General features: G+C 40.8%; 1 protein-coding gene and 1 pseudogene across 2 annotated transcripts; one reads left to right on the plus strand and one right to left on the minus strand.

The window, feature by feature from the left end:
- Positions 1–15396: 15396 nt before the first annotated feature.
- Positions 15397–93843, minus strand: LOC148030234 (Ubiquitin-like superfamily protein). 2 transcript variants are annotated; one of them, XM_087686504.1, is made up of 6 exons: positions 93531–93843; positions 75727–75927; positions 43621–43706; positions 43407–43534; positions 43104–43311; positions 15397–17152 (listed from the first exon to the last, which is right to left on the minus strand). In XM_087686504.1, exons 1-6 carry the CDS (start codon positions 93604–93606, stop codon positions 16988–16990), a joined length of 864 nt encoding a protein of 287 aa, XP_087542630.1. In that variant the 5' UTR covers positions 93607–93843; the 3' UTR covers positions 15397–16987. The 2 variants fall into 2 exon arrangements, with proteins under 2 accessions (XP_087542630.1, XP_087542631.1); XM_087686505.1 differs by lacking the exon at positions 75727–75927 and having other exon boundaries at positions 15403–17152.
- Positions 54681–55638, plus strand: LOC148030235 (uncharacterized; annotated as a pseudogene).
- Positions 93844–144179: the final 50336 nt, after the last annotated feature.

Below are 144179 nucleotides of genomic sequence, written 5' to 3' on the forward strand. Positions count from 1 at the left end.
CCACATCTTTCATCTCAAAGCTCTTCTTGAGCTAAGCCTTAAGAGCATCTAGCTCATCATGAGCTTTCCCATCAACATATCATCCACACAGAGTACCAAAATCAATTAAGAACCATCACGAGCTTTCTTCGTATAAAGACACGGATCGATAGCTCTCCGGCTGTAGCCCTGTGACTGCATAAAGGCATCAAACTTATGATACCACTCCCTAGGTGTATGTTTCAAGCCATAAAGACTTTTCTTCAATTTGCACACTAGGTGCTGCCTACTAGGTTCTGCAAATCCCTTAGGCTGCTCCATATAAATCTCATCATGCAAGTCCCATGTAAGAAAGCGTTCTTGACATCCATCTAGTATAAATCTAAGTCAAGCTGAGCAACCAAAGCCAAGACTAAGTGCAGGGTGGTCATCTTAACCACAGGAGAAAAGACCTCATCAAAGTCCACACCATGCTCCTGCTTAAAACCCTTTGCTACCAATCTAGCCTTGTATGCTGGCTTGGGGTGTCCAGGGGTACTTTTCAGCTTGTACACCCACTTGCATGGCAAAGCCTTCTTGCCCGTATGCAAGGAAACCAAATCCCAAGTGTCATTCTTATGCAGGGAGTCTATCTCAGACTGCATAGCCCTCTCCCAGTAGTGACTGTCACCCCTGCGCATATCCTCATCATAAGTGAAAGGCTCTCGTGCATCTGTAACCAAGACATAATGCATCGAGGGCTGAAATCTATCTGGTGGATGCCTGTCTCTAGTAGACCGTCTCATAGTAGGCTTTGCTGCCTGCCCAGCTGCATGTCCAATGCCTTAACCATGAGCATCTACTGCAGCTGTAGGCTGTCCAAACTGGCTATGCAGGAGCTCTTAGCTCCTCCTAAAATATGACCCTGCGGATCTCAACAACTCTCTCAGGCTGCCTATGCATCTTGTCTTCATGGAACTGCGGATGACTTTCTGCACCTGCGGATCCCAAAGACGGTAACCCATCTCGCCTGCATCCCCATAACCAAGGAAAATGCATTTGACACTCTTGGAATCCAGCTTACTTCTCTTGTCCCTGGGCACGTGGCAAAATGCCTCACATCCAAAGACACAAAGATGCGTATAAGAGGGGGTTTTTCCAGTCCATACCTCCTCTGCAACACGTGGAAATCCAAACCACTAGAAGGTGATTTGTTTATGACATGCACAGCTGTACTAATTGCCTCAGCCCAAAAGCTCTGTGGTAGGCCTGCATGACTAAGCATATTGTGTACACGCTCCTGGATGGTTTTATTCATCCCCTCAGCCAAACCATTCTAGGGGGCGGTCAATTAACGCTTAATACACCTCTCATCACATAACTACTCAAAAGCACGTGAGACATACTCACCCCCATTATCTGTCCTTAGGCATTTTAGCCTATACCTAGACTGGTTCTCAACCAATGCAAGCCATCTCTGAAACATAGCCAAGACATTGGATTTCAGCTTAATGGGATAATCCCAAAATTTTCGTGAAAAATCATCTATGAATGTAACAAAATACTTTGCACCACCCATAGACTGACAAGGCATGGGCCCACAGACATCCGAATGTACCAATGCCAAGGGCTCACTCATGCATGGCCTACCAGAATTTTTATGCGTAGACCTAGTCTACCTGCCATAAAGACAATGCTCACATGGATCAAAACATGCATAATCAAGGGGTGGTAAGTATTGCAAACAAGAAAGCATTTTCATTCCCTTCAAAGACATATGGCCCAAACGGGCATGCCAAAGAGATACATGTGGGATAGAACCCACAGACAAAACATGATCAATGGAAGAAGCTGATACAATCAAGGGATAGATACTGTCAGCCTCCTTGGCACCTCGCGCAATCACAAGTCTGCCACGAGTGATCTTCCATGCAAGGTCTCCAAAACATACATGATATCTACGTCATCAAGCTCTCCAGCTGACATGAGACTGCATGTCAAAGCAGGTACATGACGTACATCCTGCATAACCAAACTGCTCCCAGAAAAAAACTGCAGCCTAACATCACCAATGCCCATAATATCAAGAGAGCTGTCATCACCCAAGCGCACAGAACCCGAAACAATACGGTATAAATGAAACCACTCTCAGCAAGGTGTCACATGAAAGGACGCACCTGAGTCCAAGAGCCAACACTGTGCATACATAGAGTGTATCTCTGTCATCTGCGAAGCACTAGAAGAAGCTGCTAGGATATAATCATCATCATCAACATCCTTAGGCTGCATAACATTGATCTCTTCAATTTTAACACTGGACTTTGCAAGTACTATGCTACGATCAGAAGACTTATCCTGCACTTTGTCTTTCCCCTTATCTTTGTGCCTTTCATTGCGCAATTCATGGCATTGTGGCCTAATATGGCCCTTTTTCCCACAATGGTGACAAGTAACATCTGCATTCTTACCACGGGATTTGCTACGTGACTTCCCATGAGACTTGGACCGAGATTTTTGAGAATCCCGTCCATGGCCACTGCCACTGCCATGCTTTCCATATCCATCATTCTTGCCTCTAACTGTCATAGCATGCGACACACGAGAGGCATCCAAATTCTTATGGCTAACCTCTTCTTACAGAAGAGCACTCTCAACATCAGATAATTTCAAGGTAGCAGTAGAGGCACATAATGCAGTGCGGAATACATCCCATGACTCATTAAGAGTACCAAGCAAGAAAAGAGGAGTGACATCCTCTACAAAAGTGATGTCCTGCGAAGTCAAGTTCTTGAGTATAGCATGGAACTAGCTCAAGTGAGCAGACATAGTCACATTCTCCTTCATGTGCAGATCCATAAGCTGCTTCAGCCAATACATCTGACTCGCTGGACTTTTCTTGTCATAGAGATTTTTTATCTTTTCCCACAACTGCCATGCACTCTATTCTTCCTCAAAGACATTATAGTGAACCTGTTCTATGAGAAACAATACAATAGTGAACTTGCATAACTCATCAAGCTCAAGCCATTCCTCATCTGACATAGTTGTAGGCAGATGCCCGCTTAGCCTCAAGGGTTTGATCTGCGATTTCTGCACCAACACCTACCAAATCTAGCTCTTCCAATAAGAGTAATTTGTACCATCAAGCTTAATGATGTTGAAAATAGCATGATCAGTGGATGAACTCGCCATAATGCAAGCTAGAAGACTGTAGACAGTTCAAAACTACTTGCTATTTACTGTAGAAAATGACCCAAAAATCACCAAAATCGAGAAAAAATGGCCAAGAAAGTGGAACCAAAGCTACTGTCCACCAAGTACTAGTGAAAGTACATCGTTTCAGAGTGTTTTAACATGAAAAATCCATGTCAATCCATACATATATGCTTGCTGTAATAAATTTCAGATTTTAGTAAAAGAGAGCTAACAGTGCCAAAATCGGATCCCAATGCAATCAAATACTGCCAAGACCAAAGCCGGCATCATGCGGGCATAGTATAAGCATATGACGGTTGATAAGCATGAATCCAACACCCAAGTATGGCATACAAATATCTGCCAGTGAGTAGGCACACCCCCAGGCAACAGGGCAAAGTGTTCTTGCCACTACCAAAACTTAACACAAGTAGGTGTCAGTTCACAAAGATACAAATCCAAAACTGAGACTTAGCTCATAAGCATACAGTGAACCAAAACATATGATATATCATCCCAAAGGGTAAGAAGTCCCAAAGTCTCAAGTGTCTGTAATTGCTCAATAGCATGTAACGGCTCAATGCATAAAAGTACCGCTTGCTCAATATCTGATAAGCATTCAAGAATGCTCCCACTGGCAAAAAAGTCATATATACGAGCTTAAGAGCTCAAGCCAACGCAAGTGCCAATGACATAAGTCCAAGACAATACATCAATAGTACATCCCGAACATGTAGGCGGTAGAGCATCCGTATGTAGCATCCATAAGCATGTAAGACATCAAATACATCCCAATCCAAACTCTGACAAGCCAACATCCAAGACTACTCCAGATATTCCAAAATGCATCCAAGGTGGAGCTTCAATGAGCACTCAAGCTCAACGTATACATAGGGTAATCAACTGTGACATGAGCATCAAGCTGTAGGCAACGGGTATGCATAAACCCAAGAAGCATCACTGTCAAAGCATATACCAATGTCAATACGTGCGCGCTAAAATAAGCTCAAGCTTCCAAAAGCATCCGGATTCAATGACAAGCTCAAAGTCGTCCCTCAATGATCAATACATCATAGCATAACCCAAGACATACATCTAGAACCAATAGGCATATGTTAAAGCATGAAAGATAGCTTCAGCCCAAGAGTATTTAGCATGCATTTACTGTTATAAACTGTGTATTTCCAGCCCCAAAATTTGGCCAAAATCAGAGCATTACATGTAGCTTCAATCCCCCAATCAATCGGGATGCAATAGGCATCAAACCGATTATGTAGTCATGCCCAAACAAGCATAGGCATACAAATACATGCTATCTTAGACCTGAAATCTGTCGCAAAAGATTCTGTCATCAGAATTTGGCAAATTTGACATCACCATCGCGTCCGGAGCATGCCAAAACCCCAACTTAGACTCTTACCTTGCATGAATCAAGTTCCAAATGCCCGAGATATGATAAAAAGAGTGATTTTTGGGCCAGATTTTGAAACAGGCACAAAAAAAACATGAGCTAGCTGGGGGGTCTGCTGTCCCACGTGTCAACAATGGGACCCAAAGGGGGCACAAATGAGGGCCAAAGAAGGCGTACACCAAGCCTCAGTAAGCCTTGATAGGCTGGAAGCAAGATCCAGGTGAAGGAAGCTCCAAGAGGTGTGAGTTATGGCTGCCCACAACTTGTTTACAGCCTGTGAGACCTGAGAACTGAAGTAAACCTTGAAGAAAGTGATCAAATACCTCTGATGTAATGCCCTGAAGGTGCCCAACAATGCTGGGAAGGTGCTTGGGAAGCCGGGGAGTGATGGGAGCTCAAAGGAGTCGGATATGGCTACCGGGGAGGAGACCCAATGCAAGTAGGGAGTTGATGGGATGCTGAGAATGCCATGAACCAAGCTCAAGAGTCAGAAAGCAAAGCTCTGATACCAATTGAAAGGGAGCGACGGATCGAAGGTTGGACTCGAGAGCTATGGCGGGAGAGCAAGAGCAAGAAAGGGAGAGACTAGAAATGGGAACTCCAACAGTCACAATGTGTGACCGGGCCTTCCTTTATTCAAACTGTCACTAAAAGAATAAAGAATAAAGTGACGGTGACGGGCGCCCGCCACCTGCAGTGTGCAGTGGCGGTGACTGTCAGTGTAGTAATACACGAGCGGCTAGGCAAAGGCGCCTTTACCCCCAACATTACCATAGATGCTCCCCTGAATCCTTAGCATAATCAGGCTTCTTAAACCTATCTAAGCATCCATTGAGATTGATCAAGTTGAAATTGCAACATTCGATAGCTTAGAATACTCATTTCCACTCGAATCAAAAGGACTTTGACCACCCAAGTTAAAAGGAAATCCTTTCAAAGAATCATAGAATTGATCTTGGCCATTGACATACTCAAAGTCCACATTTTTATCATGATACATCACAATTGGGGCTTCTTCTTCATCTCTCAATTCCTCTATGATAATTATACTATTAACTTTGGCTTTCTTGTATACACATTTTGGTGCATGATCAGTTATGTATTTCTCCCCATAGTTAAAGCATACATCCTTCTCTTTGTGCTCCTTAAAAGGACCCATGGGAATGAATTTTTGACCATCTTGGTAGAGTTTTTTAAAAATCCAATTTGACCTTATTTTACCTTTTCTCTTTAGAGCTAAATGCTATCCTAAAATCTCATTGTTGCTTGGATGCACTAAATGATAGGTATGTTGGCACTCTAGGGCTAATATTTAACGCATTATTTCCACCATAAGTATCCCCATATCGTCCTTCTTTCACAACAATCCTTGGCTATCCAAACGATAGCTAAATTGTGGGCTCTCTACAATATTTTCTAGCATATTGCTCCACTAGTTCAATGGCCATGAAAAGGTTTATGGGAGATTGAGCCATGACATCAATGGATAGGCTTGGATCCAAAATAGACATGTACTTGTGTCACTTAGCATACTGCTCCACTAGTTCAATGGCCACAAAGAGGTTTATGGGAGATTGAGCCATGACATCAATGGCTAGGCTTGGATCCAAACTAGACATGTACTTGTGTCACTTAACATCATCACTTATGCTTTCTATGTACATTGTAAGGTTGAGGAATTGGTTCGTATACTCACGTACCATGAGTCTATGTTATTCAAGACCATACCATCTTCAGGAAAGCCTTTGTTTTTCCATTGAAGATACGAATACTTGTGCCATGAATCCCTTAAATTCTTACCAAGTGTCAACAAGGTGATTTCCCCTCTTGATATGACATCACCAAGTGTGTGGAAAGCTCTCTAAGTGTAAGGTGGCAAAATAGATCTTATTTTCATCATTTCTTGGAAAGATATCAAAGCAAGATTCCAACTTGGATACCCACTCCTCAAGGTCTGAAGGAGATGATGATTGGCCATTATACTCTGACAACACAATCTTGTCTCCAATTATTCATTAACTCATGATCATTGAAGATTGGCTCTCCATTAGATGGTTGATCATAATGGCTTCCCATTTTCCCTCCATTACTCTAGTAATTTCTTCCTAACACCAATTGGAATGAATATTGAAATCTTCTCAAGGGTATTGGTCCTCTTTTGTCCTTGATCATTTAATCCATTAGCATTTCCAAAGTGATCAGTACATCATTGGGATAGCTCTCCAGCCTCATATTGGCTATTGGATATTCCTCCATCCTATAGTGCCTTGGGAATCTGAATTCACTTGCTAAAGTGGGGCATTATCCACACTTGATTGTGCCCTTTGTCTATTTTACTTATCTTCCATTTGAAAGGCCATCCATTGCACTATTTGAGATGAGAGTTGAGCATTGGATTCCACAAACCTATCAATGGAAGACTTAGCTCAGCTACCTATCAACACCATTTGGTTCATTTTTGCAACCAACTCACTATGCCTTGATACATGGCAGGTCTCATGTTCACACATAGTATTATTGAGTTGGCCAGAGATCTCCTTGCATTTTAGGGTCTTTCAAGGGTCCTTGAGTGTTATTCTCCATGAAGAAGTCTCTTATTTACTACAATAACCCCCTTGGGACTTATTTTTGCCTTTATACCCTGTCATTGTAATGTGACTAAAACTACAATATCTTGAGCTATCACTACTTTTGCCTTATTTTCACATTTATCCTCTTGGGCCTTATTTTTACATTTATGCATTGCCATTGTAATGTAATCTTGTAATAACCCCTATCCCTGAAACTACAATAGCTTGATCTAGATAACTTTGATTCCCAAACTTTTAATTCAAATTGAAATAGAGCACCTAACTTTGATATTTGGCTCAATAGAGAAAAAGTTACAGCTCATGTAGTGTGACTAATAGAAATTGTCCACTACTTGTCATTGCAGTATGTAAGCCTGTAAATGACTTGTATAACTAAATTTCACATTGTGAAACCTTGTGGTAACCTTATAGGATTTGTGAATACCTTGTAAGATGTGTGAATGACATTTGAAGGCTTGCAAATACTTGGAAGGACGTACTCTTGGAAAGGACGTTTGTAACATATTTGCTATTGAATTAATTCAAAAATATGCTAATAATGTACTAGTCAGTAGAATACACATTTATTAAAAAATATTTCTATTTTTAGGCTTCTTTAGGAGTTATCAGTCTCCCCCACTAAATTGTAAAGTATCCTCACGAGCACCACAAAGTAAGAGCATGTTGTACATGACAAGCACTACCGTGAGCACTATTATACATCTCCAAAAGGAGAAATATACACTGCCCCACTTAATTGTGAAGCATCCTCAAGAGCAGAGTTAGAAAATCTACAAAATAGCATAAAGAATACTAACAGATACTGAAAAGGTATATTAGCTCTTATACTAAGAAGAAATAAATCAAGATGAGAATTTCTTGGTATGGCACTATTGGTAGATCTGTGTAATCTACTTCCTCTTACTCTTCCCCTAGTTAATTGCATGCCATAGCTTCATCCAATGTATAAAAGAGCATGGTTTATACCAACTTAAAAGATGATCTAGATCCATTAAGCAATAGGCATCCCTCTAGGCAATAAAATACCACACTAATTTTCTACTAGACATACTACTTCTGAAATAACCTTACTAAAAAAGAAATGTCCATTAAAACATCCATATACAGCAAGCTAATATGACAATACTAAATAGTACTCTTATAGTCTAATTGCTAACCGCCGTCCATGTCCTAATAGAACAAATAGTCAATCTCTTTCTAATTCTGAATTTTATATTCTTTTAAATAATTGACCAAAAGAGTATGCATATTTATTCTTCATCTAAAATGTCCCACCCCAAAGGGATGTAAGGTATAAAATGTAGGAAACTCATCAAGGAAATCCCTACAAGCTACTACGATTATCTTGTTTTGAAAAAAATATATTTTTTTGTTTGTGGATTTTTAATATGACTATATATAGCATTTTTATTTTTATATATTTAATTTTTAAAAATATTTTATTTTAGAAAAAAAACAAAAAACTAGGATTGCATCACTATATTGAGCTTTTAGACATTTTAGCTTAACAACCTTGCTTGAGGAATCTAATCTAGTATACGATATTAGTCACTTTGCTAAGCCCAATGAAAGACAAAATACCAACTAGTTCAATGTCTTCCATCAATGCTACTTCTAGTTAAAATTTCATGGAGAGAATCTTACTAACTACCCACATTGAAAGGTAGAATCCAAGTGGAAGCACACAAGTGAAAGGAAGAGCAAAGCAAAAGCTATGGCGAATGGAGCGAGAGAGTAAGAAAGAGAGACATGGTATGCGGGAACTCCAATAATCACAATGTCTAATCGACCTTCCCTTATTTAATAGTCACTGAAAGAATAAAGAATAAAGTGACAATGATGAGCGCCTACCACTTGTACTGTATAGGTGTGTGGGTACAATGTATAGTGAGTAAATATGGACAACCAAATACATGCAGCTTTTTTCCCAATAACCTCCCACTTAAATGTGAACGTGCCTTAGTGAGGAGTAAAAGAAAAAAAGTGAAAAGTACAACATGTACATAGAGTACAACATGATGAGGAAAGACATCATCACATTCTACACCTATCAACCTTCTAAGGAAGGCAAAATGTTCTACCTGAGAGACTTTTAGTGACTAGATCTAGAGAATTCTTGTCACTCGAGATCTTGATAAGCTCAATAGACTTGTCCTCTACCACCTCTTTGATAATTAATAGTGCATGCCAATGTGCTTTGACTTTGCATGGAAGATTATACTCTTGGCCGACTAAATAGTGCTCATAAAATCCAAATGTGATATAGGCATCATTGGCTTACCAAGATTTGCAACCATAGGGCTTCCTTGCAAGCCTCAGTGGGTGGCTACAATGTACTCAAGATCATTAGTAAACAATGATGTACATTTGTACACCCTAGACATCCAATAGATGGCACCTCCAATATAGGTAAAGATATACCCAGAGGTGGACTTCCTATTGTTTGTATGTCCTGCATAATTTGAGTTAGTATAACCCATGACTCTTCTATCCTAGCTACCATAGAAAATTCACATATAAGTTGTGCTGTTAAGTATCTCATGATACTCTTCATAGCATCCCAATGTCGCTTGCCAAATGTAGCCTTGTAACATGCCACAACTGCCACTACAAGTGTTATATTAGGATGAGTGGCTATCATGGTATACATCAAACTACCCACTACAAATGGATATAAAACCTTGGCCATCTCATCCTCTCATCATTTGACTATAGATAATCGACTTGACTAACCTTTATATGAGAAGGTAAAGGAAAGCCAATAGGCTTACCATCTGGCATATGAAACTACTTAATACTCTATGTATATACTCCTTCTCGAACAACTAGAGAAGTCCCTTGGTGCAATTGCATGTAATACGCATACCAAGTATCTATGAGGCATGTCCCATGTTCTTCATTTGAAAGCTCTTCTTGAGTTGAGTCTTTAAAGCATCTAGCTCAACATGAGCTTTTCCAATAAGCATATCATCAACATAAAGCACCAAGATAATAAGGCTACCATCACGGGCATTCTTTATGTATAAACATGGATCCATATCACTATGTGAATACCCCCACAAATGCATAAAAGTTTCAAAATTATGGTACCACTCCCTAGCTACCTACTTAAGCCCATAAAGACTCTTCTTCAATTTGTACACTAGGTGTTCCTTGCCTTTCTCCACAAATCCCTTAGCCTACTACATATAAATCTCATCATGCAAGCCCCTATGTGAGAAAGTCATCTTAATATCCACCTGATAAAGATGCAAATCCAACTAAGCAACCAAGGCCAAGACCAAGTAGTCATCTTGACTAAAAGAGAAAATAATTCATCAAAATTAACACCATGCTCCTACTTAAAACCCTTTGCAACCAATCTAGCCTTATATGCTAGCTTAAGGTGACCAAGGGTACTTTTCAGCTTATACATCCACTTGCATAGGAATGCACATTTCCCATCAAGAAAGGAAACTAAGTCACATGTATAGCTCTTCTACAGTTAATCAAACTCAAATTGCATAGCCCTTGCCCAAGAATGAGAATCATCTCTACGCATAGCCTCCTCATAGGTAAGTGGCTTAGCAGAGTTTATCACCATGATATAATCCATAGAGAGCTCATAGTAATCATGAGGATGTGAAGATCTAGTAGAGTGTCTCAAAGCTTGCTCTGCGACTTGTATTACATGTCCTCTTTTTCTAACAACATGATCCTACACAAGGGGTGGATTGTGGGTTACTATATCATCAAGAACTATATCAGGTTGTCTTGCTAAAGTTGGTTATATTGTAATAGGATACTCCTCCTAAAAGATCACCCAATGTACCTCAATCACATGCTCTAGTCTCATATGCATCCTCTTATCCTCATGAAAGATAATATCACGGCTACATATAACCTTTTAAGCCTACGAATCCCAAAGACAATAGCCCATTTCACCTTCATCTCCATATCCACAAATGATTTAACATGCTTTGGATCCATCTTGTTATGCTTGTTCTTGGGAACATGGCAAAAGCCCTCACATCTAAAGACCTTCAAATGAGAATATGATGAAGATTTTCCAAACCATACCTCCTCTGCAACGTGACAACAAGAAACCTTGTTGAGTAAGCATAGTGGAATCTTTCTTGAATGGTTTTATTTATGGGCTATATAATACCATTTTGGGGTGGGGTGTATGGATTGCTCAACTAATACTTAATATCTTGCTCATCTCAAAACTATTCAACTAACTTAGAGACATATTCACCCCCATTGTCAAATTTTAGACATTTTAGCCTATACTCAAATGGTTCTCAACAAGAACAACAAAGCACTAAAATGTAGTCAAAACATTTTATTTTGCTCAATAGGACAAGCCTAGGATCCTTAATACATATCACAAATTACTTCACACTACCCAATGATTGATAGGGCATGGGATCACATACATCAAAATGCACAAGAGCTAGAGGCTCACCCATGCATGTAGAGCCATACATTTTATGAGCATTACGTGTCTACCTACCATAAAGACAATGATCACATGAATCAAAATGTGAGTAATCAAGGGATAGAAGATATTTCAAATAAGTACTTACATTCCTTTCAAAGGCTGTCTAGCAAAGAGTAGGCTTTTGTTCAAAGTTGGTACATGAGGTACATTATGCAAGACAAAGGAGCAGTCTAAAGCAAACTACAGTCTAACATCCACAATGCTAATTCAATGTCATTACCCAATCTCACAAAATCTATAATACTATGATTAGTATGAAACCAATCTAGATGTGGGGCAACATGGAAAGAAGCCCTCAAATCAAGGAGCCAACACTAAGGGTAAGTAGACGAAGCATTGATAAACTAAGTAGCATCAAGAGACAAAGTAGTTAAGATATAGTCATCATCAAAGTTAGCCTACACTACATTTATCTCTTCAATCTTCATGATATAGACTTACTAGAAACAATGCTATGATTGTTAGACTTTGCATTATCTTATGCTTTCCCCTTGTCCTTCTCGTTGCACATTTTATGGCACTGCATCCTAATATGACCATATTGCCTACAATAATGACATATCAAAGAGCGATTCCATCCATGGGACAGTGCGAGGTTACACATGAAACTACTGAGACTTGTCCTATTGGGTTGTGAGTCTCTATTATAGTTATTATTTCCATTACAACCAAATTTTCCTCTAATAGTCAATGCTTGAGGAGTGTGGGCTGATGCATCAATGTTTTTCATGTTTATCTCTTCTATCAATAGAGCACTCTCTACATCATTACATTTAAAACTACCCTCAAGGGGATGAGCACTCATAGTAGTACAAAAGGTGTTGCATGACTCAAGTAATGTGACAAGCAAGGACAAAGACTTGATATTATCTTCAAATTGAATGATTTGTGATATAAGCTCATTGAAAATGGAATGAAACTCATTTAAATGAGTGGACATAGTTGTACCCTTCTTCATGCAAAGGTGCACAAGCTTCTTCAACCAGTATAATTGAGATGCATGACTTTTTTATCATAAAGATAACAAATCTTTTTTCATAATGCATAAGCACTACCCTCAATATCAATGATAAAATGATAATGGACTTGCATAGCTTATTAAGTTCTACCCACTCCTTTGCATCATAAAGCCTCAAGCTTTATGTTCTCTAACTTCAATGGTTTAACCTGTCTCTTCTACATCAAGGCTTGCCATATATGTATCTTCCAATATTGGAAGTTATTACTATCAAGCTTTTGAATATTAAAAATAGTACTATCGTCTTGAACCTGCTACATTGACTACAAATGTTTGCAAATGATAAGAATATAGATTGTCTATAAATTCAACAAAAAAGCTAGAAGATTGATCCAAAATAGTGGGCAAAAAGGCAGGAACAAAAGAGGGTATAGATATTCACAAACTGTAATCAAGAGAATACCAAGGCAAAGTGTGTGCTTTCCAAAATAATAGTCAAAACTATAATTACAACAATGATGAAATAAAGATAACAATAGCCAAAAAAGCAAGCTCCCACTGCTAGGAATATCTAGGTAGCAACTAAGATGAAAAGAATGTAGCTAGCAAATGACTAAGCATAGACCATGAATACCAAAGACTATCACAAACTTAAAATGTCAATAAATCATACATCCCATAAGCATATACATCATGTATGTAGAATATCTCAAGAGCAACTTCAAAGATTGATCAAATGCACATTGAGCAAAGAGTAATGGCACTCAGTATATAACCAATATGTATGTATAAATTTTTGACAATTTATCCATAAAGGTAAGTACGAATTTACAAAGCATACAAAATTAAATCAACCCACAAGAGGAGGTTACTACATCCAATAGCATACAAGAGAGTATATACATGAACTAGGAATACAAGACATCTCTTCCTAGAGCATACATCATTTGTCAATTATTTCATACAAAGCCACTTATGGGCAAGCCTCTTTTGGATACACATCCAGCCTTTATGGGTATACATATCAAGCATCATTTGTTATTCTCAATAGTATGCTCCATCAAGTCCACAGCATCTCTAAGAAATATGAGTGCGTCGACTGCCTTTTAACTTTGGATTGTTGTACTCCATGAACATATCATCACGAGAGAAAAGTCATTGGTAATTACCAACATTGACGTTTCATTCTCCCTCACTCCAAACCATTTCTCCGCATCATGGAAAACACGAATTCTTTGTCGTCGATGAAAACTTCACTCATGGTATCTATGTGATGGTTTACATCAATGGTAGAGGGTGCAACCTTCAGTTGCCTGAGCCACCTCCTAAGATACTATTCACAGCAACTATAGCTCTACAACCATAAGGTTTAGAGCTTTTACCTCTTCTAAAATATCTACTTCCTCTTTAGCATTGTCCACTAGTGAAAGCTTTAGATCAAGAACATGCTTCAAGATCCACTATGACTGCAAGGGGATCCTCACCTTCATTGAGTAATAAAACAATAGTAGTCCATAAGACATCACTGCCATGCTGATCAAAGCCGTATTCCTTACCCTCTCGAGGAGTAAGATGCTTGAAGTAGATGGAGGTGAGATTTGCACAAAAACAATCTAGTCACTTTCAAATGCCTCCATGTCCATGTCATTGATGTACTTCAAGAGATTGTATGACATCCATTCCTCATCAAAATCCTCAAACATGACAGCATATTTTCATAAGTATATACTTACGTACTCAATAGAACATTACAAACTTGGACCGTACTACAACACCATATCATAGTACTTGATATTGGAACAAAAGATCTTGTAGAGATCTAATCTCCCAATGAATTTCATGCCTTGAAAATTTTACATAAAGCTAATAAGAGTGCGATCCATCATGAAAAAAGATATAAAAACAAGTGCAAGGATGCCTGAAATAAGAAAAGTGATTGGAGAGTTTAAAAATAAAAATCAAACATAGTGAATGATTGTTATAAACTATAGACTCAAAGTTTTGAATTGCTTTATGACCATCTAAAATACATAAAGTTAAAGAATCTAAAATATGTATAAAGCATTAAAAAATAAAATTTCATAATCCATTCATTGTTGATTTTCGATACATCATTTTGTACACAAAATTTGACTTGTTGCAAAGCTCTCAATAACATATATTTCTTATCCATTCTTTTATCCATCTCAAAGAAAAGAAACTAAATAAGATTCAAAATACTATGTCCCAACTAAAACAAAAAAATCAAATATTAAACAAGCTCACCTTTCTACCACCAATACAAAAGTTAAAGCTCTCCATACAAACACTTTCCATCAAGACAAGATACTCCCACAAATTCAAGACTTCAAGAATCACTCATTATGATTGACTCGATTATTCTACCTGGCATATGTGTTTTGAGTATCAAATGCTTGTCCCATATCTTTAGTGGACTCCAAACGAATCCATTGGTATGCTTTCTTCATCCAATGTTGATAATAGAAACGTATATACAATGATAAATGTGTAATCAAGTAATGAAAGGTAACACTAAAAACCACCACTAACACAAAGATGTCATCTTTGTGCATCCCATCTACCTCATTCCATGCTTCTTCAAAATTAAAATTAAAAAAGTCCTTAATTATGTCCTTATGAATGAATATAAAGAGACATTGATGCATATTAGTACTTTTAAAGATATATGTAAAAATATGAATTGATATAAACCATGAAAGACCCAATGATCTTAAAGCACTCTCGAATCTCAACATTATAAATGTTGTGTACAATCTCCATTTTTAATATCCAAGGAATACGATCACCCCAAATGGACCATTTCAAAGAATTGAGAGGTGGACAAGAAAGTATTTCAAAAAAACCATACAAATCAATTGATGTAAACACTATATACATGAACTCATTTAAAAAAATCTTGTGATGTAAAATGTATTGTAATGACCTTTCAATCGTCATTGTCTCACCCACGCTTCCATGCAAAGCTTTGTATATCCCAGATAAGCTTCCCGAATGTTGATCCTCCACAAGATTCGAAGGAAAAATATTTGACATGAGAAAAATAAAAACCTCAAAAACATATAATAAGTTAAAAACATAAAGGCTACGTCTTACAACTTGAGGGAAAAGATTATTGGGTAGACCCAAGAGGTAAGTTCAAGCCCTACACACCATATACATGTTGAGCCGATGAAACAACACCACCATCTCCAACCTCTCGAAACCCAAACACACTGCTCCATGAATTTGTAGCATACCACAACGACGAACTCGATTTAAAGGTTGCATGTAGGTCCATGAATCCTTCTTGAACAATACTCCTTATCATTTGCCATATTCATCCTTTGTATTGCATACATAAACAAATATAGAATCACGAGATCGCCTTTACTGACATGTAGATGCCATTGGGATGGCAATGAAAGTAAAGAGGGCTGTGTAGCTATGGTTGTATGAGCACAAACATATGAGAAATTTTGTGAAATGGAAGAAAGAAAATTACCACGGAAAAAAGAGAAAAAGTTGGGTATTAGATGACTATGGTTGGAAAAATATAGAGCTATGTGACTATGGTTATGCTTAGAAGAAAAAGAGAGATTGGGTGCTATGTAGCTATGGTTCAAAGAAACTGGGAATAACCATAGAAGAAAGAGAGAAGTTGGGTGTTGTGTGACTATGACTTAAAGAAGCTGAGGATTGGGCAGCTATGGCTAAGAGAAGCTGGGAGCATAGAAAGCTGAGACAATTTGTGGAATGGAGGAAAGAGAATGACACCTACCTAACATGGAGTGGTAAAAGTGGAGAAGGGGGTAGGAGGGGGACATAGGGAGACAAGCCTATAAGTGATAGGGACGAGGAAAAAGGAAGAGGATAAAATGTGTACACTAACCCCTCTCCCATTGGTCCACCTCAAATCTCATCACTAGGAGAGTCATTAACTCTTAAGCGAGGGCCTTAAAATTTTGAGTCCATATTCCCCCTAATGCAGGGCTGCAGCCAGAGCAAGAGCAGCCACCCACCCCTTGATGGGAGTAGTGAGAGTAGTCAATGATCTGGAATTGCTAAACTACATTGAACCCACAGGATACAAAGCTGGGTGTGCAACTAATAAAGAACTAGATTCTCCTGGCAAAGTAAATACATGCAAAACAGATACATGTAGAGAATTGTGGACGGAATTTTCAGTTATAGGGCATTTGAACTACTCAAAAAGCTTATTTCCTAGCCCTTCATTTTGAGGTTCCAAACTGCTGCCAAAACTTTTTATCTTGAAAACAGGATTTTTCATTTTCAGCCTAGAAAATAGGATGTTTGAGCATAGGCATTGGGCCAAAAACCAGAGATATGTGGGCTGGAAAAGCAACAATACTACTTTACATGGAGAATACAAATTAAGATCTTTGATTCACTTCAATAATATCTTCATTTTCTATGCCCAAACTTTTGGGCGTCTCATCACCAGAAATTTGTTGACCATCAAATGAAAAAACCAAGGATTCCCTTGGCTCGGAGATTGAGTCTGCGTATGTCGCAAAAAGCTTCTCAAACTTCTCATCCTGCATTCACAAAGAGCTAATCTCAGAGTTAAACCAATCAAGCATCAAAACACACCATCATTAATCTGCATACTTGACTGCAAAACTGTCTAGTAAAAACAACAAATTTAACATGTTACAGGAACCTCATGAGTAAGATGCAGAAGTATCAAGAGTTGGCAAACATAATTGTTTTGTTCTTTTTATCATACAACAGTGACCATCACTCTCCTACCCAAAAGTATAGATCAGCATATCTCACACTTCGACTCTCTCTGAATCAGAAACCCTAGACCATTTCGGTAAAATAGATTAATCATTTGAAATGAACCAAAGAAACTCTTCAGTTAAAGAGATACACTAATCCTGCAAATTTAGAACTAAGGAATTGGAATGAAACTCTTCTGTGAAATGCCTGGGGGTTTGATTGCTTTCGTGTGGCACTCATCTTAACTTCCACTTGTACACCACCATGCATCCTATAAGGTGAGACAACCCAATGTGGGCTTCCCTAAATAAATACCAACCTCATGAAAGTAAAAAAGGCTTCTGTTTATAGTATAAAAACAAGCGAGAATAGGTAACACCTATCCTTCTTAAAATTACTGCATCCTTACCGCCGTTATTTTTGTTGCATTGTGAAATTTTGAGACTCTAATGTGCCTTACAACATTTATGAAGTTTTGTTTCTCTTGTGGGGTGCTAGTCTAGTGGGTTGCACTCATTCTTGCAACGACTTCTCTACCCAAGAAAGCAAAGGCAAGAAATAGCAAACCATACTTATATCATCACCATTTCTGCAACTTTCAGTCACACATGCAGAGGTGAGCCTAAGATTTCCAAAACATAAACTTGTCATGAATTCATGAGTACATACACGGTTTTACCCACACACACGTGTGCACACATGTACACCCACATCAACACGCATAGCAATGATCTCTCTAAGTATAAGGCATTCTATCAGCAATATAGCCCTATATATCTCTTCCTATCTTCTTATTCTTGTGCCTTGAGTATTCTATGTCCTTGTGTTCTTGCTCTAGCAACATTATCATTTGATCCAATAAGTGTTGTGCTTCGTCTTCTACTAGAAGCTATTGTAGGTTCCACAACGAGATCCACTACAATTCCCACTCTAGAACCAGTTGTAAAGGCCCCAGGGATCACCCTCGATCCACCAAAAACCTCATGATGCCAAGTTTCTTGTTCTAAAACCGGAATCAGCTCCTCCCATGTCAAAGTCTCGTCAATGCATGAGATAGTAAGCAAACAAAATAGGAGACATCAAATCTCAGGAGAAAAAGAGTGAGAGCAAGGTCATTGTCCTATTGTCTGAAGATGACCTTCGCACAAGCAGCCAACTCACTCCAAAGTTGCTCCATCTTGTCAACAAGATCCCTTATGGTAGGAGAATCCAAAGACGATAGATGCCTCAACTGCATCCCCAACATGAGCCCATGAGAGGAACTCCAAACCTAAAAGAGGTTTTGGAATCTAATCCATGCCTGACTAGCAATGGTATTCACATGCAAAAAAACTGTCAGAATAATTCAAAAAGGAGGTCAATGCACTAGCATGGATTCCAGAAATCTTCCCTATCCATGGAGGTCACCATCATCAGATGATGGAATAAAACGGGGAATAGGTTGTGTAACAAAGTATAACACATCGTAGGTATACAAGTTAGACCTAGCCTTCAAGTTTTAGAGGAGGGAATTGTTAGTACCATCCAACTTGTGAGCCTCTAGGAGGCTGGGGAGAATATGAATACTCACCACTAGGACAAGAATCAAAAGATGGGGCTCATCCTGCATAACCACCATAGATGGCCAGGAGATAGAGGTAGTAAAAGTGCCTGTTTTCATTGTTCTCAACACCCTGACTACCTGTGTTTACTGCTGTGGGAGCCTGATCATCTTGTGCTTCACCTCCAGGAGCAATCACCTACTGCTGGCGACATCAGATCTCCTGCATTTTTCTGTTTTTCCCTGCTGTACACTGCCAAGTCATCATCCACCGCTGTATTTTGGTATTGCAGCTGTCACCTGCTCTTTTCTTGAAAAAACTCCACTGTTTGCTAGCTGTCTATGATCTAGATCACTATAGATTCATTTTTTGCTGCAAGACATTCACATCTCAAAATCCATCAAAGTACAACATCTCTCCAACTCATACTTGTTGCCTTGGTCCAAGAGACAACGGAGTTCGGGGGTCAGTATTTCACCTTTGCATAGTGTGTTAGCTGCATTGAGCATGCGCATTAATCATTCATAATCTTCTTCAATGTTCATCGTCTTTGAGTTATCGTAACCCTAACTAAAACATTCCCCTAGGATCCAACCTACACACGAGAAACAATACAAGTCATATCCACAAATAAAAGGAACTGGACATCAAACTCACCTCCCAATCATAGAGCCAAACAGGCTCACCCACGAGCCTGGGAGCTAGCAACACTCCAAGTCACAGCCACATCCCAAGGATTGGCATCCCATACCACCAGCCCACACCATCCCAATGTACGGATGTGTCAGCCAACGGACCAAGAGTCCAAGAGTAGTGATCACACAACAAATGTGCACAATGGGGCATTGAGTCCTATAAATAGAACTCAGCTACCCTAACCCAAGGTGCCCTTAGTGCATTCGCACTAAGTCACTTCATGACCACTGTGACCAATACTACTAGTGCCCATTCACATGTCCAATTATGTAACACTTTCCCCCTTACGAATGATTGTTGTCCTCATCAATATCCTCACGGACAAAATTGGGAAAACGACTCTTCAACAAACGTACCAAATCCCAAGTAGCCTCCGCCTATGGGTAGTTTTTCCACTAAATCAAATACTCAGAATAAACAATTTGACAAGATCGTTTGGTCCTAAGGTCAAGAACCAAATCAAGTTCAAGTGAAACATAATGATCAATGTCCTTAAGCCATGGGACTTCCTCAATCGAAACAATCAGTATACCAAGCCACGGGACTTTCTCAATTGAAACAATCAGTACACCTTGTCCCAATCATTCTTTCAAATGACAAATGTGGAACATAGGGTGAACTTAGATTTCCAAAGATAAATCTAGCTCATAGGATACGCTACTTATATTCTTAGTAATCTAAAAAGAACCACAATACCTCAAAGATAACTTATAATACTTGCACGTATTCATCAAATCAAAGTCCTTTGGGACTTTTAAGGTAAACCCACATGTCCTCCTAGAGCTCTCAAGAAGTACAATGTTGGCTAACATAAAACATGGTATGATCATGGGCCGCTTTAATACTTGCCTTAGCAATCGTCAAGATCTCCTACATATCATGCAAAATGTTCACCACGGACTGCATTTTCACCCCCTTGAGCTCTACGGAAATCAGTGGTTTTGCTCATAACCATATATAAGCATAAATGGGCTACAATCAATTCTTGAATACTTAGCACTATTATAAGCAAACTCAATCTGAGAAAGATAACCACTCCCAATCATATTGCCTATGGGAGAGTTATGCATGCAGCATATCCTCCATGGTTTGACTTGCCCTTTTGGTCTGTCCATCAATTTCAAGATGCTCCAAGGATAACATGGATAAGTAAGTTTTGAATTTTTGAAAAATCGTTTACCAAAAATGTCAAGTGAACTTAGGATCTCCGTCACTAACTATTTCATCGGGCAAACCATAAAGTCTATAAAGATATTCGACAAAGAGACCAGCCAACTTATGGCTTTTTACAATTATCTTTATAGGAATGAATCAAGCCATTTTCATCAATCATTTGATGGCAATCCAAATTGCAGTATGACCTCGATTCATATGAGGTAATCCTACTACAAAATCCATAGAAATGCTATTCCACTCTCTATCAGGAATTTTTAGAGGATGTAATACCTCCACCTATCTGTGCTATTCATATTTATTAAGCTGACACTGCAAACACTCATACATAAAACTCAACCATAGTCTTAATATACGGCCAATAAAAGTAGCAAGTACCTAAGGCCAAAGTCCAGTGTATGTCAAGGTGTCTAACACTCCACATATCTTGCAAATATCCTAATCAACAAGCACAAACACTTTACCTTGTTTGAAAATTAATCCATTATGAATGGAATACTTTTTTGTCATCTTTCTCTCAGTAACCAGCTTTTAGGCACCTGAACCGCCAAACCTTCCAGAGCTACTATATCCCTCTTGAACTAGTTGCCATATTTTACCGAAATGAAGATCATTTTGGCAATTCCCTTTTACAGAAAGATAGAATGAGTCAAGATTTTGGAGAAAAATAAGGCATTAACTATGAAAATTCGACTAAGAGCATCAGCAACCATATTAGTTGTGCTCTTTCTATAGCAAATCTCAAAGTGAAACTCTTGCATAAGCTTTGTCTATCATGCCTTACGGCCACAAAGATTGGGTTCATCACAAAGGTATTTTAATGAATAGTGGTCGGTCCAAATAATAAACTGAGCATCATACAAATAATGACGCCACACTTTAAATGCATGGATGGCTGCCAACAATTCCTTCTCTTGGGTGGTGTAATGGAGACCAAGAGTCCAAGAGTAGTAATCACACAATGAATGTGCACAATAGAGCCTTGAGTCCTATAAATAGAACCCCAGTGCCCTAAACCCAAAGTGCCCTTAGTACATTCGGACTAAGTCACTTCATGACCACTATGACCAATGCTACTAGCACCCATCCGGATATCCAAGGATCTAATTGTGTTCATCAATTTATGCATTGTCCTATGATTGTGTTTGTTATCTATAAACGAGTATTTCTTTACATTGGCCACTTTATGGTAGGTTGGCCAATTTCCCCTCCCTTATTTAAGGCAGCCCCTCCCCACAAAAGAAACATTTGGCAGTATTCAATTCTTGCAAGTTCAGCACTCTCTCATCAGCCTTCACCATGTCATCAGCCTGATGTAGTGCCCTTACTAATGCTTCAGACTGCATGCAGGTAATGATCACTCCATATTGTATTCAGCATGAGGTCCCAAAACTTTCTATAAATAGGCATGCTGCCCTTCATTTAGTCCAATCACGCTTTTGCACATTTCAAGCCCTCTAGCTCCGCTGCCTACACCCCCTTCACAAAGGACATCTCATCCAAAGCTGCCCACTGTTGTCTACATCAATTTAGTGCATGTTTCCAACCTCCATCACGCTGTCCACATTGATTTCTGCTGTGTTTTTCTGATCAGGCACATCGTCTACAATTGGTGAATTGTTGAACTACTGCATTTGTGATCTATAACTGTTGTACAGACTACCACATCATGATACCTACGTTTTTGCTGCCGTCAGCCTACCACATCACCATTATTGCATTTTTGTTGTTGTTAGCCTCCCATGTCATCATCAGCTTGCTGGAGTTTTTCTCTCTCCTCAGGTACCTATATTTTTTAGTCTCTCTCTCTCCTCACTACCTATCTACATCAAATCCAGCTTCCATAGTTGGGTTTGCTAGTGTTTGACCCTCGGAGGCTCCCTTGATGTGTTTCGTGATCCGTCCAAAGTACGACACACTCTCCAGCTCATAGCCTTTGCCTTGGTCTTTAAGACACAAGATAGTGTATTTATTGCATGAGCAATGTATTTTCAATAGATATTCATCTTAGTATACTTTGTGTTCATTGTCTCTGAGTTACGCTAACCCTAATTGTATTCTATTAGTTTGTGCTTTGTCATCCGATTCGTTTCGAGTTTTCTATGTTTAGTGCATCCTATCAAAGAAAGTTCTCTTTGAGATACCTAGGACTTTGATCGGAAAGCTCATCTGCAAGCAAGAACAACAGAAGGGTCAAATGACTTCGAACACTTCTACACCGCTTTGTCTCCACAAGCAAACATGTTCAAAAACAATCAGGAGTGGGCCTCCCAGCTTGCCACTGACGGATTTGGTATGGTTGGAGAGACTTCAGACTACCATGGAGTCCACCAACCATACGAGATTTCAGCAAAAGAGTACAATCTCATCCTTATGCATAGGGCTCAACAACAAATTGAAGGTGAGATTAAGTCTTCTCCTTTAGTTTCGATGCATAGAACTAATGACCATGCAGGAAAGATAGAATCTTCGCCATGGACTAGCTATTCACAAGTGGAAACTAGTATGGACTACACACCACTTCCATCATTCATCTTTACTCTAGTGTCATGTATGAACATGTATGTTTCTAATTCTATTCAAGCTAATTTCTCTTTTTCTCAAGGGTTGGGAGATCCTCTTGATGAAGGGATTATCCGTAATAATTTTTGGTTTATGAACAATCAAGAAGACAGATCTTTCTCTCCAGACTCAACAAAAGGTAAGAAATCGAAAAGAGAAGTTGTAAGTATCCCTTGACTTCCTTTTCCTTCAAATGATTTTGTTTCTCATGGTCAAATTAAAGTAGGTGCATCCACATCCACATCACAATCATCTTTTCAATTTCCTATACATTTAATAGACAAAAGGAACCCATATCATTTCCCACTTCCACACCAATCATAGATCCTTTTGGGTTCCCACCCGTCTCACCCTCATATCCCACTGCACCTTCCTTTCAACCTCCATTAACTGCACCACATGTTCCACCACACACTACCTTAGGGGCTTCTGCAAACTTAGGCCTAACCTTTAGGACACCTCCTTACACCTATCCGAGCAGCATACATGTGATGGAGGCTCAACCTCCCCCACATACACTTTCGGGCTATCCCTTTGGCAATGCATCCCTAGCATGCCTCAATGTGCTCCAATTGGTACCACACTTTGTCTCCATGTCATTACCTAGTGAACTTATCGGTCATTCTTATATTCCCCATCCAACATTTGGACAAGCCTCACATGTACCAATGTCTCCACCTCCACCTCCACCATCAGCAACTTATGGAAACAATCATATTCCAGTGCCTCCGCATCAATCGGCACTCCTTAGCCACTCACAACCTATTTCTACCTACCCACCTAATCCCACACTCTCTTATCCACCACCACCACCATATCCACCTTATTCACCTCCATATCCTCCACCACTTGCCTATCCTCCACCAACATCCCATTCATCCTCATCAATCAAGCATGCCTTTTCAAATAAGACTTGTTTTAACAGATTGAATTTTACCACTTGGTCTAATTTGATGAGGAATGTTTTGGATTCCGAAGGCTTGTGGGAACTTGTCCTCAAACAAGAACCCCAGTCTTGACCCCGCTAGTTTCCATATCAAGTTAGTCACTATTGGAAGAGCTGCTATGCCATAGCCATAGTCGAGTTGATGCAAGGTCTCCTTTCTGAATTCCATCTCAAATCCAACTCGTTGACCTTGCCTTTAAGCGTTGGGCCCATCTCCGTATCCTCTATGCGGCATAGGATTGGACTCGTCACGTCAACTTAAACCATGAGCTGCAAAACTTCGCAATCACTAATCAGGATGACTTAAAAGTCAAGTTAGCTGAGTATTGTCGTCTCCTTGTTGAGTTCTCTAGCTGTGTTTGTTGATGTTCGACACACGAAGGCTGCCTTGCTACATTTTGAGATCCATTTCAGAGTACAACACACTCTCCAACTCAGAATCTCTACCTTGATCCTAGAGATACGAGCGTCCGAGGTTTCTATATTCACTGCATAGTGTATTTGCTGCATTAGCATTATATATTCAGTAGTCATTCCCCTCATTATTCATTGTGTTCACTTCTCTAAGTTACCCTAACCCTAACTATGTTCTGTGTTATCAATTTGTGCTTGTCGTACGATTGGTTTGGTGTTTTCTGCGTTTAGAGCATTTCTTCACATCAAGTTACATTGTTCCTTAATGAGCTGCCAAGGAAGTATTTCCATTTTGTGCTCAAGTGACCTCACAACCTTACATGCCTATGTTCTATGAATCTGAGTGTCAACTACTGCATTATGCTTGGTTGTTTGATCAATTTCATGGGACATCGGCCTTTGTTACATCTCCTCAGAAGGGGTAGTAAGGGAAGGGCAAGTAAACTCAAACTTCCAATCAAAATCCAAATCAAACCCAAGTTAATGAATCACACAGAGCTTCCAAGTCAAAACTCAAACCCAGTATTGTTAACGTTGTCAAAAGACAGGTCACTTTGACAACAAGTATCGTTTAAAGGCTAAGGGCAATCCGCCCAAGAATCGTGTCTCAAGCACATCCAGTGAGAGGAACTCCCGTCCCTTCCCCGCCCACCCCCCCAGATGAGACAGCAAGACAGACCCACTGCTCACATGGCAGTTGGTTCTTCTGCTTCCTCTTCACCTAAGGAGTTGTTAGAAATGTCTGCCCATCCTACAGTTGTGGACTTCAATTATCCTCACGCATGTGTTGTCTCTCTTGAGGACAAACTTGATGAGTCCCCTTTCCCCTAAGAGCTGCCCTCTCCTTCGAGTTCATAGCCAAAAGCACTTGAGCCCACTTTCTCTAAAGACCATTCGGCCCAGCAGATTATGGAGCCTTCCTCCGATTCAAACCTCTATGATACTGATCATGATCCCTTACCTCTTCCCACCTACACATCACTTGATTCTTGTAGGGCATACTCTAGTTTGTCTTCTCATTTCTGTTGTACGTTTCTCCTTTTACTTTTTTACATTCTACGTGTGCCTACCTTTTGGTAGTGGGAGTCTTTTAACATTTGTGCATAGTGTCCACGTGAACTTTCTATTGAAGTTGAGGTCGACATGTTTTATGATCTTATGCCGTCGTTTTTGCTTCCTTTTATAGGTTGATATTTGCTCCTACAAGATCTACCACCTAGCTTAGAGCAAAGGCTTGCATCATTCTGCACTTCTTCTCATGGTTGCATCTTTTGGTGGCAGTTCTTTCCCAAGATTCGTCATTGCCTCCTTGGAGGCCACCTTGGAGGCTATTCATTTCACTGGTTTTCAATTGGACTTTCATCTCACTCTTCTTCTTTGGATGCTACTCCTTTCTCCCATCAACATCAACATCTTGGGGACAGAGAAGTTGCTTACTTTTCCTTCCACCATCCAATGGTGAGAAGGGGTGGTCTACAGCTTTTCCTTCCACTTTGAGAGAGGGCAACTTCTTCTCTTGATTGGGACAGTGATAATGCTTACAAATTTTAATTCAAACATTATATTTTTTGTACATTTTTAAATATTGTATCTTCATCTACGTTGTCATGATAACATGATTGTAAAAGGGCACTTGGGCAAGTGAACAATTCCCCTACAAGGGCACTGTCCAAGTAGCACCATTGCACCGTATTTTATGTGAGCATGGCATCTTGCATCTCACTTTGCATAACTCCACTGCATTGGCATTTTATTCATGTCAATAGGCATATATGCCCATTTATCCCTTTTCAGTCACGTTAGAGTGGTCCAATCTGGATCCACCCTATTCGAGGTACTCCCATGGCAGTCTCCAAAGGCAGTTCCCTCTCCTTGCTTGCTTACTTTCCTTATCTTGCTAGCCAACCGTCATCTTTTTTTTTCTCTCTCCACATACTCCCCATATTTGCTACACAATCCACTAGCCTATTCCTTCGTCATTAACATTCGATAATCATAGGAATAGCCTATTTATTTTGTGAAAGCATTTGGGTCTGGCTACTTGTCTCCCATCCCGACTGCCACCTCCCGTTTTTGAAACAATCATTATCAAACCCACCCAAAAAAAAATCGCTATTGTTTCATCCGCCTTTGTAGGACTTGATAGGCCATTGGACAATCGACGTGCACCCTTTCTCCAATGCCCTAGCCTCTCTAGGGTGACCATTTGGACTCCCTAGATAAGATAATCATTGTCTTTGTAGTCTTGGTAGGCTAATGGGCAACCATTGTGCACCCTTTCTCCAATGCCCTCGCTGCTTTGGGATGGGATGCTTGGAGAACAACTCAAGTGTTGCGTTTGTGATCTATGGCTACTATACAAATTACCACATCATCATATCTGCGTTTTTGCTGCTGTCAACCTACCACATCATCATCAGCTTTTTCTCTCTCCTTAGGTACCTACGTTTTAAACTATTCTCTCTCCTCATTGCTTGTCTCTGCATCACATCCAACTTCCATAGCTGTGTTTACTAGTATTCGACCCTCGGAGGCTGCCTTGCTACGTTTCAAAATCCGTTCGAAGTACAATACACTCTCCATCTCATTATCTCTACCTTGGTCCTTGAGACGAGTTTGAGGTTCAATATTCATTCACTGCATAGTGGTTTTGTTGCATGAGCACCGTATTTTTAGTAGACATTCACTTCAATATACTCTGTATTCATTGTCTCTAAGTTACCCTAACTCCAATTGTGTTCTGTCAGTTTGTGCTTTGTCATACAATTGGTTTTGTGTTTTCTATGTTTAGAGCATTTCTTCACATCTTCTTCAACTCCTCTCTCTCCACCATTGGCACCACCATTACCTTCCAAGATACCGGTTCAAACCACTACTTCATCTTCGAATCCTTCCCCCATCCTTTGCCTTCCGCTCCTTTTTTAAGTATTGCTACTCCATCCCCATTCCTTTAAATTTCTATCAAAGTGTAGCAGATGAGAAAGCGTATGGCTAAACTCAAAGAAAGAAGTGAATACGAAGAGGAGAGAGAGAGAGAGAGAGAGAGAAAGAAAGAAGAAAAGATATATCAATGTCTATATAAGCCAATGTGGCCTATGAGACAAAATCTAAATACATCCATGTCCAATGTCATCTTATCAATAAGGTGAAGATTAAAGTAAGTGGATGGCCTATGAGACAATGCTGAGAGTAATTATACGATGGGACTATGCTAGAGTAGAACAATCTCTAGTGATGTCCCATTGGTAGAAAGAAAAGGAAAACCTAATCTGACAAAACTATTTACACAAACATGGTGGAGACTATAGGTTGTAGGTGGCTGATCTCAAGATCTGCACATGATCTCAGCTATGATGCAGTCCCTAATTGCTCCACTCATATACCTAGTAGTGAATCATGGAAGGCAATGGTACTATCCTCATATATCATAATATATTGTACGCTTGCATATATAGTGCTCCTCTCTCTCAGGTTCTCTATCACAAAGCTAGCAAGTCCTATCCTCTATTGGAGTATTTGTTCATTTGCCCATCTCCACCTATAACCTACGAGAGGAGGTGCGAATCTGTCTATCGATAGCAGCCTGCATGCTGTGGGAAAGATGGGTGTCCATGTATGATGGCCGAATAGTGAATCCAACATGAGAGAGACACAAGAGTGACTCTGTTAGAACTCTATCCTCGATCCTAGAGGGAGTGGTGGGTGAATCTATGTCCTCACTATCTCAGTCCCCAACATATATATCAGCTCTAAATATCTAGTTCAGCTGAAAGAAAGCACAGGGTAATTAACGCAAAAACTCAAAACTCAAAGACAAGCAGAAGAAGGAAGAGAGAGAACACAACTCTAAAGTGAATGAATGCTGTAAATGAATATAAGAGTGTACAGTGTGCTCAAGGGCAGAGCAATGTCAGAGTGTGATGTCCACCGAAGACGGATCCCAAGTATGTGACCACCAGTCGAAGTGTCGGAGTGCTAAATAGTGAATGGCAACAAGCTGGTCACCAAAACACAGTAGTCTGGAGGCTGAAAACCGGTAAACGCAACAATGTACCACCGATCAGGGGCTAGAAACTGTGCACAGTCTGCTGTAAACAGCAGGCTGAAACAATGTCTGATGTGGCTGGCAATGACTGGATGATCAAATCGCAGCAGATGATGTCGCCAGCAACTGACGTCAGCATGGATGAAGGCGCCAACAGCAAGAGCAAACACGGATGGAGTGGCAACAATCTTGAGGACTAGACAACCACGTGGGAGGAGGTTGATTGCTGAAATATGCACGTGGAGTGAGAAACCTGCACAAACGGAATGAATCTGAATGGGGGCAGCTTGTCTATTTATAGATGTGGAAGGGCGCCCAAAAATTAGGATTTCCACTGAACTCTCTTGAACCGCTCCCCGTTTTAGGGTTTTTACTTTAAAAGAGCATTTTTTAGTGTGTTTCGTGGCTGTTTAAGAGACTAATCAGTAAGTAATGCATATTTTAGCTCAACACACGCTACTTAAGAAACATAGTTAAGGTTAGTGTCACGAGGATTGGATTATTTTTAATCAAATCTTTAAGTATATGTAGCACATGAAGTGCAATTGAGATTATTTCACATGTACAAGCCAAGGACGTAAGGAAATCAGTGGATATCAAAGGAAAAAGTTGTCTTAAGTAATGTTGCACACATACTAGGTGAAATCTAGTGCTAGAAATTCACCTAAGACATTTTATTAGCCATAAGACTTAGTTAGTGACACTAGGGATTTGGCATTTAATGGTACCTATCAAAATGAGATCATCCACATAAAGCACAACTATTCTTGATGTGTGGACATACAAATTGTAAAAAATGCTCAACTACAAAATACAAATACAATCGTGCAACAAATGCACACGCTACTTAAGAAACATGGATAAGGTTAGTGTCACGAGGATTGGATTATTTTTAAATCAAATCTTTTAGTATACATAGCACATGAAGTGCAATATTTACAAGCCAAGGACGTAAGGAAATTAGTGGATGTCAAAGGCAAAAGTTGTCTTAAGTAATGTTGCACAGATACTAGGTGAAATCTAGTGCCAGAAATTCACCTAAGACATTTTATTAGCCATAAGTGTTAGTTAGTGACACTAGGGATTTGGCATTTAATGATACTTAATGCCAATTCAAGGGCTAAAGAAAACTCAAGAGACTTCGGAGATGAATTGGCCTCGCCAATTTGATTGTTGGCTAGTCAAACTAATTTTTTAGGCACTAAAATAGCTATTAAATTAATTTTCATAATTTTAAAGCTAAAGGTTAAATTCATAATGCAGATAATGTTGGAAAATGGGATTAGAAGGCTGCCACTTGGCAAAATTACCCATGCAAGGGGAAAAGACTTTCTTGAGGCTGGAGAGAGAGAGAGAGAGAGAGAGAGAGAGAGAGAGAGAGAGAGAGAGAGGGGGGGGAGTCGTTCCAACCTTATGCAAGCTAAGAGACAGAGAGAAGGTTGCCATAGCTACTATAACATTTGACAAGCCATTTCTAGGTAGCAAGAGACCCTCCCAAAGCTTGTGACATGCCTTGAAAAGACTACAATAGTAGGTGACAGCAGTTTCAGGGTTGTTTCAGCCAAACAAACATCATATTCAATGTGTTCCATCAATGGAGACAACTTTCATGGCAGCAACAATTTCTTCCATTTTCTCACGATGAGAGTCTGAATTTTCTCTCTATTCAACATTCTCTCTCATTCTCCAACCATTTCCCGACCTTGCTCCAAAGATCTCAGCATTCTAATCCCTCGAGGCTAAGAAAGTGTGTTTTTCTCTACTCTAACCCCCTAATTCACAGCAGAAATTAGGGTTTGACTGCAACCTCAAGAAGCGCACCAAAAGATTGAAGCCTCAAGACTTGAATTATAAGGGTTAAGAATTAATTATCAACAAGATTCAAGTGAGGAACCAGCCAACATTCAAATCTAGGGCAAATTTTCTTTCCCATGTAGTCAATTAAAACCAATTGCCCGAGCAAATCAAGGGGCAATCAATTTGAAGACTTGTTGGTCATTATTGACAGCAAGGGCTTTTGGATTGCGAAGAGGATTGAAGGAACCCCATTGTACTTGAATTCAATTGTAATTAAAGATAAAGATATACCAAAAGAGGCTCCAGTTTTAGGGCCAACGGGGTGTCCAATGTCCAAGATTGATCAATAAATGTTTGCATTTCAGCATTTCATTAATCACTACTTGCTATAATTAAGTTACAATTAGGTTACTACAACCCCACCATGGAAGGAAGGCTGGTTTTAGTCATAGCAGCCAAAAAACGTCAGAAACGTTTAAAAACGAAATGTTAGAAACATGTTTCGTGAGTTTCTTTCAAGAGGGGATAAAAGAAGAAATGCGGGTTTTTTAATATATGGATTTTTAATAGTTTGGACTAGGGAAAGAGGTTCTAAACCTCTATGGAACTCTCTCTTAAACAAAGAATGGCCAATTGAGCTTGAGTGATAATAGAGTCAATTAAGAATAATACGTTACATATCAATGATCCATATTTGACTTGTCACTTATGTCAAAGTTAGTCTTTGAACAAGCTATACTATGGTTTAGAACTCAAACATTATGATTCATATATATCATACAAATAAAATTGAAATAAACATGTGAACAGCCTATCTACATTATGGACTGAGTCAAGTTACAACATCATGATTCTCATTTCAAAACAAACTGACAAAATGTCAAAATCAAGAATGAACCATAATATATCATAGATAGCTCATAAATGAGACTAAAGTCATATAATAATCAACTCTCAAGACAAGAATAGATACTAGATGGACAAAGTTCAATAACTAAACAAAATCACAAAAAAATCAATCTCTCATCCAAAATCTCAAGCCTTCACAAGTCATTACACATCATCATCATCATTTTTAACATTGCCCATCTGTTTTTGTCAAAAAAACCATGATTAGAGTTCCAACTCACCAAAAAAAAAAAAAAACCACCATTTTTTACTCTCAGAAACGTTTCTTGCTTTAAGAAACGTTTCGTAAGGTTCAAACTAAAAGAAACGTGTTTCTTAGCTGCTATGGTTTTAGTTAGGGTAACACAAAGAGAATGAAGGCAAAAGATGAAAGAATCTAAATAATGAATAAATACGATGCTCAATGCAACAAACACACAATGTGAATATTAAACCTCCAACTCCTGTATCTCATGGACCAAGGCAAAGAGTATGAGCTAAGGAGTGTTGTACTCTGATCGATCCCGAAATGCGAACAAATAACCTCCGAAGATGTCATGCAATAGCAACTTCAACTCAGGAAGGCCCATTTATGGGTCTCATAACAAAAGTACGCCCTTCAATTAGTTAAATAGTATTGCACCAATCAAACAGGCTTGTGGCCACATCTCTTCATTCCACTGCAAAGTTTTCAAAGGATTCCCTAAGTTAGCCCTTCAATGAGCATATCTATAGATCTATTGTAGGAAAACTTACTTGGTTGATTCACACTAGGCCTAACCTTGCATATTCTATCTCATTACTCGTAACTCAGTTAATATTTCAATGCAGTTAAAATGTCACATTGAGTTGCTTGCATGCATATGTTGAAATATATTCGTTGTTCTTTTTATTATGGTCCAACATATGGTCATGGTTTACTTTTATAGGGGTACACTAACTCAGACTTGGTTGTAGATCCCTAGACCCGGCACTCACGGCAAAGGCTACATCTTTTCCATAAATACAACTTTCATCTCCTAGTCAAAATGTAAGCAGAAGATTGTAGCCACTTCCATGACAGAGGCACAGTATCGAGTACTTTTTAACAGCACCACAAAGAATGTTTACTTGAGGGGATTACTGGCAATTCTTTAGTCTCCATGTGCTTCACCAATTGTTCTCTACTGCAATAACTAGAGTGTCATTGCACTAGTTGGTAACCCCATCTTCGCTCCACACACATAGCATGTTAGTGTACACTACCATTTCACCGAAGAGCAAGTTGATCTAGCCACCATCCGCCTAGAATTTATGCCTACATTAGTCAATTTTGTTGATATATTGACCGAAGTCTGGTTCTTCGGTACTTGCTACTTAGGATTACTGTAGGTACAACCTCCCTTACTTCTCCAAATTGATGAAAAGAGGGTGATTCCCTCCGGCTTTCCCTTCCACATCAAGAGGGAGGGGGAAGGGCTTCTCTTGAGAGTAGCACGATTTTGGTTCATTTTTGCTTCAAAGACATTTATTATTTATACATTGTATCAATATCCGCATCCTTTGGATGACTATGATTGTAAAAGGGCACTTTTCTCCCCCAAGGCACAAATTACTCAATAGAACAACACCAATTGAAAACCTCACACTTAATGCTAAATCAAAACAAAGATTAAAAGCCCTGCCAAAATTTTTCTTTAAAAAAAAGTGAAGTCCATTGTGGTTCTATCCACCTTCACAAGTGCTGGTAGGTCACTGGGCAACCGATGAGCATCCTTTGTCCAATGCCTTGGCCTCTCTAGGTTGATCACTTGGGCTCCTTGGGTAAAATTACCATTGCCTCTATAGTCTTGGTAGGTCATTGGACAGTTGACATGCACCCTTTGCCCAATGCCCTCGCTATCTCCAATCACAATTTGCCCATGCATTGAATGGATATGGACAATACCATCAAGGGAATGAGCCATATAGCGAGAAGTGTCACTATTCACAATCCACTCACGAGGCTGTGTGGCCATCAATGCTGCATCAAAAGCTATCAGTGTAGAAGCCTTAATCACCTCTAATGTAGGAAAAGTTATTGATGAAGGAGCAGCCACAAGGCTACTTATCAGTGTACAAAATATTAAAGACTCGACCCCAATCTATCCTTACAGGTCTCAAAAGGAATCTCTAGCTTTTACAAATATCTACACTTTTTCTCAAGAAATATATAGAGAAATAGTCCATATCTACCTGTCCAACAACACTAACCAATGTGTCAATTCCCATTTTAAAAGTGCGGCATGTAACTAGTATTGTAACTGTCTACAATCTAGTTCATTTAGAAAAGTAGACAATAACGTAGCTTTCTATAACGTGCCCGCCCGAGCTTTCCTTGGCGGTACGTTCTTAGTAGCCCATCAAGAGATATCCTAGAAAACACAGTCTGAGATTTCGATGAAAACCCTCGAAGTTTGCTAGCTAGGCTCCCTTAAATCTACCCCGCAGTGGAAGTTCTGGCCCTTCCCCCACAAGGATCAACCTGAGTCTTTTTGGTCAAATCAACTACTAGCGCTTGTCTAGTGTTGGCAGTTCTAGATTCCATCCCTTATAGAAATTGCTAACTAAAGTAGGCTTACATTGCGCTAGGTTCAAAAAGAATGGAAAACGAAGGTAAGTATGGCACTTTGATCCCTTCTGTCAGAGCGCAGCGATGCAGAAGCGTGGGACCAAGACTGAGAGAGAGAGTGAACACAGGGAGAAGAGAGAGAGAGAAAGAGACAGTGGAAGATGAAGATCTGTTGTATAAGGTGTGCTATATACAAAGATATGCAGATATATACACGGGCGCACTGCGCGGGACTGCGTGTCTCCACCTTGATGATGCAACCTGCTGTTCACCTCAAGTACGCTGCAGTCTGTACGAATCTCCAGCCTGAAATCTGCAAACACAAGTGTAGAATAATGTGCTGACTGCCGGCTATAAATAGCCAAGAATAATGCGATCAAATATGGCAGGTCGGCTGCATTAAATGCAGCCGACTGGTACAGATCAGTCCAACCTGCACCAGACTGCCACGTGGCAGCTGGCATGGCCTGGTGACGTGGCTGCCTGCTCCGCCAAGGGATGACAATCGCTAACACCCCCTCTTAGAGCCTGGACGGGGCAAAAGCCTGAGGGATCCGGCATGTCTCCGAAGTAGAGCTTGGGGAAGCGTCTTCGTAAACAAATCTGCAAGATTGTCCTCCGTCTTGCAGTACTCCACAGCTATGGTCTCATCCAGAAGCTTCTCCTTGATGAACTGGTACTGGATCTCTATGTGCTTCGTCCGGGCATGGAAAACAGGATTCCGTGCCAAGGCAATGCAACTCTCATTGTCGCATCGCAGAGAAGTAGGACGAGTTTGGGGGCATCCAAGCTCCTCCAACAATCTCCGAAGTCACACAGCCTCACATGTGGTGGAAGACGCGGCCCGATACTCCGCCTCAGTAGACGAAAGGGCTACCGTGGGCTGCTTCTTGCTACTCCATGAGATAACACCTGCACCCGAGGTAAAACAATAGCCTGTAGTAGACCGCCTATGGTCCACATCGCCAGCCCAGTCCGAGTCACTCCAACCTGCAAGTACAAGATCTGAACCACCTGTGCCTACTGGATAATGAATCCCTAAGTCAGAGATCCCCCTCAAATACCGAGGTATCCTCTGAGCAGCCTGCCAATGCACCATCTGAGGATCACTCATGAACCCTGCCAAGAGACCTACAACAAAACAAAGATCAACACAGAGTGTTGAGGAGCCAAATCAATGATCCAATCAACTGACGGTAGCGGGAAGCATCCGCCAAGGGAGAATCTAAATGTGAAGTGGCCTTCCAGTTCGGATCCATAGGAGTAGAAATGGGCCGACAATCCTCCATTGCAAAAGAAACCAAGAGCTCCTGTACATATCTCTGCTGAGAGATGAAAATCCCCCTCTGAGACTGATAAATCTCATGGCCCAAGAAGAAGTGGAGTAGACCCAAGTCCGTCATCTCAAACGTTTGATGTAAAGCTGCCTTTGTCTCTTTGACCTTCTGTGCATGATCACCTGTGACAATCAAATCATCAACATACAACACAAAAAGCACACAACCAGCCTCGGAAGTGTGTACATAAAGCTGCGGATCGGCCTGGGAACGCCGATATCCCAACTGTGACTAAAGGAACGAGTCAATCTTCTCGTTCCATGCACGCGGAGCTTGCTTGAGGCCATACAAGGCCTTCTTTAACCTGTAGACTTGCCCATCTGAAGATCCAAAGCCAGGAGGCTGCTTTACATAGATCTTCTCCTTCAAATCACCATTGAGGAAGGCCGACTTCACATCCAACTGGTAGACAGGTCATCTCCTATGGCCAGCCAAGGCAAGAACAGCTCGAATAGTCGCCATACGAGCAATGGGGGCAAAAGTATCATGACAGTCAATCCCGGGGCGCTATGCAAAACCTTTAGCAACAAGGCGAGCCTTGTGCTTGTCCAAAGAACCATCGCTAAAGTACTTGGTCTTGAAGACCCATTTGACACCAATCACCTTCTTATGAGAGGGGCGAGGCAGGAGGTACCAAGTGCCATTCCTCTCAATACCCTCCAACTCGGCTTCCATAGCTTTCTTCCATGGTGCGGACTGTAAAGCCTCCTTCACGGAGGTGGGCTCTCGATCCTGCATAACACGGGTAATCAAACAATAATTAGAGCAAACAAGCTCTGTAGAATGTGCCTAGTGCCTGCGTGACCGCCGTGGACCATCATGCGGTCCCCACTCCTCAGGGACCCCCTCGATCCCTGAATCTCGGAGTGTGTCACGGGCCCAACGAGGAGGAGGCCGGACCTCTCCTCGTCGCTCCCCATCAGCTGAAGACTCTGGGATATCCATCGGTGGTAACTCCTCGGGGGTGACCAGTGGAACAGTAGACTCTGTATCGGAAACAGAATCGGAATCAAAAGGCATTGGCTCCAAAGGAACTGTCTCGGGAGCCCAACTCTCCCCTGGATCTCCAAGAACGGGATGCTCCTCACCCGCTGCTATAGCTGGAACCTCCACGAACCGCACATCTCGACTGGTGTACACATCCCGCTTTACGGGATCATACAAACGATAGCCTTAGGACTAAGAGCTGTAGCCAACGAACACCTGTCTTTGGGAAGCCGCTTCAAATTTATCACGATGAGGCTTGGGAATGTGAACATAGGCATCACACCCAAAAACCCTAAAATAAGAAACATCGGGCTTAGTCCCAAAGTAAGCCTCAAAAGATGTCATCCCATCAACAGCCGAAGTGGGGGATCGGTTGAGGATGTGAACTACAGTAGTCACAACCTCGGCCCACAGAAACTGAGGTATCTGTCGATGCTCCATCATAGTGTGTGCCATCTCGATCACACTTCAGTTCTTCCGTTCAAGAATGCCATTTTCTTGAGGAGTGTTGGTGTTAGCAAACTCCTGGTAAATGCCTTTATCTACTACATGCAACACCTCGGAGTTATGGGTCCCACCACATCCATCTGGAATAAGTTACATCTCACCCCGTCCTGCAATAGACATCGAAGAGCTATCTCCGATGAGAATCTGCCCACGCGAAGGTCGCAACTGGGCAACACCAACTGATAAAGGAGTCATGTGCCGGGAGGCACCACTGTCTACGATCCACTCTCGAGCCTGTGGGGCTGTCATCGCAGCATCAGAAGCCTCCTGTGTAGAGTCCTCAATGACTGCTAGATGAAGAAACGCAGCTGATGAGGCTGCAGCCACCGCTCCGGAATCCTTGGAGTCATTCTTGTCAGTGTCCTTCTTGTCTTTGTCGAGGCAATCCTTCTTCCAATGGCCGGTCTTACCACAAATATGGCATGTGGATTCTTTTTCTTTGTCCTTCTTTGACTTGTTGTCCTCCTTCTTCTTCTTTTGGTCCTTCCCCTTCTTTTGAGAGGCTTGACCTGTCAAGGCTTCCGACTTGGAAACATACTGTCCCTTCAGTTGTTCCTCTTGGTCCAAGACCATAGAAACCAACTCTTCCCACCGAAGAGTAGACTCATGTCCTGAAGCAATAAGAGCGGAGTAGAAGGCACCGAATCGTGGCGGCAACTGGGACAAGAGTGTGATCACCATGTCTTCGGAGGAAATCGGCTTCCCCGCATTCTGAACCTGCATCTAAAGCTGTCTAAGCTTGTTGATGTGCTCCCGCAACGAAGAAGACTTGTTCACGGACAAGGTCCGCATTTGCACCTCCAAAGAAACCCTCTTCATAAGGGTCATCCGGTTATATATCTGGTCAAGCTCCAGCCATATCTCCCGAGCCACCGTCAAGTGCTCGATGTGGGCTATCACGGCTGTAGTACAAGACAGAAAAAGAAAAGAACGAATCCGGGCATTCAGTTTGTCCCAGTGAGACTGTGCCTTGGCCAACTCCGCACGAGCCTCGGAAGAGAGTTTGGACTCATCTCTCACCGAGGGCCGGTTGATCTCCTCTTATACAAGCTCTGCCAAATCATAAGACTCAAGGATGGCCAACATCATCACGCGCCAGATGTGGTAATTGTCGCTATCGAGCTTTTGATCTGAGGGAAGAGTCGGTAAGACAGGCACCTTCCGATCCGTGATCGTTTGGAACTCCAAGTTAATCTCTGTAGACATCTTCACCTGTAATGCCTGCACAAACGCAAAAGCAGCCCCCTCTGACTGTGAAACGCAGCCTACTATGGCTCTTTCTTCCGCGTCCCGAACCTTCTTCAACCGCCGGAGGCGATGAAAAAGTAAAGCCTGCACTTGAAAGCTGAAAACACAGCCTTCCTCCTCTTCAAACAGCAGCGAACAGCAGCAAATTCACCAACTGGACTCCTTTCCCGCGCGCCCACACTCGCTTCAGCGTTGTTCCGATGCGCAGCCCTCCCGCTCGCCCTCGAACGCTGGAAACGCAGCCTTGTGTCGCGATGGAATCTCCTCTTCAGACAGGTTCTTCACTCAGTCAGCCCTTCTTCACTGCTCTGATACCATGTCAAAGTGTAGTGATGCGGAAGCGTGGGACCAAGACTAAGAGAGAGAGAGTGAACACAGAGAAGAGAGAGAGAGAGAGAGAGAGAGAGAGAGAGAGACAGAGACAGAGACAGTGGAAGATGAAGATCTGCTGTATAAGGTGTGATGTATACAAAGATATGCAGATATATACATGGGCGCACTGCGCGGGACTGCATGTCTCCACCTCGACGATGCAACCTGTTGTTCACCCCGAGTACGCTGCAGTCTGCATGAATCTCCAGCCTGAAATCTGCAAACACAAGTGTAGAATAATGTGCTGACTGCCGGCTATAAATAGCTAGGAATAATGCAATCAAATATGGTAGGTCGGCTGCAGGTCGGCTGCATTAAATGCAGCCGACTGGTACAAATCAGTCCGACCTGCACCAAACTGCCACGTGGCAGGTGACATGGCCTGGTGACGTGGCTGCCTGCTCCGCCAGGGGATGACAATCGCTAACACCTTCTGCCCATGGTTCTAAAGTGATGCAAGTCGAGCTTTCTCATCTCTAATGGTCCATCAAAAATGTGATATTTATTCCTTCTTAGGAAAGCTCTCGGCTTACCAAGACCACCAAACCATAGGTCTGGATCCATTGGGGATCCATCCTCCTGCTTCTCGAGTGAGAGTATTTTTAATTACCTAATTACCTACCACCTTAGTTTCAACATATAAAAACAACTTCTTTGAATTATCTCCTAATACAAATTCGTTGCACGCCTTCAATTCACGACATAAAAACAAAGTAAAGCAATCCCTTCTTAATAGGTTCCTTTAAGAAAAAATAATTTTTTACAATGTTTCTTGTTCTAACTAGAATGATGTCAACCCGAATGTATTATTTTTTCCAAGTTCATTTCCTAAACTAGTATTGGAATTTCGAGAATATTGTTTGGAATTCCAAGGATAGTTGGCAGTTTGTAAGAGCCTAAGAAGTTTATGACCAAAGCCCCCTAGTATCCTCACCTCCTCCTGCCGACTAGAGTTCCCTACGACAAGACCTTTCACGTCATGATTGGTCTATACTCACTAACGCAAAACAAAAAAGAAAATCCCTTGGAATAGGTTTTATTTACATTGGCCTTGGGGAGGTCTAGCGCCATCAAGAACACTGCCTCAGTCAGCATTCTGAGCTCACCCGAATACTGCCTCAATTGGCAATCTATACTCGGTCATCCATCTTTTAGCCGAATGATTTTAGAAAAGATTAGTACCTAACTTACAATCACGAACATCTTAAATCGAATGCTTCAAACACAAACTTTTAACAAATTTATTTTCAAGACAAATCTTTTCTTTCCAAAAATAATATCAAGGTAAAACTTAGCGTAAGTGGCAATACCTTCTAATAGTCTTCTCGGATTTCCCTTTCTTCTAGATCTAGTTTGAACTAAACAAGAATTATGTTCTTGAGAATAACTCCCTTGGAGTTTCATGGGTTCTTGTCCACGATTAAAAAATCTCGTTTAGTTTTATTACGAAAAGTATTCTTTCGACAATTCCATCACAAAGTCTTTTATATACCAAGAATTTGCGTCCGTGATTATCCATCAGAGGTTTCGTTAGATCAATACAAATCAAAAATATTAAGTATTTTAGGGACACGGAACCTTCCTTGTACTTGCTTAGGTTCATCTTGTACAAACCCAAGTTACCCCTTGGAATTTTCGGTTAAGAATTCCTTTAAAAGATTATATGTAAAAATGAATAAAATCCTATTTTACGAATGCAATTTTTGTTGCCAATTCATGGAATGATGGCCTGGTAACTTTTTATTCTAAAAGTATAGTACCTAGGAATCCATGACGAGTGCTTGGTTGATGGTATTCGCAGCTTCATTTGTAATCCCAGTACTCGTCATTCCATTTGTAGTAATTGTGTCTGCAGCATTATTGACAGCTCCTGCCTTCGCAACCTTCATAACTTTCTTCTTCGGCGCCATGGTCTTTAATCGTGAGATCCTAGAGGGGATTTTTGGCAAGAGAGCTTCGGGTCGTTGCAATTCGATTGATGGGGGGTAGAGATCACTAGGAATTTAGGAAAATTTAATAAGAGTCTTGGTTCCACAAGGAAGTAGAGTAGAAGGGATGGAGGATTCGATTTCAAGAGCTTGCGGAGTATCCTCCTTGTCTTCGTGCCAAGAATTCCCGTTCTCACGCTTCCTCTTGCCCCACTCCCTCTTGCTCTATACTTCTAAGAAGAGCCTATCCTCTCTTACTCAAGCTGCTCCCCAACGGCTCTTAGAAAAAAAGGTAGTTATGGAGGGTATCTTGGCCAAATCAACAATCTAGAAGCTTTCAAGATGCAATCTAATGTTGGCGATTTGATCTTTGAGGTCAAGAGGGGCTACCAGAGATGTCATGGCTAATTCGTTTGGCTCTCGGATGATCTTACTTCAATCCCAACCTCTCGTTGAACTAAGAAGAGGGGGAGATTGCTAGAGTTATCTATTGTAATACAGGAGGAGAATTCAAGCTTTTTCTTCAGCAATCTGGATCTCCAAATTTGGAAACATGAGGTGCCGTTTTTTTTTTTTCATTAAAAAAGAAGGGGAGGGTGGGGGGGAGGGGGGGGGAGGGGGGGAGAGGGGCGGCGGCCTACTCATCGTCGTTTCCTTCTTTTTCTTCTAACTTTCTTAAGCTTTTAAACTTTAAAAATTAAAGCTTTAAAACTTGCCTTGCTTTGCTAAGTTTTAAATGGGTTTGGTTACTTTTGCCTTATGTCCCGTGAGTTGTATTTGTGTGGTGACTTCTGTGACGAATGGCTACAGTCCCTATCAATCCGGGAAAATGTCGGGTTACGAACCTCGAACCATTTTGCTCGAGAGTTTCTCTATTTAATGATTTAGGATACTTCAAGTCTAATTTGTGAGAAGTCGGGAAGATTGAAAATAAAGTCGGAATATCACACTTTCCTTGCCAAAATCACTTTCCATAAAATTTCGATTGATTGTGAAATGAATAATTCAAGCCACTTGAGGTCAAGCCATACTAGAAGCAGTAAGAAGAGTGTATTAAGCCATGATGGTTTGCAAAATCTGCCAATCCTGTTTCCACACTGTTGGATAATGAAGAGGACAAACTATGTCAATGTCTGGAACTATTTGTTCACGCCGTGGAATATGATGTCGTGGTCTCATGCAAAGGCCGTGTATGCAAAATCTGCCAATCCATTTGCCATGCCATTGGAAATCCACGAGGACAAACTATGTCAATGACTGAAATTATTTGTTCATGCCATGAAATATGATGCCATTCTACTTCTCAAGGGGGTAAAACATCACCAAATTATAAACAAAGCCTTACCATATAAATCTTGCATCCAATAAAAGAAAGAATCCACATAAGCCTACGCCACAAAAGAACCTGCATTTCGCAACAGCCCATGAAGAAGACCTTGCTTTATTAGCTAATCTGTGTATCTTCTGTGTTATATCTTCTGGAGATAATTTTTAAATCATCAGCAGTGAAAGGCTCTTCAAGAAAAACCCCAAATTGCCAATAGATACCAGATAAATAGATCCACAATCAGCTATCTCATCTAGAAAATGTCTCTTGACTATCGTAACAAGCTACATGGTTGAAAAACTCATGTGCCTCAACTGGATCAATAATGTGTGTAAGATTAGATTCACCTACTGACATCAAGAACAAGACACAGCAGGAGATGAACAAGGTATAGCTACAATGGTTCAGCAGGGAGACATTTGTGTCTGTTCCCCACTCTAATTTTAAACCTCCCCAGCTGCATGTAGACACTTTGACTGGACTTAACTGCTAAGGGATTTTGTCTAGAGCTACTTTTGCAACTTCCATTGATTATTTGAATCAACTTAATGCTAACCATGGTTGAAAAACTCATGTGCCTCAACTGGATCAATAATGTGTGTAAGATTAGATTCATCAACTGACATCAAGAACAAGACATAGCAGGAGATGAACAAGGTATAGCTACAATGGTTCAGCAGGGAGACATTTGTGTCTGTTCCCCACTCTGATTTTAAACCTGCCCAGCTGCATGTAAACACTTTGACTGGACTTAACTGATAAGGGATTTTGTCTGGAGCTACTTTTGCAACTTCCATTGATTATTTGAATCAACTTAATGCTAACCATAACATAATTGGCCTTCTGCCTGTAGGTCCAAATAAAAATATCGACTGATTTCTTAGAAAGTCCCAAAGTCTTTCAGCATTCAAAATTTGTGTTTTTCTCCCCATAAATTTTGCATGACTCCTTCCACATCAGATGACATAGCCACGCAAGGCAACCCCAACATATCAATTTTCAGCTACCTGAGCTTATTTAACTTCACCCATCATATCTGGGAAATAATTCATGATTACCGTTATTAGTATGTACTTAAAGACGACACAAATTGAGTGCTTAAAATCATACAAGCCCATCAACATGAGAGTACAAAGTGAGAGCTTTGAGAGTTCTAGCAAATTTCTAATCTTCACATGAGATCTTCCAGGAGGCTTGCTTGGGGGTGCCAAGTGGGGAGCCGCTTAAGAAATGGGTCACAGGACTTACCGAGGCATATTTAAGTCAAAGAAGTAACATAATAACATTTAGGTGGATACCTTTCGCAGATATACATTAGTCTGATTTCACATCCTATGTAGTTACTGGCCTCGTTGCAAGTTTGAAATCTTTCATATAACCAAGAACAAAAACCATAATCTGCATACCATATATAGTTTGAATGCTTTACAAGCACCATCTTTGTTCTGTATTGAAACTTGCACTTTTTCTCGCTTTCGAGTAGCTTCTTGTGCTTGTGGACCTTCTGAGGTATCAAGATTTGGCCTTGGACCATGCCCTTTCATGTCCTCTTCTAGCTTTTTCAGAGATGCTTCTGAAGCAGCAGTCAATAACTTTAACTCCTCTCTTTTCTGTCTGCAAGTGACATGCATCAGATGTGTGCTCAACAAGACCACCACAGCCACAACTCTTTGCAAATTCAAGCAAGCACAGCATGTTGAGAAGACCACCTCATTTCGACCACTATTGGATCTTCAAGTGCCAAGGATTTTCTTGTAATTTTTGGTGGGGGTGGTGGCAGCCAGTCATTGTCATCCTCTATGTCAATCTTGTCACATGGGGGATTTTCAGATTTTGACTGCAAAGTTCTACACATGTTAGTGATAATCTGTGGACAAAAAGTAGCCCGGTCATAAAATGTTGTGTGCATAATACCGACCATACCACTGGTGGGAGGTTGCTATCAGCAAGTTCGGTTAAGTGCTGGCCAGCTTTGGACTCAATTATTGTAACATCATCATCAGAGTCATCTAAAAAACAAAGGAAAAGATTCACTAAGTTGCAATGGCCATTCAAATAATCACATGACCATGGACTAGTTGCAATCACTTTCGTGAACATGCAACTCTGCTACTAGTCAGAAAGCATCGACTTTTATCACTTTGCTCCTGATAAGTTAGTCCTCACAACAGACTATATCCTTAACTTATCATCAGCTCAAGATGAATTACAATGAGGAAGACACTTCTAAGGCTCAAGACAGCTCATAGAGTTGTGTTCAAGCCTTGTTTCTAGTTTGAGGGCACATACATTCAACTCTCAGTCCATGCAAGCTTCATCTTGTGAAAAAGGAGGACTCGATTTTCTATAAAGATCCATTTAAAATTTTCGGAAAAAAGGCCAACACATGTGAGTCCCCCTTATAACCTAATAAGATACAAGATGGCTACCATACTCCAAGGATATACCTGAATGGTGGTTGAAATCAAATAGACGTTTCTTTTTGCCCACAAAAATCCTCAACTTTTTTTGTGCAAATAAGGTTAGGGTTTTGTTACAAGAATCGCTACATAAAACAAAGGTAAAGTAATGAGTATCTATACTCTTTATCACCAAAATTTTCCCCAAACAAAAAACAGTGAATCACTATAGCTAGGGTTTCGTATCACCACAATATAACTAGGTAGCTTCTCTATCTGTCGTAGGTGTGGACCATTACACAATTTGTGGCTGGTAGGTAGGAGGCACTACATTGAAGAGTAGGGACACTTTGTAATATCATGTTGGTAGGCCACACCATCATTCTGTACTTCTCTAATTTGAGTAATTTCCTTAGGAGGCACCTGACATTTCCAAGTCACTACAGCATTTAATAGCTTGGTTCAATTGTGGGATCATGTTTCTTCTCTAGCTTTTAAATTTAAACCAGAGTTTTGAAGCAACATAATAAGCATAAACTGTTTTAGCTTGTCATATGTTTGACCATAGTTGCACCCATGTGCTGCAGTTGGTTCAGAATAAGTTTTGTATTCCTCAGGGCAACGTCCAGTCATCATTACTATGAAGCATGGTTGTTGCTGATTTTACGGATTATTTACAGCAATCATGCATCCATAATATCCATAAAAACCATAAATATAAGAAATAAAGACAGTGTGACTGGGAAGGCCTGCACCAACAGCAAGCCAGTCACAACATGATGTGCACACACCTCCCTTGCAGATTCTGTTGAAAGAAGTAAGATCGCATGAGCAAACAAGCATCAAGTATCACACTACACCACCCCTCTTGTATTCACATATCTTTCACTCATCAATCGACAGCCCCACATTCACATTGAACAATGATGTAAGCAATAGATAGCGAGTTTCTTCTATAAACAGCCAGTGAAGATGCTGATGAACCAAAGGGCTATGACAATGCAACACATGGATACAGTTATGACAACAGCTATCAGCACCCATAGGGCATAGAGAGCAATCTATCCAAAACACCTGATAATAACAACCGAAGCTCGTGCAGAAAGGTCTTCACTGCAAGGCTGCGGGTTACACAACCATTTTGAATTTACCACAATAGCATCAAATGAATAAGGATAGAACAAGAAGAAAAGAAAACGACCACCTAGCTTGAAATCATGGTAACCATGAAACACGTTTCGGGAGGCATACAGTGTGAAACACATTTCACTAATGTAACATTTCAAGATGCGATTTTTCGCATACCCATTTCACTCTAGGGAGAAAACCCAATTTCTATTTAAAAACCAGCTCAATACATCTTTTTGGAATGTGGTATTTTGACATTTCATGTGGTGTTTCACTTGGGCGCTACCCAATGGTGAACCGTTTCTTGCTGAAATACAACAATTTGGGTGTGAAACATTTCATGGTTATCTTGCTTGGAATAGACAAAACACCCTTCTTTTGTGGACTTTGTCGTGTATAGTTGAAAGTACATCAAATTGTAGTGCATGGCATTCCATACATGAAACAATCATTTTTTATAACAGCATAAGGGCTTTAGATTTATGGTAGGACTACGGTTTCTCTTTAATACATGACATATATAATAAAAACAATGATGCATATACAAAGTTCAAATATCATGATTTAATTATGCTAAAAGGTTGCCACAATTTTGTCGGTTCCTCAATAGCACACTTCCACAACATCACTTTCATCTCATTACACCAAATTTTTGCCTACATGAAACTTCAAAAGGTTTGCAGGATATTCTATAATTGAATTATACTTGATCAGCTTAAAGAGAAGGATCTTTCAGTAAAGACACCACAGAAGTACTAGCAAAGCATTCTCCTTCCATAGGTGTTGCTGCCTGATCAGCCAAGACAGTGCAATCATCACCAAGCCTTGATCTCTATCATCGACTTGAATCTATTCACCTCAATACCATTCCCAGGACATGGAACCTTGAGGTTCCATTGTATCATCATTGTACAAGATTCATCATTTCATTCATTTTCTATTTTTCTAGGTTCTGTGTCTCCCATACACACTCTGTGTTCATTCTATTAGAGATTTGGTCATCTCCGGGATAGGCACAGTCAGGACAGGGCAGATTCATACAGTGCAAGAGGAGATTGGACAGTATTTTGCAGTCACCAGCATGTTTTCAACATTATCGAACAGGTCAAGCACGCCAGGCAGGTAAGACAGGTTTTCACATGGCTGGGCGGCAATTTTGCAGCCTACAGACTATTTTATTCCTTTTTTTGTGCAGTTGGCCAGTTTGCAGCTGGCCAACCTGTCATTATTTTATTATTGTTTCAGGCTATTTATTCCATCCTACCCAGTGGTCACAGTTATTCAAACTTTGTGTGCAGATTGAGAACGCTCCGGCTGATCATACTCTCATAGCCTTCATATATATCTGTCTTCATTATTCAGCCTTCATCTTTTGTAGTCTTCAGCGCTGTGTGTGTGTGTGTGTGTGTGTGTGTGTGTGTGTGTGTGTGCGTGCGTGCGTGCGCGCACGTGTGTAACAGGTAATTGTATTAATCACAAAAAGCACAAGAGTACAAGATTACAAGATGCAGGATGGCTCTTGGCCATCAAGCATAAATCAAATACAACAGAATAAACAGACACTTTGTGAGGTATCGCGATCAAAGTATAGGGGAAGTAGATATTCCCGGTCTGCCAAGAGACAAACAAGCTGCCATCCGAACCCATAGATCCTATCGAGACAGAGTCATTGGGTGCGTAGAGGCTACCAGCCATAGTACCTCCCCTTTGAATATAATTTCAACAACCAGAAAACGGCCATTAATGCCGTTCTTGACAAGAATTAGTTGGAACATGGCATTCACAACCATAAGCACATCTGAATAGTGCCGAGCTGAGCTCCCTGCATAAAACTGTTGGGTGTAAAGTCCCTGTGTCTCTGTGTATATAGTCATACAGGTGTGAACACACCCTTATTGTACCCTAACATATAAATACATTCTTTCATTCAGTGCAGATTCATGCAGCGCAAGGGGAGATTGGACAGTATTTTGCAGTCAGCAGCATGTTTTCAACATTATCAAACAGGCCAGGCATGCCAGGCAGGTAAGACAGGTTTTCACATGGCTGGGCAGCAATTTCGCAGCCTACAGACTATTTTATTCTTTATTTTGTGCAGTTGGCCAGTTTGCAGCTGGCCAACCTGGCATTATTTTATTATTATTTCAGGCTATTTATTCCATCCTACCCAATGGTCACAGTTATTCAAACTTTGTATGCAGATTGAACGCTCCAGCTGATCATACTTTCATAGCCTTGATATATATCTGTCTTCATTATTCAGCCTTCCATCTTTTGTAGTCTTTCAACGCTCTGTGTGTGTGTGTGTGCGCGCGCGCGCGTGCGTGCGTGGTAGGTAATTGTATTAATCACGAAAAGCACAAGAGTACAAGATTACAAGATGCGGGATGGCTCTTGGCCATCAAGCATAAACCAGATACAACAAACTAAACAGACACTTTGTGAGGTATCACGATCAAAGTATAGAGGAAGTATATATTCCCGGTTTGCCGAGAGACAAACAAGCTGCCATCTGATCCCATAGATCCTATCGAGACAGAGTCATTGGGTGCATAGAGGCTACCAGCCATAGTACCTCCCCTTTGAATATAATTTCAACAACCAGAAAACGGTCATGAATGTCGTTCTTGACAAGAATTAATTGGAACATGGCATTCACAACCATAAGCACACTTGAATGGTGCCGAGCTGAGCTCTCTGCATAAAACCATCAGGTGTAAAGTCCCTTCGTCTCCCTGTATATAGTCATATGGGTGTGAACACACCCTTATTGTACCCTAACATATAAATACATTCTTTCATTCTTTGTGTACCATCCCAACCTGGTACACCTATCTTTGCATTCACTCACTCTAACTCTCGACTCTGCTGCTCGCGCCTCTATCTCGCACTCCATTGCGCACTCTCTCCCCTTCAAACTAGTATCAGAGCTGCACCTAAGGTGTGTGCGCTTCCCAGAGCCCGTGCGAGATATCGTCAATGCTTCACTTGCAAGAAATCAGCAAGTCGTCATCTCTATTGGTCAAGCGAGAGCACGCGCGAGACAAGTGACAGTGCTTCAAGCTCGTTTTTGCTCAAACTGTCACCAGATAGGTCATGCACAGCCTTTGCGGTCCAATACAGGTCAGGTCCTCACTGTTTTGACACACGTGTCTTGCCAGGACAGACAATCAACAGTTCCCAACCAAGTGACAGCACGTGCAAGCTCAGTTTTGCAGGTGACAGCTAATTTTGGTCAGGGCAGTAGTTTTCACCACTTCCAGCAGACCAGCAACAACAAGCGCAGTCACGAACAGCAGGCAATAGCTCACGAGGACAGGCGCAAGCAAATTCGTCAAGCGACAAGCATGCAGGGCAGGCAGCTGGTCAACAGCTGGTGTTTCGTCACGTTTTCAGCAATTTTCATCAATTTTTCATTAATTTTTGCAAGCAAGCCCTTGCTCAATCTTGCTCATTTGAGTAAACTTTCTCAACATTGGACCCATAAAATTGGGGCTTTTGCTGTATTGGTGAAATTTTGTTCAGCTAAGTCAAATTGGCTGACATTCGTGCACACTTGGACCCGAAAATTTTGGAGCTTTTGCAAAATTTTGTGAAATTTTGCTAAATTTGCCCGTTTATGCTCTCATGAACATGTATTAATGCAATTGGGGCAGATTTGATAGTGAAATTTTGGGGCTTTTGCTGAGATCTGTAAATTTTGGCAAAGCTGATGTGTGAAATGCACTTTGGGAATATTGCTGAAGCAATCTTGTTGCCATAAGTAGAGTGATTTGAGCATTTTTATCTCCCACTTGTGCGATTTTGGAGAAATTGTAGAGATTTCTTGGTGTGTTGTGTATCAAAAGTTGATACGAGCACATATGTATGCAGTACACATGTTAGGCAGCTCCCATTGAATTGATGTATTGCTGATTATTCATGTTGCAGCAGTCTTAGTGATCATTTGCAGATCTTGGATTGTTACAAATGTATTTTTGGTGATATTACTGAAGTGGGAGTTACCTTGCAGTGATGTATGCATTTAATGTATGCTGAAATTGCAGTCATACTGCTGAAAGTCATTCGTTTTACCCCCCTTTTGAAGATGTTAGTGCCATCAGATTTGTCATCAGAGCTACAAAACAAAAGATACATTTCAACTGTTTTCTCTCTCTCTACACCATTCTCTCATCTCCTCCAGTCTATGCTCAAGCATTCTCAGTAATTCTCAGCCATTGGTAGCAGAGTACAGCCAAATTTGGTGGACAACAGAGAGTTTACTGCTGTAAACCCTAAATTACAGCAATAATTAGGGTTTAGCAGCCACCTTGGGACCCATGCCATCAGTCAAAGGCATTGTACACTGAAATCAGCACCGGAAATTCGTGGAATTGTGAGGATTTCAGATACCAGCCCATCTATTCTGAATTTGGGGCAGCACTTGACCAATTGGGGGTTCCATTAGAGCAAGTCCTGGGTGAAAATCAAGGGGCAATTTGCCTGAATGCTTTGCTGATTTTTTGGAACAGCAAGGGGCTTTTGGATCAGCCAAGGAGATCGTGAAATCTCGGCTTGTAATTTATCCATTAGCAATTGAAATTAAAGAAATACCGAAAGGGGCGTCAGTTTTGGGGCCAACAGGGTATCCACTTTCCAAGATTATGAAGGTAAAGTGAGCATTTCAATTTATGTTCATTTGCTGATTGCTGTAATTAAGTGCTTAATCAGGTTAAACCACCCTATCTGAGAAGGAAGGCCGGTTTCATGGTGAGTCAGTTGCAGGACTCTGGTTTGGCGACTTTCAATGATAAATTGAAAGCTATTTTCTTATTGATAAACTTTGCTTGACAGCTGGGAATCTTTGGTTGCGTCACTTGGCAACAAACCCGCTTTGACTTTTGATGGTGCTAGAGGTTCAATCCTTAATGAAGAAATCAGAAGAACGTCTAGTGGTGAAAGCAATGGCTCAGCTTACCATGTAAGAAGCAAGTCTAAAAAGAGGGGTAATGCAGCCAGTAAAGGCAACAACAAAAGCAAAAGCAAGGGCAAACAACAGGATGTCACATGCTATCAGTGTGGGCGTAAAGGGCATAAAAAGCCCAATTGCCGGTACTTCAAGAAAGAGCAAGAAAGAAAGAAACAGCAAGGTAAGAAAAAGAAGGATGATAAGAAAGATGATGACAACTCTTCCTCAAAAGAAGTTGCAGAGGCAAATGTTGCATCTAGTGTGGTTATTGAAGAGCTTCCTAACACTGAAGAGGTACTTGTTGCAACCTCATGCACTGATGTAAACGTTGTGGTAGCAACAGGTGATTTGCACAATCACCAAAAAGGATGTAACCGATGCTTTACTTTCAGCTCATGATGGGCTGTCACAATTATGGATAGTGGACAGCAGTGCCTCTTTTCATGTTACCCCCTCTTTGGAGTCATTTTCTAAATACACTGCAGGTTGCCTAGGTAAGGTTTACGTGGGTAATAACTATGCATGTGAGATAGAGGGTGTTGGCACCATTCACTTGGCCCTTGAAAATGGCGAAGAGCTGAATTTGCAAGATGTCAAATTTGTACCTGGCATAAAGAAAAGCCTACTATCAGTTGGGCAGCTTGATGCTAGAGGGTATCTTACTATCTTTGGTGGTGGATCTTGAAAGGTCCATAAGGGCTCTATGCTGATTGTTAAAGGCACCAAAAGGGGGACTTTATATTACTTGCATTGTAAAGCATTACCTAGCAAGTTCTTGGCTCTGGCTAAAGTCCATTCAAAGATGGAGCTTTGGCACAAAAGATTTGGTCATATGAGCTAGAAAGGCTTGCATATTCTCTCCTCTTTAGGGAGATTTAATGTAAAAGGCTCTGGTCTCGAATTCTGTGATGATTGCTTATATGGAAAACATGTGAAGTCTCCTTATTACTCTGGTGTCGTTAAGAAGTCTAATGCTCTTGACTTAGTACACTTTGATGTATACACTATGCCTATTAATTCGTATGGGGATGCACGGTACTTTGTTACTTTCATTGATGATTTCAGTAGAAAGTCATGGGTGTATATACTTAAGAGCAAAAAGGAAGTGTTGGATGCTTTTAAAAAGTTTCGTGCTTTTGTTACCACACAGAAAGGGCTTAAGTTGAAAGCCATAATAGCAGATAATGGGGGTGAGTATGTCTCAAATGAATTTAACAAGTTTTGTGAGATGCATGGCATTAAGAGGGAGTTGACAGCCCCTTATAATCCTGCATCAAATGGCATGGCTGAAAGATATAATCGCATACTTTGTGAGAGAGTCAAATGCATGATGTCCACAACTGATCTCCCACAGCAATTTTGGGGAGAGGCTCTTAAAACTGCAGTTCATGTATGCAATCGCTCTCCCAATCGTGCATTGGAAAATGGCATTCTTGAAGAGGTTTGGTCTAGCAAACCTGCTTCATGACCATTTGTGTGTTTTTGGTTGTGATGCCTTTGTGCATGTACCTGTAGAACAGAGGACCAAACTAGACATGAAATCCATCAAGGGCATCTTTATGGGATATGGAGATGAGAGAGAGATGGGTTATAGAGTTTGGCTTCCTCAAGACATGAAGATAGTACGTAGCCGAGACGTAGTATTTAATGAGGCAAAGTTACTAAAAAATGCTACGCATGGTGATCTTGACAAAAAGAAGGTCAAATTTCAGCATGAACAGCCAGCCATTCAGCAGCCATTAGCTGAAAGTTTGGTCCCTTTTTATGCTGAAAATGAGCAACAACCTATTGTGCTACAGCTAGAAGATCATGGACAGCACATAGATGCACAAAATGAAACAGGACAACAAGAAGAACATGCTGAAAACAGATGACAGCTGCAAGAAAATGCTGAAAATCAGCCACCTGGTGATGGTGTGCACATTCCTCAAGATGTAGGCCCACTGCCTGATAATACAGATCATTGGGTAAGAAGGTCTACACGTGTCAGAAGGTAGCCACAGAGGTTTCAGCCATCTTTGGATTGCATTTTGTTGACTAATGAGGGTGAGCCTTTGACATTTAAAGAGGCACAGTTATGTGAAAACAAGAGAAAGTGGGAGCTTGCTATGCAGGAAGAGATGAAGTCTCTATATGCAAATAACACATGGGAGCTTGTACCTTTGCCCAAGGATAGGAAAGCTATTCCTAATAAATGGGTTTACAAAGTGAAATGTATTGATGGGAAGCCCAAGTACAAGGCACGGCTGGTTGCTAAGGGCTATACACAGAAGGAAGGCATAGACTTCCAAGAGGTCTTTTCACCAGTGGTGAAGATGACTACGCTCCGTGTTTTATTTGCTGTCACTGCATCCTTGGATTTAGAGTTGGATCAGATGGATGTGAAGATTGCTTTTCTTCATGGTGACTTAGATAAAGAGCTGTACATTAAGCAGCCAGAAGGAGTGCTATTCCAGGAAAGAGCATTTGGTTTGTAAGCTGAAACGCAGCTTATTTGGGCTGAAACAAGCCCTTAGACAATGGTACAAAAAAATTGGTACCTTTATGCTCAGCCACCATGGATTTAAACGCAGTCATGCATATCACTACTTATACACTAAAAAGGTTGATGATGGAAGCCGTATTGTGCTTGTTTTATATGTGGATGACATGCTGATTGCAGGACAGCATAAGAGTACTTTGAATGCTCTTAAAAGGTAGCTGAATTCAACCTTCTCCATGGAAGATTTTGGGCATGCGCATTAAAAGAGACAGAGGCTAGCGTTTGTTGTTTCTCTCACAGGACAAGTACATCAACAAAGTACTTGACAGGTTTAATATGGTTGATGCTAAGCCTCTTGGTGTGCTTTTACCGCCACATACAAAGCTTAGCAAAGCTGATTGCCCTAAGGATGCAACTGCTAGTGCCATGAAGGGTATACCTCATGCATCAGCTTGTGGATCTTTGATGTATGCCATGGTTGCAACTCGTCTTGACATTACTCATGCAGTGGGAGTTGTTAGTAGATTCATGTCTAACCCTGGCAAACCACATTCGGAAGCAGTGAAATGTATCTTTAGATACTTGAAAGATACACAAGAAAAGTGTATATGCTATGGAAAGGGTACACTAGAGTTACAGGGATTTTGTGATTTGGACATGGCAGGAGATCTTGGCACTAGGAAATCTATCAATGGGTATGTTTTTACTTTGTCTAGTGGGGCTATCTCTTGGTGTTCAAGATTGCAGAAAATTGTGGCACTAAATACTACAGAAGTTGAATATATTTCAGCCACAGAAGCTTCTAAGGAAGCTATTTGGCTTGGCCGTCTTGTCAAGGATTTTGGTCTTTCTTCACATACTCCAATGCTTGGTTGTGATAGCCTATATCTGGCTAAGAATACCATGTTTCATACACGTACCAAACACATAGATGTTTGGTACCACTTCATTCGACAGGTCTTGGATGATGGTCTTGTCACACTGACTAAGGTCAAAACCCAAGATAACCCTGCAGATGTTCTCACTAAGTGTCTTACCAAGGCTAAGCATGAGCATTGCATTCGTTTTAGTGGGAGTTGGTTAACTTAAAGGTACCACTTCGGGCCTTTAAGTGGGAGATTGTTGGGTGTAAAGTCCCTTCGTCTCCTATATATAGTCATACAGGGGCCCTTATTGTACCCTAACATATAAATACATTCTTTCATTCTTTGTGCACCATGACAATCTGGTACACCTATCTCTGCGTTTACTCTCTCTAACTCTCAACTCTGCTGCTCGCGCCTCTATCTCGCACTCCATTGTACACTCTCTCCCCTTCAAAAACAACCAAAAGCCATGGCAATCCATGATTTTTCCAACTTCATTATATGATTTTTATGTTCGGTAGCACATAATATATCCCATTGATTGTCATGGAGGATGCACCGCATATCATATTGATTGCTACGTGAAGAAATGCCATGCACATTCCAAGTGGCAAGCCTCATATGTCACGACCAAACAATTTCAGTGTCAAGGCTAATTTTGCCTAAACTACAATTTTGCAGCCAAAATGTCAAGGGTGCCCTTGTGTAGAAAATCAGCCAACACTGCAAAAGAGTTTAGGTCCCCATGCTTCACTTTGGAAGTGGAGGGATCATTTCCTTGTTTAGGAGCAGCCCCGTCGATACCAAAGGAGTGATTTCTTTACCACGCGGATCAAAAGAAAGTTGCGCAAGTGGGTCCCACAAACAATCAGCAAAGGCCTTTGAAGCAAAGGATTGTCGAGAGCCCATCAAAGTTGCAGCATTAGCAATAGATGTTGATTGTGTCTTATCTTTTTGACACACATAAAGTGCATAAGGGGTCTTGTAGGGAGGAGGGAAAACTCGCCTTCTACAGAGGAGGGAGAGTGGTAGTCATGGAGAGGTGCCACAAATGACGGTGTGAGACCTATGGGACCAGCCTTGCAGTGGCAATTTGGAACTGTAATGGAGCCCTCCGATTGGATGTGGGAGCTTTTGAGGAGACATTCAAAGGAAGAGATATGGTGTTCTACTCAGAGACACCTCAGGGACCACATACTACGCTTCCACAGGTGACAAGCTATAGGTGGGAGTCACCTTGCAGGAAGGAGACACGCACAGACCACAGTAATCGCGGGTCGAGAGGAGTGGCAGTGTTATTCAGGGAGGAGCTACAGTGGATGATTCGGGTAGTCTGCAAAGATGAGCAGGCCAGAGACGTGTGGGTGAGAGTGCATGGTGAGGAACGCACTTTGTATGTTGCCATATGCTATTTTCCCCCTATGACATCCCGATACGCCCCACCCAAGGGGCAATCACCATATGTGGCTTTGGATGAGGATATTTGGGAGTTCTCGAAGGAGGGAGAGGTTATCTTACTAGGAGACTTTAATGCCAGGACAGCCTCCCATCAAGTGTCTTTCTTTGATGCATCTAAGGAGATGCTACAAGAGCAGGATGTGTCAGAGCTACAGCTGGAGAGGGCATCTCAAGTTATGAGAGAAGTCACCGAATATGGGAGATACCTTGTGAAGATGGGCACAGCACACAGGTTGGCCATTCTCAATGGCATGGCTAGATAACCCCCTATCTGGCGCCTTCACATGTTATCCTCACTAACACGGTGCCAACACAGTAGACTATGTTCTTGCCCCAATGATGCTGATATCTCACATCCAAGACCTCTCAGTATCCCCACACCTTCTCGGAGTTGCAGTGGATCATGCCTACCTATCAGACACCATTGACCTCCAATTCACTGACACGCAGACCCATCATGTAGCTCACCGACACTCGAGATACCTCTTTTCCATAGAGACAGAGGATATCTATGAGGCAAAGATCCTTCGATTGTTACATGATGCAGACCCCAACGTTCCATTACTAGAGTTGACTCAGCAGTTTAGTGAGGCCCTACACATCACTACAGGTGTAGCCTTCCACACTCACGACCCACACAAAGAGCCTCCACCAGGGTAAGGCCTCAGAACAGCCGGTATGATGAGTGTCGTGAGACTAGAGCATGGCTACAAAGAGAGAGAGCACTGGAGCCCGCTATCCACAGACAAGCACAAATACTCTTTACACGCCTCACATGGTGGAAAAAGAGAACATTCTTGGCCCAGCTAGAGCGAGACCTATATCAGTTATTCTTGAGCCACGACTCTAGAGAAGCTTGGAGGCTTTTCAGAGAGCATTGCCCGACCACACCTATTACGTCCACCGCTGTATAGGAGGAGTATGCAGCTAGTCTTTATAATGTGGAGGGTTAACCACCTCTTCCTGACCCACTTGAGCCTTGTCCAGAGACCACCACTTTCTTTACACAAAGTAGGGTCCAAGAGGCCATTAACAAACTTAGCAAAGGAAAGGCACAAGATTGTGATGGATTAGTAGCCGAGCACTTCATCCATGCTAGAGATTTGGTGGCAGGATTCCTAGCTTACATGTTTAATAGAGCCATGTGTGAAGGCCTACCAAAAAGCTGGAGAACGAACACTATTGTGCCTATCCTCAAGTCACGGGACCCTACTCTACCCAGTAACTATCGGACTATCATGGTTGGGCATACATTGGCTAAGTTATATGCTTCCATCCTTGAGCATGAGTTAAGCAGGTGGACATTAATATATCATTTCATTCTCTCTCTCTCTCTCTCTCTCTCTCTCTCTCTCTCTCTCTCTCTCTCTCTCTCTCTCTCTCTCTCTCTCTCTCTCTCTCTCTCTCTGTGTGTGCATGTGTGTGTGTGTGCGCTTGTTGCTCTAGCTAGGACAACGCCCTAAAGCCTCTTTAACTTGCCTTTGGTGAAATCAGCCTTACAACTTAGTTACAGCAGCAATATTTATTACAAAACTGAGAAATGTAAATTAACTAACAACCTTGGACAAAGGACACCTTGTTGGCCCCAAAACTGGCACCCCTTTCAATATTTCTTTAGCTTAATTGAAGAAGAAGTTGATGTACAATGGAATCTTCCCAATCCCTTTTAGTATTCCAACTCCCCCTTACGGTCCAAAATGACCAGCAAGTCTTCAATCTGATTTGCCCCTTGATTCATACAGTCAATTGGCCTTCACATGCTTTAATGGAGATGGAAAATGCCCCAAATTCATTGATTCATTGGTCCCTCCACTTGAATTTGACTCAAAACAGCTTCAGCTCTATTAAATCCAAGTCTTGGAGCTTCCAATTTCTGGCACACTTTCCAAGGCTGCTGCGAAACCCCTATCTCCTGTAAGTTAGGGTTTACAGCAGAGAAATCTGAAATTTCCCAAGCTCTGCTACTCTCAATGTTATAACCTTCAGAGAAAAGCAAGGTTGTAGAAAGGCTGGTAGATGAGAGAGAATGCCAAGGAATGAGAAAATCCAGACCTTTGCGAAGAACTCAAGAAAATCAATCATTTGCTACTGCTGCCCTCTCTCAGCAGTCTGTAGATGTTGTTTCCTGCTGTTGATTGATCTTCTCCTGCCCCTGGCTGCCTCAAAAGGTCCTCCAATAGTTGCAAATTAGACCAGCATCTTCTCTCTCTCTCTCTCTCTCTCTCTCTCTCTCTCTCTCTCTCTCTCTCTCTCTCTCTCTCTCTCTCTCTCTCTCTCTCTCTCTCTCGTAGGCCGGATGTACTAAAATGCCTCTCTCCAACCTCTAAAGACATATTTTAATCTTGCATAGGCATTTTTGACAAGTGGTAACCTTTCCAAATGATTTCTTAATTTTCAATATTTAAATATTGAAAAGTAATCTAATAATTATTTCAGTACCTAGAAAAATAATCTAACTAGCCAATAATTAAATTGGCTAGGCAACTTCCATTGCCGAGGATCTCTGTGCCATCTTTGACCATCAGATTAGTGTTAAGTACCATTAAAAGCCACTTCTCTAGTGTCACAAACCTATACTTATTGCCAAATGAATGACCTAGGTCAACAACTAACACAAGATACCGCGAAATACTTGTGCGGTATAACTTATAGCAACTTTTGCCTTTGGTATCCAATGATTTCCTCGGATCCTGAACTCGTAAATTTACTCTAACCCCAGTTACATCTCACATGTGTAACATTTACTTAACCATGTGATTAAAAATTACCATATGTTAAGTGAGATCTCAAAAATGCATGTCCTCACAACATTTGGCCTTGGCACCTCACTATCTTGCATGCTTCTACCCTACGCAGTCTGCTGGCCTATAGAATGGTTATCGCCTCTAACTCTGTGTCCTATAGGTCTTCAACCATGAAAGTTCTACAATGCTAGTTAAGAGACCTTGCTCGAGCAGAACGCTCTTATACGACTACACGTGTAGGATAGCATCTCTCTCTCTCTCTCTCTCTCTCTCTCTCTCTCTCTCTCTCGTAATGGATTGTTATATTATATCATGTCACAATACAAATAAAAGTACAAAAGTCAAGGCAGGGTCACTGAAGAGACCATCCAATACCATACCCAATACCAAGAAACTAGATCATCCTTGACTAGGATATTAGCATGTTGGATAAGATAAAGCATCCACACTAAAGAAGTCCCTTGAGCTTCACTACATGACGTTGGAAGCCCAAAGTAGTGCAAAAATGAACGCATTGCAAATGAGCAAAAAATGCTAGCAACCTTAGGATTGAAGAAAGTGAAACAAAATCTTTGTATGAGGTTACATTGGACCATGATATTTAGCTTTATCAAAGACCCAATCAAAAAGAAGCATCCTAGTCTCCACCACAACATGCCAAAGGTCAAGCAAACTAAAACTGGCCTTTGAAAGCCCAAAGGACAATAAACCCTATTTTACCAAACACTTAGTTTATCTTAACGGTAAATCCAATAAGAAAACTCCACATACAACAAGAGCTAGAGTGCTTCTACACTACACATTAACACTTGTTGGCCCCAAAGCTTAGTGCCTCTTTTGGTATTTCTTTAGATTACTGAAATATGCTCAAAACTAGTCACAACTGCTTGTATTCAAGGATTTCTCGCAACATAACTGATCCACATGTGCACAATGACCTTGACACCTTTACTGCTAACCTCCAACCAGCTATAAAATGTTCAAAACTATGAATTTACTCTTCAACTTGTCAAACCCTAAAAATAATAGCGAGCATTTGAACAAATTTGAAACACATTTATTGAGATAGCTCTCTTGCATAGTCCCCATACAGTCCCATGCTGCTCCTCTCATAAACAAGGGGGGTTTTCTCACAATAAAACTATGAGAATGTCGCTCTGTACATCACAAAATTGTCCAGAAAGTACACTAGGCTCGAGATCTCAAAGAAGAAGAAACAATTTCACTCCATAGTACTGTCATAACCTGTTTTTCTGATATTTAGCTCAAAACAGCAGCATACCTTGTTGTATATGGAGTTATGAGGCTGCCCACTGGAATCCTTATACCAAGAGAAGAAAAACTAGCTATTATCCACACTCCATCTATGCTATACGCTCATTCCATGGCTGAAATCTTCAATTTTCTGCAGCAAGAAAGAGATAAGTGGTTGTCTCCAAACTTGGGTTCCTCCAAAATGGGAGAGAATAAGCCCCAAAGAGCCAAGATAAGCCCAAAAAGTATACTAGACTTGAGATCTCGATAAAGAAGAAAGAATCTCAGCCCATACTATTGTCATAACCCATTTTTCTAATATTTAACTCAAAAACAACAATATACATTCTTGTATATGTAGTTACGAGGTTGCCCACTAGAATCCCCATGCCAAGAGAAGAAAAATTGGATGTTGTTTACACTCCATCTATGCTATAAGCTCATTCCGTAGTTAAAATCTGCAATTTTCCGTAGCAAGAAAGAGATAAGTGGCTGTCTTCAAAATTGGGTTCCTCCAAAATGAGAGAGAATAAGCCCCGAATAGCCAAGATAAGCTTTCCAAATGAGTAATCAGATGCTCCTTAATCATATCACGTTTTTTATTAAGAGCTAATTAAAGACTTAGTCATTAATCACAAGTCAGTTGCTCACGAGGCAAAACTTTAGCTTAGGGCCTACTTAATAACTTAAGTGTCCTAAGAGCTGCTTATTAGGCGAAACTTTCAATGTAACTCAATTCTAAGGCACAACTTTTCAACTTGTTCCTTTAGCCTTGGTCATGTACCACGTAGCCTACACACTTGTCCACCACATGCCCCAATGTCAAATTCTTCACTACCAGTATAATGGTCACCATACCAAGAGCTAGGGATACCAAAATTAAAATTTACTTGAATTAAAAATCTTTGTGAATGTTAACATTAAGTTTATTTCTCATCCTGGTGACAAACCTGTCAAAGTGAAGCAATGCAGAAGCGAATGACCGTGACAAAGAGTGAACAGAGAGAAAAAGAGACAGTGAAACACAGAAAATCTGCAGTGAAGAATGATGTATAAGCATGCAGAATTATACATAGATGCAGAGAGAATATTTGCGTATATCTCCACCTTGAGGACCTCGATCTCCGTCAGCCCCGAGTGGTGTCTCCATCACCAACAGGCTAAAATCTGTCAAATACAAGTGTAGAAGTCTACTGGAAACTCAACCTTAAAAAGGCTGAAAAAATGGCTTGAGGAAATGCCCAAAATAGCCAGGTCGGCTGCACTAAATACAGCCGGCTGCAGCCACGTGGCACTGTTGACGTGGCAGGAGATGACTCAACATTTCCTCTCAGATCCTAGACAAGGCAACAGATATTGGGATCTGGAATGTCGATGAAGTAGAGCCTTGGAAAGTGCCTTCGTAAACAAATCTGCAAGATTGACTTCAGTCTTACAGTACTCCACATCAATGGTCGCATCCAGAAGCTTCTCCCTAATGAAGTGATACTGGATCTCTATGTGCTTCGTTCGGGCATGGAATACGGGATTCCGTGCCAAGGCAATGCAACTATCATTGTTGCACCGCAAGATAACAAGATGAGTCTAGGGGTAGCTAAGCTCCTTCAACAAACGCCGAAGCCACACATTCTCACATATGGTAGAAGACACAACCTGATACTCTGTCTTAGTTTGAAGATAGGGCTACCGTGGGCTACTTCTTGCTACTCCAAGAGATAGCACCAACACCTAAGGTAAAACAATAACCTATAGTAGATCGCCCTTCATCCACATCACCAGCCCAATCTGAATCACTCCAAATGGCAAGAACAAGATCATAAGAACCTGTACTTACTGGATAGGAAATCCCTAAGTCGGAGATCCCTCTCAGAAACCGAAGTATCCTTTGAGCAGCCTACCAATGCACATGTTGAGGTACACTCATGAACCCAGCCAAAAGACCTACAGCAAAACATTGATCAACCCGTGTGTTGAGGAGCCAAATCAACGATCCAATCAGCTGACGCTAGCAAGTAGCATCCGCCAAAGGAGAAGCTCCATGTGAAGTGGCCTTCCAGTTCAGATCCATAGGAGTAGAAATGGATCAATCTCGTGGCCCAAAAAAAAATCGAGAAGTCTTAAATCCGTCATCTCGAACTTCTGATATACGTTTGCCTTCATCTCTTCGACCTTTTGGGTATGAGCACCTGCAACAATCAAGTCATCAACATACAAAACAAACAACACACGGCCTCCCTCGGAAGTGTGCACATAACGCTGTGGATTGACCCTAGAGCGCCAATAACCCAACTTGGCCTAGAGAAACAAATGTATTAGCAAACTCCTGGTGAATGCCTTTATCTACACAAAAACGAGCAAACTCATGAGAAACAAATTCACCACCCTTGTCTCATCACAAGGTCTTCAATCTCCGGCATGATCGGTTCTCCTCAAAGAGAAGCCGATTCTTGAAGTGGAAGAAAGCCTCCAACTTCAACATCAAGAAGTAGGCCCATGTCGTCTTGCTGTAGTCATCTACGATCAACATGAAGTATCAGCTCCCCTTCAAGGACTCATTCCTCATCGGGCCACAAAGATCTATAGATACAAGCTCCATAGGTGAAGTAGACCACCTCGAAGCTTTGTTGGGAATCACATCTCTATGTTGTTTCCCACAAATGCAAGAGACACACGGCTGTTGGCTCACCACTATGTCCGGTAAACCTCGAACAAGCAATCCTCGCGACGCCTTCCGAAGGTACTCATAGTTCAGATGGCCGAACCAAGCATGCCATAGCTCAGAGTGTATCTCAGAGTTAAGAAGAAGAGAGGTAAGAGCGGAAGAAGACTTCAATTTGTAGATGCCATTCTCCTCATACCTTGAAGAAAGAACCTTCCTCGATCCACGATCAAGAACGCAAACAGCATCACCGTCAAACTCCACCAAGAGACCAAGAGAACAAATGAAAGATGAGCCATCGGGAAAGACAGAAAAAACATGAAAACCTCTGAGCACGAGACCTTCTTCTCCTCCCAACCACGCCTAGATAAGTGCTAGCCCTCTCTCCCCGTTTCCTCTGCCAACCGTCCACTTTTCTTGAGTCCTACTATTCTTGGACTCTCTTACTCTCTAGGCTCCCCTTAACCCCGTTCAGGCGCCCAAGAGCCCGGACAGTCATTCTCGTGCATGTTCCCCTAGATTTGCCTTAATGTCACATTAAATGTCACTTTATTGTCACATTCAATATTTGTGACCTTAACGTGACATTAAATGTCACTTTTAATGTCACATTTCCTTCCCCTTAAGAATCGGTTTCGTCCTCGAAAACGATAGTTGAAAGGTCTAACTGTAAATCGGGAAACCTTTTCTTTAAAGTACTTACTCGCTCCCATGTTGAGCTTTCTTCTGAACAATCTTTCCACTTAACCAAACATTCCTGATAAATAGTATTCCTTGTTCGTCTATTACGAACATTTAATATTTTTTCTGGTTCATGTGGATTAGATTGGTCATTGAATAGCGCCTCAATATCATCATTTAAGATTAGATTATCCAAATCACCCAGCTTCTTCCTTAATTTACTTACATGAAAAACTGGATGTATTTTACTACCAGCAGGTAGTTGGAGCTTGTAAGCCAATTCTCCCACCTTTTTAAGTATTATGAAAGGACCACAATACCTTGGTGAAAGCTTTGGACATTGTCCCTTTTTCATAGTTTTAGTTTGTTCAGGCACCTTAAGATAGACCAATTCTCCTTCCTCAAAGGAGATGTCTCTTCGGTGAGGATCTGCATGTGCTGTAGCTCGATTTTGAGCCTTTTTAATATTTTCTTGAGCAAATTTTAACATACTATTCATATCCTCCAAAAAGTCTTTAGCTGCCTGAACCTTTTCCTTATGCAGTCCTACTGCAAAAGGAGCTCTGGGCTGAAACCCATACATTAACATAAATGGACTATATCCAGTGGAAGAGTACTTGGCACTGTTATATGCAAACTCTGCTATCGGTAAATACTCTTCCCAATTAGTTTGCCTTTTACTTGCATATGCCCTAAGCATATCTTCAAGAATTTGGTTAACCCTTTCAGTTTGCCCATCTGTTTGCGGGTGATCCGGCGTACTCATGCTAAGTTTAGTATCCAATTTCTTAAATACCGCACACCAAAAATGGCTATCAAATTTTCTATCCCAATCAGAAACTATATTTGCCGGAAGGCCATACAATCGGTATATGTTCTCTACGAACAATCTAGCCAATTCTGGTGTTTTAACATCAGTTGAAGTTGGAATGAACCTAGCCATTTTGGTTAACCTATCCACAATTACCCACACAGAGTCGTGCCCCCTCTATGTTCTAGGTAAAGCAACAATAAAGTCCATGGAGATACTCTCCCATTTTCCCGAAGGAATTTCTAATGGATGGAGAAATCCTCCCATTTTTAATCTTTCAGCTTTATTAACCTGGCATTTATTACATTTGACCACATAGTCAAGGACGTCCTTATTCATTCCAGGCCAATAGAACTGCCTTTTAATAAGACTATAAGTCTTATTAACTCCTGGATGTCCCGCACTAGGGGTATCATGGCACTCAAAGAGTATCTGGCGCCTTATTTCTGTATCTTTCGGGACACATAACCTACCCTTGTAGAGTAAATAACCATTATCAATGGTAAAATTCTTCCACTTGAATCCAGTTTGAGCAACCCCTGATGCTCCATTTCCTTGTTGAATATCCTCAGATATTCCTTCCTCAGTAGAAGCACTTTCATTTGGATCCCCATTTTTTATTGCTTCCCATATGTTGGAATATGCGGGATCAACCTGGCATTTCTCTTTTAAAGATTCAAGCAAGTTGAAAGTGAACTGAGTAAAACTCAATTCATTAATGATGGGCATTCTGCTGAGTGCATCAGCTACTATATTATACTTTCCTTTTCTATATCTTATCTCATAGTCGAACTCTTGGAGGAGTTCGGCCCATCTGGCTTTACGCCCGTGTAAATCCGGTTGATCATTAAGCCACTTAATGCTTTCATGATCCGATAAAATCAAGAGTTTGGCACCATACAAATAGTGCCTCCATTTCTTCATTGCATGTACTATTGCATACAGCTCCCTCTCATAAACAGAATAATTCTGTTTTGCACGATCTAATTTCTTGCTTTCAAAAGCAACTGGTCGACCTTCTTGTAATAAGACCGCGCCTATTGCCTTATCACTGGCATCAGCTTCAACCACAAATGGTTTATTGGGATCCACTATTAATAATACTGGAGCTGTAGCAATAGCTACCTTAAGTTGTTGAAAACTTTCATTTTGGTCTGTTCCCCAATTAAAACTTTTCCCTTTTCCTTTAAGTTGGTCTGTCGTTGGAACAGCTATTTTGGCATAATCTCGAATAAATCTACGATAAAATCCAGATAAACCTAGGAAGATCTGCAACTCTTCCAGGTTCCTTGGAGGTGGCCATTCAATAATTGCCCTTACTTTTTCTGGATCCATGTTGATTCCCTCTTTCGAGATAATATGCCCCAAATATTTGACCTCTTGTGCAAAGAATTCACATTTAGTTTTCTTTGCATAAAGGGAATGTGTTCTTAATAGTTGGAATACTAATTGTAATTGTTTCAAATGTTCTTCTCTTGATTTACTAAAGATCAAGATATCATCCAAGAAGACTACTACAAAATATCCTAGATAGGGCCGTAAAACACTATTCATCAGCTTCATAAAGGTAGCTGGTGCATTAGTGAGGCCAAAAGGCATCACCAAAAAATCATAATGCCCGTATCTAGTAAGAAATGCTGTCTTGGGAACATTTTGTGCCTTAATTCTTACTTGGTGATAACCTGATCTTAAATCTATCTTTGTGAAGAATTTTGCCCCTTGTAATTAATCAAAAAGATCTTCCATTCTCGGCATAGGAAATTTATTCTTCACCGTTATTTTATTAAGTGCTCTATAGTCAACACAAAGTCGCATAGAACCATCTTTTTTCTTTACCAATAAAATTGGTGAAGCCCAAGGTGAATTACTAGGTTGAATAAACCCTTTATCCAGATAATCCTTAATTTGTCTTTCAACTTCTTGATGCTGTGTTTCGCTTAACCTATATGGTGGTTTAGAAATAGGGTGTGTATCCTTATTTATATCAATTGGGTGATTTATATCACCCCTATCTGGTGGAAGGCCACTTGGTAAGTCAGAAGGAAACACATCTTTAAAATCATCTAACAAACTACTTAATTCATTATTAACATTCAACTCACAAACATAATAAAATTGTTGCTTTATATTACAGAAAGTAAAAGTATTCTGTACAGGAAGAGACCATAACATATATACCTCACAAACTTCCTTCTTTATCAGCTCTGAACTTCAATAGAACACAGCAAAGGATTATCAGATACTTCATGTTCACCTTGAATGACAAAAGTCTTACCATCCCTTTCAAATTCCAGTGTATTATGATGGTAGCTACGTTTTAAGGATGGTTCCAATCCCCATAGCCACTCCCTCCCTAGATCAATATCAGCTCTTTCCATGTTCATTATTTGGAAATCAAGTTTATCTTTATATCCTTGAATTTCAATTTCCAAATTGGATACCATTGTATCCCATATTTTATTGTCTTGGCCTTACATCATACGAACAACATATTGATGCCCACTCTTTTGTTGGGGAAGTTTCAATTTTTTGACAAGTGCATAATTTATAAAATTATGTGTGGCAGAGTCATCAATCATGACTCTAACCCTCTTTCCAGCTATCAATCCATGTACTCTAAGTAAATCATGTGGCCCAAAAGTAGGCTGCCACATAGAAGTTGACATACAACACTTATGTTGTACATCCATGTGCAAGACCTCTAAAGATTTATACTTTTCATGGCCCTTTAATTCTAAGGTCTGCACTACATGGATTTGTTTTTCTTTTCCCTTGCCCTTGTCCTTATCTTTTCCTTTATCTTCCCCCTTTTTCTTTTGAGGGCAATTCCAAGCAGCATGGTTAGGGGATAGGCAATTGAAACACAACTTTTCTTTTTTGGCCTTATCGAAGTCATCAGGACTTAACTTTAGCCTCACATATGGTTTCTTTTCAAAAGGTTGTTTTTTACCCTTAAAGAATGGCATTTTTCTTTTAAATTTACCCACAAATTTTGAGGTTTCGAATTCCTTAGACTTGGGCTCCGTATCAGTGAGACTAGTGAGTGTACCTGGGCGCATACTATCTTCATGAATTAATGCAAATTTAATTGCCTCTTCCAGCGTCTTAGGTAAACTCCGTTTTACTTCCTTTTTACAGGCTTTATCTAGTTCCCTAATGAATCCTCTTGTTTTTTGGAATTCATCTATTCCTTCCAATTTGAGGATTATCTCACGATATTCCTCCAGATATGTCAGCAGGGGTCGTCCCTTTTGTCTGACATAATCCCAATCTTCCCAATTTCTTTCCATTTCATTTTCAGGAAGGAATTCTTTCAAAAAGACAGATTCAAATTGAGCCCAGGTTTCAGGTATTTTATTCGCCTCCTTTAAAGTTCGCCACCACTTATATGCTTTGGGCCCCAAACTTAAACTAGCCTCCAATGCTTGGAGATGTGGTGGAGTATTTTTCAGTTTATGTAAATCTTCCCATTTTTGGAGGAAATTAAAGATTGTGTCTTTATTCCTATCTTTTTCCTCCCCGTAAAATTGAGGTGGTTTCATATCCTTTAGAACTGGATTATCCCTCAATTTATGGTAAGGTTAGGGTTCCTTAGGATCTCGCATAGTCACATCTAAATCTTTCGATGAAGATGGGACATCCAAGGTTTCTATCTTATTTTTATCTCTTTCCAACAATAAAGTTAATTGAGATTTTATTTCAGTGAGTGTTTGAGTTAAAAATTCCATTTGAACCCCCTGAGCTTACACACGAGCAGTAAGATCATCAAATTGCTCTCGTGTAGCAAAAAATTCCTCCCACTGTTCTTCTTGTATTTCTGGTTCCTGGGGATCTCCCATAAGGTGGTCCCCAGAACTAGAACCTTCCATTATTTTCTCTTTCCCTTTTTCTGCCATTAATACACTGGAATTGGAAAGCAAAGATAAGAAATTTGCATAGAAAGTAAAGTGCTTCCCTAATTTTAATGGCAGACAGTGGTTGCTGGTTTGGAAAGAAATCCGAAGAGTAAGGAACAAATTTTATCGTCCGAACAAAGTCGGTCACGCAGAAAATGGAGCTTCTTTGCAGAACGACTAGTATTCAGCTCCCTTCTTTAACAATCACATAGACCATCAATGTCCTTTTCCTGAATTTACTTTCTGTTGAACCTGTACTTGTGATATAAATACAGTCGAGGCTGAAAAGAAGAATTCCGAACACGCAGTCGACTGATCAAACATGTATCAGAAAATAATTTCAAGTTCAGCCCGTGAAAAGGAGAAGGATGCGTGTTTTGTTGATGTGTTCATGGAGGGCATTCACAAACAGGCGTGGGCATGATTCGGTGGCCCACGATCAGCTTACGCATTTACGAACAGGCGTGAAAACAAAATGGCTATCCTTTCGATACGTTACATGACCAAAATTACACGTCACGTTAAGTTTTTTGTGACGTGTCACGTAGCGTTTGACTAGCAGCTCACGGTCCGTCGACTGTCGATTAAATAAATGGCGGGGCACTCGACGTTTGACCAACAGCTTTACGGGTCCGTCGCTGCCCGTCGACTGTCGACTGAATAGATCGCGGGCACTTCTGGCTTTACAGGTCCATCACTGCCCTTTCGTTGAACATCTCCAGGAATCCACATGGCTCTGATACCAATGAAAGATGAGCCATCGGGAAAGACAAAAAAAACATGAAAACCTCTGAGCACGAGACCTTCTTCTCCTCCCAACCACGCCTAGATAAGTGCTGGCCCTCTCTCCCCGTTTCCTCTGCCAGCCGTCCACTTTTCTTGAGTCCTACTATTCTTGGACTCTCTTACTCTCTAGGCTCCCCTTAACCCCGTTCGGGCGCCCAAGAGCCCGGACGGTCATTCTCGTGCATGTTCCCCTAGATTTACCTTAATGTCACATTAAATGTCACTTTTAATGTCACATTAATGTCACAACAAATCTTATGTATCAAAAGCAAATGATACCCTAAACATGGCACATGCAACACCTCGAAAGTGTAGGTACCACCACGTCCATCAAGAATCACCTGCATCTCACCCCATGCAACAATAGACACAGAAGAGCTATCTCCTATGAGAATCTGCCCATGCGAGGGTCACAAATGGGCAACACTAACCGTCGAAGGAGTCATGTGCCGTGAGGCACCACTATTCACGATCCACTATTGAGCCTTGGGAGCTGTCATCGCAGCATCAAAGGTCTTCGGTGTAGAGTCCTCAATGACCGCTAAGTGTAGAAAAGCAGCTAATGACGGTACAGTCACCGCTCCAAAATCCTTCGTGTCCTCCTCCTCGGTGTCCTTCTTGTCCTTGTCGGGGCAATCCTTCTTCCAATGGCCGGTCTTACCACAAATATGGCATGTCGATTCTTTCTCTTTGTCCTTCTTGGATTTGTTGTTCTCCTTCTTCTTTTGGTATTTCTCCTTCTTCTGAGAGGCTTGACCAATCAATGCCTCCAATTTGGAAGCATGCTATCCCAATTCCCTTCAACTTTTCCTCTTGGTCCAAAACCATAGAAACCAACTCGTCCCATCGAAAAGTCGACTCCGCCCTAAAGCAATAAGAGCGGAGTAAAACATATCGAATCGTAGCGGCAACTGGGACAATAAGGTGATTGTCATGTCTTCGGAGGAAATGGGCTTCCCCGCATTTTGAGCATGCATTTGAAGTTGTCGAAGCTTGTTGATGTGTTCTCGAAGCGAAGAAGACTTATTCACGGGCAAGGTCCGCATCTGCACCTCCAAAGAAACCCTCTTTATAAGGGTCATCCGGTTGTACATCTGGTCAAGCTCCAGCCATATCTCCCAGGCCACCGTCAAGTACTCTATATGTACAAAGAAATGAGCGGATCCTGGCATTTAGCTTGTCCCAATGAGACTCAGCTTTGGTCAACTTTGCACGAGCACTTGAAGAGAGTTTGGACTCATCTCTCACTGAGGGCCAGTTGATCTCCTCCATCACAAGCTTTGCCAAATCATAAGACTCCAATATGGCCAACATCATCACACGCCATATGCAGTAATTACCACCATCGAGCTTTTGATTGAATGGAAGAGCCGGTAAGACAAGCACCTTCCGGTCCATGATCGCCTAGAACTCCATGTCAATCTCTGTAGACATCTTCACCTGCAATGCTTGCACAAACGCAAAAGAAACCCCCTCTGACTGTGAAAACGCAGATTGCTAGGGCTCTTGTCTCCGCTTCCCGAACCTTCTTCAGCCGCTGGAGGCGATGACAAGGTAAAATCTACACTTACACCACAAACACAGCCTTCTTCCTTCTCTAACAGTAGAAAAACAGCATCAGCTTCAGCAAATCTTCTCTTTTCTCGCACGCCTACGCTTGCCTCAGCCTTGTTCTGATACGCAGCCCACCTACTCGCACTTAAACACTGAAAACACAGCCTTGTGTTGCGCTGAAAACTCCTCTTCAAATAGATCCACCCTAGGTCAGTCCTTCAATGCTCTGATACCATGTCAAAGTGAAGCAATGAGGAAGCAAATGATCGTGACAATGAGTGAACAGAGAGAGGAGAGAGAGAAAGAGACAGTGAAACACAAAAAATCTGCAGTGAAGAATGATGTATAAGGATGCAGAATTATACATGGGTGCAAAGAGAATATCTGTGTATGTCTCCACATTCAGGACCTCGATCTCCGTCATCCCCGAGTGTTGTCTCCGTCACCAGCAGGCTGAAATCTATCAAATACAAGTGTAGAAGTCTGCTAGAAAATCAGCCTTAAAAAGGCTGAAAAGAATGCCTGAGAAAATGCCCATAAAAGCCAAGTCGGCTGCATTTAATGCAGTCGGTTGCAGCCGGACATTCCGACTGCAGCCATGTGGCAAAACTGCCACATGGCACCGCTGACATGGCAAGAGATGACTCTCAATAATAGCCCCCTCTTGAAACATCGCAAGCAACCCTAGTTGCATATAGTTAAGATCCAACACGGTATACTAAATGACCAATACATGTTTTCCAACAACCAAGCATGCTGCCATTACTGCATGTATTGTTAATGTACAATTGTTTATATATGTTTCCAAGTAACCAAGCACATTGTTGTTACTCCATGTACTACCAATGTACAATTATCCATACATATTTCAATGTAATCAAGCACACTACTATTACACCATGTTCTGGCAATGTATTTTTTTTCTTTAAAAGATGGTAGTCACTGCACTAGTATACAACCAATCAAAACTGTGCAAATCCACATGTATGAAAATGGTACTCACTGCACTAGTAAATAACCAAACATAACTATAGAAACACGAGTGTCTGGTAGGCTGATCATAGAAATACATGTATGGAAACTAAAAAATCTCTAAACAGCCTCTAGATGCATGAACATATCTATACTAAGGAAATAGAAACACTACCCCCCTCTTGAGCCTCATGCAATGCTCTAGATCTACGCTCTATTCAACCTGACTGAGTTTGGACTAAAGTCGGCTCCAACTAAAAACATCAAGGTAAAGTTGTAATACATGAGCTGATTCTATGAAATCATCCTCCTCCATCCATTTTACATCAAGAGACGCATAGTTTTGAAACTTCACCAAATAGCAACAAGAGACTTTACCCTTGACCTTTCTTTTCTTGTGTACCAATATCTGCTCAAAAACTAAGATTTTATCAAGTTTCTCAACCTCTAGCTGTATCTCATTACTCATATCATTAGGCACATCACCATGGAAAGGCCTAAGAAGACTTACATGAAAAGCATTGTAAATCTTCCAATAATTAGGTAGCTTGAACCTGTAAGCCACCGCATTGATCCTTTGCAACAATTGGAAAGGCCCATAATGCCTCATGCTGAGTTTAGGGAAAAGTGTTAGCAGTCATGTTTGTCATGCCTTGTCATCTCCTGCCTGTGAGCCTCAGTCTGAGTCAGACGAGGACATTAGGAGCTCTAACATGTCTGTCATGTGTTATGATGGGGGAGGCTAGTCACTCTTGACTGGCTGTTTTAGGTTGTGTATTTCTTTTTGGCCTCTTTTAGTGGGCAGCCACTGGCTGCCCGGCCACCTTTTTTGGTCACTGTTGTGGGGCGCCCATTTTAGGGCACTTTTAGGGTTTGCGCCCATTTTAGGGTTAGGATTAGGGTTTGTCCGTTGCCTATATATTGGCAGCCCTCCTCCCCACTTGGTCAGTTGTCTTCTTGCAGATTTCGACACTCCTTCTCCCCCGTGGTGGTGCTGCCATCATCATCAGCCTGATCTGGTGCCCTCACTGACGCTGTGGGCTGCGTGCAGGGACTGATCAGTCCATTTCAGTGTATTCAGCATTCATTTCAGTCAGTGCAGATTTCTCTTCCTTATTTTCTGCTTTCTCTCTCTCTCTCCCTCCATGTTCGTATTTCCTCTTCCGTTGCGCACTCTCACATGGTATCATCGCCAAACTGAGAGTACACGGAGCTGAGTTTTACGCGGGAGAACACCCACAACTTTGCGTTTGCTGGTCAAGACGTCTCCAACAGCTGAGGCGTCATTCTCTGCACCATCTCCTTGATCAGGGCGGCCTGTTTTGGTGTCAACAAATTTGCGTTTGCTGCTGGCGCCTTCTCCAGTGGCTGCCACGTCATCACCACCCTCTTCCTGCCTGCGTTTACAGCCTGGGCGGCCCTCCTCCAGCTGGGCGAGACCTTTCTAGCCTGCGCCTTGCTGTTCTGGCTGTTGCTCCATCGTCCGGCGGCTCTTTTCCTGCTGCGACTTCTTCCCAGGCTGCATTTTCAGGCAGGCGGCTGTTTTTCTGTGGTGATTGCATCGTCAGCATTTGCGTTTGACATCATCCTTGCGTTCTGTGCAAGGCGGCCAGCTCAGGAGCTTCTGGTGTTTGTGTTTCGGCACCGGCAACCTTCCCTTGTTGTGTTTTGGTGTTTGCACATTGGAAGATGTCTTCTCATCAGTTTACAGGTTTTGATAACTCAGATGATGAGCTTTTGTCTCGACATTCATCTAAACGGAGGCATGATTTCTATCGCGAGGATCGTCATATGGAGTCTCTTCCTCGTTCCCGTCCCCCTTCTATTCATGTATCTCGGCGATCCCCTTCCAGTGGGCCGAAGATGCAGCCTTTGGTACCCCCTGTACAGGTACCCGTACTTCCTCAGCTGCCCAAAGAGGACCAGTTGGATGGCTCCAACTTTTCTCTATGGTCCTGCAAGGTGGAGTGTATCTTGGACTCCTTCGATCTTTGGGAGCTTGTTTCTGTTCCTATTCCCCGGCCTATGGTGGATCCCTCAGATGGGACATCTATGGATCATGCAGCCTTATGGGATCGGCTCAATTCTAGAGCCCGATCTTTCCTCTTTCTGAGTTTGCAGGATTCTGTCCTTGTTCATGTTCACAGGTTGAAGCCTGCAGCGGACGTGTGGCAAAAGCTAGCGTCTCTCTATCAGCAGAAGACGTTTGCCCATCGGATATCTCTCGAAAAGAAGTTGCGGATGCTCGCTATTGATGATAGTTCTTCCATGAAGGACCACATCAACAGATTACAGGATATGAGGGATGAGCTTGCATCCCTCGGTCGGACGATATCTTCTGAAGATATGGCCATGATTCTTTTGACTCAGCTGCCATCGCCTCGGTTTGATGTCTTCTACACCAGCCTTCTTACATCGAGGACCCGTGAGAAGCTTCTATGGGAGGAGCTATCCCCGCTTGTCTTGGAGCATGACGAGCGACTCAGAGAGGTCAGTGCTAGTGGATCCGACTCCACTAGAGCCTTTGTTGCAGGTTCGGGAGGACAGAAGAAGAAGAAGAAGTCAAAGGCTAAGCAGAAGGACAGTTCTTCAGGCTCTGACTCAGATTCAGAGAGCCACACTGTGGGAAAGGGACACATCCCGAGGAGAAATGCTGGAAGAAGTACCCTCACCTTCGTCCGGGAGCGAAGGCTGGATCTACATCGGAGCCTTCTTCTACCTCTACACCAACTGTTACCCATGAGTCAGTGTTCCTTCATATCCATGCTTTGGAGGAGGATCCTTCTTCCGTGGCTGCACTGTCTTCTGCGCAGCCTTGGTTAGTGGACAGTGGTGCTTCGAGTCATATGACTCCCCGAGGTGATTTGTTACAGGATCTCCGTCCATCAGAGGGTTCAGTCACTATTGGTGACATTTTATCGGTGCCTATTAGTGGTGTTGGCACATTGCCTTTGTTTACAGACCGACCTACGAGCTTCCTTTCACAGGCCCTACAGGTTCCGGACTTGGGCCTTCCCCTCCTCTCAGTTTATGGCCTTACGAGGCTTGGCACACGAGTGATCTTCACCGAGCATGCCGTTGTTATTGAGGATTCTTTTACAGGAGCTGTCTTATCTACAGGTTGGCAGGAGAGTGGGCTTTACAGGCTCCATTCCCCTTCTTTGATGCAGGGTCCTCCGAGGCATTCTATTGCTACACCCGTTCCCGCTTGTGCACCTTTTATTCCACAGGTTTCTTCCCATCCCCCACCTTCTCCTCCGGTGGTTCCCTCGTACCCCCCATCCCTTTCAGAGGGGGACGATCTCGGTGATGCGGCTGTGGATTCCCTGGCCCCTAGTGTTTTAGAGGGGGATTCCCAGGATCGTGAGGAGCTCCTTCAGCGGTAGTCTACTTCAACGGACTTCATCGACATTGGCATTCCTCTTGCCACCCCAGGATCTATTTCCTCTTCGGCCTTCAGCCACATCCAGGATTTGAGAGGGGGTGTTAGTAGTCATGTTTGTCATGCCTTGTCATCTCCTGCCTGTGAGCCTCAGTCTGAGTCAGACGAGGACATTAGGAGCTCTAACATGTCTGTCATGTGTTATGATGGGGGAGGCTAGTCACTCTTGACTGGCTGTTTTAGGTTGTGTATTTCTTTTTGGCCTCTTTTAGTGGGCAGCCACTGGCTGCCCGGCCACCTTTTTTGGTCACTGTTGTGGGGCGCCCATTTTAGGGCACTTTTAGGGTTTGCGCCCATTTTAGGGTTAGGGTTAGGGTTTGTCCGTTGCCTATATATTGGCAGCCCTCCTCCCCACTTGGTCAGTTGTCTTCTTGCAGATTTCGACACTCCTTCTCCCCCGTGGCGGTGCTGCCATCATCATCAGCCTGATCTGGTGCCCTCACTGACGCTGTGGGCTGCGTGCAGGGACTGATCAGTCCATTTCAGTGTATTCAGCATTCATTTCAGTCAGTGCAGATTTCTCTTCCTTATTTTCTGCTTTCTCTCTCTCTCTCCCTCCGTGTTCGTATTTCCTCTTCCGTTGCGCACTCTCACAAAAAGATGCTCTTTATCCTTCATTTTCTTTAACCTAACCTTTTCAAAGCATAACAAGACCCAATCACCCTCTGCAAATGCCAAAGCTTTGCGGTGATTATCAACTATTTTCTTTTGATTTGCTTGAATCTTTTGGAGAGCTATCTTTACTTTATCATAAGCTTCATCCAAACTCTCAACATACTTGTTGGCCTCAAAGATCTTATATTTTGTATGCAAAATGGGTGGGACTTTCTTTCCCCCTTCCACAATCTTAAACGGTGCCTTCCCAATGGAACTGTGCACTGTGTTATTATAAGCATATTTCACAACAGGCAAAAATTGTTCCCCTTTCGTTTTATGCTTAGACACACAGCATTTCAAAATATCTAAAACAATAGCATTCGCTTCTTCAAACTACCAACCTGTCTATGGATGAAAAGAAGATGAGAACTTTAGGGTGATATCCACTCTCAAAAATGCCTCTCCAAAAGAGACTCAGCATGCAAGAATCTTTGTCAATCACAATAGACTATGGCATGCCATGATATTTAAAAATGTTCTGCGTGAGCAATCTTGCCATGTGATCCGCGGACCACAATTATGTTTCTCCTCACTGAAATGAAATGAGCTTGTTTGCTAAACCTGCAAATAATGGTCCATATGCCATCATTCCCTATAGGTGTCCTACGAATATCAAAAATAAAATCCATGGCTATGCTATTCCATGGTCTATTAGGAACAAGCAAGGACTGCAACAAACCTGGTGCCCTCTGTTGGTCAAACTTGGTCTTTTGACATACAATGCATGTGTGCACAAAGTGATCTGCATCATGTATCAAGGCTGGCCAACAAAAGAAAGTCTCAAATAGTTTCATTGTAGGATCAATGTCAAGATGCCCTATATACGGAGGTGCATGACTTTCAACCATAACCTTGGCCCTTAATTGCTCTGTTAGCACATAATCGACCCTACATCATAAGAAAGCCCTCTCTAAGAGTATAGTGCTCATGGTGCTAACCATCTGATAATAGATCATAGACTCTAGCAAAGTCCTCATCCTCTAGATACTATGTCTTCATCTCATCTAACTCATGATGATATACTATAGACACTGTGAAACCTGTGGTTTCCTAAACAATGCATCAGCTGCAACATTCTTTTTACCCTCTACATTGAAAGTGAAACATGGATAAAAAGTTGACCCATAGCATATGCTTCTCAGGTAGCTTAGTCTAAGTGAGAAAATATTGAAAAGTTTGATGATCTCTTTGTACAACAAAATCAGCCCCTAGCAAATAGTGTTTCCAAATGAAAAGAGCATAAATTATAGCAAGCAACTCTTTCTCATAAACCTACAAATTTTTGTCATCACCTTGTAAAATTCTACTCTCATATGCCACAACATGGCCTTCTTGCATTAGAACTACACCAATGTTGTTCCCACATGCATCACCTTGAGCAATGAAAGCTTTTCCGAAATCTGGTAAGATCAACACTGGATCCGAAGTAAGCGTTTCTTTCAACTTATTGAATGCTGCAATTTCCTTATCAGCCCATGTAAATGGAACTCCTTCTGCAATGCATGAAGGGGTGAAGTGATTTCAGCAAAGTGGCATATGAACCTTCTTTAACACAATCCCAAAAAGCTAGGTACATCATGCAAGGTTCTCAAACAAGGCTAGTTGCTTATTGCTTCCACTTTTAGAAGATCCCTGCTAACACCATCTTTTGAGACAATATGCCCTAAGAAGTGAATCTTTCACATGAAGAATTTACTCTTTTTTGTATTAATAACTAGCTTGTGTTTTCTAAGTTCCTTAGACAAAATTGTCAAATGCATCCAATGCTTTGTCTCATTCTTTGGAAAGACTATGATGTCATCAAAGAATGTGTCAATGAAAGACCTATAGGGTCAAAAAATTCAATCCATCATGCGATTAAATGTCACAAGTGCATTTGTAAGCCCACATGGCATGACCAAGAACTCATGTAATCCAAAAGTGGTCCTAAAAGCTATCTTGTGTGCACATCTTCTAGCCTTATACAAGATTTTAATATGCCACGACCAACATTAAGGCTGGCCAACATTTATGGCATTTCAAAATTTTAGTAGGCTAGTTTAGGGGTTTTGTGGCTATTTATAGCCATTCCCCACTTGGCAGTCATTCATATCATCATCTTTCTTCTTTCCTTGGCAAGTGCACACTCTGACTGTGTCATCTTCCTCCATCTTCGGTGTTGCCTACCACTTTACCAGGCTAACTGCAAGCGCATACTCTGACCATCTCTATTGGAGCCTGCAGGAAATGGACCCCCATGCACCCCTGGAGGAGGTCATAGCACAGTTGGCAAGCACACTACACACCTCGGCTGCCGAATACTTCCCCCACACATCCCCCCACTCCACCCCTCCAAACAAGAATGTCCCACAGAATAGCTGGTACGACGCAGAGTGCAGGGAAACCCGGCTCCGTCTTCAACAGGACGAAGCACGGGGAGTACACACGCATAAACAGGCACGCTTGATCTTCCGTCATCTAGTGCGATGGAAGAAACGAGCCTACCTCTCCAAAGTGGAACACGAATTCTACCAGCTATTCTTAGGACAGGACAGCAAAGAGGCATGGAAGGCGTTTCAGGAACCCCGAGCCCAAACGCCCATCACCTCCCCGGACACTTGGCACGCATATGCAACCTCACTATACCAAGTACCCAAGCAGCCCCAGCTACCCCCGCCCCCAAGGAGCAGACCCGGATCATCCACATTCTACAGCACGGGGCGGGTTCAGGACGCCATTGATAGACTCCAAAATGGCCATGCCTAAGACCACGAAGACTTGGTAGCAGAGCATTTGACCCATGCTAGAGACATACTGGCACCTCTCCTAGCACACATGTTCAACAGAGCCCTATGCGAAGGCTTCCCTGCCAGCTGGTCAGCCAACACCATAATACCTATCCTGAAGGCCGGAGACCCCATGGTTCCCACGAACTACCGAACAGTCATGGTTGGCCATGTACTAGCCAAACTCTATGGATCCATATTGGACCACGAGCTGAGCAAGTGGGCAGAGCAACACCAACATCGGGCAGCAGGACAAGCAGGGCTTAGGAGGGGGTTCTGCACCTCCTCACACTAAGAGCCATCATAGAGGAGGGCAGAGCACATGGAAGACGGGTGTACTGCTGCTTTGTGGACTTCCGCAAGGCCTTTGGCACAGTCCCACGAGCGAGGCTCACGCAGAGACTACAGGAACTGGAGGTACCAACCGAAATGCAATGGGGGATACTGGCACTATACGAATCGGTAACGGGCCGAGTTCGGGCACCAGGAGGGCTGTCAAAGGAGATAACCAGCACCATCGGAGTCAAGCAGAGATGCCCACTCTCACCCACCCTATTTGGCCTCTATATTGATGAGATCTCAGAGTACATAGATAGATTGGGCGAGGAGAGATCGAGCCTAGGAGGGACACTGATACCCATCTTACTATATGCGGACGACATAGGCCTCATCTCCAGCACACCCGAAGGGCTACAGCGCCAACCGCCCAAGCGACATGGACACACACCTGTCTCACGGGGTCAAAAGTGCCGTCGGACAAATCTGCACGTCCTCACACCAACTACGGGTCGAAACGGGCAGATACGGGGCCAACCCCGTCCCCCCAAAAGACCGAATCTGTCAGCTCTGCCATCTCGAGCCAGAGACAGAGGAACACTATATCTATAGATGCCCAGTGTACTACGAAATCCAGGGACGCTTCCTTTGCCTATTCAGCGAAGAATTCGGACCACTCTCCAAGGTGATGGAATTCAAAGACCAAAGATGCCTGGGGCTCTTTCTACTGGAAATACGACGCCACAGAGACCACCTCCTACGAACCACGGAGCAAAGACAAGGAGCCACCAACCAACGCACACTCAACGAATTAATTCTACCAAATACCAGCTACCCTCCCCACCACCGAGCCCCCACTAGCCCAACTGGCTTCCGACCCCCGGGACCACCTTAGAAATAGCCACAGCGAGAGGCAAAGCGCGGTGCCCACGCCCCGCCGACCCCCGTCCCCGCAGAAGACACATGTTGAAGATACAAGGGATACTACACTGCCATCGGAGGGCCCTGCCCCGCCGCTTTAGTCTCTCCACGTTAGACCGACCCATGTGGGACATCCTAGGATGAACACCCCAAGAGCAGTTCCACACCGCACTGGGAGTACCTCTAGATTGTATCTAGTCTAGATATCATTTTGTACCTACTCAATTTAGTTCAACATAGCATAAACGTTAGCTTCACTCGGACTTTTGAAATCTCCCAGACATTTTGTATGCAACATTTTGGTCTCATAGGCCAACTTGGCCTGTTGTAGACATTAATATAACTTTCTTTCTTCTTTCTTTCTTTCTCTCTCTGTGTGCTTCTCTCTATGTTCGTGTCTCTCTTCCATTTGCGCACTCTCACAACTGCCCCGTTTGTGGAGATCTCCGTCATCACTATGCTCTTGCAAGCTATGTTTTTCTGCCTGTCCCTCTCCAATTAATGGTTCTCGCACTCCGGATCCATCTTCAATGAACATCATAGTCCAATACTCACTACTTTGCCCTTGATTATTCCATACACTCTTACAATCATTTACTACATTGATGCATTCACTTAAGAGTTCTCTTCTTTCTCTGTCTGTGTTTGTGTTTTTTGCATTTTTGAGTTTTTGAGTTTTGTGTTTTGCATTTCCCTTTTGAGTTTTGCACGTCATTGTCTAAGTCTTCCTGTTTTAGTCATGGTTGTACTTTCTGTGTTTCTTCAGTGCAAATCCTAGCATATCTTCACACTTTCTACTTAGCTTGATCTAGACCAAGCACTAAAGAGGAAAATCGGTCTGTTGCCTAGAGTATACAAAAATTAGGGTTATTTTTTGAATTGCAGCAAATCAGCCCTTTGTCTTTGATTCAGGCACTTGGTGTCCGTGGTTTATTTCAATAAATTCCTATAAAGGGGGATGGGCTGATTCCCCTCTCAACGTTGTGTTGACTCTCTCTCTCTCTCTCTCTCTCTCTCTCTCTCTCTCTCTCTCTCTTTTCATGGTGATCATTGATCAAGTTGCTTAAGTTCGAAGTATTGTCATTCTCACATTCTTCCCCACACTTACAGGAGCAGCTATCTCATCCTCCCTCTCTTCATGTCTCCCATATGGCCCATCCTAGCCCTAGGATCCATATGATGGCACCTTTCATACAAGTACTCATTCTTCCTTCTCGACCCAAAGAAGACCATTTGGATGGATCAAACTACTCCCTTTGGTCTTGCAAAGTGAAGTGTATCCGTGACACCTTTGATCTTTGGGCTTTTATCACTACCCCTATTCCCCGTTCTATGGAGGATCCCGCTTTTGGTTCATTTATGGATTGCAAAGCCCTTTGGGATAGGCTCAATTCTTGAGCCCCATCCTTTCTCTTTATAAGCCTTCAAGATTTTGTCATTGTCCATGTGTGCAAGTTAAAGACAATGACAAAAGTGTGAACAAAGCTTTCTTCCCTCTATGACCAGAACACATTTGCCCACCGTATCACCTTGGAGAAGAAACTTCGCATGCTCTCGATTGATGACTCTCCTTCTATGAAGGATCACATCAACAAAGTGGACAATATAAGGGATGAGCTCGGATCCCTTGGACGGATGATATCTTCAAAGGATATGGTCATGGTTCTTCTTAACCAACTACCATCTACAAAGAAGAGTGTGAAAGCGCCACTAGGGTTTGCACTGAGGAGACATAGAGTGTACAACCACAACAAAAGCACAACAAAACAAACAAAGACACAAAAAGCAAAACTCCAAAACTAAACACAAAACTCAAAGCCTAAATGCAAATCTCAAAACTCAAATTTCAAAACTCAAACACAAACAGAAGAAGGGAGAGAAAGAGCACAACTCTAAAGTGAATGAATGTTGTAAATGAATGTAAGAGTGTACAATGTCCCCAAGGGCAGAGCAGTGTGTCGGAGAGTGACGTCCACCAAATATGGATCCCAAGTCTGTGACCAGCAATCGGAGTGTAGGATGCAGAGGATGCAACAAATACGAGTGTGAAGAGGGCCTCAAGCACCAAATGGAGGTTGGATAGGTGAGGAAGAGGGCTAGCAATTGTTGCCAATGTGAAGAAGCTGTCGCCTGATGTGGAGGACGTCAAGCGCAAACTGTAGAAGTTGTTGCCTGATGAGGGAGATGGGCTGCCAGCTGTCACCTACACGCTGAAGGTGCAAACGCAGCAGAGGGAAGGTGTGGCAACAGTCGCTAGGACTGGACAGCCACGTGTGTGTGGACTGATGACTGAAATCTACACTCACAAGTAAGAAACCTACACAAAAGGGATTGAGACTGAATGGGGACAGTCTGTCTATTTATAGATGAGGATGGGCCCTCCCAAATTAGGGTTTCATTGAGCTCTCTCGAACTGCTCTCCATTTTAGGGTTTTCATTAAATTAAGCTTGTTTTGGGGCTGTTTAAGTGGCTAATCAGCACGGAATGCATTTCTTAGCTCAACACCATCTCCTAAGTACGATATCTTCTACACCAATCTTCTAACATTGAGAGTACATGAGACCCTTCTTTGGGAGGAGTAAGCCCTGCTTACCTTGGAGCATAACAAGCGTCTTAAAGAGATAGAAGCTAGTGGATCCAACTCTACTAAAGCTTTTGCTACAGGTATAGTGGCATTTCCAGTTGATTGGCCAATTTTGCAATATTTTGGCTATTTATAGCCATTCCCACTTTGGGACAGATCATCCTATTCACTCTTCTACAAGCACACACTCTGACTTTAGCATTCTCCTCCATCTCTAGCATGTGGTGCTAATTGCACACTTCACTTCTGCCTTCGGTGTTGTCATCATTTTCCAATCTGCAAGTGCACACTCTGACTTTAGCATTCTCCTCCATCTCTAGCACGTGGTGCCAATTGCACACTTCACCTCTGCCTTCGATGCTGCCATCATTTTCCAATCTGATCCAATGCCCTCACTAACACTTTGGGCTGAGTGCAAGAACTGATCGATCCATCATTATATTCAACATTCTTTCTAGATTCCATGCAAATTCCTCTTTTATTCTTGCTATCTTCTCTCTTCTCCTTTTCTCTCTATGTTCATGGTTCCTCTTTTATTGCACTCTCATAGAAATAAAGGGATATTTGATGGTGGAGTGGAGGATAATGATGTAGATGGATAAGGCCAACTTTAGGTCATCTAACAGTTGCTGTACAAGAGTTTACTTTGCAGACCCAAACATCATCAAGACCGGTTAGTTTCACATAGATGTCCTCAATGTTGCTTAGCATGAAGCATCGTTGAGATTACAAGGGAGGCTTTCATCTCAATATGGTGGCCATGGTGAGGCATTTGCAACTTTAGAGAGGGGTGACAAGAAGAAGTCAAAGGCCCAATGCTATCACTATGGTAAGAATGGACATTTACACAAGGACTATAAGGAGCTAGCAACTTTGAGGAGGAAGAAGAAGAAGAAGAAAGAGCAGGATACCGGCTCCTTCAACAGGTCATCCTCATCCTCTGCCAACTCCAATTCAGATCCTCCAACCGAGGCAAGGAAGGGATCATCTTCTTCAAAGATAAGAAAGGGGCTAGCAGCCCCTCTTGCTGCTTTCTAGTGCAAGTGATGCAGTCATCCCTCACAACTCTGCAGTGCCAAAGAGAGAATGAGAGGGTGGTGTGGTGGGGCCAATGGGCCTCATCTTGTTAACCTGCTTATTTTGGCATGTTAGTCTGTCATCTCCTGGTTGTGAGCTTCTATCAAAGTCTGACAGGAGACAAAGAAGCTCTATCAATTCATTCAGTATTTGTGTCTTTGCATTTCCTTCTTAGGTGGCAGGCAGCCCATTTTAGGTCATTTTCTGCAGGTCGGCCAGATTTAGGGCCAATCTGCTAGTTTTGGCTGGCCACCAACAAGTCGGCTAGATTTGGGGGGTGGGAGCTATATATAGCAGCCCCCCCAGTCACTCACATGCACTTTCTTCTGCAAATTTCAGCACTCTATCTCCCGTTCCTCTCCGACATTGGTGCTGCCATTCATTTCAGCCTAATCTGGTCCCCTCACTGACGCTCCGAGCTGCGTGCACAGACTGATCAGTCCACAATTGTATTCAGCATTCATTTCAGTCAATGCAATATTTCTTCTTTCATCTCTCTCTCTCTCTCTCTCTCTCTCTCTCTCTCTCTCTCTCTCTTTGTGTTCTTGTTTCTTCTTCCATTGAGCATTCTCACATGGTATCATCACCTACCTCGGAGCATGAAGGAGAGATGTCTTACAGAGGAGGACACCAGCCATCAACTCCCAACCTTCCACCATCAAACGCAGCTGAGACGGCCATATCCAAACACCCCACCTTGCATTTTGCTGAAGAGGCATCATCTAGAGGAGGCGACCACATCAAACATTGTGTTTGCTGCACACGGCATCCTCAAGAGGTGACGGCCTCATCTAGCATTGCATTTGGCTGTAGGCAGCATCTCTTGGGCCAAGGCGGCAGCATCTGTGGTGGTTGGCAACAGTTTTTGTGCAATCAGCACATTCTCTTTCTATCGTGTTGCCGATTGCTTGGTGATTGCAGATTCGGAAGATGTCTTACCAGTTCTCACGCTTTAATGACTTAGAGGAGGAGCTCCTTTCTCCGAACTCCTCTGAGTGAAGAGAATATCAAGAGTTTCGTGATCAACAATGGGAGTCGTCTCCTCGAACCCGTCCTTCTGTCCATATATCTCAAAGGGTTCCATCTACAGAGAAGGCTCCGTTGGAGAAGCCTCCATCGGATGTTCGTATGCCTTCTCTACTTCCCTCTATTTAGGTGTCTGTACTCCCTTCTTTATCCAAGGAAGACAAATTAGATGGTTCCAACTACTCATTATGGTCTTGTAAAGTGGAGTGTATCCTCGACACCTTCAACCTATGGGAGCTTGTTTCTTCACCGATTGCTGGTCTCAAGGACCCTAATGATGGGGTCTCCATGGACCGTGCAACCTTATGGGATCGGATCAACTCTCGAGCCCAATCCTTTCTCTTCATCATGAGTCTACAAGATTCTATTCTTGTACATGTTCACAAGTTGTAGACCGCGGCGGAAGTGTGGAAGAAGCTTGCGACTTTGTATCGGCACAAGACATTTGCCCACAAGATTTCCCTTGAGAAGAAATTGTGGATGCTCAATCTTGATGACTCTGTGAGAACAGAGGATCAAGGTACAGCAGAGATTCAGTAGACAGTGTGAGAGTGTGAGAGACAGAGTTGAAGCACGACACCCAAGAGAATAGACTAAATGAGTGTAATCTGAAAGTACAAAGTACAACCCTTAAACCTTAGGGTTGTAGGGGGGTGTTCACACCCGACACACACTAAGTGCCCAAATGTGTGTAACATAAGCACATAAGTACATACGATAATAAGACCATAAGTCTGGGGAAAAAAACCTCTCCTACTGAGAGTAAAAAGTGCCCCAGTGTCCTACTGATCACTGACACTCCCATATGAGCGTAGGCGTAAGTAAGGCGTGAGTAAAATACCCAACAAACCCCCCTGGAGTGAAGAGTGATCAAGAGTACAAGGATCATCCGCCACCAAAGGATATCAAATTTAAAGCATCGCGAAATGCTTCAAATTTGTCACGAGGAAGAGCTTTGGTGAAGATGTCTGCCACATTACTAGTGGTAGGACAATAGACAAGGCTGATATCACCTGCATGTAGCCTCTCTCTGACAAAGTGATAGTGAATCTCAATGTGTTTCGTGCGAGCATGAAACACTGGGTTCCGTGCCACTGCAATGGCACTCTGACTGTCAGTGAACAATGGAGTAGGCTCAGTAATAGATACATCCAAATCAGCTAGCAAGCGTCTAAGCCATACGCATTCAACTGTGGTAGTGAAAGCTGCCTTATATTCAGCTTCACATGACGATGTGGCAACAGTGGATTGTTTCTTGCTAAGCCAAGAAATGCAAGAAGTGCCAAGAAAGAAACAATTGCCACTAGTAGAGTGACGTGTATCATAATCACCAGCCCAATCAGAATCACTGTAAGCATGTAAATGCAGTGGTCCCCCCTTGGCATAAAGCAACCCAAGAGAACGAGTACCCTGCAAGTAGCGAAAAACACACTTGACAGCTTGCCAATGTGACATACGTGGCTGATGCATATACCTGCTCAAAGCTGAAACTGCAAACTGTATGTCCGGCCTAGTATTGCATAGATAGATAAGACATCCAACTGCAGGAGCATATGTATGTATATCAAACAAATCACTGTCATCATGTAATGACAGTTTCAGTCCAGGTTCCATGGGAGTACTAATTGGCTTGCAATCCTGTAACCCAAATTTCTCAAGAAGCTGCCCAATATACCTTGACTGTGATAACCCAATACCTCGAGCATTATGTATGAACTGGATGCCCAAGTAGTAATGCAAAACTCCCAAGTCAGACATGTCAAAAGTTTGCTGCAAATTTTGTTTGAATGCTGAAATCTGATCAGCATGTGTTCCAGTGAGCAAAAGGTCATCAACATAAAGACATAAAATCAGCATAGATCCCCCTTCTTTACATACGTAAAGGGTAGACTCAGATGAGCTGTTTAGAAACCCCTGACCAAGCAAGAAAGCATCTATCTTTTCATACCAAGCTCTAGGAGCTTATTTTAAACCATATAGTGCCTTTTTGAGCTTGCATACCAAATGTTCTGAGCCTTCAACTGCAAAACCAATGGGCTGTTGTACATAAACTTCCTCCTGAAGTTCCCCATGTAAAAATGCAGTCTTGATATCTAGCTGATGGACTGTCCAACCATAATGTGCAGCCAAAGCAATCATAGACCTGATGGTCGTCATACGGGAAGTAGGAGCAAATGTCTCCTCATAATCAATGCCCTTTTTCTGTGCGTAGCCTGTAGCTACCAGCCGTGCCTTGTATTTATCAATGGATCCATCTGCTTTTCTTTTCAATTTGTAGACCCATTTTGTTCCAATGGCTTTTTTCCCAAATGGCAAGGACACCAAATCCCAAGTTTGATTCTTAGTAATAGAATCTAATTCAGCTTGCATGGCTGCCATCCAATGCACACTGTGTTGTGCATCCTCATAACATTCAAGCTCTTCATTATCAAAAGTACTTGCTGCCATAATAAACTCCATAGTATGTGCTGAATCATGCAAACGAGTTTGCCTTCTAGTACGACCAGCCATGGGTGCATCCAAAGGACTATCTTGCATAGTCTGCAAATACCATCTAGGTAGCTGTCTAGCATCCTGGCTGTGTGCAAGCTCTTGCTGAATTTCTGTTTCAGCATGATGCTGAATATTCCGATCAGCCAATGGCTGAATTTCTGCACTTTCCATAGGAGCAGCTGGCTGAACATTAGGTTCATTTTGTGAACCTCCAGCTGAATCACCAAAAGTAATGGGCAGCAGCCCTTCAAAAACATCACAGGCAGCCTGATATGTGTCCAAACCAGCCAAGGATAATTCTGATTTTTCATCAAAAACAACATCCCTGCTGACAAAAACCTTCTTAGTAACGGGATCATAGAGTCTGTAGCCTTTGCTCTCATTGCTATATCCCATAAAAATGCACTTAACAGCCTTGTTGTCCAATTTTCTTCTAAGTACCTGTGGAATATGGGCATAGGCAAGACACCCAAAGGTACGAAAGTGACCAACAGAAGGTTTACGGCTGTTCCAAGCCTCAAATGGTGTGATGGTCTTCAAGGCTTTGGTAGGGCATCTGTTCAAAATATGGCAAGCACACATGACTGCTTCCATCCAAAAACTATGAGGCAAGCTCTTTGCCTTCAGCATACATCTGGCCATCTCCATGAGTAACCGATTTTTCCTCTCTGCTACCCCATTCTGCTGTGGAATATAAGCTGTAGTATACTGATGTACTATGCCCTTCTGCTGCAAAAAAGAATTCAGCATAGAGGACATGTATTCCCCCCCTCGGTCCGAACGGAGAGTCTTAATGTGGCATCCAGATTGATTTTCAACAAGTGCACTGAAAGCCAAAAATGCATCATACACTTCTGACTTCTTTTTCAAACAATAGACCCAGCAAAAACGTGTGAAGTCATCAATGAATGTCACAAAATAATAACAACCACCCAATGACATGGTCTGCATAGGCCCACAAACATCTGAATGCACCAACTGCAATCTGGTTGTTGCCCTGAAAGCAACATCACGAGGAAATGAGAACCGATGCATTTTCCCCAAAATGCATCCCTCGCATAAGTGCTCAGGAGGTCTCTCCAAGAGAGGTAAGCCATCCAGCATCTGAGTACGCTGTAAAAGCATCAAGCTGCCAAAGTTTACATGCCCTAAACGAGCATGCCATAACTCCGCCTGTATCATAGCAGGAGTAAGAGTGGATGTCAAGTATGTTGACTGATCTACTGAAAGAGCATCCAACTCATATAAACCATGACACAAAGATCCTGTCAAGACCAATGTCATGCATTCTTTTTCTCGAACCATGCAACGGTCATCATCAAAAGTGACCTGCATACCACAACGTGCCAAAGAAGAAATAGAAAGCAAATTCTTCTTTATTCCAGGCACAAACAAAGCATCCTGCAAGCGGAGAATAGAGCCATCAATGGCTGTGAGCTGAATCTCCCCAATACCACGAACAGGGTATGATGCATTATTGGCACACTACCGATTTCCCAACGGGAGGTGCACTAACTGAAGCAAACAAATCTCTGCGAGATGTGATATGTCTAGAAGCACCACTGTCAAAGAACCAAGTGTCAGCATCCTCTATAGAGCTAAGTGCTCTATTGGCCCAAGAGATGTCATAACTGCAAGTGTAAAAACAATAGTCCCTGTCCACAACAAAGGACGCGGACTCACTAGCAGTGGAAGGAGTAGTAGAAACAGACATTCCTGACTCCTTCTTCTTCTCTTTGGCAATGCGCTTTCTGCACTCAGTGATATAGTGGCCGGGCTTCTTACAATAATGACATTTTCCTTTCTTTGCTTGCGTCCCCCCTTGTGACTGATTCTACGATGTGCCCGAAGTGCCAGAACTCTGTGGAGCATTTTTCACCTTGCTGTTCTTGCCTTTCTGTCTTGCCACAAAAGCCTGCTCAGAGACTATAGCATCCACACCACTATTTTTCCGTGTTTGCTCCTCCTCTAGAAGCAAGCTAACCAGCTGAATAAAAGTAAGTGGGTGCTCAGTAATCCTCATGGTGAGGTTCAATGCAGTATGAAAAGACAAGTACGAAGGAGGTAAGGAATTCAAGGTGGTGGATATCAACTGTGCATCCGAAAAATACTCATCTACATTCATGAGCTGCTCCCTCAAGTCCTGAATCTTGTTTAAGTGATCCTGCATAGAATCACCTTCATGCATCTTCAGAGTTTCCAACTCTTTCTTCAAAAAAGAGATCCGAGTCTCATTCTTTCCTGCAAACATATGCTCCAAAGTCAACCATGCATCTCGTGAAGAAGATGCCGAACGGATATGAGGTATGATGGACCGCTGAACTGCCAGAGCAATCAACAACAAGGCCTGTGCATCACGGGTATCCCAAGCTTTTTGAGCTGCAGTTCTTGGAGGAAGTGGCTGAGGTGGAGCGAGCTGAGGTCCCCGTTGTCCACGTGCGCCTTGGGGAGGAGGAGTAACGAGAGCTACAACTCCCGGTCGAGTTTCCTCTCCACTGACATAATCCCATAAATTCTTGGCCACTAATACATTTTTCATCATGAATGACCAAAGGGAATAGTTGTTTCCGTCCAGTCTGTCCTCCTTGGATACATACGTAAAAACATCACCTCCCTGATTTGCCATGATGACAAATTTCCAAAGACAAAATGAGCAATGTCAAAGCAGTACGAACTGGAAATCTGCAAATTTCCAAAAATTGCAGCAAATATGTTTCTGCAATTAATGTGCAAGGGCGTACTTTGTCAGAAAACTGTCTTTTAATGCACGCTTCCCAAGGTGCAAACAGTGCACTGCAACACTGTTATGTCAAAATCCCCAAAAATTTTGCCAAAATTTCTGTCAAAAACAGTCTTTCTGTGACTGTATCAGCAGTCCAAATGCAACTGTCTTCCAAATACACAAAAGCCCCAAAATTTCTGACGATCCAGTCCAAAAATTTGCATGAAATTTATCCCTGCACTTGTTCTGTGCTTGCCGCGTGTGAACCTCCGCTTCCAGAACTGTGTTCTGGGCTGAAATTTAAAAAAAAATTGTTGAAAATTTTACCTGACGTGGTTGTCAGACGAGCAGGCTGCACGTGGTGGGCAAGACGTTGACTGGCGGGCGCAGGACAGTCGCGTGCAGTGTTCAGTCAGCGGCGCTTTAGACGGCTGAGCTGGTGGCGGGACTGGCGGGCCAGCGTAGAAGGCAGCGACTGACGTAACGTTTTTTTAAAAACGGCAGCAGACGGGCAGGCGGGCTGCACGTGGTCTGACGGGCGCCGTCTGACGAAGACTGTGCTGTTGAACAGCGCGCGAGCTGCTGACGTTACAAGGCGACTATAGGCAGCCGTTCTCAGGCACAGACAGCGTGACTGATGGGCTGCAAGATCCAGGCGGTGTCACAGCAAGACTGGTGGCTGACGTGGCGGGCTGCAGACGGACACTCGAGCAAAGGCCACGCACAGAGGAACAGCACCAGGGCGCGTGCAGGTACAGGTAGCGTCGGGACTGTTGGAGCTGCACGCTGACTGTTGGAGCTGCGCGCAGGGTAGAGGAGTCGTCTGGTGCTGTGCGCTGACGGGCTGACAGGCGCAGGCACGACTGGGCAGGTCTGGTGCTGGCGACTCGGGGGCAAAACTGGCGGGGACCCCTGGCTGCTGACTAAGGACCGCTCTGATACCAAATGTGAGAACAGAGGATCAAGGTACAGCAGAGATTCAGTAGACAGTGTGAGAGTGTGAGAGACAGAGTTGAAGCACGACACCCAAGAGAATAGACTAAATGAGTGTAATCTGAAAGTACAAAGTACAACCCTTAAACCTTAGGGTTGTAGGGAGGTGTTCACACCCGACACACACTAAGTGCCCAAATGTGTGTAACATAAGCACATAAGTACATACGATAATAAGACCATAAGTCTGGGGGAAAAAACCTCTCCTACCGAGAGTAAAAAGTGCCCCAGTGTCCTACTGATCACCGACACTCCCATATGAGCGTAGGCGTAAGTAAGGCGTGAGTAAAATACCCAATAGACTCGTCTTCCATGAAGGAGCACATCACGAAGATGGAGGATTTGAGACATGAGCGCGCCTCTCTTGGACGGACGATCTCTTCTAAGGATATGGCAATGATTCTCCTGACTCAACTAGCATCTCCTCAGTTCGATGTTTTCTACACCAACCTCATCATCTTGAGGACCCACAAGAAACTCTTATGGGAGGAGCTTTCACTACTTGTCTTGGAGCATGATGAGCGACTTAGAGAGGTGGGGGCTAGTGGTTCTGGCTCCACCAAGGCTTTTATTGCAAGTATAGGTGGCGGGAAGAAGCAGCAGCAAAAGGAGAAGCCCGAGGACAAGAAGGAAGAGGACATGAAGGATTTGAAGGAGAAGAAGCCCAAGTGCCCACACTATGGAAAGGGCACTCATCCCAAGGACAAGTGTTGGCAGAAGTACCCCCATTTGAAGCCCAAGGAGAAAGATTCCAAGGCGACCCCAACCACAACAAAGTTCGTCTTTGTGCATGTATTTGTCAAGGAGGATATAGCCCTTACTTCTACCACTCAAGAGAAGCCTTGGCTCGTGGATAGTGGCACTTCTTCTCATATGACCTTCAAGAAGGATTGGCTTCAAGACATCCATTCTAGAGGGGACACAGTCACCATTGGTGACAACTCTGTTGTTCTTGTTCGGGGCGTGGGAACTTTATCTTTATTCTCTGATAGACAGTCTTCTTCCGCTAGAGTTCTTTATGTGCCGGATTTGGACTTTAACCTATTGTCTGCTGTCCACAGTCTTACACGGCTAGGTATCCGAGTCATTTTTACCCAGGATGCACTTACCGTGGAGGATGCTTCTACAAGTGCAACTCTTTGGACAGGTACATAGGAGGGTAGACTATGTAAGCTCATAGCCTTAGCTGCGCAGTCTTCCCACGAGCTTGGGCTACTTTGGCATGCTCATTATGGGCATCTTCATCTTGATGCGATGCGGTGGGCTTCTCAGAAGAAAATAGTGGAGGGACTTCCCAATTTCCCTCCTCTTCACACTTTATGTCCTAGCTTCTTGAGGGGCAAGCAGCATAGGCAACCTCATCCACAAGTTGCCTCTAGGAGGACTTCTTCACCGCTGCAATTGGTGCATACTGATCTTTGCGGACCTATGGGCACGGCCTCCCTTGGAAAGGCCAAGTATTTGATGCTAATTGTTGACAACTTCAGTCATTATGTGTGGCCTTACTTTCTAGAGTACAAGAGCAAGGCATACTCCCGATACTACGAGTGGAAGGTATTTGTGGAGACACAAACTACTTTCAAAGTCCGTGGCATACGAGCAGATCATGGTGGTGAGTTTACTTCTCACCTCTTTTCTTAGTTTTGCAAGGACCACGGCATTCGGGTGGAGTATTCCCATTTGAATACACCATCAGAGAATGGTGTGGTGGAGTGTGCAAACCAGACCATGTTGGAGATGGCCCGTTCGATGCTTGAGCATAGGAGTCATCCTCATTTTCTCTGGGATGAGGCGGTGACTACAGTGGCTACTGTTGTGCATTCTCACACATCTATATAGGTATAAAGGTGCAAAGGATCTAAAGAGGGAATTCTCTTCTGCCTCAACTAAAGTTTGGCAGGTTTAAAATCCTAGAGGTAGGATTGATATCCATGTTTATGATGCATTGTCTCTTGACAAAGAGCAAGATTGGCTTCTAGTCCAAACTCACATAAGGGGACACTTTGGCAGTCTAGCCGAAGGCAGGGAATTCATCGTCACGTATGCTCAAAGGCATTGCTAACAGGATAGTTACATATGCTACTACAAGGTATTGTTAACAAACATAAACAGCTACTATGATTATTCTCTATTTTTAGGAGCTCATGCAATCAGCATCCACATTAGATTCTCTCTCAGACAACTTGGTGATGGGTTGGCAACTCACTACTCTCTTGTCTAGTCAATTATGGCAGTCTTCCATGGCACCTCATCATTTATCTCGTCGATACCTCTTCACCCATGCCTTGCCTTGCAAGACTTAAATACGTGGAGGACATTATGTTTTCACCCCTTGATGTCATTAAAATCCATTTAAAATAGATGAAAAGAAAAGAAAATTTTCAAGACCTTTTAAATAGGGCTGTTTGAAAGAAGATATCCACTCCCTAGTAGTCTCCGTTTCTTGGGCAACCCACAAGCACCCTTAGACTAATGCCTTGGCTACTTTGGGGGTGGAACCTTTCGGATATTAAAAAGAAGATAGAGACCAACTTTCACTCCATCTTGGGCACGATCCTTTTAGGCCTAAGAGAGGGTGTTGAGCCATTAAATTTAGGGCTTTAATTAACCCATCATTGAGTCCCTTGAAACCATCTCCAAAAGCATATTAATGCTTAATTATTATTAAATGGCTTATTTCTGACAATAGAACAAGTGCACCCCAAAATCCTCTATAAATTAAAGCCTAAGTGAGGGCATCCCTTATCCCGTACTCCATCATTCCGGCGAGCTATTATCAGCCCTCTCCACGACCATTGCCCTCTATACCCCTCTCCTAGTGGATACCTTAGTTTGTTCTGCTCCCCCAAGGGCTGCCTCAGCTGTCGGGGCATTCCTACAGCCTACCAACCTCATTTGGGGGGCTTCCTTCATGTCTTTGACATCAAAAAGAAATCATCACCCAGCTGTCCTCCATCAGTCCCCAGCCAACAAGCAATGAGTTTCAGCACCCCTGCCAGGCTGTGTTTTCATCTTCTAATTTGCTGCCACCTGTCTAAGGCCATTCAGCAGCTGTCACCTTCATTTGCAGCTGTGTTTGCTACTGTTCCAGGCTGCCCGGCATTCTCACATACTCCTCCAACTGCTGCCTATAGTTTCCAACCTTGTGTTTGTTGAGAAGCATTTCTACGTTTTGCATTTAGGATTTGCAACCCCAAAAAAGGCAGACATGCGAGGTGGCCACTTTAGCATATTAGTTAGCCAGTTCTAAGGCTTTGCAGCTGTTGGAGCTTTTCCATCTGCAGGTCAGCCATATGTTGCACCTGCTGGCTATATGTAGCTTCTCCATCTCATCCACACATGCAAGGGCTGACTCTTTGCTGCCTTGTATTGCATTCATACAGAGTGTTATTTTTCCATCTTCATTTGCGTTTCTTCTCCTCTGCTGGAGGCAAATTAGGGACTCGTTTACCTCTATGTATTAGGGTTTACAAGGTAATTTGTCAAAGCACTGATTGAGATTTCCCAAAATGCTATTATAGCCAGTTGTCACCAACAAATACAAGCCTATAACAACAGATCCCTTGTCTTACTAGATACACATTGATTGTGTCATTCATGCTAGTGCCACGTGAAAAACTTTCATGTACACGTGTCATCATCATGTTTGTTGTCCCCATTTCGTGCAATATGAACCGTTTGGGACTTGGAGATTCAAAACGAGATTAAGAAATCCTATTGCTTGCTGATAGATTTTACAACGGGGAAGCACTAAAGATCCCTTATAAAGCTATAAATATTTACTTCTTTAATTGTTGCCTGTAATTCTCTTGAGATGTTGCCCATTGGGAGCTAACATCAACTCTTATGCTTGCTTCGGTTGCCTTTACATAAACTAGTTGCACTAACCTTGGAGAGGGATTATCTTCAAAGGGAGCGTAGACACGAATTTGCCTACAGGAAAGTAGTCCTGTACCCTTCCTTCCAATCTCTTCACAAGGGGGAAATTGGGTTTTTCTAGAGGTCTTCAAAGATAAAGATTCACACGGATGCCCTTCAAATTCTAGCATTACCAAAGTGACACGCTGAGACGTTCGTACAGATTTTCCTGGCCGGACATAGTTCTCACTTGAAAAAAATTGAAAATTTTTCTCCTGTTCTGCGTTTCTTAGTTTTCTCATTGCAGGAGACCTTAGTTAATTAATCCTCTCTCTCTCTCTCTCTCTCTCTCTCTCTCTCTCTCTCTCTCTCTGTTTTACCGTCTGAAGGAGGCCGACAGACCCTCTTGTAGGAGAACAAGGGCTCGAGCTCGTCGTCGTCGTCATCGACCTGCATTTTTGCGACGCCTTCAGCAATCTGGGGATAATGGCGAGGCGAAAAGGCAATCAGCAAGCAGCACTTAGAAGCCTAGATTTCTTCGCGACCTCGACAACATCCATAGCTGGTGTTTTCTTGTGCCCAAACTCGCATTGACTGTCTAGCTTCCGCCACCAAAGAAGCGAAATTTAAACAATCACACGGACAAAAACGTACGCTATATCAGCGGAATACCCCCTTCTCCTTAGAACGGGTACTCTCTAATCGACTCTATTTGACTTCCAAAAGTTTTATCTATACACTCCCGAGTCCCGACTGCCCACGTGACAGATGGTTAAGAGCTGGGTCGCATGGACGGTGGGGGGAGTTGGACGCCACTCCCCCTCCTACCAAGCCTCAGTTGCACAAGGGAGTTGCAGGGTGAATGAGGGGGAACTTAGCCCCACAATCACCTTGCAAGGTCTGGTTGGGAAGCTACTTCCTCGGTGAGTGCTAGCAAGGTTAGCCAAATCTTGGCCTATGATTGGAGTGTCAATACTTTTCGACCCACACCTACGTGTCTGCATAAGCAACAAATCCAATCACTTACTCGTTTTTTTCAAAATGACGAGCAATTTGACATCACAATTATTTTTCTCTCCCTTTCATTTCCTTCCCCCTCCACATTGTGGGGCAACCTTAGGATGACTAGAGGCCATTTGCACTAGTCGCCCTGGGGCGACTCTGCTCTAAGGCATCTCATGAGCATCTTGATGAAATCACGACGCTTTTCAATGAAAAGGAACTATGACGAAGACTGAAACATCATTAGTTTATTTAATAAAGTCAACTAATATGTCATACTAAGATTGTAGCATATGTCTCTTAGATGGCTCCAACAAATCCACAAGATTGGGTTACCATTATTTGGACAAGCTTCACGAGTTTAGGCTTTCACTACCTCATGTGCGCAATATAGATATGTGTACCACTGGAGAAACATAGCCTCATTGGCTTGATAAAGCCCATTCACTACAACATATCAAATACTCTTCTTATTAACATTGCCTCTTAAAGCATATGCTATTATAATAGTATAATGATTCTTTAGGAAATAGTCTTTATTTTTTCTTTTGTAATATAATTTTGGTGCCTTACAATATAGATATGTGTACCACTAGAGAAACATAGCCTCATTGGCTTGACAAAGCCCATTCGATTCTTTAGGAAATAGTCTTTATATTTTCTTTTGTAATATAATTTTGGTGCCTTACCATATAAATATGTGTACCACTAGAGAAACATAGCCTCATTGGCTTGACAAAGCCCATTTGCTATACAACATATCAAATACTCTTCTTATTAACATTGCCTCTTAAAGCATATGCTATTATAATAGTATAACAATTCTTTAGGAAATAGTCTTTATTTTTTCTATTGTAATATAATTTTTAGTGCCTTATAGTGACATTTATCAATTGGAATAACATCTATCTTTCACCTAATAGTGAGGCATCACAAAGCCACCCGATTGTGAGTTTTGAACCTTTGACCTCCCACAACTCACACACACTCCCAATCGATTGGCATATTGCTCATTGGTATCTCTAGTCAACTTCAGCTAAGTGGTCTACTTTTAGGAAAGAATGTTCTTACAACAAAAGGATATACTCATATGAGAATGCCCTTGTTTTTTAATGTCATGTATTGTGGCAATTTTATTTGAGAAATTGGAATGTCGTCCATTACCCAAAAGAGCCATATTCACCATGAAATATTATGTATTATGGAGCCTCTTGTTAAAAGGAATTGAACCAATGATCTTAGGGTCAAGTCACATGCAAGTATCTTTTAGACTTCAAGACAATCTAGTATGTAAATTTGTCTTTTTTGTAAGAAATATGAGGGATAAAAAAGGTGCCACATGTACCTTACTTTGCTTGTTGTACTTTCAAAAAGTGTAGTGAGTGTTTCATGTGGCATTACCTTTAGTCGATTTGCCAAAATTGCAAAGTTCGAGTTGAGCAGTCGAGATATGCTAGATATTGGGAGCTAGTCCCAATAAAGGCAATATGGCTAAATCCAATCACATAATTGAATAAATACATAATTGAATAAATACACAATAGATAAAAGCAACTACTCATAATAAAGACAACTAGTGTTCTATGCGCGCTTTGCGCGCACAAAACGCTAGGCCGCTTCGCGGCAGCTTCGCTCAACAATCTATTTCTCATCTTTCTCTCTCCTCTTTTTTCTCTCTTTCTCTCTCTCCCCCCCCCCCAAATTTCCTATGTCTAACTCTCTCTCTCTCTCTCTCTCTCTCTCTCTCTGCCTTCTATTTTAGTTTACTTTTTTTCCTCTCCTGGTTTTCTCTCTCTCTCATTTTTTTCTCTCCCCGCTTTTCTCTCTCTCTCTCTCCTTTTATTCTCCCCCTCTCTCCTCTCTTTTCCTTCTCTCTCCCTCTCCTTTTTTTTCCTTTTTTATTCTCTCTCTCTCTTCATTCTCTTTTTAAAATTTTTATTCTCTCTCTCTCTCTCTCTTTTCGTTCTCTCTTTCTCCTTTATTTTTTATTCTCTCTTTTTTAAATTTTATATTTTCTCTCTCTATAATTCTCTCTACATGTTCTCTCTCTCTTCTTCTTCTTCTTTCACTTTCTTCCCCTCCTCTCAGTTTCTCTTAAAGTATGTAAATTTTATATTTTCCTTATATATAATTCTCTCTTTATGTTTATATTCTCTCTCTTCTCCTCTCTCTCTCTCTCTCTCTCTCTTTCTCTCTCCATCCCCTTTTCTTCTTCTCCCCTTTCTCCTAATTTTCCTTTTTTTCTTCTCTCCCTCTCTCTCTTTTAAATTTTATCTTTTTCTTTTCTTCTCTCTTTTAAATTTTATATTCTCTCTCTCTCTCTTTCCCCCTCTCTCCTCTCTACCTTCCTCTCTCTCTCAAAAAATATTTAATATTTATTTTTTTTCTTTTTTATTTTTCCCATCTCTCTTCCTCTTTTTCTCTCTTCTTATTATTCTTCTTTCTCTCTCTCTCCTCCCTTTCCTTCTCTCTCCTCTTTTTTCTTTTTTTTTCTTCTATCTTTAAATTATTTTCTTTTCTTTTTCTTTTAAATTTTATATTTCCTCTCTCTATAATTCTCTCTGTGTTCAAATTCTCTCTCTTCTTCTTCATATTTTCTCTCTCTGTCTTTGTCTCCCCTCTCTCCTCTTTTTTCATTTTTTCTTTTCCTCTCTCTCTCTTTCTCTCTTAAATTTTATATTTCTCTCTATTCCTTCCCTCTCCTCTTCTTTCTTTTTTGCTCTATATATATATATATATATATATATATATATATATATATATATATATATATATATATATATATATATATATATATATAAAGCAAAAAGTTAACATTAAAAAGTTTAATCTAAGAGAGAGAGAAAGAGAGAGAGAGAGAGAGAGAGAAAAAAAAAACCTAGGCCCTACGCATGAGAGAGAGGGGGGAGGGGGAGAAGAAAAATGTTTAATTAAAAAAAGACTATTCTCTTTCCTCTTTCTCCCCCTTCTCTCTCCCTCTTCTTCTTTTTGTCCTTCTTCTTCTTCTTCTTCTTCTCTCTCTCTCTCTTTTATTCTATCTCCTTTTCAAAATGTGTGAAAAACTATGTTCGAAAATTTTTAAATTAAAAAAAGCTTTTGAAATGTTGAATTTTAAAAAGTTTAATCTAATTGAGAGAGAGAGAGAGAGAGAGAGAGAGAGAGAGAACTTAGGCCCTACACATGAGAGAGAGGGGGGGAGGGGGGGGAAGAGGGGAGGAATTTAATTAAAAAGGGAAGGGGGTTTTAATTTAAAAAGGGAGGTGAGGAAATGAGGCTTTAATGAAAAAAGGGAAGAGGAAGAGAAAATGAGATATTACACGTGAGAAAGAGAGGAGGGGAGAGGGTTTTGATTAAAGAAAAGAGGTTTGGAAAAGGGGGTAGGTTCGGGAAGCCCTCTGGAGGTTCGAGGCTTTCCGAACCTATAGCTAAAATAATATAGTAGTAAGATGACACAAATTATGGCTAAAGCTAATCATCTCTAATGGGCTCTCAAACCCCTCTACAATCCAATTTAAAGGAGGTGCAAGCCTTACCGACTTGAGGGATTAAGAGGATAAGGTACATTAAGTTTGAAGGACCAAAATCTGGTACATAAAGTGAGGCATAAACAAAAGCTAGAACTTCTATATGAGATTACAAAAAAATGAAGTGCATGCAAATGAGATGACTCCCATTATCATTGTGCAAGCCTACATTGGGGATCACTCAAATGGGTGCAACCAACAGTTATCATTTTCTTTCATTTTCAATGTGGCAAATTGCTAGGTGTTAGGGACATCCTTTGAATAGCAATCAAGTATAAATGGCCTTAGTTGGAAAGATACCATGTAGGAATTGGGTTGGATGTAAATTGGCCAAGAGAGAAAATCATCAACCACAAAAAAGGATCAATGTTATTAAGCATCGATAAATATTTTGTGTTAGTCAATATGGAATTTGACAAGGCTTACAACCAAATCGTTTGGGAGTTTATTTTGTACCCTTGCAAGCTTTGTGGTTTGGATCTAGAAATTATCAAAATTGTTAAAACCTATAAATGGACCTTTATCCTTTTCTTTTAAAGAGATTGATTAGGTAGGGATGCCCCTTTACGCCCTTACTTTTTCCCATAATAAGAGAGTAGCGTTCTGCGTGCGCTTCGCGTGCATAGATGCTAGGCTGCCTCGAAGCGGCAAGCGAAGTTCGCTCAACAATCCATTTCTCATCTTTCTCCTCTTTTTTCTCTCATTCTCTCTCTCTCCCTCCCCCAAATTCACTGTCTAATTCTCTCTCTCTCTCTCTCTCTCTCTCTCTCTCTTTGCCTTCTATTTTAGTTTTTTTTTCCTCTCCTAGTTTTCTCTCTCTCTCTCTCTCTCTCTTTTCTCTCCCTGCTTTTCTTCTCTCTCTCTCTCTTTCTTTATTCTCTCCCCTCTCTCCTCTCTTTTTCTTCTCTCTCCCTCTCCTCTTTTTTCCCTTTTTTCTTCTTCACTCTCTCTCTCTCTTCATTGTCTTTTTAATTTTTTTTTTCTCTCTCTCTCTCTCTCTCCTTTTCTTCTATTTGCACTTTTTCTCTCTCTCTCTCCTCTCTTTTCCTTCTCTCTTTCTCCTCTATTTTTTATTCTCTCTCTTTATAAATTTTATCTTTTCTCTCTCTATAATTCTCTCTACATGTTCTCTCTCTCTTCTTCTTCTTCTTTCACTTTCTTTCCCCCCCTCAGTCTCTCTTAAAGTATGTAAATTTTATCTTTTCCTTATATATAATTCTCTCTTTATGTTTATATTCTCTCTCTTCTCCTCTCTCTCTCTCTCTCTCCACTTTTCTTCTTCTCCCCTTTCTCCTAATTTTCCTTTTTTTCTTCTCTCCCTCTCTTTCTTTTAAATTTTATCTTTTTCTTTTATTCTCTCTTTTAAATTTTATATTCTCTCTCTCTCTTCCCCCTCTCTCCTTCTCTCTCCCTTCCTCTCTCTCTCAAAAAATATTTTAAAAAAGACTTTCCTCTTTTTTCTTTTTCCCCATCTCTCTTCCTTTTTTCCTCTCTCTTCTTCTTATTCTTCTTCTTCTCTCTCTCTCCTCCCTCTCCTCTCCTTTCCTTCTCTCTCCTCTTTTTTCTTTTTTTTCTTCTCTTTAAATTTTTTTCTTTTCTTTTTCTTTTAAATTTTATATTTCCTCTCTCTATAATTCTCTCTGTGTTCAAATTCTCTCTCTTCTTCTTCTTAGTCTCTGTCCTCCCTCTCTCCTCTTTTTTCCTTTTTTCTTTTCCTCTCTCTTTCTCTTAAATTTTATATTTTCTCTCTCTATAATTCTCTTTCTCTCTGTTCCCTCTCTCTTCTCTTCTTTCTTTTTTGCTCTTTGTATATTTTTTTCTCTCTCTCTCTCTCCTTATTTTAATTAAATAAAAAGTTTACATTAAAAAGTTTAATATGAGAGAGAAAGAGAGAGAGAGAGAACCTAGGCCCTACGCATGAGAGAGAGGGGGGAAGGGGAGAAGAAAAATGTTCAATTAAAAAAAGACTATTCTCTTTCCTATTTCTCCCCCTTCTCTCTTCGTCTTCTTCTTTTTATCCTTCTTCTTCTTCTTCTTCTTCTTCTCTCTCTCTCTCTCTCTTTTATTCTATCTCCTTCTCAAAGTGTGTAAAAAACTATGTTCGAAAAAATTTAAATTAAAAAAAGCTTAATCTAACTCTGTGTGTGTGTGTGTGTGTATGAGAGAGAGAGAGAGAGAGAGAGAGAGAGAGAGAGAGGAAACTTAGGCCCTACACATGAGAGAGAGAGGGGGAGAGGGGAGGAATTTAATTAAAAAGGGAAGGGGGTTTTAATTTAAAAAGGGAGGTGAGGAAAGGAGGCTTTAATGAAAAAAGGGAAGAGGAAGAGAAAATGAGATATTACACATGAGAAAGAGAGGAGGGGAGGGGGTTTTGATTAAAGAAAAGAGGTTTGGAAAAGGGGGTAGGTTTGGGAAGCCCTCTGGAGGTTCGAGGCTTTCCGAACCTATAGCTAAAATAATATAGTAGTAAGATACTCTTTTGAGAGAATGGATTTGTTGGTTTAACATTGGACTTTGAGAGGAAACACCCATCCATTAGGCAATCAATTTCTCTCCCAAATCCTTGCCTATGAGAATTCCAATGTACTAGAGGCTAAAAAATAACTTCTTAGATACTTTGTTGGAAACCTTTCAACAAGTTGGTAACATCTTTCTATTTTGCAAGTAAAAGTTCTTACTTGTAAAGCAAGATATTCATGATTTGTGATGATTTGTTGCAAGATTGAAATGGTTTTCTTTGGGCTATGGTTCTCCACATGAAGGGTCAACTAGCATGGATTCGAGTTAATAAAGGAGGGGAAAATATTCAAATATCTAGGCCATCCCTTAGGTATTTGGGTTGACTTTAAGGCAAAGCTCTAAATGGCTTAAGTTGAAGAGTTTAGACAAATTAGAGAAATGAAATTCTATTCATTTCTCTATTTAGGGGAAGATAGTTATTAATAAGTCTATAATAGTTGTTATAATTGTATTGATTGCAAACGTGATTAAATTTTGTAAGGCAACTTGGGCATCTTTGAAAAAAGCCATGGCAAGAGTAGGTCGTATTCAAATTCTTAGGATGCTATATCCTCATATACAAGGGAGGTAGCCTTAATGTGGAGAAGCCAAAGGATAAGATAGACATATTGATATTTGCTATATTTGAAAGAATGAAAGTGATTAGGTAGACTGTAGTAGTCAATATTTCAACTTGAAACATTGCACACTTATTGGGTCAAGTATAGAAGAAGTAATATTGTAACCTCATCGAATTGGGCAACATGGAGGACACTAGGATCCTACTCTATATCATGTCATTTTGGTCTTTTGAAGATGCATACAAATATCACTATTCACTTATTAAAGTCGAAGCTAAGCTATCAAAGGCTAGTTTTATGAAGGGTCTACAACATTGGTAGGATACTTGGGAGCCTCTCCACTTGGATTGGATGGTGATAGAACAAAACTACATGCACTTTTAGTTGAATGAAAACAAAAGGAATGGCTTCAATTCATCCTATAGAAGAAGTAAGACAAGTGGCATCCTGAAACATTTTTAGTTCACCCAACCAAATATGTAGCCACAAAAGCTAGTAAAGTACATTGGAGTTGCATGAAATTGAAACAATTATATAAAGCATCAATGCATCTCTTCTTTGAAGTATGGGAGTTTTAGAAGAAGAGGTGTTCTAAAACAAAGATTAGAACATGGAAGAAAATGGTGTTGTTATTTTGGAAGGCTACTTCCTCCATATGTCGTAACATGATGTTGTGGAAATGTGCGATGGACAATAGAAAGGATGGAATTCACAAAGGACTAAATGTATCTCCAATATGTATCCTCGATGAGAGAGTTGATGAGTTAATTGCTCATCTTTTTTGGAAACGTTATGAAGTGGATGGATCGTATGGGCTTGAATCACAAGGTCAATAAAAATGTAGTTTTTTTTTAAAGATGAGTGAGAGTTAAATAAAGAATCATTAAAGCTATGGAATGCTCTTAGAGGAGTCATAATTAGATTTATCTAGAGTGTAGGAATGACAATTGATTTAGCAAACATGCATTTTTGGATGGGTGATTTGAAAGAGAGTTGTGAAGAAGAGATTTTTGTTGTCCTCTTAGAACTTGAGAAAAGATGAAGAATCCTTAATTGTGTTTAGTTTTTTGTGTTTTCACCCAAGATGCATCTTTAGTGATGCTACAAATACTCCCTTATTAATGTAAAGCTGCATTATTAAACAAAGTTTAGAAGGCTAAGGCTAATTAGAGGTCAACTATGGTGTGCAAGAGCTAACACCATTTGTAACTTGATGTATGCCTTTTAAGATAAGGGGTTTTGTATTTCACAAGCAAGTCCCAACAAGTATTTTCTTGTTTTGGTTAGCAAAGTATGTTACTTTCACTACAACTAGGTAAGGGGGGTACCTCCCCTTGAAATATTAGGTGAGGGAGTAGGCAAGAGCAACACTAGCATTTTCCTACGGGTAGATAGGATAGCTCGCAATGTGAATGAACAATGGAGCTTGATCACATTGGGATCCTCTTGCTTATATACAAACATTGAGACACACAATCACACATTGAAGCAAAATGGGATAAAGCATATATCATGGAAAATCATTGGACTTTCTTTGAGTTTTATTGCATATGTGTTTTACATCTATTGGAAAAGAAGCACATGTTTTAGCACCTTGTGTCAACCATAAAAACTCAATAAGGGAAAGGTTGGTCAATTATTTGTAAAATGACAAGGCACAATCATGTATAGTATGTTATGTCAAACATAATTGAGGGTACATAAGCTATTGGTGCTCAAGATTGGAAGCCATGCACTGCATTGATTTGAGGCATCTTGCTTCTAATTGGATTGTAAATTGGCTAAGTTTGGATTGCGAGTTAATTTTATGTCTTTACACTTTACCAATAAATATAAGCAATGTTAGAGAAATATCTCGAGTATATTTTCTTTGGATCACTCTTAGGTCGACATATAAAATCCATGAATATGCAAAGACTGGACTCATAACCTCTACACACATGTGTGTGGGTGCGCGCACACACATATAGACAATGGAGCTTTTACATTGTGTGAACCATAAAAAGGGTCTACATGTGAGAAATCCAACTTATAAGAGGTCATCATTGTATAGAAAGGACTCATTCTAGGATAGAGTATTGGATTGAGCAGCATAATAGGTAAATGATTTAACTACAAATGAGAAGAAAGAAGATGAAATACCGAAACAAATATTCTTATTGGAGATGATTATTTAGCTAATAAATACAAGGGGTACTAGGACAGTTAGAACACACATTAACAAGTTAAGTAGACTACTACATAAAGGAATTGAAAATTAGCAAAATGTCACTTTATGACAACAAGGATGTTGTTCTCAAGTCTTGCTATCTTAGAAGAAACATACTTTGTGAAATTTTCACTTAGACAGATCTATGTGATTATGAATAAAATTTTCATTCTCATTTACATGACATGTATATGACATTTGTACATGAAATCCTCCATCTCACCACACGGACAAAGATATTTGGCAAAAAAGGCCCTTAAAAATTGAGAGCAAAATGGAAGTAAAAGGAGAGTACAAGCACTTGGGGTAAAACTTGGAGAAGGGCTCATGTTTTAATTGTTATTTGTACCCAATTTGAGAAGGAAGCAATGGTGGGATTCAATGTAGAAGCTATAGAGTCCAAGAGGGTTGAAAGAGAAAAGTGTATAAGAGAGTTTAGTGGGTACAATGAGTGGTATTCTTATTCTTTATTATTTTCACTTATATATGATTGTATACTATGTACTTATACAAAGGAGTGCCTGTCTCATTATTAGCCATTGGCCTTTACCCCAATGACCTCCCACTTAAAGGCCAATGTGCCTTTATGAGAATAGAAGAAGATAGTGAATATACTAGCCCATTCCCATCAACATTCTACAATGTGCAAAGTGCTTAGAAGGTAAACTCTTCATGAGAAGATCTATAGGGTTACTATCCATGTGGACCTTAACAAGCTCAATGCACTTGTCCCCAAGCATCTTCTTGTTGAAGTGATACTTTAGCTCAATGTGCTTTATCTTTGCATGATGAAGTGATGCTTCACCTCAACATGCTTTGTCTTTACATGAAATACAGGGTTCCGTGTAAACTAAATGGCACTTCGACTATCATAATGCAATGTAGGCACCTCTCTTCCAATGCCCAAGTCTTCCACTAGATAAGTAAACCATATAGCTTATTTATATGCCTCAATGGCGGCAATATACTTAGTCTCAATGGTGGATAGAGCAATACATCATTGCAATTGAGAAATCCAAGAGACTACACCACCTGTGAATTTGAAGACAATATATATAGTAGACCTCCTAGAGTTTGCACTCCTTTTACAATATCAGCATCTACATATCCAATAATAGGTGCATCCTTCATTCTAGAGCATATGTACACGGCTCTAGTGCTCGCATTGTATAGGCAAAGTTTGGATGTATAGCAACCATGGCATATATTAAGCTAGTAATTGTAGATGTATAAGGAACCTTGGACATTTCAACCTTTTGTTCATATGACTTGGAACTATTCTCTTGGCTAAGTTTCTAGTATGGATGCAGTGGAACACTGATTGCCTTTCCCCTCTCCATATTGAAATGCTTCAATACATTCTCATTGGTTTCCTTTTGAGATAAATAGAGTATCTTTTTGTCTCTATCCCACATAATGTGCATGTTAAGAATGTGATCAACCTTTCCCAATTTCTTCGTATCAAATGTTTCATGCAATCTTTTCTGAAGAGTATTCACATCCGTAAGTGAGTTCCATTAGCATGTTATCCACTTCCATAATTGACTTCCCAACAATCAATATGTTGCTTACATAGAGAGTTAAAATCACAAGGGTGCTATACATAGCCTTCTTAGTATATAAGCAGTAATTTGTCTCACTTCTATTATACCCTCGACACTGCATAAAGGCATCAAACTTATGATATCATTCCCTAAGACCTTGTTTCAAATCGTATAAGCTCTTATGTAGCTTATATACCAATTTCTCTTGGCCTTCCACAATAAACTGAAGGGAGTGAGCCCCGAGTGGAAGCATGTGAGCAGAAGCAAGAGCCATGGTGGAAGGAGCAATAGCATGAGAGAAAGACACACACGATGTGGGAACTCCAATAGTCACAATGTGGAATCGACCTTTCCTTTATTCAAATATCATTGAAAGAATAAAGAATGAAGTGACAACGATGGGCACTCGCCACCTACAATGTATAGGTGTCTGGGTACTGTCAACACAGTAATACATGGGTGGGTGGGAAAATGCACCTTTATCCCTAACAATCTTCCACTTAAAGGTGAATGTGCCCCTAGTGAGGAGAGAACAAGAAAAAAGTGACAAAGTACAAACGTATATAAGTACAATAGGATGAGGAGAGACGTCATCTCATCCAACACCCATCAACTTCCTAAGAACGGAAAAATACTATGCTACGAAGCTTTTCATGAGCAAATCTACAAGATTTTGGTTAGTTAGGATCTTGACAAGGTCAACAGACTTGTCCTCAACAACCTCTTAGATGAAGTGGCAACGCACCTCAATGTGTCTCGTCTTCGCATGAAATATCAGATTCTTGGCTTACTATATAGTATTCATAGAATCTGAATTCAATGTAGGGACCACATCAATAACATCAAGGTCTGCCACAAAACAACCTAACTAAAGAGCCTCCTTACAAGCCTCATTGGCTGCAACATATACTTGGCCTCAATAGTAGAGAGGATTGTGCATCTCTACACCTTGGACATCCAAGAAAGAGCACCTCCAACAAAGGTGAAGATATAGCTAGATGTGGACTTCCTACTATTTGCATGTCTTGCATAATCAGAGTCAGTATCCCACAACTCTTATATCCTGGCCATTATAACATATGCACATAGCTCTTGTGCCCTTCAAATACCTCATGATACCCTTGATGACATCCTAATGTCGCTTGCTAGGTGTAGCCATAAGGGATCTTGGCCTTCCCGGCCTTCTACTCATCAGATTGTGGACAATCAATGTGACTAACCTTCACATGAGAAGGTAAAGGATAGATGATAGGCTTACCATCATGCATGATATATTGAATGTCCTCTACCTTCATCTCAAAGCTCTTCCTCAGCCAAGTTTTCAAGGCATCTAGACTCATCATGAGCTCTCCTAGTAATAAGGATATCATCCACATAGAGTACCCAAATCATAAGGCTACCATCACAAGGTTTCTTTGTGTATAAACATGGATCCATATCATTACAGCTATATTCCTATGAATTCATAAAAGCATTGACGAAGGAAATTCAGTATGGTAGCCTCTATACTATGCTAAACTCCCTTTTGCCACAAAGTGAATGAGGTAAGGGCACCACCTAGTCATGGAAGAGCGGACTAGGACGTTATGCAAGAGGGAGATGAGATTGTGAGGGAGAAGAGAGGAAAACTAAGAGAGAGAGAGAGAGAGAGAGAGAGAGAGAGAGAGAGAGAGAGAGAGAGAGAGAGAGAGAGAGAGAAAGAGAGAGAGAGAGTGTGTGTGTGTGTGTGTGAGAAAGAGAGAACTACAAAAAAATAGATGAATCAATAAACTTAAGAGATGGAGAACCCTCGAGACATAACCACTATACATAATATGGACACCAATGTCATGGGCTTATTACATTGTAGAGCATACATAAGCTATAGTAAGTGAAGGAATTGTATAAGCTCATGAAGGAGAATGGGGAAGGCTCAATAGGGTTGAAGAAGGCCTCTCTCTCTTCTTGCCAATTACAAAGGAGAAGGCCTCTTTATATAGGCCTTGAGGGTGTTTAGACAGGAGGTTAAGATATACTAGGAATCAACACCACCAAAGCTGCATTAAGGCGGTTCCACCAATGTGGAAGCTCCATCTATATGTTTTGTTGACCAATTTGTACTTAATCAAGCTCCATCATAGGTGAGTTGTCTCCATTCTCCCCCCCATAGCTTGAGTCCAAGAGCTCTCCTATAAAAAAATATAGAGAATCTTCATAAAATAAGATCATATCTAGCAATAATGGAGAGAGAGTAGTGAGAATTCATACATTACTACTACAATTAAGGATGGTTTGAGGGTGATTTAGGAGGGTAATTCTAATGGTTTATTAGCTTGAGAAAGAGGAGAAGAGAGGGGAAAGGGTTGGGAGTCTAATGAATGATGTTTTATGGAAGTGTTAAGTGTGGGGAAGAAAGTGTGGGTGTGTATAAAATTGGGAGGTGGTCTCCACCGTAGTTGGAAAAAGTTGGCATCCACCATTTTGGCCATATCTCCCGACTCGTAGCTCCAAAAAATTATAAAAAAATACCAGCCAAAACTTCAGCTCACGGCTACAACTTTTATGTTGAAAGTTTTTTTTTGGATCAGAGTGGAAGTATTTTTAAAAAATCTTACAAAATCATGTGCCTGATTTTTCTTCCACTAATGCTTCCAAGAAGGGTCCCATTTGGTTGAATTATCATAAGGCTCCAAAGTCATGACATTATGAGCCTCACATGCCCTTTGGATGGCTCCAAATCCATTTCATATCTTTTCTTTTCACATTTTATATTTTTCCTTCACCTTCCTCCATTGATCTTTACTCTTCACCCCCCCTTGGTAAACTGGTCCATGAAATATTTCCATCAAGTGATTTCTTGGATTTCCCAAGAGGTTGTTCCCACCCTCTTCTTTATTTCAAAGCTTCAAATATACAAGAAATCAACAAAGTGTTAGACAAATATTTTTTTGTGATTTTCTCGGATCAGCATCAAACTTGTGGTACCATTCTCCACATGCTTGCTTAAGGCCATAAAGCCTCTTTTTCAACTTGCACACTAGGTGTTCCCTACCTTTTTCTTCAAAGCCCTTAGGTTGCTACATATTGATTTCATCATGCAAGTCCCCATGTAAAAAGATAGCCTTTACATCCATTTGATAAAGGTCTAGATCTAACTGAGCAACCAATGCTAGTACTAAGCATACGATTGTCAATTTGACCATAGGAGATAAGACTTCATCAAAGTCAACACCATATTCTTGCTTGAAACCCTTAGCTAACAATCTGGCCTTATAAGCAAACTTGGGGCATCTAGGGATACTTTTAAGCTTGTATATCCACTTGCATGTCAATGACTTCTTGCCAGTCGGCAAAGGAACCAAATCCCATATATGGTTAGTCTATAAGGAGTCAAACTCTAACTATATAGCCATCTTGCATAAGTGACTATCATCTCTATGCATGGCCTCATCATAAGAGAAAGACTCTCATGCATCTGTCACCGGAACATAATCCATGGAGAGTGTAAAGCACTCAGCCTAATGTCTAGCTCTAATGAAGCATCTCAAAGTAGGCTGATCTTACATAATAGGTGGATCCTAGGCTAGTGGAGCATTAGCCAATTGCTGCAAGTTGTTTAGCTAGCTATACGAGAGAAGAAGGTTTCTCCTTAAAGATCACCCTATGTACCTCATCCACCTACTCAGGCTACTTATGCATCTTTTCTTCATGGAAAATGACATCATGGCTACATATAACCTTGCGAGCATGCGGATCCCATAGATAACATCCCATCTCACTTGCATCCCCATAGCCAAGAAAGATGCATTTTAAGGACTTAGGGTTTAGCTTATTGCACTTCTCCTTGGAAACATGGTAGAATGCCTCACAACCAAAGACATGCAAACAAGCATATGATGGAGATTTCACAGTTCAAGCCTCCTTTGAAACCTAGCAATCAATAGTAGTGCAAGGGGACCTATTAATCAAGTGTACAGCAGTAGCAATTGCCTCAGTCCAAAAGTGTTGGGATAAGACTACATGGCTAAGCATACTATAGACTCTCTCCTAAATCATCCTATTCATGCGTCTGGCAATACCATTACGGGGAGGGATATAGGGGATAGTCAATTAACACTTAAGATCCCGCTCATTGCATTATTGGAGCTCCTTCAGTGAGTGTTGGTCCAAGGTGCTGCACCATGTTGACTAGGTATTGCACCCACGTCATCATGTTGCTTTGATCCATTGTGGCATCCAAGGTTTCTTAGGTGGTAGTAGCGGTGACAACCATGATAGGTGGGGGCAGTTCCGATGGGGCCTTCCCTTTGCTTTCCACCATAGGTCCTCTATCCGCTTATGCTATTGTGGAGCTAGTCCCAAGTGAATCATCTAGGCTCCTTTTGGCCAGCCCTTCCATGCGAGAGGGTTGCTCGATTGATAGCTTGGTGGCAAGGGCCATTTGCTCATCCTCTTCTCTCCTTAGCCTTTCCTCCTCCTCTTGTCACTTCTTTCTTTGTTCTTCCTCCATCTTTCAAGATTCTTCTTTTGCCTTCTGTAGGCATTCCTACTCTTCTTCCCACTTCTTCTTCTTGCTTGGGATTTTCAGCGATATTTTCTTATGCTTCCCCTAGCTTGATGGGATTGAACCCTCCTCGCCTTGCTCACTCATAGTCCTTTCATTGGACTCATGTTTGCTGCTGAGCTTGGGGTTGAACTCCCTTCTTTCTTGCGGCTCGCTCCACCTTCTCTTTTGTTACGTCTTCCTCTCTTCTTTATTTTCTATCTTTCTTGCTTTCAGAGATGTTGATGGGCTTTGTGGGACTGGGGAGAGGTGCGACTCATGGGTGGAAGTTCTCTTCGAAGTCTCCCCTACTTTCTCTTCCCTTTCTATCTCTCCCACTACTTCTTGGATGATGGTGGTTAGCACCCCCCCAAACCCTATTAGGGATGCTTTTGATGCATGCATTTTTTGGTCCAATTTGGTTGTGGTGGGCGGTGACTCCCCTCCTATAGGTCTCTGGTTTGATGATAATGCCTTGGCTGATGATTCAATCATATTGTGAACATAGGCATTGAGGTCTACTTCATCTAGGGCTCCCTTGCTGCAATACTTTCAAGCATCGGCACTAGAATCTCAGCCATGAGGGTATTGTATTGGTGACTCGAAAATAGGGGATGCACCATCTTGGCCTGTAACTGGATGGCAGGGTCAGGGATGTCTGTTAGACTAATCTTGTCATTTGTGTGAACCCTTGTCTTGAGCATCTTCAGCATGCTATAAATGTCCCTTTTCCGTCTCTTCCCATGTGTATTGGCCAACCCTAAGGCCTTCTCCATTATATCTGGGCTAAGCACAACTTCTATTCTTATAGGGGATCCTTTCTTCCCAATAACTATCGTGCCGCAATTCTTTCTTATGTTGAAGGTTCTCAGGAATTCCCTGCATCTGCTATGGTTGATCTTCTAGCCCATCTTCTCTACCTATCTTCTGCAAAGATTGCACTCGTTGACTATTTGTCTCACCGCTCCTTCCTTGTTTACTAGCTCCTCCAAATTACTAACGTTGTTGTACTTCAGGTGGTTGTAGACGTGTTTCAATGGCTAGTTGGTACCTGTTGAGCTCTTCCTCTGAGAACAAAAGTTGGTCTGCCATCTTGCATTCTTATTATGTTACAATAGTTTACAATTAGCTCATTTGAGAGTAATTTTTGCAAAAAAGGAAAAAGTTTAAGATCGAACATCATGGAATGGTGCAATGTTTCAATAAGGAATGCGAACTTTTTATACTTTAACTAATCCACACATTCCAAGCACGAATTACATAAAATATTTTCTTGAAGTATGAGTTTCCTTTATTCATCATTTTTTGCTTTTGAAATTCGGTTTGCAGTTTTGAAGTTCAAGTCATGTTTTCTTTTCCATCTTACCCCCTCCCCCCCCGAGAATGATGAAAATCCTTCCTAGGATTAGAGGATGAAGGGTTAAGGGCATTTAAGTGCATGCTTGTTGTGCTCTACCATGTCATAAGCCAGTCATAGAATTTGGGTTATACTCCAAGTGGGCATGATGGTCCATGTCATGAGGTCCAATGACTATATGTGTAATGTAGGTCAGGACATCAGTGAGAGGAAGTTACCAAAGTTCATTCTGCTATAGCAATATGCAGTTATTCCTCAGTCAGGATTCGATCGAAATAGGGGTGAGGCATGACATATTCCTCTAAAGGTTGTTTGCGCATGATGGCCAAGAGTTTGGATGAGGTAGGAGCCACATAGGAAGGGTCATACTCAACGATTTTGATTGTGAGTCTTTGCTCGGTGTTGGTCGTGATTTGGCAACCCTCTCATTCCCATTAGAGACATAGGGCATACCATTTTCGCAGTAAGGAAGAGTTAGAGTCAGTGAGCTTTGTTAGCTCTTCTAACTTGTGGCTTGTTGCAGAGAATTTGCTCCTGTGATAGGATGTGATTAGCTGTTGTGTGCAAGCTTGCTCTCGAGAGATCTTGCTACTATCAAATCAATTCCTTGGCTACCTCAGCAATCTTGACGAATAGGAACTCATAGTCCTCCCAATTGCACGACAAGGAGGTCACTTCCATTGCTAATGTCTCATTAAGGAGGCCTAAATCTAGTTGATCATAGTTTCTTGCTAGCGTGGTGAATGTGGAATCCAAGCATTTGATGCAAGTGACTAAGTCATCCCTCGTATTTGTGGCTAGCCAACGTAAGGATCTCCACTTATAGAAGGGTCCAAGGCATGCAAGAGGTTGGGGTTTGGTTGTTAGTTGAGCTAGATAGCTCAACTACTGATGCATGTCTTCTAGGCTAGTCAATTACAGCTCAGTTGATGTGCTGCTCTTAGTGTGTGGAGTAGTTGGGACATTAGAAGTGTTAGGTTGAGATGGCCTTTGGTTGGTTGGTTGTTGCTACTTTGGTTGATAGACTTGTTGAGGTTCTATGGATTTGGTGCTTTTTGAGTCAATGGATTTCTCATTCCTATCTAGCTCACCGCTTTGTGAAGATGGATTGGAGGGCTTGGATTGGGGAGCACGCATACCGTTCCTATGCATAGGTAGGACGGTGCCACTGCTCCCTCACCCTCATCCTCTATCTCAATGATGGTGGCTACTTTTACGTTTACGGGGGTTTCTAGCATTGCAGGCTCGTATAGTGGATGTGTTCATGTTGGTCAATTGCTAGAGCTCCTAGACATCATCCAAAGTGAACCTGATGGTGGGACCCTACTCTTTAGTGAAGATGATGTGACTTTTTGGGACTCACTAGCTGCCTTGGCAGCTTGCTTATAATCCTCCTCTTCATCTGAGAATGACAGATTGATGGTGGTTAGCACATGCATCCTATCTTGCTCGTCCTCGAGGCAAGCGATATACCCATAGGATTTGCTATGAGTCTCCTTTCAACATAGTAGAGATGGCATCTAGGTCGACCGGAGTGGTCTTCCAAGTATCCATCTTGACTCTTATAGCCTCCAATTTGTTGCCTAAGACTATGAGACCATTGCCCCAATCTTCTATCACTCGTGCATTTCGCATCCAATATTTGGCTAGCATGATGTCGTACTCCACTCTCTTCATGACTATGAAGTTCACTGAGAACTAGACTCCTGCTATCTTCAAGGCCAATATTTTAGCACTCCAAATGATTTAACCTTCATTATTTTGTTCGCCGATGTGACATTAAACCTTGCAGTCTCCATAGGTGGGTTACTACCAGCTTGCATGACTACATGACTGAGTACACTGACTCCTGCTCCTGTGTCTACAATTTCCTTTCTTGTGGCATCTTCTAATGTGTTGACATGCAAGAGTGTGTGCATCTCTGTGCCTTCATGAAAAGCATTCACATGCAAAGACTTAGACACAGTGAGTTCAAGGCTAAGCTTGGTATGTGTGTTACTGCATCGTGGTCAAGCAAATTGGTCACACCAAGCTCGTCATGTCATTCTATCAACTACTTCAACCCTTGCCATAACGTCGCTAAGTAGTTCCCCCAAAGGTAGGGTCACATGGGTTGATATTAATGTCATGAGCAAGTTGCCAATTGCCTACTTTTTGTTAGACTCTACACTCTTTTGCTAATAATGATCTTGGGCATAGTCTGCCCACTTGTGGCATCTAGGCTATGTTTGTGCAATGTTACGTGGGGTGTAGATACGTCTCTTGATCTGAACCAAGTAGGCAAAATTGGTGTACTCACACTAGAGAGCTCATTGATCTCATCCTCCATAATGGGTTTTGCATCTTTTAGGTGCGATTGGGCTTCTCTCACTCACTCCTTGACCTTATCAACCACTTCTAATTGGTGCCTTCGATTGGGATATTCTCCAAGCTTGGCAGTTTCCTTTTTTGTTGTCTTAGGAGTAGATGTCTCTACTTTTGCGTCTGCCACTTGCTTCCCCTTTGGTAACGTGGTGGCACTATTTGTCTTAAGTGTAATCACCATCTTAGCCCACTTTTTCCTTCTTTTATGGCTTCTCTTCCATATTAATACTGCATTGAGGTTGTTAGGTCTTGGTAATGAAATATCAGCCTGCTTTGCTTATGCTCTGGTCATGACATTTGGTGAAATTGATGTGGCTTCGTCATTAAGTGTTTCAACTCCAAACAGTCCCAATGGTATAGATGGCATAATAGCCAAACTAGTGGAAGGTTTTTGCCTAGGGCACTCGATGTACAAGTGTATGATCCCACACTTATGGAATCCCAGGTCGGCCTTATCTCGATTGGCTTGCTTCTTTTCAAGGCATCATGATGAGATGTGTCCTAGGTGACCACAAGTCTAGCATGCGATAGATTCTTGGTTGTATCCTCCTAGACCTCTACCTCTTACCTTGCCCAATGCTATCACCAACACTGGTTTGAAATCCATCAAGATGGGATTGCCCTCTTTATCATATGAGATGTAAGGGTTTACGTATGCTTTTTTCTTGTTTGGATCCTCTATGTAATGTATTGGAGCATCAATTGGTGGATGGTGTCAAGATTGTGGGAGAGAAGGAAGGAGTCTCACTTGTAGCTTTCTCACTTACACAATGGGGGAATACACACAAAGGTGGAGGCTGAAAATAGTTTTCCTCTTCTTAGTTGTGTAAGCCAAAAAGAACTCTAGTACAAAGAAATAGAAGAACCCTATATATGGGTCTCAAACCAAACTCAACTAACTAAGGTGGCATACTAACTGAGCCACGAACTAGAGTAGATAAGGATAGCTGTCATCTAGCTATTATTTACTGTCAAAATTAGATAGATGAACACAACATAAATTTTGAATTGTTTTGACTTGATCAAACCCAAATAGGGGCCAAAACCGTAGTCGTAAGACATCCCAATGTGCTCTGAGGCAAGTAGATAGGACAAAGAGCAGATTCTCCCAAAGACTTGGCACCCTATAGTCTAGAAGTGACTTCAATCGATAATAACCGCGCCCAATAGAGACCCTAAGGAGATCAAGAGGGTGGCCACAATCCATGCCTTAGAGCCATATTCGGCCGAAATTGAACAAAGAGGGGAAGTGAGACTTGCATTGAATTTGTTGCATTTGCACATCACAATATTTAATCACTTGAAATGCACATGAAAAGTTGAAAGCTTGATTTTGCACGGTGCATAGTCAAGAACACTATTCACAAGGTAGTTGTTTTAATTAGAGGTCTATTTGGAATAACAAGATACTCATAGAAGATAACGTAAACTGTACGAACCCACCATTGTGAGAAGACCCTAGACTTTCAGGCAAGAGACTCGAGGAGCCAAACCGCTTGGAGAAAAAGAGGAACAACATCATTAGGGACTTGACATTGCCTGACTTTATTAACCCGATCAACACCTTAGTGCCTCAGGAAACAATCGACATGTTTGGCCCTAGTACTAATCGCAAAAATGATGAGCTTGACTTGAGATAATTCCCAATTGACACCCAAACTGATGACCCAATATGACCTGCAAACCAAAATGGAGCATCATGGTAGACTAGTTGAGCAATGGGCTCAAAAACTAAGACAAGACATAGAAATGTGCGAGGTCCAACGTGTCTTACCTCTATAGGTTGTTTTGGATTGGTTATACAAGTTTTACACATGGTATTTTATGCAAATGGTGAATGGGGACCATATTGGAGAAACTTTCTACTTGGTTACAAGTATTGCAAAGTACTTTAAATTTTTTCTAGGGCCAATATAGAATATTGCAAGCTGTATTCAGTCTCTATAGGTTATATATAGGGTAACCTCAACTTTTGTAAGAGAGCTACAAATCTATCCAAGTGTATCCACACTTCTACCTTTGTAATCGTCATTCGTTCCCCATTGCTCCAATCTAGAACAACAAGGTGCAACTTTTTCCATGCTTCATACTTCTCTGGTTATTTCACAAGTATATTGTCTTTCTTACCTCGAAGTGGAGATACAAACTTCCTAGCCTTGGGCCCACCAAAGCATGGTTTGCAATGAATATTTCCACTCTTGCCCGATTTTTTCTCATCTTTTTTTATGTTTACTTGGCCCCCATACAATCCAACTTCAAAGAGGACTTGTTTTGTCTTCCTGCATGTAGCATCAGCTTCTAACACAAGATACATCTTGTATGTAAAGTATACATATTCATATACTAGCTTCTTAATTATTCTAACCAAACAATGAAATGTGTAAAAGTGAACAACAACACAATTGCAGAGCAGAGTGGAGTAGCTCTAGCAACGATGTTGTTAGCAGGACTAGGAATCACCCTGAACTTTGGGAGCCAAACCAAGATACCTATGGTTTCTAAGTAACTCGATAAGTATCAGCCTAACAATGACCCATACAGCTTTGTGGAGCAATTTGAGCAAGTATGCAAGGCGAACAACCTCACAAACCTTACTCAATGCACACAAGCTTTCAGACTTTGCCTAGGAGACAAAGGATGGTGGGCATGGTAGACTAGTCTAGACAATGCCGAATGCAATGACTTCAATAACCTTAAGAGTCTCTTCATCAAGAGATGCTTTGAGGTGGGATACTATGACAACCTCATTGTTAGATTGATGAACGTCAACCAAAAGGAGAAGAAGGATATTCAATGCTATGTCAGTCATGTGCAAAGTCTCTTTAAGAGAATCCTAGCCGTAGAGCGACCTAACAAACGAGCAGTCTCCATGGTGTTCATAAGTGGGATCTGAAGCAAAGAGCTTTACAAGGCCTTGGTGTGCAACTCAGCCCTGCAAAGGGATGTGCTAGCTAGGGTCTTCAAAGAAGCCATATGAGTAGATGACCTACTCAAGGAGATAAGATCAAGACCCACAACCCGAGACATCATTGCCTCTATAATCTTAGAAAGAGCTACAACCATTAGTGAAAGATCTAACCAAAGCACCTAAGACAAGGGAATGAGTGTTGCGACCAGAGCCAAGAGCTGGTGGACATGAAGCTAGAGTTGCTAGGCTTCAAGAGATAATGAGAAGGTCCACACAACCTCACATGCAATGCATGCATTGTGGAGTAAATCACCTTTTGGTCAATTACGTGGATCCTAGATCTAGACCTTGTGCCAATCGTAGTAGGTTTGGCCATGATGCAATGCATTGTCAATTACCAAGTCGATTGCCATATCCACTACCATATAATCACCTTTACTACCTAATGAATAGACCACCACATTATGGAAGGGGAGCTCCACTAGCTCTCCAAGTACCCAATGATTCAAAGCCAACTCTCCCTAGGACGGACATCAACCCCACAGGAATACCTAGACCACTTGGACCCATCATGACCCATCTGTTGAGATATGAGCTCCACTCGTGATATGCCAGGGTGACCGTTGTGCATTTATGTCACTGACTTGTTAGCTGCAGATGTACACCGCCCATGAATAATAGCTAGATGACAGCTATCCTTATCTACTCTAGTTCGTGGCTCAGTTAGTATGCCACCTTTGTTAGTTGAGTTTGATTTGAGACCCATATATAGGGTTCTTCTATTTCTTTGTACTAGAGTTCTTTTTTGCTTACACAACTAAGAAGAGGAAAACTGTTTTCAGCCTCCACCTTTGTGTGTATTCCCCCATTGTGTAAGTGAGAAAGCTACAAGTGAGACTCCTTCCTTCTCTCCCACAATCTTGACATGGTATCAGAGCCTGGTTCATGGCAAGAGCTCAAGAAAGCAAACCAAGTTCGCAGTGTTCTAGTAAGAGGACCAGTGTTCCTTTCATTTTTTGAGTTTGGGAGCAAGTCTTTGCAGGTAGCACTGCCGGAAAGTGCAAGAGTGCATTGTCTCAGATTGAGAGACCCTTCGCGGTGTAGCAAGAGGGCAGTATATGCTGCGGAAGAGGGCTTTAGCCTGTGGTTGCCCTGTTTTTTTGATTCGAGGCCATTTCGGTGCCTGTTTTGGAGGCGGAAGTTTTCCGCATGTACTCAGGAAAAGGCCCTATTTTTTGCTGTGTGACCACTGTTCTACAGGTCGATGAAAAGTTACTGTAGAAATTGCATCGTATGCCTGTGCGCAGAGACATTGGGAGTTACAGAATCATCCTTGTTGCCTGTTGATGCAAAATCCTCACTAGAAAGTGACTGTGTGGTGAAATACCACTTTCGTCAGTTTTGCAGATTTGCCCTTGTGAGGCTGAAGCTGTGTTTTTTACAGTGACATAATTTTTTGCAGTGTTTTGCAATGGCATCTGATTCTCTTTCACAGATTGTCACTGAAAAGCTTGACAAGAACAACTTCCAAGCATGGAAGTTTAGAATGACGAATTTCCTTATGGGAAAAGAATATTGGGAATTCGTTGCTGGAAATGAAGAAGAACCAGTTCTTCCTGATGTTCCCAATCAACAACAAATGCACGCTTTTAAAGGATGGCATGAGAGAGCCAGGAAAGTTATGTACTGGCTATCTATCAGCATTTCAGACTCTATGATTGTGCATATTCAGGATGCAAGTACACCAAAGGAGGCATGGGATACTTTGTCAAAAATGTATAGCACAAATACGCAAGCCAGGAAAATGCAGCTCAAGCAAGAGTTGCACAATGTGCAAAGAGAAAGTATGAGCATCAATGACTACCACAAGAAGGTGAAGAAGATTGCAGATGCACTTGCTTCCATTGGGTCGCCAGTGGAAGATGATGATTTAGTTTCTGTGACCTTGAATGGTCTAGGAAAGGATTATGCACAGTTCCAAACATCGATTTCCGTCCATGAAAGATTTCCTGATTTTGAGGAGTTGATTGCTCTTCTAATTTCTGAGGAGCAGAGAAATAGTGGTGCATCTTCTTCAAGAGAAACTTCAAAAGAAGCTGTCTTCTACTCAAATGCTGGAAGAGGTAGAGGCAGAGGTAGAGGAGGCCGATCTGGAGGCCGTGGTAGAAATCAGAATATGCAGCAAACTCAAGAAAACCAGTCCTATGGAGGAGGACGTGGTAACTCTAGAGGCAGGGGGAGCCAAAGAGGTCGTGATGGATGGCAAAGAGGCCAAAATGCAAACAACAATGTTAAATGCTACTACTGTGGTAAAATGGGTCATATGGCTAAAGACTGCTATAAAAAGCAGAATGACATCATGAATGGAAATTTGCAACAAGGGAATTATGCATCTTCTAGTAGATAGGGTGATGACAGAAATGAGCATTTGTTTATGGTGCAGCACATGACCAATTCTGTGACAAGTGCAGAAGAAAGCAACGATGTGTGGTATGTTGACTCAGGTGCATCAAACCACATGACACGTCATGCAGAATGGATGCAGGATACAAAGAAAATGGAAAAACCACGATTTGTGGAGACTGGTGATGATACTGCACATCCTATTGTGCAGATTAGAAAACTTCCTTTGTCTATGCAGGATGGGAAAAAGAAATACCTGTCGGATGTATTTCATGTCCCGAATATCACCAAGAACCTGGTTTCTGTTGGTCAAATGGTTGAGCAGGGCTTGCAGGTCAGATTTAATTCTCATGGATGCTTTGTTGAGGATATGAAAAATAAAGGTCGCTTGATAGCAAAAGGAAAGAAGAAGGGCAGAATGTTTACGTTGGATGCAGACATGCTTGAATTGAGTGCAGCAATGTTTGCATATGGGACTCGTGTAGTTGTAGATATTGATATCTAGCATAAACGCATTGGTCATGTTAATGTACAGCGACTTAAATCAATGCAAGCCCAAAATATTGTTGCAGGATTACCTAAATTCAAGGTTGCAAAAATGCATAAGGTATGCGAAGCCTGTCAATTTGGAAAACAGGCAAAGAAACCATTTCCTAGACATGTTCAAGAGAGTAAGAAGCCATTGGAATTAATCCACTATGATGTGTGGACTACTAAAGCTGCATCTGTTGGAGGCTGTCATTGTTTTGTCACTTATATTGATGAATATAGCAAAAAAGTTTGGGTGTATTTTATGAAAAAGAAAAGTGAAGTTTTTGGGTTTTTCAAAACTCTTAAAGCTATGGTTGAAAAAGAAACAGGCCCGCCAATAAAATGCCTAAGGTCAGATGGAGGGGGAGAGTACCTTGCAAATGGTTCTTGCAGGAGCATGGCATAAAGCAGCAATATTCATGTAGTCATACCCCACAGCAAAATGGAATTGCAGAAAGAAAAAACAGGCATATTGGAGAGGTATCTCGTACCATGCTCAATGAAAAAGACCTGCCAGATTTTTACTGGGCTGAGGCAGTTGCTACAACAGTCTACATAATGAACAGGACTCCCACTGCAGCAATACATGGCATGACTCCAGAGGAGAGGTATACTGGTAGGAAACCAGATATTTCTCATTTGAAATTTTTTGGTTGCATTGCCTATATTCATGTGCCAGATGAGTTGAGATCCAAGTTGGATCCAAAAGCTGAGAAGTGCATCTTTATAGGTTACTCTCTACAGCAAAAAGGGTATAGATGCTATAACCCTTCTACTCGTAAGTTTACAGTGAGCAGAGATGTTGTTTTTGATGATATGAGTAGCTGGTATAAACCAGTAAATGTGATTGATAATGTAGATGCACAAAATGGTAATGCTGCACAGAATTCATAGCAGCAGTCACAAGATATTAGTGGACCTGGAGCATCCTCTAGCAGTGGTTCACATTCTTCACCATGGATAGGCAGATTGAGATAAGGAGAATCTTCTCAAAGCAATGCAGATAGTGGTATGCATGTATCACAAAAAGGAAAAGAGAAGGTAGATCAACCCATGTTTGATGTGAATGCAGGTCACTCTTATGTGGATGGTGAATCCAGTGGCTCGGAATAGAGCATTAATGATGAGTTGGGTATTCCTTCTATTGTTACACCTAGAGTAAGGAAGACCAGGGATGTTTTGAGAGCACCTAGGAGTGAACCTACTTTGCGCAGATCTACCAGTGAATTTTAATTTTGGTGTGGGATGTTCGATCAAACAAACAACCTAGTATGATTTTGATTATGAAAATCGGATGTTCCTGATTGGGTTGGACTATCCAATCCCATCTGCGCAAACACACAATGTAGCAGTAAATCGATGTGTTTGGTTTCGATTCTCAACCCCAAGGCCCTGCAAACTCCAGACACAATCTATCACATATAAACAACTTAGATAGCTCACTTGTGGGCGTCATATGCACTCGAATCATACAAATCAATGCGATCTCCACTCCCTTGGTCTCTTATAGCAACTAACAGCTCTCTCTCTCTCTCTCTCAAACGCTCCAAGTGAAAATGAGCTCTCTCTCCCTTTCTCAGTGTCTTAAATCCCCTTTCCAACACTCCTTTGATGTCCCTTTCTCTTTCTTCCTAGATTCCAATCCCTTTTTTTTGTACCCTGATTTAGGCCTGCTATTATAGCAAAACCCTACTGTGTTTTTCTTTTTTCTTTCCTTATTGTTCCTACCTAAATACCTACAAATGCCTACAAATCACAAGCAAATACCAATGCTAATCAAGCCTACCTATCTAAACTTCAAGAATCCAAAACACTTACTTGAATGTGAAGATCAAATGCCCTTTTTTCCTACCTATCTATCTCAAGCACTGGGTTGGGGAAGACCCTACTCCAATGCTTGATTTGGGTGTGCAAGCAATCAAGGCTCGAATCCATTGGTCCCAGCAAAGGAACCAAAATGTGGGACCTTTTGCTCTTGACCACCAAGATCCATAGACCACTTATTGCTCAAGAATTCTGAGTTGAATGCAAATGGCTACCTCTCACATAGCCATGTGCACCCTCTACCCTATGAGTGTAGTGAGCTTACCTCCATGCCCAATCATGTACCCTTCTCTCTCGAACCTTCAAGTAGCTCCACGATTTGAGATGGGAGCTCAAGCGACCTTAATTCTCCACCTTCAAGCTTCATGCTCCATTGCTACGTGAGACAAGAGATGAGAAGAAGAAGGGAAGAAGAAGAAGAGAGGAGAAGATTGAGAGCTTCTCCACTACAGTCCCTTGCCCTCACACACTCACTCCCTCACTCACTCTTTGAAGCACAAGCATGAACAAGAAGAATAGAAGAATAGAAGAAGAAGAGAAAAGCCACTTTTTGCCACACATCAAGAATGAGTTTTTTCATTCACTTTTTATCTTTTATACAATATTCTAACCTTAATCTCCCTTTGGTGGGCACCCATTTCTTTTTTACATGCCTAGCCATTTTAGCTAGGTCCTCTTTTCCTAATCTCTTTCTATTTGCATTGTGCCTTTACCCATACCTGTCTACATTTACAAATTGCACAGGAGGGAGCCTGGCACTCTTTTACAAGGATTTAGAGTGCACTTTTATATTTAAAATGCCCCTTTCTCTTTTGCACTTGCCCTAAACTTTTAAGGTTGTCCTTGTACTTTTGCCTTTTTTCCCTCTCATTTCTTCAGTCGGGCTACCATTTTTTGCTTTGTCATGAGTCTTTTAAATTTTCTTTTGCTTTCTTTGCACTGGGGTTAACAAGAATGAAGGCCAATGTCAAAGCATCCAAGCTCCAATCTCAGCTTAGCAGCATGTCATAAACATATCCAAGTATCGGTACATCCAATATGTGGTAGTCGAGTAGCTTCAAAACATAATGAGCATAATCTTTATCAGACAGTTGCTTGTTGTCCATTATGAATAACAAGGATATGACAATCAAAACTAAGTGAATGCAAGCTCAATCAAAGCCCAAAGGCATTCTAAGACATGTATCAAGCATTCCCAAGTGTCAAAAGTGAATACTCGGGGATCAATACAAAGCCCCAGAAGCATCAAGTGACAAGAGATATATGCTTTTTCTAGATAAATGATATTCAACCTTATTATTAAGAAATGAGATCTCTCAGAAAATTGAGGTAAATGTGTTCTCAAATTGGCCCAAAAGCATAACCATACCATCTGGTGGGCACCAAAATATCATCCCCAAAAGCATAACCATACCATCTGGTGGGCATCAAAATATCATCCCCAAAGCATCAAATGTGCATTCTAGAATTTACTATTTACTATCAAACCAAAACAATTCTGTCCATGTGAAATAGAGAACAAAAAATTGCACAAAATCAACTCTCTGAGTACCTAGATTTATATCTAGTTTCACACTCTTTGTTTCTAGCTATAGAATGCCTAAATTCGATACTGTATGCAAAAGTTATTGATGCTAGGAGGCATATTCCATGGTGGATTCCGTAAAATTAAATGTTGTTGCCGATGCTTTAAGTAGAAGACCGACTATTCATAATATCTCTGTGATATCTTTTGATTCTCTTCTCCCTATGAAATATACCAATGACCAGGACCCTAGTTTTCAAGCTGATTGGAATAAATTAGTTGCAAATAATTGGATTTCAATTGATTTGTTGTCTTACGCTGATGGATTTATGTTCTATGAAAAAAGATTGTGTAACTGTTCAATTTTGATCATTTGTCTTGCAAGGAATTCATTGTCCCCCATACCAAGGCCATAGAGGAATTATTTCTACTTTGCATACATTGATTGAAGATTTTTATTGGCCACACATGGAATCTGATGTATCTAACTTTGTATATGAATGTTTAATTTGCCAAAGAGTTAAACGACACCATGGTAAACAATATGGTTTATTAATGCCTTTACCAATTCCAGAAAGACCATGGGAACAAATCTCAATGGATTTTATCACTGGTTTGCCTAACACTAAAGCTAATCATGACATGATTTGGACTATTGTCGATAGGTTTAGCAAACAAGCATATTTCATTCCATGCAAGAAAATGTTAATTGCATCTCAAGCTGCTCAATTGTTTTTGAAAATTGTTTTCACTAATCATGGTTTGCCAAAAGTTATTATTTCTGACCATGATTCTAGATTCTGGAATAATTTTTGGATTACTTTGTTTGCTAATTTAGGAACAAAGGTTGATTTTTCATCTGCATTTCATCCTAAAACAAATGGGCAAATAGAAGCTACTAACAGTACCATTTTAGATCTTTTGCGTGCATACACAATTTCAAAACCACAAACATGGGATACACATTTACATTTACTTCAATTTGCATACAATAACACACCACATACAGCTACACAGAAAGCACCATTTGAAATTATTTATGGATATAGATTACCTACCCCAGTTACATCATTGTCAAACAAAGTTTAAGCTACTGATGATATTGCTAACATGCATGCTACTATTTTTGATGAAGTTAAAGATATGATTATCAAAGCCCAGCAATCATACACAAAACAAGCTAATAAGAAAAGAAAAGCTATGAGTTTCAACATTGATGATTATATTTGGTTACGTATTAAAAAGTGAAGATTACAAAGTGTTGACAAATACCCTGTTGTAAATTTAGCTCCTCAATTTTATGGACCTTTCAAGATCATTCACAAAATCAATGACAATGCATTTAAACTAGAATTACCACAACACTGGAAAATCCACAACACTTTTCATAGCAGTTTGTTACGACCTTTTAGAGGCCAATTACTTGTACATCTTGTCTATGAAAACCCTCCTTTGCTAGAAGAAGAAACTGAAATTCTTGAACCTGAAACTATTCTAGATACTGACTTTATGACTACTAGAACTGGCTGTAGATATTCTAGATATTTGGTTAAGTTTAAAAATCATCCTGTTGAAGAGGCCCAATGGATGCACGCTCGAGATCTAAGTGCTTACCCCTCACTGCTGGCTCCACATTGAGCTAATAGCAATTGAGGACAATTGCTATCCCACCCCGGGGGTATGATGCTAGGAGGTATATTCCACGGTGGATTCTGTGAGGTTTTGCGGTGGATTCCATAAAATTATATTTGTTGCCGAGGTTCATACACAAGGTGGATTTCTTGTGCAAAAAGTCGATGGGGATGCCTGCCCTTTTCGGGCATCTTGTTAATTTAATATGTAAGTGGGTGATTCCATAGCGGGTGATTTCGCAAAATACATATTTAAATTAATGGACGTTTATGAGTTTAGAGTGCGTACTCGTAATAAATTAAGGTTAGGATTGAGTTCTAACCAATTTATTTATTTTGTAGCTAAAGATTGCTAGGTATTCACTTTTGTCGGTTTAATTTTATTATTTTCCAACAATTGTGAATGCTTCAGTTGATGTGTAGAGCAGGTAGCGGTGGCATTGGGAAGCACTGGGCGATAGCGTGTATTCAAGTTATTTAGAAGAAAGTATCATTTTGATGGGTGCGCAACTTAGGCGTGGCCCCAATATTTATTTTGAAGGGCTTATTTATTGAAGCACATGACATTTATTTATTATTTTGTATGCGCTTGGACGCACAATTTAAATATTTGTTATTGGACATTGTATTTGGGCACAACCCGACTCTTTGGGTGCCCAATCGCTTTAATTATTTACTGGGACAAAAGCAAACACAAAAGCTAAAGCGTGCTAATTGTAAATTGGGCTATTTTTTAAAGCTTGGAGATGAATAATATATCAAATATATGCTTTGTGGAGCGCTCACACAATGCATGGGGGGAGATTGTACCCAATTAGTCTTTTGCTTCATGTCGTAAAAGTCTTCTCTCTTGTTTTTTGTGCAAAAGTAGAGTTTTTTTGTTCTTGGGGACCTTCTGGCGCTCGCTACGTATGCATACAACATCCGATCTGTGCACCAGTTATGACCAAAATACGATAGTATTGTCAAGCTACCATAGCTATCCATGACTTTTATAGAATGCTCTATATCTACTCAAAATGGATAAAATGGTTGCTTCTCAACTCAATAGCACTTAACAAGGCTCAACTAAGCCTTGGGAAGCTCCACAACAAGTGTGGAACAAATTGGAACAAGCCAAAAGAAGGAAAGACTCAATGTATACCTTAAGAGAAAGAAACAATGAGTGCCATGAAACCTTGAGTTGAAGCTTTGAATCTAGGCTAAAGCAAAGGATGAAGAAGCTCCTCAAATTGTTGGCTCTAATACCAGTTGAAGGGAGTGAGCCCATGGTGGAAGCAAGGAGAAAGAGCTATGGTGGAAAGGGCAAGAGCAAGAGAGAGGGAGAGAGAGAGAGAGAAGATGTGGAAACTCTAACAATCACAATGTGTGACCTGCCTTCCTTTTATTCAAATGTTATTGAAAGAATAAAGAATGAAGTGGCAGTGATGGACGTGCGCTATCTATAGTGTACAGGTGTATAGGTACTGTTAGTGTAGTAATACACTAACGACAGCTCGGCACGGGCACCTTTACCCCCAACACAAACCCTTCAAGCTAATATAAATGTTATCATGCAAATCTCCATGCAAAAATATTTTCTCCATCTAAACAAGCTCCATGTCTTCCTTGGCAACCAATGCAAGTATTGTGTGAAGGGTGGCCATCTTAACTAATGGAGAATATCTTATCAAAGTCAACCCCCTTCTCCTGCTTGAATTTCTTAGTTATAAATCTTGCATTGTACTTAAGTAATGCATCAAATGAAGATATATTCAACTTGTAGACCCACTCACATGGCAACACATGTTTGTCCTTAGGCAAAAGAACTAACTCTTGAGTAGCATTTTTCACCAAGGTATCTATATCTAACTACATAGCCTTCTTTCACATCTAGAGATGGTGTATCTATCTCGTAGTCTAGGATCCCTTATAGACCATTGTAAAACTAGCTCAATGGAAGCATGTAAAGATTCCACATGTTTATATGTAAATGTGAGATTTTTCACGCACTCCCACCTTAGCATTAGCTAGCCATCCAAACCTTGCATCATGTGGAATAGGCCATACAGAGTAATATGATGACTATCCATCCTCCTCGAATGCTACCTTGCAAATCTCAACTATCTCGACAAGCTACCTATGGAACTTATCCTCATTAAAAATGACATCATCTTTGCATACAACTTCTTAGATTTAGGATCCCATAAAGTGATAGTCCAGTTCTATTGACTCTCCATATCCAAGAAGTATACACTTCTTGGACTTGGAATCAAGCTTACTCTATGTTTACCTATAATGATTCATAACCAAACGACATGCAAGTAATCATAACTAGGACTCTTTCTAGAGCACAACTTCTTTGGAAGTTTGCCATTGAGTGGCTCACTAGGAGACCTATTGATCAAATGTACTATTTTTATTAGAGCTCCAACCATTATTGAGATAATCATTAAAGATTATACTATGGACCCTCTCTTGAATGGTCGTATTAATATTCTCAACCACACCATTTTGAGTATCAAGAGCGATCAACTCTTCTTTGATACCATTGCTTGCACAAAAGTTCACAAAGGTATGAGAAGAGCATTCACTATGATTATTAAGCTTTTTTGCATGATTAATTCTCTATAAATGCTACAAACTTTTGAAATCCATCTAACACATAGCTTTTCTTAAGAAGAGAGAAAGCCAAAACCTTTCTAATGCTATCACTTATAAAAGTGACAAAATATGAACCTTTGCCCAATGAAAGAGCAGACATAGGCCCATACAAATCAGTATGAACCAAATCTAAGCACTCTAATATTCTACTACTATCACCTCTCTTATGCAACAATTTAGTTTATTTACTAAAAACATAGTGCTCACAATAACCAAGATTAAAGAAGTTCAAACATAGAAGACAATTCCAATGTCATAAAGCTTTCATTCCAATAATTAACATGTGCACCAAATAACAATGCCATTAAAAAATGGATGGTTATTCGATGATAGCTACAACATAGGCTTTGCTTTAATCTTAGAGACATGAAAATGATATAAGGTACTGGATTTAGACTTTTTAGCGACAACAAGAGACTGTTGCAAATTTTCCATAGATGATCTCTAAATATCACACTATGATTGCAACTATCAGGCTATCTTATACTAATTAAACTCTCAGTCAAGTTTAGAACATGCCATAAATTTTGCAAGACAAAATAAGATCCATTGGGTAGTGGATGACAAATGTATATCCCTAGGACCAACAATGTTGCATGCATAGTTATAACCAAGACTCCCAACATCATAAGTAGTAAACCACTTCCTATGTGGAGTGACATGGAATGATGCTCTAGAATCCAAAAGAAAATTTGTGATATGCAATTATCCACGGCAAATGAAGAATGTATTACCAAAAGAGGATACATACAAAATGTCTCCATCATCATTGCTACATAAATTAATCTCCTTTATCTTTGCCTTGCCCTTCTATTCTTTTCACCATCATCTTCATTTTTCTTTTTGCCTTTTTGCTTGTTCTTCCCCTTGTAACAATCATTCCTTATATAGCACTTATTATTACAAAAGAAGCATTCCACATCCTTCTTGCTATGAGTCTTACTCCTAGACTTGCCCCTTTCACAAGAGTTTCCATGGCATTTGACCTTCCTCTCACAATGAGTGTACTAGAGCTTTTTTACCCTACGTTGTTTTTTCTATTAACCTCCTTAGTGGGCAAACCACTCTCAATATTAGTGCTCCTAAGACCACTTGCATGTGTAGATTTACTAATGACTATCATGAACATGTCCCAACTCTTAGGCAAGGTGACCAATAAGAACATAGCCTTAACAAAATCATGAAAATTGATATTGTGATGTTGACTACCTAAAAATGATATTAAGCTCATTGAGATGGTTGGATATAGAAATCCCATCCTCCATGTAGGTGTTGATGAGTTTCTTCAACCAATGTACCCATAAAGCGCCACTTTCTTTCTCATACAAATCATATAGCTTTTTCCATACACCATATGTATCACCCACTATGTCTTTTACATTAAAATACCCTAACTTTGAGAGTGTCAACACGATAGTGCGATGCATCAAGTCATCCATTTCTTCCCACATACCAACATCCATGCTCTTCGACTTAACACCATTACATTGAATTGTCTTTATCTACTTCTTTTAAACTAATACATTATTGTTTTACTTTTCTCAAAATAAGAAAAATTAGTGCCATCCAAAATTTCAATATTAAATAATGCATTTTTAGAAGTGGATAAAGAAACAACATGTCTAGCATATTAAAATATCAAGACAAGCCCAAGGGAAGCTCAAAAGGGACGAAGGCCCAAGCAATGGCTAAATCAACATAAAATCAACAAAAAACCGATACAAATATGGTGTTTCAAAACTCCTAAGAGCATATCAAAATTTTGCTTTTTTTTTTTCTATTTTCCAAGTACTGAATAGCAACCTGAGAGGAAATGCATAAAAGCCACCTTTGCATGTCCCATGGGGAAATTGATTCAAGAGTCACCTAGTGTGAATGGGAGTAAAGTTGAGTTAGATTGAACCTTATGGTTCAATTCTTTAAGGAAAGAAGCCTTACCTCAAAGAAAAACAATTGAATGTAGCCCATAATGGTGCAAATCGGCTTAGAGTTGAATCTCTATTTGATGCACTCAATTTGGTAGGAAAAATGCTCCACTGCCTTGTGTAGAATCTGTGTTTGATGCAATTGATCTGGTAGGAAACATACTCCACAAACTTGAGAAGGAACTCCAAGGTCTCCACTCTATCAAATAAGCTATTTCACTTAAGATTTTCTCTCTTCTCTTTCTCTATCTCTATAATGGCAAACCCCCTTCTTAAAGGCCCTACTCGAGTCCCTTATTTAACCCTCCAACTTTCAAGAAGCATGCCCCATGCTTCCAAATGACAAGTTGCTCCTTGCTTAAGCTGGCCTAGTGCTTACATACATTAAAAAACCATGTACTAAAACCTTTTTTTGAGCATCCAAAGTGAAGTTGTTTTGCTTCAATTCTAACCAGTACTAGTTGCCAAAATGTAACCAAACCGGGCTATGCAAGCTTGTGAATTGAGCCTCAATGGCTCCTCAAGTCAGCATTACTTAACTTAGATATGGAGCTCAATGATGCAAATAGTGCCTCTATGATGATGTGAACAGTATGCACAAATATGGATTAAGAAACTTGAATCCTTGATCTTCATGATGAAGCTTCACTCCTCATACTCCTAGCTCTAAGCATGAGCTCCCATAAACATTGATCTGATACCCATCGAGAGGGAAGTAATGGTGGAATGCAAGGTAGAAGCTGTGAAGTGTAAGAGGGTTGAGAAAAAAGCACATAAGAGAGTTTAATAGGTCCCAGTAATAGAAATGGAATTGAAATCTTATATATTTACAAAAAGTAATTAATTTGTGAAATTTATTGACTTTTACTTTTGAGAGTTTTATCATTGGTCTCTTCATAGAAACCTTAATCGCTCGATTGGTTCTCTTTAGATTAACTTATTAAGTAAATCAGATACGCAATGGGAAGCTTAGCATTGCACGAGTGTTGCAAGTAGTGGTTACTCACTATTTTATTAGTAGCCAAATAATTTACTCTATGAGGGTTTTATGACTGGTAGTGTTGGGGGTAAGGTGCATGTGCCTAATTGCATGTATATTTCACTACACTGATAGTATCCACACACTTGTACACTTCAAGTAGTGGGCTCCCATCAATGTCACTTCATTCTTTATTCTTTCAATGACATTTGAATAAGTGGAGTTAGTCACTGAAAGGTGAGAAGGATCGAAGCTTGCTTGGAAGTGACCTATGGCGGAGAGCAAGAGCAAGATGAGAGAGACACACAAATGGGAACTCCAACAACCACAATGTGTGGCCTTTATTCAAATTTCCACTAAAAGAATAAAGAATAAGTGACTGTGACGGGCACCCGCCACCTACAGTGTGCAGTGGCGGATACTGTCAATGTAGTAATACACTGGTGGCTAGGTGAAGGCGCCTTTCACCCCAACAACCTCCCACTTAAAGGAGAATTTACCCCAGTGAGAGAGAGAAAAAAGAAAAGACATTACAACATGCACACATGTACAACAGGATGAGGAAAAAGACGTCATCTCATCCAATGCCCATCAATCTCCTGAGGAAGGCAAAGCACTCAGTAGTGAGGCTCTTCGTGAGAAAGTCTAAAGGATTCTACTTAGTCGAAATCTTGACAAGGTCAACAGATCTATCCTTAACGACCTCACGAATGAATTGATACCTCACCTCAATATGTTTCATCTTCACATGGAAGATTGGATTCTTGGGATTCTTGGCCAACTGAATGGCACTCATAGAATCCAAATGCAGTGTAGGCATAACATCTGTCATACCAAGGTCTGCAATCAAACGGCCTAACCAGAAAGCCTCCTTGCAAGCCTCTATGGCTACAATATACTCGGCCTCTATAGTAGTAAAATGGGCAGTACACTTACGCACCTTGGACATCCAAGAGATAGCCCCTCCGGCATAAGTGAACACATAGCCAGAAGTGGATTTCCTACTATCTGCATGTCCTGCATAATCAGAGTTAGTGTACCCCATGACTCCTGTATCCTGACTGCCATAACAAAGATACATATCTGCTGTGCCCTTCATGTATCTCATGATACCCTTCACGGCATCCCAATGTTTCTTGCCAAGTGTAGCTATATAACGTGCCACAACCCCAACTGCAAAAGCAATATCTGGACTGGTGGATATCATGGCATACATAAGACTGTCCACGGTTGATGCATAGGGAATCTTGGCCATCTCGGTCGTCTGCTCCTGTCTGCGGACAATGAGCCTGTGAAACCTTCACATGAGAAGGTAATGGACAACCAATAGGCTTAATATCCTACATGCGGAAGCACTCAAGGACTTTATGAATGTACTCCCTCTGTGACAGATAGAGTAGTCTCTGAGATCTATTGCGCGTAATGCGCATACCAAGTATATGAGAGGCCTATCCTAGATCTTTCATCTCAAAGCTCTTTTTGAGCTGAGCCTTAAGAGCATCTAGCTCCTCATGACTGGCCCTACTAAAAGCATGTTATCCAATTAGAGTACCAAAATCAGTAAAGAACTGACATGGGCTTTCTTCGTGTACAAGCATGGATCCATAGCACTGTGGCTGTAGCCCTGTGACTGCATAAACACATCAAACTTATGGTACCATTCCCTAGGTGCCTGCTTCAAGCCATATAGACTCTTCTTTAGCTTGCACACTAGGTGTTTCCTGCCAGGGTCTGCAAAGCCCTTAGGCTACTCCATGTAAATCTCATCATGCAAGTCCCGATGTAGAAAAGCCGTCTTGACATCCGTCTAGTACAAGTCCAGGTCAAGCTGTGCAACCAAGGCCAAGACTAAGCGTTGTCGTATTGCTGCGCATTCGAGATGTGAAAACCACCCAAAAATTGTGTGTGTGATTTGATAGTTTGTATATACTTATGAAGCTTGAAGATGATATTGGGTCTTATGCTCTCGGATGTATGTCACATGTATCTTGGATGTTTGGATACTACACACATGATGTATTGAGCTTCTTTTGCTTACGTGGCATTTACTCTTTGTTCCAGTGGGAGCTTTCATGACATTTGGATGTTACATAGAGCTTTAGATATTTGTAGTTGAGCTTGAGCTTATTTTAAGGACATTGTGGGACTTGATTGAGTTATGTATTGCTTTCTAGATGCTCTTTGACAATAGCTATTGCCTAATGGGCTGATTTGATCTTTGCAGTTTGATTGGTTTGTGCTCTCCATGGGATATGTTATGGTGACAAATGTTGGTGAGCCTCTTACCTATCATGAGGCCATGCACGGAGGTGATAATCACTCTTGGGAGAGGGCCATGTAGTTAGAGTATGACTCATTGCAAAAAAATCATACATGGGATTTAGTTACTTTTCCTAGTGAAAAGCGTGCTTTGCTATGCAAGTATGTGTAGAAGTTGAAGAGTATCCCTACACACCCTAATCTAGCATATAAGGCCAGATTGGTTGCTAAGGGTTTTAAGCAAGAGCACGGTGTTAACTTCGATGAATTCTTCTCTCTTATGGTTAAGATGACTACCCTATGCTTGGTTTTGGATTTGGTTGCACAACTAAATCTGGATCTCTATCAAATGGATATCAAGGTGGCTTTTCTACATGGGGACTTGCATTATGAGATTTATGTGCAGCACCCTAAGGGCTTTCAAAAAAAGATAGTGAACACCTAATGTGCAGATTGAGAAAGAGCCTTTATGGCCTTAAGCAAGCACCTAGGAAAGGGTACCACAAGTTTGATGCTTTTATGCATTCATAAGGCTATACATGCAGTGATATGGATGCATGGTTATACATGAAGAAGGCTCATGATAGCAACCTTTTGATTGTGGATGACATGTTGATAGCTAGGAGAGCTCATGATGAGTTGGATGCTTTGAAACTCAGTTCAAGAAGGAATTTGAGTTGAAAGACGTGGGATAGGCCTCACATAATCTTGGGATGCACATTATGTGTGATCGCTCTCAGGGGCTCCTTTACTTGTCATAGAAAAAGTGTATTGAAAAGATCCTTAAGTGGTTTCATATGCATTATGTTTGGTCTATCGGTTGTCCTTTGCCTTCTCATATGAAGGTGAGTCAAGTTGATTTTCCATAGTCTAATGAGCAAAAGGTCGAGATGGCCAAGATCCCTTATGCATCTAGAATGGGCAGTTTGATGTATGCCATGATAGCTGGTCGTCCTGACATATCATTTGTAGTGGGAGTTGTGTCAGTCTATATGGTTACACCTGGAAAATGGCATAGGGATGCCATGAAGGGTATCATGATGTACCTAAATTGCGTCACGGATATGCGCATATGTTATGGTAGCTAGGATATAAGAATTGTGGGATACATTGACTTTGATTATGCTAGACATGCATACAATAAAAAGTTCACCTCTTGCTATGTGTTTACCTTTGCCAAGGGTGTTGTTTCTTGGATGTCTAGAGTATAGAAATGCACAACCCTATCTACTAAAGAGGCATATTATGTTGCAGCCATTGAGGCTTGCAAGGAGGCCCCCTAGCTAGTTGTCTAGTGGTAGACCTTGGTATTATTGATGTGGTCCCTATATTGCCTTCGGATTCTATGAGTGCTATTCTGTTGGCTAAGAATTTGGTCTTTCATATGCAAAGACAAAGCACATAGAGATGCAAAAATACTGTAGATCTACTCACCAAAAGTCTCTTAGCAACGGAGTGTTTTGCATTCCCTGGGAAGTTGATTGGCATCAGATGAGATGACTCCAATTCCTCATCCTATTGTACTTAATGCACATTTGTACTTTTCTTTTTTCTTTTCACTCCTCACTTGAGGTGCATTTGCCTTTAAGTGGGAGGCTATTGGGGATAAAGGCACCTGTACCTAACCACCCATGTATTTACTATACTGATAGTACTTACACACCTATATACTGTAGGTGGTGAGCACCCATCATATCACTTCATTCTTTATTCTCTAAGTGACATTTGAATAAGGGAATGCCAGTCACATATTGTGACTTTCTTTTTTGGAGTTTCCACATCTTTTGTCTTGCTCTCTTGCTTCTTTCTCCATAGTCGTCTCTCTCATTGCTTTCACTTGCTTGTGCTTCTACTCGGGTTTCTCCCTTAAGGCAACACTTTCCTAGAATAAAAGAGTAATTTGTAGTATTTGCCACTTGGCTAGAATATTTTAGTTGTTTGAGTACATATGATAATCTATGCTAATAATAAGAATGAGATTAGTGCATTACTACCACAAATATTGTTTCAATATTTTGTGGATTTATTTATCAAGGCGTTGTTGTCTAATCATGTTGTGACATGACTAGCTCACATGACTGTTATTTGGATGATTTATCTATGTAGCCATGAGGCACTGGATTTACTTAATAAGGCACTCTAAAAATGTTAATTAAATTATTTGCACTTTAGGTTTCACATTGAACTTAGGAAAAAATGAGGGCCAATGGATCTAGAAAAATAAGAGCAATGCATGCCAAATCTTTTGGGTGGTAATTGCTATTAGAGATGGCTATTTTTAAGCTTGAAAATCTTAATATAATTGAAACATGCATAGAGGAATGGCCCTCTCTATAGAGGGGAGATTGTGCCCAATCTTGTGTTGTGCCTCCTTTCCATTTTGCATTTTAGTTTGTTTCTGTGTATTTTGAATTATTTTAGTGACTTCGTTGACACATTGTTACCTACAGCCTACTACCCTTTTCATAGCTTCCTTAGACCAGTTGTGACTCTTAGCCTTTAAGGAGAATCCTTGTTATTGAAAACATAACCATCATTCCAGCTTGTCTACTTTGGAGACCTAGCAACATCCCTTTTGCACCAAAGACTATAGTATCCTCCCTTATTGTGGCAAACTATTAATATCTTAAATAGCATCACTACCACTCCAAAATTGTGTTTCAAATCTCAGAACAATCTGTATCCTTAACAATTCTCTTAAGCAAAGATGAACGACCAACCTTGTGTGTGCTTTATGTGGTAGCTCTTCACTAATTTCCTTTTCTTTTCCACCAGCCTAGCAAACCTATTTAATCTTCATTTTCTCTCTGGTAGTACCAGCTCATTAGGGCCCCTTGCACATGTTCAAAATCCACTTATCCCATCCATCACATGGGTATGTACCCATGAGTTGCATCCTTCTTTATCTCATTCACATGCATATGTATAAGACATGTGCTTGTTTACATTATCATGATCACAACTAGGGGATTTTTAACCTTGTTAGGCTATATTCATTTTTTTCTTTAAAAAATGTAACAACATGAGCACCAAGGCATTTCATCCAATGAATGAACTACAACTAGGAGTGAGGAGGCACTAGGTGAGAATTTTCTTACATTTCCTATTTTTAATTATTACCCTCTTACATTCGTAGATTGAGTGAGATAAGCATGGTGGGGAACAAAAGTGGAAAGTAGAGGCATCTATGTGAGAGTTAGATGAGGTATGAGTGTGTAGTAGCATTCAAAATACTGGAGCACCATTAATGGTGCACTCTTGAGCTTATGTTGAGCTTCAATATTTTGGTTCCATTGTCGAAGCCAATTAAACAACATATACTAATTGGATTTTCTAAATCTTTGAAAATGGACAAATAGAAAGACCATTATTCTACTCTCATTTTTGAAAAGCATAGTCTTGCAAAAACCTATCCAAGGAGGCAAATACTAAGGCATCTATGTGAGAGTTAGATGAGGTATGAGTGTGTAGTAGCATTCAAAATGCTAGAGCACCATTAATGGTACACTCTTGAGCTTATGTTGAGCTTCAATATTTTGGTTCCATTGTCGAAGCCAATTAAACAACATATACTAATTGGATTTTCTAAATCTTTGAAAATGGACAAATAGAAAGACCATTATTCTACTCTCCTTTTCGAAAAGCATAGTCTTGCAAAAACCTATCCAAGGAGGCAAATACTAAGGAATTGTTTTGGGAGAATGTAAATAGATTATAGGCAGGCATTAGTCATTTTAAGAATTAGAAAATTTCAATAGAAACACATTTAATAAAATAATAAACTCTTGGATTGTGCACGGGAAGAATTTGCATGAGCTTTACCATGAAATTTCTCTGTGTATCATTCATATTGTGCATGATGCAGTAGTCCAAGGGTAGACCAACTACATAAAAATTACAAATTTTGATGAAATTTTTTGAAAAATGAAACCCATTTTGAGTTTTAAGACCATCTTTGACCCGTCAAGCATCATTTGGGTTCATAATATACATGCATCTGTTAAATTGTATGTAACCTTTTGCTTGTAATGCAATTATGCAACTAATCATCAACTAGCCATTTCATGTTTCACGATTACTTTACATTGAGAATTGGGATTTGAACCATATTTCAAGAGGAAAAAAGAATATTCTTTTACCTCTTGATTTCTCATAAGCATCATGTAGACACTTCGAAAGCATGCAAACGTGATGGAGATGACCTGTGCACACTTGGTCCCTATTTAGCTTCTCTTATCTTTCATAGAGATTGCATGGAGGCTTGATTATGCCAAAAATAACCCATTTTTAAATTCAATAAGAATAAAATTGCAAGCTTAGTTCTTTTGCAACTTGCTTTTCCATCTTGCAAAGCATTAAAATCATTTAGTTTGCATGGTTTGATATAGAGTTGTGGTTTGCTTGCCCTTGTCTTGCCAAAATCTTACTTGAGGTTAAATACTAAATGATTGACCACAAGATGATGTAGACATAGTCTCCTTTGAAGCCAATTGTATACCCAGAACATGCCCTTACATCTAAAAATGCAAGCACACTTTTTCAATGAACCAAAATTTCTAGAAAGAGGCCTTGGATTCATAGGTGCTAAAAAACTAGCACTTGGATTCTTGATCATTAGGCACTTTTGACACAAAGTAAAAGAAGACTCCAGTCATGGAGTAGCACATATATTGTTGCTTAAGGTAGGGGAGAGAGAGTGCAACAGAAGCTTTAAGAACCCTTTCCCACCATTGTTTGCCTTAATGAAATCATTGAACACACATAAATACTCTTGAAGAGCCTTCTCCATTTTTGACACATCACACAACTCTCACTACAAACCAAAATAGCATAATCAGGGTCCACAAAGTCACTAGCCTTTTACCTTTGGATATCGCGGTAGGATACTTGCTAGAAATAAATATAGTATTTTCCTCCATTTTTCTCCCACACTCCCACTTGCTTGTACATAATTATGAAATTGTGGTAGTGGTGCAAATGTGAGTGTACACGGGTGTGGATCTATATGTGGGTACAAGTGTATGTGGTGGAAGTGTGTATTCGTGTGTAAGAGGGTGTTTTGTTCGATTGTACAGTTTGAATAGAGGATATGGTAACGACTAAAAATTTAACTCATATGTTGAAGACTTGAAAATGTAGGCAAAAAAATGTCCATTTGAAAAGTCAAAGAGGTAAAGGGAGATTTTGGGTGGTTGGAAAATACTACAATATAAGTGGGTAAAAGTAGATTATAGAAAAAGCAAGAGAAAGAATTCATTTGAGAAAGCAACAAAGTATAGATAGAGTAAGTGGGAGAGAGGATTGGGATTTTGATCACCAAAATGGCAAAATGCTCATTGGCACTTTGTTGCCAAAAACTAGACCCATCACAATGGTTTTATTAAAAAGAAAGGATAAGACAAGTAGAGGCGAGGACCAAAACATGGGCCAAATGATGGGGGCCCCTAAAATATTGTATTATATATGATATTGACTTGAATCATTAGCATGGTGTTGATAGCTTGCTAATGTGAGTGATACACAAGAGTTGAAAATCACGTGGTTAAGATAGATGATAGGTTCCATGAGGATGGGTGGCATGCTTATGTCTTCCATAAAATGATAACCCCAACAAAGGTTAGCAAGTTCTTGCCATTCAACTATCTCAATGGTCACAAGACATAAGAGAATTGAGCATTGTGAGATGTAGCCTTTGAAGTACTCCACCCAAAAGAAAAACTAAGCATATGAGTATATTAGATAACTTATAAACCTTGACCAATGTAGCCATTCTCTTGATCTTGAATTATATATGTCATAAGAACCACTAAATCTAATCATATTTTGAATGCTAAATAAGCTTTAACATCCATGTCAAGACAATCCTCCAAGCCATTATATATATCCATAGGATAAGAGCAAGGTACTAAGTCCATGAATACATGCATGGGGGATGGTCATCCATACATAGGGAGAGATCTGTCATACATTCTTGCTCTATTTCCTCTCTTCTTGCAAATTGTGATTTCTCTCAAATTTCCTATGATTAATTTTATTATTTGGTGAAGAGCTACAACCTTGGTACTAGAGCAAGGCTATTGGTTTGCACATCAACATTATTGAGGATGCATACATCCATCTTTCCAAGCAACATCGTCTATACTATCAAGCATCAACCTTTTCTCCACTAGGTAAAAGCTTTGTACAATGGTTCAAGTTACAAAGGCTTGGTGACATTATTTATGTTATCATCTTCTTCACTTCTTGTGTGAAAGGGACTCTCCCAAATGTTCCTTTCTACTTAACCACCTATAATATCATGTATTCCGAATTCAAAACCACTCTATTGGTGGTTTTAGAAAGCAAAAGTGGTTTTTCACAAGAGGAATAGAGAGAGCAATCAACTACCATTGATTTGCTCATGCCGATTGAGCACCTTCAAACCACCATCAGGAGCTCTGATTGCTGCCAATTTTGCCACCTCCTCCATCAATAACTGTCATCGTCTCCATAGGTATCAAAATTTTCATGACAATCTACAATGAAAAGAAAAGTCAAATCTTTAAAACAAAGCTTAAGTTTTAAGCTTTGTAAAGCTTTACAAAGCTAACTTTTAAAAATTGTTGGTTATGTATTTGGTACTAGGAGGACAATCCACTAGCATACAACCTTTTTTTTTAAAGGTTTTAAAACAAACCTTAACAAGCCACTATTCATATGCAACAATCTTTGTGAACCTAAAGAAAAAGGACTAGTAAGCCCCAATTCACACACAAGAGTGTTTAATTTTTTGGACTTCTCAAAGTTTCTCTCTCCATGAGGATTATTAGCTTCAACTATGTTGAGACCTTCCAATATGAATGAAATTAATATAAAATCTCCTCTTACTGAGATATCTCTACAACACATCAATCTTCTCCAACATAATCTGGAAAAAGTTACAAAAGCTCTTCAAGAGCAAGAATGATGCAAGATGAGGATGCTTGTATTGCTTGTATCCTACTAGGCATTTTCAAAGTGTGACAAACACAAAGTGCAACAAACTAAAAAGAACTTGATGGCAACTTGGATGGAGAAGCTTTTTCGAAAAAAAGATAAAATCAATTTTGCTACCGACTATCTTAGATAAAGCATTGTTTTAATGAAATATCCTCCATCGTAGTACTAATTGAGAAAAAATCATTTCTCTCAATTTAGTTTCATCTTCATGCAAGGTGGAATTGTGTAATTTATATTCACAAAAAGGTGATAGCACGGCTACTTACACTGAAAGATTTTGGCAATGTCTTCTTCTTTGGAGCATCCTTGGGAAAGTTCCCAAGAGCATGCTCCAACAAAAATATGAAGATGGAGCACATCCAAGCTCTCAAATCTACTTCTCTTCGGGATGCTATTTCTTATGACTGTATTGTAGAAAAAGAAATCCAAACCATTGTAGAAATTCTTCATGGTCAAGAATCTAACCAATCCTTGCCATACAACAATAATTGCAACTTGAAGAATCCCTTAAATCTTTATTGCCCTAATTCTTTTCCACCCAATCAACCTCACCCAATAGATCTTTAAATTTCCAACATAAAAGTCAACTCAGGCAAAAACCTAGACACACAAGGCAAAAACCTAGACACACAAGCCTGCTTGCTACCATTGTGGACAACTTGGGGTAAATTTGGGTGAATTACCATGCAAAGCTTCCATCCAATAACAACACCATGACCACATCCCAACTACTCAACATTGAGGAGATACTTGATTCTCCACCCAACTCAACTACAGATTCTTTACAACAATTGGTGTCAAACAAAAGAAAACCACGTATGCATGTCTCTTTATATACATTACTTATGATGAAAGGTTTTATGAAATATTCTAGAGTCACTATTTTGCATAATAATGGTAGTTGCCACGAGTTTATTTTCGAAACATTGGTTAAGAGATTAGTCCTTCATTTTATAAATTAAAGTTTATATTTCAAGGCATTAGATATAATGTCACACAAAAAATTATAAATGATTAGAAATCTCTATGGATACATACAAGAATAGCATGATTTCCTAATTGCACCTCTTCAATCATTTGATATTATATTGGGTATACCTTTGTGACATTGATTATTACATACACACCATCAATTTCGAATTTCAAGGTGAATCTATCTCACTTACTAATGACCCCAAAATTGAATCGTTTTTCCAAGCTAGACCAGCCCTTAGAAAACAATAAAAAACATATATGATTTTTGTCACTGAATTAGAACCTCTTGAATCTTCTACATTGGCCCACTGACATAAATTTTTTTTGGATTCATATAAGCACTACTTTGCTAACGACTATCCACCTAAATTACAACCATCCCACAAAGATTTAGATGAGAAAATAGAACTTTTCCCTGGGTAACTCCACCACACAAAGCTCCCTATAGGCATAGTGCTTTGCACTACAAAGAAATTCAAAGGAAATTTATTGGACTACTTATTAATAAACGTTTGATTTATCCTAGTTCATTGTCATTTGGCACAACTTCTCTTAGTTCTGAGGAAAAACAAGGCATATAAGATGTGCATTGATTATCAAGCACTAAAGAAGTGACAAAGAAAAACCAATAGCATATTCCAAGAGTAGATTACTTGTTAAATAGACTTAAGGGGGCCAAATTTTTCAATAAGATTGATATTAAATCAAGATAGCATCAATTTTGCATGGATTTGTTGATGTATTCAAGACTGCATTTAGAACATAGTTTGGTCATTATGAGTTTATAGTCACATATTTTAGTCTTATAGGTGCATGAGTTATGTTTGCACATATGATGAATAAAATCTTTTTAGATCATTAAGGCTTTGTCATTGTATTATTTGATAATATTCTTGTCTTCCATAAGTTGAAATAGGAACATAAGTCGTATCTTAGAATTGTATTTTACTTGTTACATAAAAATTAATTGTATGCAAATCCTAACAATAGTTTTTTATTTCAAAATCAAATTAAGTACTTAAGACATATAATTTATACTGAAGGAACCATTGATCTAAAAAAGGTTCAAAGCATAAAAGACTAGCCTCCCCTAAAAGAATGCATAAAGCTAACATTTTATTAGTTTAGTAGGTTTTATGGAAATTTTATCCAAAATTTTTCATTGTTGATAGTCTTACATTTGACCATGTTGGTGCATAAGTACATTGTCTTGATATGGGGTCCTACTCAACAAAAGTCTTTTGATACTCTAAAATATATTTTGACCCATGCATTTAACAAATTACCAATTTTCTTTTCAAATTTTCTTCTTAGTATTAACTAATATTAGTGAGTTTGGCATAGGAGTTGTCTTAATGTAAAATGATAACCCTATTGCTTATTGAAGCTAATAACTTAAACCCTCAGAACAAAACTACAATACCTATGGCAATGAACTATTGGCTATAGTGCATGCCTTAGATATCTAGAAACATTATCTTATGGGATTGAAAGTTATTATCAAAATTGATCAACAAGCAATTAAAACTTATTAAACTAATGACTTATCTTTTATCATTATATCAAATGGACATCTTTCATTAAAAACTTTCATCTAATAATCCAATACCAACCTAAACATGCTAATATACTTGCACTTTCACAAATGTTTCATCATATCATTTGCTTGGCTTTTATAAAAGTAAACATGTGTATTTAAATCATATTTTCACTATTGAAATCCAAACTTTTGATGCCATGATTCATGTATGTGCATCAGATCTTGATTTTCCTACTGCATAGCATAGATTTCAGAATACTAACACCATTGTTTTTTATCATAGTATGTATGTCGATGGATTCTTATATTTTTAAAGAAAATTCTGTGCTATTTGAGCCCCTTAAGAGCATTTGCAATCAATGAAATATATGCACCAGCTTACATGGGACATAGAGATATTAATTCTACTATAATTGCATGCAATGAATATTTTTATTGGCATGACTTGAAGCATAATATTTCTAAATTTGTACCTAAGTACATTGTTTGTTAGTGGATCAAACATCACCAAGGTAGATCCTAAGGATTATTGATACATTTGCTTGTACCTAGTGGATTATGGGAACAAATCTTTATAAATTTTATCATTAGTTTTCCTAAAAGTCCACCCATAACAACATGATATGGTCTATTGTGGATAGATTCAATAAACAAGCTTACTTCCTCCTTGTAAACAGATAATGATTGCTTCCCTCATCATAAACTTCTAAAAATACTTTATGATGGTGATAGTAGATTTTGTAATCATTTTTGGGCAACATTATTATAAAATCTAAGTTCTAAGATGGACTTTACCTCAACTTTCTATCCCGAAAGCAATGGCAAGACTGAAGCAATTAATAGTACTATCCTTATACTTCTTAGATCTTACATTATTTGGCCAACCAAACAATTGGGACTTACACTTATCTATCCTCTAGGTTGCTTATAGTAACACTTCATACTCTACTACTAGTAGAGCATCTTTTGAAGTTTTCTATGGTAAAAATTTACTTGTTCCCATGACCACCATAGTTACCAATGTTCAAATCTACTTTAGATAGTGACCATATGAAAATTTTAGAAGAAGCGAGTGATCAGATTAAGAAATCCCAATGAAGATATGTAGCTCAAGCTTATAAGAAATGCAAGGCTATTACATTTAAAGGAAATGATTCGTTTTGATTACATATTGAAAAGAGGAGGTTGAAATACAAAATCAAACTAGCTCTAAGATATAATGGGCAATTTCCTATTTTCCATAAGATCAATGATGATGCTTTCAGATTGGGTGTTCCTCTTGATCGACAAATTCACTATTCATTCCATATTAGTTTGTTGAAACTATTTAAGGGAACCCACTAGTAACTCCATTTGTTGATGACCCTCCATTATCAGAAGGAGACACAAAAATACTAGTACTCAAAATTATCATTGCCCATGGCCATATGACCAATGGAATTGGTAATTAGTACAATAGGTATCTAGTTAAATATAAAAATCATTCTATTGAAGAATCCTAGTGGATTCACTAGTCATCACACCAACTCCATAAAAACTGTGATTATCTAATAACTCCATACCACTCATATTCATGTTAATATCTGATGGGCATATATTCACTGCATTGAGGTAGCGTTTCATGAAAATCCATGGTTGTCTCATTTTCATAAGGGCATGTACAAATTTGTTGCATTAAGGCAATACATTGATATTTTGGATTACCTCATTAATGTTGTGTAGATTCACCACATGAAGCAATAGTCTCTCTCTCTCTCTCTCTCTCTCTCTCTCTCTCTCTCTATGTGTCATAAATACAAGTGATGTAGGTGATGTGTAGGGTCATGTAGAAGGCAAGACGTATGTACAGTGTGTGGGTAGAGAAATGACGAATAAAGGCAATGGGGAAAAAGAGGAGCGAGCAGTACATGGTCTCACACACACACACACACACACACACACACACACACACACACACACACACACACACACACACACACACACACACACACACACACACACACACACACACACACACACACACACACACACACACACACACACACACACACACACACACACACACACACACACACACACACACACACACACACACACACACACACACACACACACACACACACACACACACACACACACACACACACACACACACACACACACACACACACACACACACACACACACACACACACACACACACACATGTGTGCACTTGCAACTCCCTCTCTCTTAAACCTAAAAGAATTATCACTCGCTCTCACACTCTCTCCCCCTCCCTTTGGATGTGGGGGTCGGTTAGGTTCTCTCACTCTTAGATGCCCCCCCCCCCCCCCCTCTCTCAACTCGCAAGTTCTTACATTCCTCACAATATATGGTAGGAAAACCAAGTAAAGAGAGATGGGGAAACCCACCTATCCCCCTCTATCTCTTTTTGTGGGTCCCTAGGTGAGTGAGTAGTGGTCAGAGCTCACTTTAGGAGGGGGGACCAAAAGTGCATATAGTAAGAGCAAGCACATGCGATGAGCAGATATAGGTAGAGCATGATAGCACAAGTAATAATGAGTTTGATTCTCATGTAAATAATATGTGTGAGGCAAGATGTGTATGTGTGTGTGTGTGTGTGTGTGTGTGTGTGTGTGTGTGTGTGTGTGTGTGAAGAGATATAGGAAGAACATGGAATTGTATAGAGAGAGAGAGAGAGAGAGAGAGAGAGAGAGAGAGAGAGAGAGAGAGAGAGAGAGAGAGAGAGAGAGAGAGAGAGAGAGAGAGAGAGAGAGCAAAAGAGGTGACGATTTGCATGGCCAACAATTAATGCAAGTGAATGGCAAGTCTGTTTCCTTCACAATGTTGCTTCATGGTAACTTTAAGCAATAAGTTACTATGAAGTAGCCTAGTGTTCCTTGCTAGGAAAGATGAGGAAAGTGAAATATAGTGCATGGGGAAGAAGTGAGGAAAGTGAAGTTACCATGCAATAGCATGGCAACTTCTCTTGCCTCACAATGCTGCTTCACAAACAATAACTTCAGGCAATGGCACGAAGTTGCCACAGTGAAGTGGCTTGGTGTTCTGTGTGCGAAGTGCACAAGGAATGCTAGTATACATTAGTGGATCTCTTTTCACCACTTTATCAAGTTTATATGCATATCAAACTTTGAAACTGGGGATTTTCCTCTTTCCATATATCAATTTGGGTATACAATTTGCATGTACATGTTGTAAGAATTATAGGATGTGCTTGTTCTCATATAAAACCTTGTATACCTTGTTACTTCAACATTTAGGTTTGCTTTTCAACTCCCTCTA

Source organism: Lygodium microphyllum, chromosome 10 (assembly GCF_053477565.2).
Source record: "Lygodium microphyllum isolate KBCC chromosome 10, Lygodium_microphyllum_v1.1.10, whole genome shotgun sequence".
In the NCBI taxonomy this organism is placed as follows: domain Eukaryota; kingdom Viridiplantae; phylum Streptophyta; class Polypodiopsida; order Schizaeales; family Lygodiaceae; genus Lygodium; species Lygodium microphyllum.

Bases quoted from the DNA above. Each gene is read 5' to 3' on its own strand.
- LOC148030234 (XM_087686504.1), bottom strand. From the start codon at position 93,606: ATGCAGGTCGATGACGACGACGACGAGCTCGAGCCCTTGTTCTCCTAC. The intron at 43,707-75,726 runs GTGATGACAAAA...TTTGTTTTTTAG, and splicing joins TGAGAGTAGAATTTTACAAG to ATGACTCTGATGATGATGTT. The intron at 43,535-43,620 runs GTATGGTCGGTA...AGAACTTTGCAG, and splicing joins ATAGCAACCTCCCACCAGTG to TCAAAATCTGAAAATCCCCC.